This window comes from Centropristis striata, chromosome 18, assembly GCF_030273125.1.
Source record: "Centropristis striata isolate RG_2023a ecotype Rhode Island chromosome 18, C.striata_1.0, whole genome shotgun sequence".
Lineage (NCBI taxonomy): Eukaryota > Metazoa > Chordata > Actinopteri > Perciformes > Serranidae > Centropristis > Centropristis striata.
Window position 1 is genome coordinate 19126626 of NC_081534.1, and position 103409 is coordinate 19230034.

Genomic DNA, 103409 nt, shown 5'->3' on the forward strand with positions numbered 1-103409 from the left:
AGCGAAGAAAAAAATAATTTAAAAATAATAAAAAATAATAAATTCAAAATAAAAATAAAAAAAAAATTTAAATTTAAATTTTTTTTTTAAATTAAAAGAAAAAAAAATTTAAAAGAAAAAAAAAAGAAAAAGAAAAAACAATAAAAAATAAAATATTTAATTCATTATCATTATCATGTTTTTTATCTTTTTATCTATGTTATTTACTTTATTTGTATCCAGAGGTAGATTTTGTTTGCAGTATAGAGTCCTCATACACACACACAAAAGAGGCACATATCACACATCATTCAACTTAAGACAGTGGGAGTTAAGAAATGGCAAGTTAAATAAAATTTTAAAGAAATTTAAATAAAAAATTATTAAAAGTTCTTACAGGTCCAGACTAAACTTAGATATTGATGTGAACTAAAATACGAATAGCAAAAAAAAAAAGAAGACAGAAAAATAAACAAAATAAAACCGCAAAATAAAATGAAACTTGTTTAGGCTATAAAAACGTAGATAAAGGTTCAAATGTATATATAGAAATAGTAAATACATACATAAAAGCAACAATAAATAAACACCTGTGCAAAGCACAGCAGGGACAAAACTGTTTTTGTGTCTGTTTGTTCTAAACCTAGGGATTGTAAACCTACGCCCAGAGGGGAGGAGCTGAAACTCTGTGCAATGGATGGGAACTGTCATTTAAAATTGAACCAGTAATGCGCTGTAATTGTTTTGTGTACAAGGTCTCCACGTTGAGCTGTGGCTCACCAATCAGTCTGCTAGACCACTTTACTATTTGGTTGACTGAGTTTTTATTTTTCAATGAGAGGTTGCCGTCGGGGTGTGTGCGTTACAGGGGCCAGTCTACACCACCCCTATGAATTTCTTTGCCTTAAGTGTTATAGTGTGGTCACGGTACCAAATATGAAATTAGACTGCCACCACAGAGCCACCTCGGCCCGATCAATAAAACCTTAAAGGGTTATCCTCTGGAGGACATTGACAATAATTGTACCAAGTGTTAGAAAAATTGCATGAGGAAACCCTGAAAATTGAATAATTCCAACAACAAAAAATCCTCACCAATTATTTCTGCGCAGTCATTGATGGGGAATGATGAGCAGCAGACGTCCAAGCTCTCAGTTTAACAAAAGTTTATTACAATACGTCAAGAAATGTGAAGTTACAGAGCTCTGGGTTCACTTTTTAACTGTCCCTGATACACACAGACTGGTTACAGGTCATGAAGTCTGAACCAGGTCTCTTCCCCTGGAAAAAAAAAAACCCCAGTTCCAAAACTAACAATGTTTATTATATAATGAAGGTAGATTTCTTCCAGGAAGTGCGGCCTTCTTCATCCGCTGATTTCGCCAGTCTTAATCAATACAGGGACACGTCAAGCCACCGGGCAACAATCTTGCTGCCTGGAACAAGGCCGTGCCCTGACCTGCTAACAAACTTGTTATGACAAACATTCTGCCTTGTTATGTTCTACAGAGATATAACAGGAGCCAAAAGATTCTTCAATGTCTACTTGTTATTTTAAAGTCTAAAAAATATAAAACAGACGATAATATTATTTGTGATTATAGAATCTTAATCAGTTTAAGCAAATGGAATATATGTAATTAAAGTAATCACAGTTTCTAAATCAACATTAACACACAAACATAATCATTGTATCAAAATCATATCGCCTGATTAATATAAATGCATAGAGATAGATATTGTCAAGGTTTAGTGAATTATGCATGCATAGTGACCTTTGATGATCGTGGAGACAAACAACAAATACAAAAAGAGAGACACAGTAATCATTTCATTTTAAACAACGTAGAATATTCAAATTATTCTAACAAAAGTTTTGTATAATAATGCACAAACTATCCCTTTAATCCTCATACAGTGTCTGACGGAGGACTCTTAACTGATATGTATAAGTTAGAAGTGGCAGGTAGCAATGGTGGAAAGTAACTATGTACATTTACTCAAGTACTGGACTTAAAGTATAATTTTGAGGTACTTTTATGTACATTTTATGTAACTTTATACTTCTACTCCACTACATTTTGAGGCAAATATTGTACTTTTTACTCCTCTACATTTAGCTGACAGCTTTAATTACTTTTCAGGTCAAGATTTAAAATGAAAAACATGATACATTTAAAATTATTATCCATTTTTATAAATTAAACCACTTAAAAGTTTATTAGGGAGTTAAAATGAGCAGAGTGGAGTCATTTCACAGTGTGGTATTAGTACTTTTTACTGAAGTAAATGATCTGAATACTTCTTCCACCACTGTCCTTTTTACTTCTTTACTTTTTTTTTTATTTTTTATTATTTATTTTTTTAAATACATTTTTTTTTTAAATACATTTTTTTTTTATAATATTTTTTTTATTTATTATTTTTATTTATTTTTAAAAAAAATTTTCCTGCGGTACTGCGCATGTGCGGTCCCGGTGCTCTACTGCGCATGTGCGGTCCCGGTGCTCTACTGCGCATGTGCGGCCCCGGGTCGCTACTGCGCATGTGCGGCCCTGGTTCGCTACTGCGCATGTGCGGCCCCGGTGCTCTACTGCGCATGTGCGGCCCCGGGTCGCTACTGCGCATGTGCGGCCCCGGTGCTCTAATGCGCATGTGCGGCCCCGGGTCGCTACTGCGCATGTGCGGCCCTGGTTCGCTACTGCGCATGTGCGGCCCCGGTGCTCTACTGCGCATGTGCGGCCCCGGTTCGCTACTGCGCATGTGCGGCCCCAGTGCGCCACTGCGCATGCGTGGCTTCCGCACATGCGCAGAAGCGCACAAAGGCCGAGCATGCGCAGAAGTGCACTTGGGCCGCACATGCGCAGAAGCGAAGAAAAAAATAATTTAAAAATAATAAAAAATAATAAATTCAAAATAAAAATAAAAAAAAAATTTAAATTTAAATTTTTTTTTTAAATTAAAAGAAAAAAAAATTTAAAAGAAAAAAAAAAGAAAAAGAAAAAACAATAAAAAATAAAATATTTAATTCATTATCATTATCATGTTTTTTATCTTTTTATCTATGTTATTTACTTTATTTGTATCCAGAGGTAGATTTTGTTTGCAGTATAGAGTCCTCATACACACACACAAAAGAGGCACATATCACACATCATTCAACTTAAGACAGTGGGAGTTAAGAAATGGCAAGTTAAATAAAATTTTAAAGAAATTTAAATAAAAAATTATTAAAAGTTCTTACAGGTCCAGACTAAACTTAGATATTGATGTGAACTAAAATACGAATAGCAAAAAAAAAAAGAAGACAGAAAAATAAACAAAATAAAACCGCAAAATAAAATGAAACTTGTTTAGGCTATAAAAACGTAGATAAAGGTTCAAATGTATATATAGAAATAGTAAATACATACATAAAAGCAACAATAAATAAACACCTGTGCAAAGCACAGCAGGGACAAAACTGTTTTTGTGTCTGTTTGTTCTAAACCTAGGGATTGTAAACCTACGCCCAGAGGGGAGGAGCTGAAACTCTGTGCAATGGATGGGAACTGTCATTTAAAATTGAACCAGTAATGCGCTGTAATTGTTTTGTGTACAAGGTCTCCACGTTGAGCTGTGGCTCACCAATCAGTCTGCTAGACCACTTTACTATTTGGTTGACTGAGTTTTTATTTTTCAATGAGAGGTTGCCGTCGGGGTGTGTGCGTTACAGGGGCCAGTCTACACCACCCCTATGAATTTCTTTGCCTTAAGTGTTATAGTGTGGTCACGGTACCAAATATGAAATTAGACTGCCACCACAGAGCCACCTCGGCCCGATCAATAAAACCTTAAAGGGTTATCCTCAGGAGGACATTGACAATAATTGTACCAAGTGTTAGAAAAATTGCATGAGGAAACCCTGAAAATTGAATAATTCCAACAACAAAAAATCCTCACCAATTATTTCTGCGCAGTCATTGATGGGGAATGATGAGCAGCAGACGTCCAAGCTCTCAGTTTAACAAAAGTTTATTACAATACGTCAAGAAATGTGAAGTTACAGAGCTCTGGGTTCACTTTTTAACTGTCCCTGATACACACAGACTGGTTACAGGTCATGAAGTCTGAACCAGGTCTCTTCCCCTGGGAAAAAAAAAAACCCCAGTTCCAAAACTAACAATGTTTATTATATAATGAAGGTAGATTTCTTCCAGGAAGTGCGGCCTTCTTCATCCGCTGATTTCGCCAGTCTTAATCAATACAGGGACACGTCAAGCCACCGGGCAACAATCTTGCTGCCTGGAACAAGGCCGTGCCCTGACCTGCTAACAAACTTGTTATGACAAACATTCTGCCTTGTTATGTTCTACAGAGATATAACAGGAGCCAAAAGATTCTTCAATGTCTACTTGTTATTTTAAAGTCTAAAAAATATAAAACAGACGATAATATTATTTGTGATTATAGAATCTTAATCAGTTTAAGCAAATGGAATATATGTAATTAAAGTAATCACAGTTTCTAAATCAACATTAACACACAAACATAATCATTGTATCAAAATCATATCGCCTGATTAATATAAATGCATAGAGATAGATATTGTCAAGGTTTAGTGAATTATGCATGCATAGTGACCTTTGATGATCGTGGAGACAAACAACAAATACAAAAAGAGAGACACAGTAATCATTTCATTTTAAACAACGTAGAATATTCAAATTATTCTAACAAAAGTTTTGTATAATAATGCACAAACTATCCCTTTAATCCTCATACAGTGTCTGACGGAGGACTCTTAACTGATATGTATAAGTTAGAAGTGGCAGGTAGCAATGGTGGAAAGTAACTATGTACATTTACTCAAGTACTGGACTTAAAGTATAATTTTGAGGTACTTTTATGTACATTTTATGTAACTTTATACTTCTACTCCACTACATTTTGAGGCAAATATTGTACTTTTTACTCCTCTACATTTAGCTGACAGCTTTAATTACTTTTCAGGTCAAGATTTAAAATGAAAAACATGATACATTTAAAATTATTATCCATTTTTATAAATTAAACCACTTAAAAGTTTATTAGGGAGTTAAAATGAGCAGAGTGGAGTCATTTCACAGTGTGGTATTAGTACTTTTTACTGAAGTAAATGATCTGAATACTTCTTCCACCACTGTCCTTTTTACTTCTTTACTTTTTTTTTTATTTTTTATTATTTATTTTTTTAAATACATTTTTTTTTTAAATACATTTTTTTTTATAATATTTTTTTTATTTATTATTTTTATTTATTTTTAAAAAAATTTTTCCTGCGGTACTGCGCATGTGCGGTCCCGGTGCTCTACTGCGCATGTGCGGTCCCGGTGCTCTACTGCGCATGTGCGGCCCTGGTTCGCTACTGCGCATGTGCGGCCCCGGTGCTCTACTGCGCATGTGCGGCCCCGGGTCGCTACTGCGCATGTGCGGCCCCGGTGCTCTAATGCGCATGTGCGGCCCCGGGTCGCTACTGCGCATGTGCGGCCCTGGTTCGCTACTGCGCATGTGCGGCCCCGGTGCTCTACTGCGCATGTGCGGCCCCGGTTCGCTACTGCGCATGTGCGGCCCCGGTGCTCTACTGCGCATGTGCGGCCCCGGTTCGCTACTGCGCATGTGCGGCCCCAGTGCGCCACTGCGCATGCGTGGCTTCCGCACATGCGCAGAAGCGCACAAAGGCCGAGCATGCGCAGAAGTGCACTTGGGCCGCACATGCGCAGAAGCGAAGAAAAAAATAATTTAAAAATAATAAAAAATAATAAATTCAAAATAAAAATAAAAAAAATTTTAAATTTAAATTTTTTTTTTAAATTAAAAGAAAAAAAAATTTAAAAGAAAAAAAAAAGAAAAAGAAAAAACAATAAAAAATAAAATATTTAATTCATTATCATTATCATGTTTTTTATCTTTTTATCTATGTTATTTACTTTATTTGTATCCAGAGGTAGATTTTGTTTGCAGTATAGAGTCCTCATACACACACACAAAAGAGGCACATATCACACATCATTCAACTTAAGACAGTGGGAGTTAAGAAATGGCAAGTTAAATAAAATTTTAAAGAAATTTAAATAAAAAATTATTAAAAGTTCTTACAGGTCCAGACTAAACTTAGATATTGATGTGAACTAAAATACGAATAGCAAAAAAAAAAAGAAGACAGAAAAATAAACAAAATAAAACCGCAAAATAAAATGAAACTTGTTTAGGCTATAAAAACGTAGATAAAGGTTCAAATGTATATATAGAAATAGTAAATACATACATAAAAGCAACAATAAATAAACACCTGTGCAAAGCACAGCAGGGACAAAACTGTTTTTGTGTCTGTTTGTTCTAAACCTAGGGATTGTAAACCTACGCCCAGAGGGGTGGAGCTGAAACTCTGTGCAATGGATGGGAACTGTCATTTAAAATTGAACCAGTAATGCGCTGTAATTGTTTTGTGTACAAGGTCTCCACGTTGAGCTGTGGCTCACCAATCAGTCTGCTAGACCACTTTACTATTTGGTTGACTGAGTTTTTATTTTTCAATGAGAGGTTGCCGTCGGGGTGTGTGCGTTACAGGGGCCAGTCTACACCACCCCTATGAATTTCTTTGCCTTAAGTGTTATAGTGTGGTCACGGTACCAAATATGAAATTAGACTGCCACCACAGAGCCACCTCGGCCCGATCAATAAAACCTTAAAGGGTTATCCTCTGGAGGACATTGACAATAATTGTACCAAGTGTTAGAAAAATTGCATGAGGAAACCCTGAAAATTGAATAATTCCAACAACAAAAAATCCTCACCAATTATTTCTGCGCAGTCATTGATGGGGAATGATGAGCAGCAGACGTCCAAGCTCTCAGTTTAACAAAAGTTTATTACAATACGTCAAGAAATGTGAAGTTACAGAGCTCTGGGTTCACTTTTTAACTGTCCCTGATACACACAGACTGGTTACAGGTCATGAAGTCTGAACCAGGTCTCTTCCCCTGGGAAAAAAAAAAACCCCAGTTCCAAAACTAACAATGTTTATTATATAATGAAGGTAGATTTCTTCCAGGAAGTGCGGCCTCCTTCATCCGCTGATTTCGCCAGTCTTAATCAATACAGGGACACGTCAAGCCACCGGGCAACAATCTTGCTGCCTGGAACAAGGCCGTGCCCTGACCTGCTAACAAACTTGTTATGACAAACATTCTGCCTTGTTATGTTCTACAGAGATATAACAGGAGCCAAAAGATTCTTCAATGTCTACTTGTTATTTTAAAGTCTAAAAAATATAAAACAGACGATAATATTATTTGTGATTATAGAATCTTAATCAGTTTAAGCAAATGGAATATATGTAATTAAAGTAATCACAGTTTCTAAAACAACATTAACACACAAACATAATCATTGTATCAAAATCATATCGCCTGATTAATATAAATGCATAGAGATAGATATTGTCAAGGTTTAGTGAATTACGCATGCATAGTGACCTTTGATGATCGTGGAGACAAACAACAAATACAAAAAGAGAGACACAGTAATCATTTCATTTTAAACAACGTAGAATATTCAAATTATTCTAACACAAGTTTTGTATAATAATGCACAAACTATCCCTTTAATCCTCATACAGTGTCTGAAGGAGGACTCTTAACTGATATGTATAAGTTAGAAGAGGCAGGTAGCAATGGTGGAAAGTAACTATGTACATTTACTCAAGTACTGGACTTAAAGTACAATTTTGAGGTACTTTTATGTACATTTTATGTAACTTTATACTTCTACTCCACTACATTTTGAGGCAAATATGGAACTTTTTACTCCTCCACATTTAGCTGGCAGCTTTAATTACTTTTCAGGTCAAGATTTAAAATGAAAAACATGATACATTTAAAATTATTACCCATTTTCATAAATTAAACCACTTAAAAGTTTATTAGGTCGTTAAAATGAGCAGAGTGGAGTCATTTCACAGTGTGGTATTAGTACTTTTTACTGAAGTAAATGATCTGAATACTTCTTCCACCACTGTCCTTTTTACTTCTTTACTTTTTTATTTTTTTATTTATTTTATTTTTATTATTATTTTTTTTAAGTAATTTATTTTTTAAATAATTTTTTATTTTATTTTATTTATTTATCTATTTTTTTCCCTACGCTACTGCGCATGTGCGGCCCCGGTTCGCTACTGCGCATGTGCGGCCTTGGTGCGTTACTGCGCATGTGCGGCCTTGTTGCGCTACTGCGCATGTGCGGCTCTGGTGCGCTACTGCGCAGATGCGGCCCCAGTGCGCTACTGCGCATGCGTGGCTTCTGCACATGCGCAGAAGCACACCGAGGCCACGCATGCGCAGAAGCGCACCGGGGACGCGTATGCGCAGAAGTGCACCGGGGCCGCAAAAAAAATAACTAAAAAAATAATAAATTAAAAATTTTAATTTAAAAAAAATAAATTAAAAAAATAAATAAATAAAATAAAATAAAAAACAATAAAAAATAAAAAATTTAATTCATTATCATAATCATCTTTTTTTATCTTTTTATCTATGTTATTTACTTTATTTGTACCCAGAGGTAGATTTTGTTTGCAGTATAGAGTCCTCATACACACACACAAAAGAGACACATATCACACATCATTCAACTTAAGACAGTGGGAGTTAAGAAATGGCAAGTTAAATAAAAAATTTTTAAAATTAAAATAAAAAATGATTAAAAGTTCTTACAGGTCCAGACTATACTTAGATATTGATGTGAACTAAAATACGAATAGCAGAAAAAAAAGAAGACAGAAAAATAAACAAAATAAAACAGCAAAATAAAATGAAACTTGTTTAGGTTATAAAAACGTAGATAAAGGTTAAAATGTGTATATAGTAGGGTGACCAAGCGTCCTCTTTTGCCCAGACATGTCCACTTTTTACATCCTGTCCGGGGCGTCCGGCCGGGTTTTATATATTCACAAAAATGTCCGGTGTTCATTGTTTTTTACATAGGACCAGTTCACGTGCACGTAAATTGACCGGCGCTTTGCACACAATTTTGCGAGACGTAATTACCAAGAGGGTGCCTTGTGGGCGGGTCAGCGCCTCACACACACACACACACACACACACACACACACAGACAGAGAGCAGATCGAACAGCGGAGCAGCATTGCACGGGAAATGCCGAAGCATAAGTGCAGCTTCACAGATGAACTGCAAAAAAAAATTCCGACGTACCGTCCCGGTCGGGACAGGTGGGAGGCGGAGTGCACCGTGTGCAAAGCTGGCACATATGTCTCAGTGTCTAATAAAGGTGCTGGAGATCTCAAAGCTCAAAGACAACTAAAGATGAAAAGTATAGATCCTTTTTGTTTGTTAAGTTAGTATCTTTGTGAGACTCTTCTATTATTTATCTTATTGCAGTTATTAAGAGATATATTGTTGAAGCTAGATTTTCTAACAGAAGAGTTCATATTTAGAACATTATTTCATATTATTTATTCATTTATTTGAAAAGAGTCTACGAGAGCTATTATTTTGTTACAAGTTTTTACAGATTTCATTTTATTTTATTACAGAAGTTAATTTTGCACCATTGAAGCATAATAAAGCATGTTCATCAACCTCCGAGAAGCCTGTCTGAATTTGTGTCTCGAGGCCGTGCCGATTTATTTTTTGGAAATCAAAATATGGTCACCCTAGTTCATATAACATACACTTTATTTGAGTTATCTATTTTGGGTGCACACATTTAGTTAACTTTTAAATATCAACATTTCTGTAATTTCACTAAGTTATCTTTTCATTCAGTTTTCTTTGAGTTACCAGTTCCTGGGGGTTGCTGATGAAGTTGATTAGTCCAGTGATCTAGGTCAAGTGTTGACTTGAGCAGTAGTGTGAAATTCAAGGTGAACAATTCTGACAGCTTGAGGGCTATGAAGCAGCCTATTTAATATTGCTGTATATATTCCTGTGTGTATTTGATATGGTAATACCATGGCTGCCATGTCCCTTTCAATTATATTGAGTACTAAGATGGTGGAACTTTCTGGAAAGTTGTGCGTAGGATTTTATGACAATAAAGCTTTCTTTCAGTGATGAAAAGTAATAGTACATCATCTGCATAGAGAATCATTATGTTCCTTTGATATTGTCATTGTTCCTTATTGTAGCTGCTAAAGGTTAAATGCATGAAGCAAAATAACTTTGTCAAATCCTTTTCCATGTCTATTTATATGATCAAGATTTTAGACTTTTAGTGATTTGAAAGCTGCATTAAGTTGAATAATTAGTGAGTGTTGAACAATAACTGTTGGCCTTTAATGAAACTTGTCTGATCAGGGTGTATGAGAAAAGGAGTAATTTATTCATGATTTCTGTGTATCGGTAAGAGAAAATGGTCAATGTTTTTTTTTTATGTTTTTGCATTTACATCAAAGGGTGAATGTTATTCTTCCTGACTTCCTGTGTTTTGACATTCTTGGAGAGGGACTATATGGACCTGTCCTTACTATCACATTTAGTGTTTTTAGGGATTGGTACAGTTACTATACATATTCAAGGGCACGCTGAGATAGGGTGTGTGTGATCGATTGTGGTGGGCCAGTCCAAGCCAATTTTTCGTCCCAGTCTAGTTGTGGGAAGGGACGCATATTACCGTCCAACCAGTGGCTGCTTATGGTTGAAACTCTTTCCCTTGAATTTCCATTTAGCTTCACTGACAGTTCAGTCAGTACAACCACTTTTACAAAGGCTATAATAAAGATTTTAATGTTAAGCCCAAAAAAAAAACAACAGGGTTTCAACATTGTTGAACAGGGGAGGTCCCCTTTATTTTACAGAAAAATAAAATTGGAATTGAATGAGTGAGTGAATTTTCTTTATTTTCACTCAATTAAAAAATGGACCTTCCTCCAAAGATGTTTTAATGACATGATTACACAGTTGCACCACACAATGTAACATTTGAATAGTGACATTCAACAAAACTAGGATTGAATAAAAAAAACTGCGCTTTACAAAATCATTTTAGCACAAAATGAAAACGGTAGACTTTCATGTACAATCAATAACTAAGAAGTTGTTGAATAAAACTGGCTGCCAAACACATTCTATGTCCTCCACATTACTCAATATGATATGAAAAACGTTTTTCTTTTTCATGTACATAAAGTAATTTAATTATGGATGTAGTTAAGAGTAATGATCTTCAGCCACAGTCCAAGGCAAAAAAAAAAAGGATTCAGCTTGGTGCACTTCACATCACATCACCACCTCTGTGCTCACTAGAGCACACAACTGTTACTTCCTAACCAGGAACGTAGAGGGCGTAACATTAGGAATGGCTTAGGTAATGGTGGGCTTAAGTTGCTCCACTGAAATGCCACTAACCAGAAAAACATAGACACAAGGACAGATAAAGGTAAGAGTACAAGTCTTGCCTGTAAGCTGTTTGGCATTAGGCTGGCATTGGAGCAGAGAGGGACAATACACCAGCAGTGAATGTCAATGAGCAGCTTCCTGCTGCAAACATAAGAAACCCAACCTGAATGCAGCCCAGGCCCAGGTCATGTGCTGTTATGCCACTTATATTTTCAATAGTGCCAATGCAAAAGAAAAAGTGACTTTTACATAGTGCTGGCTTCTCGTCCTGACTCATACTGTTAAACATTTTACTATTTACCTATAGCTTTAATTTTTTCTAACCTGCCTTTTCATCGGGGTATTATTTACATAGCCTTAAATTCAGGCTCATTAACTTCCCCAGACATAAGAACTGCTTCACTTTCATAGCATTTCCGACAATCGGCTAAGCAAAAAACAAGCCTTACCTAGTCTGTTGTAGGCTACATTTTGGACTCTGCAGCATGTGTGCATCGTGGAACCTTGTGGTTGTCATTTTCGTGACCCGAGAGTTTGACTTCAAGATCACATATTTGACCAGTGTAAACTAAGTCGCCATAACCGAAAATAACCAGGAGGTTGAAGGTGGCCATGTTCTGCTTTGTACATGTTGTGAAAACCCCAGATACGTAGTAAAACCAAACATCGTCATGTCTGTATTAATGAGATCATCCAGAGGTGCACACACCTCAGTGAATTACAAGGCAGTACGTTGCTACTACAGCGGTATTTACCCAAAATAAACATATTATACTCTGACTTATTTGCAATAAACTGATAAAAAAAAGTATGCAGAATAAGGTCTGAACCCAAGTCTGTAATGCTACTCGGTGACTGGAATCCTTGCCAACACTATCCTTATAGACAGAGGTTTTAAAAGAATGGATACCTCTGTATAATTATTATGGAAAAATATCTGATGGTTAACAAACTCATCTGATTTATGAATACTATGTTGTTCAGCCTGTCCTCCCCCAAACTACCCCATTGATTGTCTGTACAAACGGCTTATTTTGACCCATATTTGCGTTCATTGTTAGGTGGCGACATCTTGTGGCCGTAGTAATTATGACTGGAGCAAAGGAGGAAGTCAGGTGACATAGTATAACACTGACAGGAGGTCAGGGATGGATTTACAGTCAGATACAGGACTTTGACCCAGGAGACCACTGTCTGTGTCCCGTGTGAAACCTAAAGCCAACACTGGTTTATTTTTATTTGCACCCGTATACAGAAGTTACTATGTTATTTATGTAACATACTTAACTTTTTTTATCATACGTAATGTTGGTTAACTTCAGTTATGTAACAAACGTAACCCAAACCATGATCTTCTCCTTAACCTAACTCTAAACCAGGATTTATTTGCCTAAACCCAACCAAACTGCAACTGTTTCACAATAACACGTTTCAAATTGTGACTGTTACATTTAGGCATGAGGACATGTTGATCGACTGCTAGGTTGGATTTAGGCTCCTTGTGCACAAATGTAGAAGCAAATTACCTATGTGGCTGTGTGGGCTGCATATCATCATATTGCCCAACCCTTGATCACAAAATCATTGAAGACAATAGAAGGATTATTAAAAAAAAATGTGCTGACTAACCACTAGAATAATTAAATTACTTTTACAAATCCTATTTTCAAGATTCATATTTCAAATGATGTAATATTAACTCCTCTGTTTTACTCTGTCCTTGTAAAATACTACGTTATTATTAAAGTAAATCATTGGTGAAATGAAAACACGTTTTTAACAATAACAATTTAAAAAATAGTTGTTTCCAAATGTCTCTGTCCAAAGGCTCTACCTCCAACAGATCGACAGTTTGTAGATGTCAAACAAATGTATGCCTCTGCCTGAACAGAATACATATCCATACATGAAATATATGAAGAGTTCATTGAAGTAAGTAAGTTAATTTAAACTTGTTCTAAAAGTTGGTCTTCATGCTCCTCATGAAAAAAACAACAACCCATAATCAATGTACATGGCACATCTCCATATCATGCTTTGGTTGAGCCAAAGTGCAACTTTTATTTATTCATTTCCTTAAAAACATTCAAAAAGCTTAAAGATCAATAAATAAATGTGAAACAGAAATATTGTGATGTAACATTTTCTTCATGGATGTCTAGTCTGGGTCAGAGGTATTCACAAACACTACAAAATACTTTGAAACTAGTTGTTGCTTTAACTATTTTATTTCAACTGTGTGACTCTGATCTGACAAATGTGTGTTAATTCGGTAAGTTGCCTCAGTACAAAGAATCAATACAGCAATACAGCAAAATGTCAAATCATATGCAGTATGATAATTTATTGTAGTAGGCTACTTAATTTTGGACTGAGAGTTAGTCAGCATCATGCCATTATCTGGCAATGACTATAAACTGTAACTACTACAAGTAGTCTGTTGGCAACTCACAAAGATTTGGCCACCATTTCTTTTTAATCAACTAAAATCCAGTGTTATCTCGTTTATTCCTTACAGAAACAACACTGCATTCGATGTAAACAGGATGGAATGACACATGGGTTAATATGAGAGTAAAGTTCCACTGACTGATTATTTTTTTAAACAGCAATAAAGGATAGGTTGTGATTTATTTTTTTATTGCAGCCATTCCTCCTGCCCATACTGGCCAAGAAGTGATCCCTATATCAACTTCTCATGCAGCTGTAAAGGCCTTTTAGCTTATAATGCTAATTCTGTTTTTCTTCTATGAAGTCCTGCTCTGCTCATATAGCCACAACCTGGAGTATTACTCGCTATGTTTACATGCACTCAAGAAGGGGTCAGCAGAGGAACCAGATTCTGCAGGTAATCAGGAGCAGATTTACATGCACAGTAGTAACCAGGTGTCAGTGCACGATCACCGGGTGTTTTCCTGGCTGTCCCACATTATATCCTTGACCGCACATTTTTGGTCTCTTGGAGTCTTGCTATGTGCTGATTTAGTGGAGCACTCTTATTATTGCCAAGAATGAGTGCTTCTCACATTGCCTGCTGCCCATCTGACAAGGTCAATAGCATGTGTGTGTTCAGCTACAGGTGAATTGAAAAAAATTAGAATATCATGAAAAAGTTCAATATTTTTTGTCAATCATTTCAGAAAGTGAAACTCAAACATTATATAGATTCATTACGCATAGAGGGAAATCTTTCAAGCCTGTTTATCTTGTAAATTTGATGACTGTGGCTTAGAGATAATGAAAACCCAAAACTCAGTGTCTCAGAAAATTAGAATATTGTGAGTCCACAGTCAGTGGTGATTTGGGGCCATGTCCTCTGCTGGTGTTGGTCCACTGTGTTTTCTGAAGTCCACAGTCAACATAGCAGCCATCTACCAGGACATTTTAGAGCTCTTCATGCTTCCACAAGCTCTTTGGAGATGCTGATTTCATTTTCCAGCCCACCTGCCCACACTGGCAAAGGTACCAAAAGCTGGTTCAATGACCATGGTGTTACTGGGCTGGACTGGCAAACCTACTTGGCTAACCTGAACCCCATAGAGATCTATGGGCTATTGTCAAGAGGAAGGTGAGAGACACCAGATGACCTGAAGGCTGCTATAAAAGCAACATGGTGCCGTGGGCTGATCTCCTCCATGCCACCAAGTATTAATGCAGTAATTCATGCAAAATGAGCCCAACCAAGTATTGAGTGTATAGAAATGAACATACTTTTCAGAAGCATGACATTTGTGTTTAAAATATACTTTTTTTATTGATCTTATGTAATATTCAAATGTTCTGAGACACTGAGTTTTGTGTTTTCATGATCTGTAAGCCAGAATCATCAAAATCACAGGAAATACAGGCTTGAAATGGTTCACTCTATGTGTAATCAGTCTATATAATATATGAGTTTCACTTTCTGAAATAATTGACAAAAAATATTGCACTTTTTCACAATATCCTAATTTTTTGAGATATACCTGTATCTCGTTAAGTCATCTCTTTCTGCTAATATCTCCAAAAAGGCAGTACAATTCTGCCAGTTCAGCCCTGATGTCTCCATGATCCAAAACACCAGTTTATGGGAGAAACTACTGCATGTGTCATCATTCTAAGAGTCTGGACAATCTGTCACAATACAGGTGGACGTGTGCCTGTGATGAACAACATCATAAAATGGTGTTCCAAATCAGGCAACCATTTGGTTTCCAAATTGTCAGCAATTAGTTTTGCATTTAAAGAATGAAAAATAATTCAATTAAAATAATTCAGTGTATTCACTCAGTGCAAGCACAGAAAACATGGCAACTATTGGGTCTTCAACATATGCAGAAAAATTAATCAAGCCTGAAAAGGACATAATTTTCTCTTGGCAGTATGTCTGAGCTTGTGTTTTTTCATATTTTAAAGTTTTCGTCCAAGGAAACAGGAATCCCAACTGTCACTGCATCATGATGAAGACAGCTGAATATAGTGAATGTGATTGCCTTGATTGTCACGACCTCTTACCCCACCTATCATTTATGAAAATCTATTCTATCTGATCTGACCCTCCAGGCAGGACTGGCCAAGAAATGACCAAAAGTGTGTTTGGCACGTGCCGGGTACCCAGACAGGATCCACTGAGCAGCAGCCACGCTGCGTTGCTTGGTTCACCACACTAGAGCCCTTTTCTTTAATTTCAGTTTCGGTCAATTTTCGGATTAAACTATTTTACATGGATGTATTGCTTCTTGTAATGATCTCTCCTTTAATCCAGCTGCTGTCACAGCGACACCTTTCTTGTCTGACTCATGCACACGTGTACTGTTCATGACAGAGAAATCCACATTATCCAGGTGAGATTTAGCAAGGTTCTCTAATACCCCTCCGCCATTATGGACACCAGGTTTCTTGCTCACATGACATGTAGGAAATGAAAAAAATATCAAAAGCAAAACAAAACCTGGTTACTTAAGTGCATGTAAATACAGACACTCTGGTGGTTCTCAATTAAATTGAGCAGCATTGGAACGGTAAAAAAACAAGAACTATGCCATTGTGCATTGGGCTCTGAATTCTGCCGAAAAGCACATGACCTACACTTAATACTGTGCCTGAACGCATCCTGTGTAGACACCGATAACGCCAGTTGTCAGTCCTGTATTTGTTGATGTTGCTGTTATTGTTGTTGCTGGGAGAAAACCAGGAAACAGAGGACAGGCATAGTATACTGTATGTTTGCTCAGTCTGTAGCAAAGGTCCCACTGAGGTCAGGGTGTGTAAACTGGGAGGAAGTTAGATGGTGTGTAGACAGGTAAGTGATCTGTGTGTGCTTGTGTCTGTGATGGGTCAATTCATTTTCAAGTCACTCAATTATAACAGTCATTTCAGTTTGCTTCGCTTGTGGTATATGGAAGGACATTTCAAAATAAAATGTTCTAATAAAATTGAAATTGTATGTGCAAGATATAAAATTAAAATTAAAAAAGTCAAATGAAGAAAAATAATTTTCTGAAAACTGAAAACTTTAGTCAAGCAGATAATTGTTTTCTGTTAATTAAGAAATTAGAAAATGAAGAAGAGACTTCAATGTTCATGTTATTTTCTAATAATCGGGCTTTCAGTTTATATTTCAAAAGGCATGAATAGAAAGTGAAGTGACCCCAGCAGTGATGGCTCCATGTGTCAGTTTGCATGTTATGAGGTCTCTGGGTTGTCTTCTGCAGGTTCAAGAGGCTCTAGTGGTCTGTACATGAACGTGAGAAGGAATAGAGCCACATCATAAGAGCACCAATAGGCCGTGTGTGAGGTCACCGCTGACCAATAGCGGCTCTCCACCAAGCCCTCCCGCAGCTCAAAGTCGATGCGTCTCTCCAGTTCCACTGGAAAAGATAAAACAATAGATTAGAATCAAGCTGCATAAGTGTCAGAAGAAGATAGTTTCTTAGTAGTTCTCTGAGCCCTGGTGGTCTTATCATGTAGAGTGCCCACTGTCAACGTATTAACCCATTTAGGCCTAAATCGCCTGTAAAAAATGCCTGTAAAACCTCTGGGCGATTTTAAAATAACCCCCTAAAACCTGAAGTTTTTCTGGAAATTCAACAGAAGTGTCAACGCTTACGAAATAATCGATTTTTCAGCCTCTGTAGCAGATAGAAATGAAATTCAAAAAGTATTTTTAGAGCTTATACCTGTGGCTTTCATGAGAAGTTGAGTTCATTTGTCCAAACCTTCAATAAAGTTTTTTTTTTTTTTTTTTAAATCAACGTGTGGTATTGCAACACTCCCACATGTATTCTGATGCATTTCATTGGCCAAGAGACCGAAAATAGGTGCAAAAAACTACAAATACTACAAAACGACGTATCTGCTTTCCCGGCTTTAATGGTAGAATGACACAACAGCACCCCCAGTTTTAATGGTAGAAATGCCGTAATGCTTTCACGGTTTAAATGGGTTAAACAACCTTTGAAAAACCTTCAAAAGAAGGCAAGAAGGAAACATTGTTATCAGATCCCCAAACCCACTCAGCTGGCTCCTTTCAACTCTACTGTGGTAAACACAGCCATACAGAGAAAACTCATTTTGGAAAAAAATGTATCTATGATCTCATTTTATGGTCTCTACCCAAAGACTTTGACCAGTGATTCAAATTCAAAACTCAGCTATTTCTATACCACAATGGTCCAGTACAATTCACAACAATCTGCCTGTTGATCTCAATTTATCTGAACTCCTTCATTTGGCACAACTCCAGCAGCAAACCAAGAGGAGCCAGGTGCTGATACACGTACACATCAAACAATTCATACCCAACTGCAAACTTCCCCGGTGCAATCTGAAGATCAAGTTCTGATGCAGTCAACTAAACCACATCACCTGCAAAGACAAAAGAAGCAATTCCGAGGTCCCAAATTGGATAAAAAACCTCAACCTCACTATTCAATCTCACTGCTTCTTATAGGAAAAATGAGTTGCTCATGTGTTGCTCAATCTCTTCTCTTAGATCAGTTTGAGCTTCTCATATTCGTATCATTCTGTGATCATTTGTTTCTGAATTACTTCTCCTAAGGGACCCTTAGGAGCAAAAGATAAGTTAAATAGAGACAAAGACACCAATAAGACAAAGGAGGTTGAGTTGAGAAAACCATTTGAGCAATACTTGAGGAGTGGGATAAATTAAGGAGATCTCATAGTTGTATACCCCTGATCTCAATTATGTCTTGGTTATTTTGACGGAGCACTGAATAGAGACAAATATTAAATGTTTTCCCTTATCAAAAACCAACCTTCCTAACCAACAACCCACCAGTAAAAAGAGGGGCTAACATAATTCCACAGTGCTGCTCCAGTCCTTGGACAAAAGTTGGAGCCCTTACACACTAACTGTGACGTCACAGTAATTTAATCATATTCTGTTAGGATTCAGTGCTGAGGGCTTAGGGGGGGACACTGGAACTGGACCACAGATATTTTTTGAGGGAAATACAATGTGAGAATGTAATTAAAACTGAGAAAAGAGTCAAGCTTTTATAGGTATGGTTGAGCTTGACTCTCCTTCTATAGGTAAGTTTCTAACCAAAAGCAAAGTACTTACACGAGGTGCTGTCCATGACAGCTGAGGTGGACTGGGACATGGCAGGCTCCACATTTGTCCTCTCTTCTTCTATCTCTTTGTCCTTCTCTTCACACTCTACCACAGTTACCCCTTCCTCTCCTGATGTCTCATTTTCAACTTCAGAGGCTCCACACTCACAATCTGATGGTTCTTCCTCCACTCCACCCACCTGACCACTGGAACGGGAAAAGCGGGAAAACAGGATTCCTCCGATTCCCTTCCCAAGACTGGCAGCACCTGTAGGGAAGTAAGATTCAGGCTTCACATAGTTCATTCATATCACTTATTAATACAGAATAAATATGGCAAAAGTTGTGTCAAATGATGTTCTGGCAGTGCTGTCGTATGTCTACTTACCCCCTGACCCCGGACACATTAGTCTTGCCCTATTTCTCTACTTCATTTACTGTTAACACCTTAGCATTCCGATGGGGTGGACTCATTGGTTATCTGTACTTTTGGCTGACTTTTTTTCTTTAAAATGAATCTGTCCCCGCTTCTCACTTGATTAATTACCTCAGTAAACATTCTCATAATGAATTTATGATCTCAATCGTTAGTTTCAAGTCTTCTTGAACATAGCATCATGTTCATTTTGTAGATTCTCGTCCTATTTAGAGCAAAATAAAAGATAAAGCAGGACAAGCTTTAGGGCTCGCATGGAAATATTACGCCTGTTCGCTAAAGTTGGAAATATATTCACAGATTTATTATTGTTGTTGTGTCAATAAGTCATCAGAGGAACATTGTTTTACAGTTACATAGACTGCAAGATACAACCTGATTTTCATCAATAGCATACAATGAGCAATAAGCACAATATTTAAGGGTGTTTTAGAACTAAAATCCCCCAAAACATAAATGAGCTATTCTACCACAACTATTGTTTTAGGAAAATCTGCTTTTATGTAGTTTACTTTACCCAACTCAAAAAGTTGACTTTATTCTCTGCATTTCTTCTTTTTTTCTCAAAGTGCATAATTTTTTCCCCCTCCTCTCATTATAATTTTTCTCCTACTGGCCCTAATCCTCTTCAGTAAATCTGACACAGGTCCAGGGCTTAGACAATGGTTATATACACATATACTAACACTAATGGATTAGCTTGTTTTAGTCAATACTCCCTCTTTTGCTGTAACTGAGTAATACAATGTAAAACTATTGTAGAATACATTTTTATCTGGCCTTTTCACAGAAAAATATAATAACTATTCCAATTTAACAATTATGACCATACATTTGTAGCAGGCAGTTTATCCTTGTATGTTTGAGAAAAAAAAGAGCGCCTTTCAATATTCTCTCATTTTCTCATTCATCTCTAAAGTCCCTTCCAAATTTCATCCCCCTCCTAGCTCATATATCTTATCACACCTCTCTGAATTCATATATTGAATACATACATTTATCTGATATGCATTTTTGCCATGAAATCAAGAGTTGATTTTAATCCAGAATGTCCAAATATAAATCTAGAAAAAAAAACACTTCCCTTTAAAGTCTTTTCTGCAGGCTGTAATATTGTCTCCCTTCCACCTCTCAACCACAAATCCTTAACGGGACCTTTCATTATTTATCATCATTTCAACACTATCAGTGCAAGTCCAACAAACCCAATAAAATTGCATATTATTTTGACCTGTTTGCTTTCTCAACAATATGTTAAATATGTCCATAAATATATGACATCTTATTGTTTCTTTTGATTTCAAACTGTTAAGATTTGCAGGAGACACATATTACAACATTTGGTAACGATTTATAATACGGTCCTTAATAACCATTAATTAACAAGGTAATAAGGCATTGTTCTCGCTTTAGTTGCAAAAAGCATAGTTAACTTATAGTTAACTTATAATAGATGAGCAATAAAGTATATTTTAATATCAATAAGCAAACAAAATAAGATTAATAAAGGCATGGCAAAGACATAATGGGTGTGTCATGGGTGTTTGTAATGCCATTGTTAACACTTATATAAGCTTATAAACACACAATAATGTTAATAAGCATCTTGTAAGGACTTACAAGGGCCTTATTACTTGTGAATTAATGGTTATTACAAGGACCTTAATATAAAGCGTTACCCAACATTTTAATCCTGAAATCATATCACATCCATCACATCCATTTCCTCTTTTCTATATCATTGTATTATTTGGTGATATTATGTTCTACTGCGTCTCCCTGTGTGCTCACCCATGATGCTGGCCTTGCCAAGGTTGGTGATGGACTCTCCATAGTGGCGCCGGGCCTGTGGTGGGGAGGTACAGGGGCTAGGGATGCTTTCTGAGTCAGAGACAGATGTGGTCTCCTTGGGAGGGTTGAGCAGTGTGGGCCGTATCTGGTCATAGCGTGTTGGGCTGCTGGTGTTGTACCTGCACATCGAACCAACATCAACCTCAGCTCACTGAAACTTGTAGTTGTCATTCATGTCATTTCATTAAACAGGGCCTACTGTAGGGGTTATATAATAACAGACAGACTGTAACATGACATCTATCCCCACTGATTATACAATTGTACTTTTTGTACATTGTTAAGATTAACACAGTTATTTAGAAAATAGCAGAATAACAGAAAGAGAGAAAGACGAACTGTGAATAATGTGAAACAATTCATCAAATCACAGCATCCACTGCTTTAAAAAAAATCACAGAAGAATGAAATGATCACCAGCATATGATCTGTCATACACCCACTTGTCTTACCAGTGAATTTGAACAGGTGCAATGTTACTGTAGTGCTTTAAGATTAGAGGCTCCAATCTGTACGCCTGAAACAAACAAACAAATACAAATGCTTGAGCAGATGAGGGTTTCTCACAACATCACTTCTCAGAGATTTATTTGATCACATTTCATTCGAATGGCATTGCCAGCTTGTCATCTAGTTTCCATTGCTTTGTTGTGTAATCTAATAGCAACTCCACAGACTTCTATAGCATCCAGTGAAATGTTTGTTTCTGTTTGTTACCCTTTACTCATCCCTTAACATCAGGCAACAGGCTGATAATTAAAGTGGGTGATGATTGCAGTCTAAGCAGGATGGTGACACAAGGTGTCAGAGGGAACTTGAACTCACCACAGGGTCTGTGGGATGGAATATATTGAAGAGGCGTTTGCAGATAGATGTGGGGAGGAAATGGTCCTGCACAGTGTTGTTTCCCGGCCGGATCCCTCGCAACGCCAAGAAAACAGCCAAAGGAGAGCCCATGCAGAAGAAATTTTCTACCTGCAACACAAAGAACAGGCTAAATTGAACTTGAGTCATAAGACATATACGTCCCCTCTGCCTGCTCCTACACAGCTGCTTATTGGCCAGCTACATAGGACTGTTTCCAGGCTGTACTGGGCCAATGAAAAAGAATATGGACACTAAACAAACTGTCTTTTAATAATCATTAGGTTTGTAGTTTGAATCAGAATTTTAGTTCAAAAACAAACTCTTATAGAGCTGTAGTACAGTTTGTAGTTTCAATCAGTCAGTACACTGTAATAAATTATTCTGTAGTCATTTCCTTTTACTTAATATATTTGATAAAATGTATTAAATATAAATCCGTCCTTGATTTTGAGACAGTTGTTTAAGTAACTTTAATATAAAAATGTTTGAGACATTTTGACCACATTAAATATAATCTTTATGTGTATGTAATTCTAAATCAAGAGAATTTTGAATGAATCCAACACAATAGAATTAGTCCGTTTTTAAATGACAGGCACTTCCTGTTAAGTTGTTATTAACTCAACTTGTAACATAGTTAGATTTAATTAATAATATTGCGTGCAACCTGTTGCCTCAATTTTATTGAGTAGCTATTGTTTTTTGTTTTTTTTACAGTGTATTACCTACCTGTTACCTTTTCTACAACATCAGATTCCCCATAATATGGGGTTATGAATGTACAAGGTTATAATAGTTTTGGATTTTTCATTAGTTTTAATTTTAATTTCGTTGTTAATTTTTGTTTTCAAATTCAGTTAGTTTTAATTAGTTTTCAGAGTGAGTTTTCTAGTTTTAGTTTAGTTTTTATTTTTTGAAAATGCTGGGTTTTAGTTTAGTTTCTATTAGTTTTAATGTTAGTTTACGTTTTTGTCATGGGCTATGTGTTTGGTGCGAGATTCAAAGAGGTCATAATAAATTTTGCCTTTATTTCCTTTGGTTTATCCATTTTAGCCCCAATAAGGTTATTAACTCTTACAGTTCTGGGTGTTTTGAATTTTGGTTCGAGTGTAGACATCCCAGGCTCAATAAACATATTCACCATTTGTTCCTGCATGTTCACTAACCAGCAGCTTTTTGTTCGGAGCTAAATAAATACATTTCATATCAACCAAAAAGGATTATGCAGTGTTGCCCATATGTGTATTCATTACATTACATTACATTTAGTCATTTAGCAGACGCTTTCATCCAAAGCGACTTACAGAAAAAAAGGGGAACAATCAAGGTATAGTGCAATAAGAGCCATTAGTGCAGCAATAAGTGCTAGTTACAATTCATTAAGGGGTAGAATTGTTGTGTGGTGCTAGGAGATTCTGGGTCGGTGTGCTGCCGCTGCTGGATTTTCAGCAGCTTCATTTTGAAGAAAAAGTCTAAAGTTTACAGAGTGTTGCGCCGGCGTTTCAATTCTAGTTTTCGTTATTTTGTTAGTTTTCGTTAACTTTAATAACCTTGTGTACAACTCCAAACTCTAAGAGCAAACTGAAACTGACAAAAAGGACAGATAATCATAGAGCAGAACAGGTCTACTACCTAGCATAGAAAACTTAGTGTGGTTGAAATTATACACAGTAGGATAGGTACCATGGCTACTTCTCTGCCTCCATTTCTGCTATGAATATATATTGTGAAGGAAATTTTGTGTTCCTTGTATGTATATATATATATATATATATATATATATATATATATATATATATATATATATAAGCTGTGCGGTTTACGGGCTTTTGTTGTACTGTGAAAGAGCCATTCGGGATTGTGCAGTGTATGAAATACGAATGTACTAATAAAACTTGCCGAATTACATGAGTCAGTGGGTTTGTGGTTTTAATAAGTGGGTTTCAATAGGATGGTCTGTAGTTTAAAAAGAGGATTTTCTAGTTTGAATCAGAATCTTTGTAGTTCTAATGAGGTTTGCTGAATAAATTAAAGGGTTTAATTTGTATTATAAGGTTCGTAGTTTCTGTATAAGGATTTATAGTTTCAATGAGGACACGTGCTGAACATGTAATAACGGGCATTTGCTGATGACAATGAATACACTGCAAATTATTTGTTTCTTTCCAAGATTAAAAAAAAACTTAGATTTAGAAGTGTTAGATAATTTATCTTGTTTTAAGAGTTCATTTCTTATTTTAAGTGTTCATGCTTATTTCTAGATTTAAGAATCTTAATTCAAGAAATCTTGTCAAGTGAAATCATCTGTCCATGCAGCAATATAATTTCCCTCAGATTTGGTGTTTTTATCTTGTTTTTAGACACACCTTTTTTGCAGTGTACATATAGAGTACAGTCAAACACTTTACCTTGAATTTCAAGGCTGGCATCGCACAAGATAAAGTCCGGAGACCCTGGAACTGCTCCTCCAAGTCCCTCAACCTGCGATGATAGATAGTACACAGAGATTAAACTGACTCCAATACAATTGAAATGCTTGTTGGAGGGTCGTACACTGAAACAAACTTATTTTTCTAAACCTTATGCAAGGGAAAACGCAAATTTAAAATGTTTTATCATTGTGAGAAATTGTATGTGAAAAACATTTTTAGCAAGATTTAACCAATAATCTCAGTTCAAACACTGAATAAGTGCAGGTATTCTCCTTATTCACGTGTGTGTGTGTGTGTGTGTGTGTTTCCTTTTATGTATCAATTTGTGGTGGAAATGTCCTTATTTGTGTTAAGGAAAATGTAAAATCCAGGCGCCAGGTGCAATTTAAGGTGTAAAAATACTGGAATATAATGGAGCAAGGCTCCCTGTATTCTCCTTTCTTTGCACCTGAATGCACCATGAAGTCTGTCAGCACCCCATTGGGAATCCACCAACACTGTCTGAGAAAGTACTGGAACAGGTAAAACTCAACATACATTAAACTAGAATTACGGCATCACGCTTGTATGCATCCGCAAACCAGTCAGTTGCAGTTAACATCATGTTATGACATCTCTGTCCAGACTCATATGTAGCCATGGCAGTAGACAATTACAAGACAAATAATTCTTTGTTCTTCCCCTCCCATTTTATATTTATTTACCATCAACCATGTCCACAGTGCCGAGGGGGATAATATGAAAACTTTTCTGGAGGAGTTTTTCAAACGTGAACTGTCTCTCACCGAGGCCCCGTTCGGTATTCAGCGCTACCACCGATAACTGGGACCCAGGCCACCGCCAGATTCCAACCCCAGGTCCGTGCTTGTTTATTTCCTGGAGTATACAACTAAAGAACAGGTGCTCCGCTCCGCTTGGAATAAGAAGGAGATCCACTACAATGGAAGACAAGTGTTTTTTGAGCAGGACTACCCCACAGAAATACACCTGAAAAGAAAGCCATACACCTTTATCAGAAAAGCTCTTAAGGAGAAGGGCATTCGTTTTCAGATGCTTTACCCAGCGAAATTCAGAGTGTTTTTCGACACGGGACCAGTTGTTTAAAACAGAGTGGAGGAGGCGACTGATGACCTGAGGAAGAGGGGACTTATCCCGTACGGACACGGAGCAGACTCCCCCGCGCAGAGCGCAGCTCCGACGAGATCAAGACAAACTCCGTGGGAAACAGCTGGCCCAAAATCACGTCGGCAGCAGGAGGTCCACCTCAAACATATTCAAGACAAACTGAAGGGGTTTCGTCGCAATGAGGAGACTTCATGAGAGTTTTTGGTATTGTGAATGACTGAGTAATCTACAGAGACTGGTAAAACTACTATATCCAATACCACACCAGACTGTACAGCATGATCAGGCTTATTTTTGTACTGTTAACCTTTTCTAGTTAAACTGACTGCATGTCTGGGAGCCAATGTTTACTTTTCTATGTGCACTGCTCTGATGTTAACCTATCAGGGAGAATGGGTGGCACAGGGAGGGGCACCTTCTGGGATAAGGGACTCCCCTCCCAAATTAGAAGTTGAAACTACACTTCAAGGATGGAAGTCACGAATGTTCATTATGTATGTTATGTTCATATGTTGTGTTCTACTTTGGTACACAGGCAGATGTTTTGTTGTTCTGGTCATCTATGGATGTTTGATTACTAAGGTAAACTTATTATTTTTCCAACAATTGAAATGCATCATCAAGAGTACAGAGTGATCACTCTTATTGTTAATGGGCTAAATAATCCCATCAAGAGGAGTAAAGCCATTGCTAAAATGAAAAGGAAGAAGCAAGATATAATCTTTTGGCAAGAGACTCACCTTACAAATATTGAACATTGGAAGCTGTGTAAAATGGGGTTTAATAATTCATACTACTCCTCGTTTGAGAAAGGAAATGCAAGGGGTGTACTCAACTCAACTCAACTCAACTTTATTTGTTTCACAGGCAGCCAGTGGAGGGAGGCCAGGATGGGAGTTATGTGCTCCCTCTTACGAACTCCAGTTAAGAGGCGAGCAGCTGCGTTTTGCACTAACTGGAGCCGTGCGAGGGAGGACTGGCTGACTCCAAAGTACAGTGAGTTACAGTAATCCAGCCGAGATGTAATGAAGGCATGGATTACTGTTTCAAAGTTCTCGTGTGTGAGAAAAGGCTTCACCTTAGCCAGCTGCCTGATATGGAAGAAGCTGGATTTAACAACAGCACTAATCTGACGATCTAATTTAAAATCACTGTCCATCTTAAAACCTAAATTAGAAACAGTCGGTCTTAAAAAATTTGCCAGAGGGCCCAAGTCAAAAGGAGGGGTCACACAAGAGCCACTAGGGCCAAACACCATCACTTCTGTCTTCTTCTCATTAAAATTTAAAAAGTTCAAGGTCATCCAGGCCTTGATATCTTCGAGACAAGACAGGAGCGGTGTGAGAAAGAAGACATCTTTTTTCTTCAGCGGCACGTATATCTGACTGTCGTCAGCGTAGCAGTGAAAAGGGATGCCGTGCTTTCTCAAGATGGAGTCCAAAGGCAGTAAATACAAGGAAAAAAGGAGAGGCCCTAAAATTGACCCCTGTGGGATCCCATACAGCAGTGGAGCGGGGCTGGACTCCGAGGTACCAAGGCTTACACTTAAACTTCTGTCAGTCAAATAGGACTTGAACCACTCCAACGCAGTACCACCGATGCCAACTAGGTGGCGTAACCGAGCCACTAGGATGCTATGGTCCACGGTGTCAAACGCTGCAGTCAGGTCCAACAGAACAAGAATTACATGGTCACCGGAGTCATTAGCCAGGAGGATATCGTTAAAAACTCTGAGTAGAGCTGACTCTGTGCTATGCATAGTTTTAAAACCAGATTGGAACAGGGTGTAGCAGTATTAATTTTGAACAGAGTAAATTTCCAGTTTTCTTCACAAATTACAGATAAAGAAGGGCGTTACTTATTGGTTAAAGGTCTCATTGACAATAAAGAAGTAACATTATTTTATTTTTATAGGCCACCAGGAACTAATAAAGGACTAATTAAAAAAATGTTTAACATGATGACTACAGAAGCATCAGGTGTGTTGATATGCGCCGGCGACTGGAATATTAATTTACATCCCACCCTGGACTCTACAAGTAGGACAAAAAATATAAAACCTGAAGCATTATACACCAAAAAAATGCTTAAAGAAATAAGCATGTTGGATGTATGGCACGAATTACATCCGACTGATAAATGTTTTACTTTTTTCTCCCACTCGCATTGTATGTACTCAAGAATTGATTATTTTTTTATGTTTAAAACTGACATGCATAGGATTACAAAATGTGACATAGGGGTAAGAGATATTTCCAACCATGCGGGGGTATATTTGACACTACATTTAGATAACAGACCTAAAGATACCCTGTGGAGACTAAACACCAACCTCTTAACTGACTCAAAGTGCCGAAAAAATATAGAAGAAGAATTTGAGGAGTATATGTTGTTTAATGATAATGAGATGGTGTCTCCCAGTACACTATGGGATGCGGCCAAGTCTGTTATCAGAGGCAAACTAATAATGTGGTCAGCACGTAAGAAGAAAGAAAAAGAGAAACAAATTAATGATCTGACTGCAAAACTAAAATCCCTGGAAACCAGACATATGAAATATAACAATATTGATGTCCTAAACCAAATTAGAGATACAAAACAAACTCTGAATAACATATATGAAAGTCAAATGGAAAAAAGAGTTACATTTATCAAACAAACATTCTACGAAAATGGCCCTAAATCTAAAAAACTGCTTGCGTGGAGGATAGGCAAACAATTGGCAGAGAGATTTATTAACAAAATTAAAGACCCACTGACTGATAAAATGTGTTATGAACTGGAGGATATCCAATACACATTTGAAACTTATTATAAGAAGTTATACTCACAACACCTGGCAGCTGAATCAGTAGTTGTATCAGATTTTTTATCATCTTTAGATTTACCATCGGTGGGAACAGAGCAGAATAAAATAATGACCCAAGACATTACAGATGAAGAAATTAATAAAGCTATATCGAGACTGAAAACAGGTAAAATGCCGGGAGCTGATGGCTATCCAGCGGCGTGGTATAAAACCTTTCGAAATATCCTTGTACCAGTACTTAAAAAATGCTTTAATTATGTCCTTAGGGGCGGGGAGACACCGATTTCCTGGAGACAAGCTATAATTTCAGTGATCCCCAAACCAGGTAAAGACAAGACGCAATGTAGCTTGTACAGACCCATATCAGTGCTAAACATGGATTACAGATTATATGCATCAATACTAGCAAAAAGGATGGAGGATATTGTCCCAGATCTGATAGACACAGATCAGACAGGCTTTGTGAAGCACAGGCAAACCCAAGACAACGTGCGACGAGCTCTCCATCTTGTTAATCGGATGAGAAGTAGCGAGAGAGACTCTATAGCCATTAGCCTTGATGCTGAAAAGGCTTTTGATTCTGTTCGATGGGAATATTTGTATTTGGTTCTCAAACGTTTTGGCTTCAATGATCAGGTAATTGGATGTCTGAACTCCCTATACTGCTCCCCCACAGCCAGAATAAAGAGGGGCTGTCGTCAGGGGTGCCCCCTAAGCTCTACACTTTTTGCTCTTTTTATTGAGCCACTGGCTCAGGCGATAAGAGAGGATAAGGACATAACTGGTATATTGATTGGAAACACACAATATAAAATATGTTTATATGCGGACGATATCCTTATGACCCTTAGCAACCCCAAAGTAAGTCTCCCAAAATTGCTACATCTTCTTGAAGAATTTGGCTCATACTCTTGGCTATAAACTAAATTTACATAAAACCCAAACTGTAACCTTTAATCTGAATCCACACGAAAACATTTATAGAACGAACATGGAAATTTAAACTGACAAATAGTATTATGAAATACCTTGGAGTACAAATACCGAAGGACTTAACTACCATTTATGACCACAACTATACCTCTATAACAGCTGACAAGACAGATTTAAATCGCTGGTCCCTATTACCGACAAATATGTATAACCGGATAGAAATTATTAAGATGAACATGCTGCCCCGCCTCCTGTATCTTTTCCAGTCGTTGCCAATTGAGATACCACCAAAACAATTTAATGAATGGAATAGGATGATATCTACTTTTATTTGGGCAAAACAAAGACCACGGATTAGATTTCAGACACTACAGCTGCCAAAGGATAAAGGCGGTAGGGCTCTACCCTGTTTGGAGGATTATTACAGAGCGGCACAGTTGCGCTTCTTGGTTGGTTGGTGTGATCCAGAATGTGATGCAAAATGGAAAGAGTTAGAACAAAACTTTATACGTGAACCTCTCCCATCTGTGTTGGGAGACAAAACTCTCTTGAAAAATTACTTATCAACAGATAAACTACTTAATTTGATCATAAATCCTCTAAACATATGGTACAAAATCCTCAAAGACCCTAAATTTGAAAGAAATGCACGACTATTACGCTGGGTAGCATTCGATACGGAATTCACACCAGCCAAACTGGACAGCAGGTTCACTTATTGGTCAAACCTGGGTATTACCTCTTACTGCATGGTCTCTACTAATACTGTCGGTTTCTTTTGATTATCTCAGGAAAAAACATAATTTGGAGAAACATGATCTTTTCAGATACTTTCAATTGAGAAATTATTTTAATAAAAACATCAAAACAATTGGAGACGAAGGAATGAACCTGATAGAGATATTTGCTAAAGCCTACAAAGGAAACCCGAGCAGTAAACTAATCTCGAGGATTTATTCAGCTTTACAAAAGGACAGAGGTCTTTCCACAATGTATATTAAATCAAGGTGGGAAAAAGAAGCTAACATACAGTTATCTGAAGACGATTGGTTAAATATTTGTAGGACATTGTCCACTACCTCTAGCTCAGATCTGTGGAGGGAATTCACATGGAAAAACATCCTAAGATTCTTTATAACTCCCAGAATCAAAAGTTTACAGACCAATAACCCAGCTCAAGGACAATGTTGGAAAGGATGTGGTAATATGTCAGCTGGCCATTTTCACATATTCTGGGAATGTCCTATAATTTCATTTTATTGGGAAGACATAATAGCAGCAATCAATTGAATAATCAATTTGCAGCCTGATCTCAGTTTCAGTGTTATATATTTAGGAAACATACCAACTAAGATAAATAAACAAGACCGATACCTATTGCAAATATTATTAGCTAGTAGCAAAAAGGCAATAACCAGGAAATGGCTAAGCAAGGAGTGTCCGACAATTTCAGACTGGATAGGAATAGTTAAAGAAATGTATAATATGGAAAGGTTTACATTTTCCCTGAGATACAGTACTGAAAAAGGTGACCAATACTGGAAGAAATGGAGGGACTACATGTATGAGAGGTGATTGCATATTCTGTGGGAAAATCTTTTTGTTTTATATTATTGTATTTTTCCCCTGGGTCAGGAGCATTTCTCCCCTATTATAAATATGTATATATATATTCCATTTCCGCTTGTTATGGGGTTCTTTTTTATTTTATTTTTTGCACCAGTGACCTTGTGGACAGCACAGATGAAGGTATTTTGTGTCACTGGACCGAGGGAGACTAAAGAACTGTGGGTGCCTTAAAGCCTCTAGACCCGATTCATCAGCCTGAGTTCTGCCAGCCCTTTGTTTAGAATAAAACCTGCCATTGTATTTTGCCATGGATGACCCTGTCTGATGTACCTGTTCTGTGTGTATAATTATATGTTTGTGTTTTGTTTTTCACTGAAAAATCAATAAAAAGAAAGTTAAAAAAAAAAAAAAAACATGTCCACAGTGTGTGAAGGTGTTCATGGCAGAGATAGGTCTTCAGTCTCTTCTTAAAGATTGTATAGAGTTTGGTAACTTGTTCCACAACCGGGGAACTACACAGGAGAGAGAAATGTTTTTTTTTTACTTTTAAAATCTGTGGCTATTTGTGCCAAGTTTGAAGAAATTCCCTCGTTTATGAGATATCACGTTCACAAGAATAGAACGGACAGACAGGCGGACTGACAACCTGACTACATAATGCCTCCGGGCGTCAAGAGCATTGGGACAATGGTGGAGTATTACTACACAGGCAGAGACCATGAACATTTGATTTCTTCTGGGGAACATTGTCTAGTTGATAGATTTTGTCAAATCAATTTTTGAGAACTGTGAAAACATCCCTGCCTCCGACAAGCTTGGTAAGTACATACTCTATTTCAGCAATAACTGCCATTCAACATTAGTGTTTGGCAAACCAGTATTTTATGTCATCATCTACAATGCAGTCCCTGATTGGCTGCCTTTGTTGTCAACTGTAGCACTGTTCCTTATCAGCCGAAGTACATTTTAATTTATTGAAATGAGGTGGAATGGGGGGAAGGTCAGACTGCTGCGTAGAGCCAACAGAAATGTTGAGGTGTGTTACTGGATGGTCACAAGAACAAGAACCCCTGCAGTACCTGAGGCGTGTGAGTCTCAGCTGTTCCTGAAGGTGGCATTCCTCATCACTCGACCAGCAGGCCTTTGACTCATCTGGATCTGGTGCTTCTTGATGATGAAAGCGTACAGGGTCCCAGCCTGTCATGATGTCGTAGGTGATGACACAGCCAAGCGAGTGTGATACTATGGACACCTTCCCATTTTTCTCAAAGTCTGGATTTCGCGAGCAGAAGAGTGAGTATAGACGATTCAGCTCTAGAGTCAAACCCCTGGTGATCTACACACACACACACACAGACACACAACAGCAACACACACACAGAAATGTGTGAGGTATGTCAAGATTTGAACAGATTTGGAAAACAAAATGGCATTTTTTTGTAGGCCAACCCGGATGTAGCATCTCCATGGGATCTATTGAGAATTAGCCTATGGGATTTTTGCATTGGATTTTGCATCATTGCAGAAAAAAAAAAAAACCTGTTTCTGATGTTTATGTGTTTTGTTCAGCAGGATAATCTTCACAAATGAACACCACTTATCGTATGTTAGAAGCATTAATGCAGCCGATGAAAGTAAAAAGCTAGTGAATAATAAATTGAACATCACTACTGTTAGCAAGCTAGCGAATCCGTAGTCCGTTGTAGATAATTAACAATCTATAAGAGTGTGCAAGAGCACTGAAAAACACGACTAGAGGCTGTGAGGCGGTCGACTGAGCGAGTTCCCGTCTGTGTCCGGCGTGATGACTTTTAATGTCCTCGACAACCACTAACAGTAGTGATGTGTCATCGACTGCAGAGTAGTTCGCTATATAGCCACTTGTTAGCAACCGCCTTTTTAGGGACACGTAAAAACTTCAAAATTCACAAGTGGGGGTATTAACTAACATATTTTATGTCGTACAACAAAACACAAACATCTCTAAAGCTTGTGTTAACATACCTTATTTCAGGCATCTAACCAAAATCCCATTCAAAATCCTCAATGACTTTCAAAGGTAAGACCCCAGGGCGCTAAAATGCTGACTTACTTCCAGGTTTAAGAACTCATTCCTGTGGCACCCTGTACAGCCGTGTTGGATTAAAAACATGTTAGCAGGGATTTTGTTGTGCCTGAGAAAAGTTGATTTGGGTTCATGGGACTAGCGCCCCTGAACTGACAGCTTGGTGACAAAGTGCAGCAACACAGAAGTCAGAAACGAGAACAAGGCTTGAACTTCATTCTGGATGTGTTACTTAAAGGCATCATGAAAACTGCAGAGAAGTATGGCTGAGTCTCACCTCATCTCTGTACAGAGGGCTGGTGTAATACATGATGTCCATAGCACTGCTGTTTAGCATGTCTCTGAGACCTCGCACTTTGTCTGGGGTGATGGAGTCCACTGTGTCTGCAGTGAGTACAAACAAAGTCATCTTACAAAACTGTGAGATACTCCCTGAGCAAAAATGCTTATTTTAATACTATAGTCAGGGTTGGCATTGCCATCAGGCCCTCCAAACAGAATCCATATTCATTTTAGTAACCCAGGTTCTCTGAGTGGAGAGACTATCTCTCCGCTCTACATATTCCATAGTAGAGGGACTGACCCCTATTGGGGCATCTGATGTGGATACTCTTTAAGACACAGCATCTGTGGTGTCCACACACTGATTATTAAAGCAGTCCCAGATCTTGCTCGCAACCTTTGGATGCAGTCTCCATTCTCCAGGGAGGGGTCCCCCTTCTGGAGAGCTGATCTACTGCAAGGTTTGCCCAACCTGGCACATCTTGCATCACTCTCAGGTACTTGAACTGTGGATGTGCTCACTCCAATATTGTCCGAGCCAGTCTGCAAAGGCAAGGGTAGACCTGGATCCCCTGCCTGTTTATATAAGCTGCATTATTCCTGTGTAAAGCCAGCTTTAGTTTCGGATGGTTTTGAGTTGCAGTGCAGCATACCTCCATCCAGAGCCAGTTTTGACCTCCACTCCACAGGAAGGAACTCTACATGCTCCGTCGTGCGATCAGAGAAGTGCTTCTCCTCCATCTTTCGAGCAGCATCTCTCATCCTGCACACCAGTCAAGATAAAACAATTACTTCAGGAAAGTATTGTGATTTGTCTTTCAATTTTCTGTGCTCCCACTGGGAACCTCTTGATATCTCACATGCTTGTATTCCTGATTATGCGGCCCTGGTCCATCTTCTGGCCTATGCCATGCACAACGAAGACAATGTGTGTGGTGTCAGGTGGGGTGTCCTCAGGTGCTGCCTCTTCTACGTATCCCCGATGGAGACGCGTCCCACTGCTGGAGGCTGTGGACATCAGAGGGAACATGACTACCTGAGGTGAGGTGTTCCACAGCAGTGTGCCTGTGCTACCAACTAATGACTACTTAAGTTGTCAAATCATTTTCCCCAGCAACAGGGTAAACTTGATGGGTGCCCAAGACATGGTTTGGCACAGGGAATATTTTGTGTTTGAGATGGAGAGTCTGTATGTGCGTGTTTGGCAGAGGGAAAAAGGCTGAGAAGGTGGAAAAAGGATTGTTGTATGCACTGGCCCTCATTTGTCAAACGAACGTAGAAACCAGCGCAGATCTGAATGTATATTTTATCTTACGACAGGGTTCATGTGTGATTCATCAAACGTTTGTATCTCTCCAATCACAGTGTAAGAATGACCGGCTGTTGATAAACATGGCGGCTGAAAACAAGCATCATTTGAATGTCACGCCCTAAAGTTTACGACACCGAAGGACGCAATATGGCCAAAAATAGTTTTTTTCCCCTTTTTTTAACTCACCTTTATTAGCAAAGTGCACCATGACTAATAACAACAAGAGCGAAATAGACATTTTACAGAAATACACAGTGACAGGATTTATGGAATAAAAAGTATTTAAACTCAAACAAGTTTAGTGAATATGTTTTGGAGTACAGTTGAAATGGACTAAACTTTAGGTTGTGAAAGCACCTTAAGACTCCACAAGACAACCGATCTTTGAGACTGTTCTCCTGACAGGTGACTCCAGTTGTAGGAGACATTTCAATGCGGTTTACTCAAATTGTTCATGGAGTTGCTTAAAAAGGCTAAATAAGACATTGCATTTGGACTCCTATTTTGTATATGTTCATATCACATTTTTCCATGTACCTTTAGAGAAGCCCAGTTTCTGAGTGACAGTACGTGCAATCTTGGAGGTGGTGGCGTCACTGTACAGGTACACCTCGTCCACACTGTGCCAGTCCACATGACTCCTGCTCAGTTTCAGACTGTGGATAGCTGGGAGACAGACACAAAGTGATTAACAGCGAGTGACATACTTTATCCAGCATAATTAATTTACCATTCCCCATGAGGGTGTATAGAATGTGAATATGTGTCAAAACCCCATTGAATTGGTCAATCCACTTAGAAAAATCATGATACAGACTGTGCACACAATATTTAAAGCCTCCTCTTCTTTAAGGGGAGTTTCTTATCGGTCCAGCTCAATTAAAAGTTACCCCCCACTGAACAAACACGCAGTTACCCCTTTCTATATACTTCTACTTTATCCCTTACCATCCTTGCTATCCACTGTGGTGGTCACCACTTCCATCTCGTATGTGTCCCTCAACTGTTGGCCCCGGAAACGTGCAAGGTTCTCCATCTCAATGAGGTCACTCTCGTCCTCCTCCAAAGGAAGCCATGTTCCATCAATAAACCACTGACCTCTCATCACAGGAATACGGTCTTGCTCTGAGGGCCACATAATGTTTAGGACATTAATTGAAATGTTATGTAGCCCATGCTTGCTTTGTTAAAAAAATATACAGGACACACATAAAAAGGTCACCATGCACATCTAAAAACAGATATAATATATGAATATTACCTATGTAAAAACATCAAGGAGAAGGGTATGGAACCGGTAAAACACTGGGGGGGGCAAATAAAAGTGTACTTTGCTTAAATTATTCCTCAACAGCTGTCCATTCTTTTGATGAAGAAGACTTTTGATCCCCTTTGATCCTTGGAATTTTCTATTGGCAGCACAAAACTGCATTGGTTTTGATAATCATTTCATTAAAAAATTCAAGTTCTTTATTCAAACCCCTCTGCTAGGGAGTTGTCGGAGAACTAAATAAATATGCTCCTCTTATTCTCGCGTATACAGGTGCATCTCAATAAATTAGAATAACATAGAAAAGTTTATGTCAGTAATTCAATCCAAAAAGTGGAAATAACACATTATATGGATCCATTACACACAGAATGAATGTCTTAATTTATTTAATTTCTTCTAATTATAATTATTATGGCTTACATTTAATGAAGACCTAAAATTCAGTTTCTCAAAAAAAAGTAATATTACAAAAGACCAATTTTAAAAAGTATGTTTAATATGGAAATGTTGGCCTCTGAAAAGTATGTCCATCTACATGCACTCAGTACATGGTTGGGGTTATTTGACTTGAACTACTGGAAATTGACTTTTTCCATGATATTCTAATTTATTGAGATGCACCAGTACACTCACGCTTGTTTGTAAAATGCTCATAATACTGACAAGAATACAAAACTGGAAATATAATCACATAAGCATTTAAGCAAAGCAGTATAAAGACTTCATTGCCACATCTGAAGTGAAAAAGATGTTGCAGCTTTGTGGCACTAAATGGAGGATTGTTTGTTTTCGTGGTGACATGATGGATATCAGGATGATAGATTGAAGCCAGGACTGTTAGATGCTGAAATCTACCGAGTTCAAAAGGTTTCAATGACACATTCCAAGACAAGACACACTGTATTGAGTTGGCTGATGTGGTGCAATGGAGTTGCAGATCACAGAGGAGACGCCAGGATTTGACAGCAGAGGGCAACATCACAACACAACGTTGAAGAAAGCGATTTATATCCACAAATACCCACTGGACATCTTTTCAACACAAAATGAGACATTGATGATGATAATATGGATTGATGACGTGATCATTGCTGCCAATGAGGAAAATGCACTTAATGTTGTGGAGGAGATGCTCAGCAAAATTCAAGATGAAAGACTTGAGTGATAACTGTGTGAAAATGTCACAAAAGAGATATGCAGAGAAAAAATACTTCAGAGGTTTTGACATATGCAAGATTGTAACCTAGAGCAACACATTGTGAACAAAAGCTGAACCTCACTGATGATGCTGAAAAGCTAAGTCATGTACATAAAATATAGAGGTAGTAGTGAAGGGACAACGAAGCTTCAGGAACCATTTTCTTTATTTTCTAAGCCCACAAGATGGCGCTCTTTGTTCAACAAATGGCTAAAAACACACTCAATTACCATTGCTAGAGTCTTTTTTAAGCCAAGATCGCCATCTAGTGGGGTCAAAAAATAAAGCAAATGGTTCACGAAGCTTTCTTGTCCCTACACTAGGTAGTAGGCAGTCTAATCCATCCGACGACATGTAAAAGACCAGTTCTGAGATTTATAATACGTAAACTGTCTACTTTACTGAACCAACAGAAGAGCAAAGGACTGCTGTAGAACTTGTGCTGAGATATCTGAAAGGTACCGTTGACAAAGTGTTGTGTTCCAGGAAATGTTACAACGAGAAAATTGGGACTACAAGCACACAGTGATGCAGATTGAGTGGCTGAATGTAACCGACAGACGCAGCACAACCATTCCATTTAATGGAAGACAAAAAGCAAAGGTATGACAATGAAAACTGCAATATAATTTAAACTGATTACATTTGGAAAATTCATTGTTGAAGATTAACCATGTATGTGAAAATGATGCAACGCAGAACATCTTTTTGTCTGTCTTTTGTTTAAGAAGATAGCAATGTGGGAGCAAGTGGGGCTGATGACATATAAGCCCTCAGTGTTGAAAAGATCAGGCAAACTTGATGAGTTACTACAGGTGATGGACAGGTGATTATAATAACAGCCAATTAAATGCTTGTATGTGACAATGGGCGTTTTCAATTAAGTTTTTTTCTTGCTGCAGTTCCTTTTGAGCAGTTCTGATGCCTCACAGTGCATTGATTCCTCAGTAATCATTATCGCTCTAGCACTGGATATTCACACCAGAATCGCTGAGCAACTCACCTCTGCGAACAGCATCTAACATTAGAACAAGAGCTGCAGTGCAGTGTTTGCAGATTCATTTAAATACATTTTCAGACATTGCTTCACAAATTACATTTTCACGTCTGCTCTTCTCACTCTGCTCTGCCTGTCTCTGTGTCCAACTTTAGAGCCGGCTGGTTTGAAAACAGAAGAAATAGAAAGTGTTTTTACAGCACATATTTACGATGATAATTGATATAATTGAGTTCAGGAAATCTCTGACTACATATCGAAAGACTTCAAATCAAGCCTTCTAAAAACTCAAGGTGCTGTAAATGTATAGCTATGTTACCAACTCACACCACCTAGTGGCAGTGGCAAAAACATTGTTGCTGATCCTGGATATGCCCAGTACACTCATAAGATCTAGGATGTCAAGTATTACTCAAGTATTATTCAACATTATTACTCAGTATAATGCAGTCTTATTCAACTCAAATTCTAACTATGACCTCAATGGTTAAATTTACCTATTGGCCATCGGATCCATTGGTAAAACCCATGCCATGACATCATGTGCAATAGTTAGGCAATTTTATCGAAGACATGGTGACTTTCAAAGTGGTCCCTTGAAAATGGCATGCTTCTTATTATTGTCTGTGTATTTTTATCTAAAGCCAGATGTAAATCAAAACATTTTCTGTTAAGAAAAAAGCAAATTTAGTGCACCACTTTAGTGAGTGCTTTCTAACACTGTTTCCGGTACATATATTTTGCAGCAGCGATAATTGCTGTCGCTACTTCAGAACTTGAAATGAAATTAATATCATGAAGTCACAATACCACAACTTGGCCATAAACTGTATAGGACTCTACAGAGCTAACACACAAGCATACTCAAACTGCACGTCCCATTTTCTGTTAGCTAATAGGAACATTACATCTCTGTCTCAAGGGGCACCTCAATTTTATTGGTCAACTATGTTTTCAGTGTGTTTGTGTGTACACCCGAAACACAATACTTACAATTTTGCAATAAATATTCAAAAGTGTGCATTAATAGTCAATGCAGGAAATAAAGAAAAATTGAAGGGCAACTTTTGTTTTTGTTTGAATGTTAATGGATACAAAGTTATAACAAAAAAGCATGTTAGTGTTGTTCAAATTAAAACTCTGATCAGTGTCCAAACAGCTTAAGAGTAATGTACCAATAAAAAACTGAGAGGAAAGATCTAGTCAACTTTCTGAGTCATTCATTGCTGAGTCATTGTTGTGACAAAATCCAAAAGTAGTACTGTATGTAGAGACAAAGGTCCAAAAAAGAACTGAAGAGCTATTCCCCAATCAGAAACGGAGAGAAACTGATGGAAACCTAGCTGGCTGCCTGCAAGTGCTGAGTCATGGTTGAGAGTTCTGCTGATGAAACATACTAGTACGTCAAGACAAACAAAAACAGAGATAAACTGATGGAGATTTAGTCAGATGCCTGAAAGAGCTGAGTCATGGTTGAAGACAACGGTTATAAAACACAATAGTAGTACGTAAAGACAGAGGTCCCAAAAACAGATTCAGAGCAATACACCAATCAGAAAGAGAGAGAATCTGATTGAGATCAAGTGATGAGATGTGATGAGGTATGAGTCATATTTGGCTTTACTGCTGAATTACTAATTCAAAAAGTATGTTTAATTTTTGCATATACTGGTAGGCTGGTAGCTACATGTACTGTCTACAGGGCTAAAGGAGAGCAAAACTTTAATATAGTTGAAATTTTAGAATGCTTTATTTCATTCCCAGTTCAGCCGTGCTGATGTTTTGAGCATGGATGGACTATAGACTATCCAGCAGTGCATCATCAGTTAGCAAACTGAAAAACATGTTCTAAATATTTAATTTTACTTCACTTGGTGCATTGAGTTCAGTCAACAACACAGATTACCCCACTGATCATTACACCCAGTCACCAGTGAGCAAGACCCATATGCAGGCTGTAATCTTGTTCGCTAGCTAACATTTACTGCCAACTTGCTGACACTGTTAGCAAACGCACCATTTTTATATGTATAAAAAGCACTGCCCATGCTGATCAGATCATAGGAGAGAAGTGTAGCAACCATAAATGACAGCTAATGCAGAACAGACTTGCACACTGAGCATAAATGGGAACACTTTGCTACCATTCAATGGTTGGTTTAACTACAGGTATAATTTTTTAAGGATTCCGTGACTCATCATTTAAAACAAAGAAAAAGGGAATATCTGAACCCCAAAACCGAATACCTACCCAATGAATGAATATCCAAACAGTTGAATATTCGGGTCCAGCCCTACCGTCTTATTTGCTGGGGATGGTGTTGGGGATGGCCCAGGATTGAGGTTGTTTTCTTCAGTAACAGTTGGAGCTTATTAATAGATGTACCAGTATTTCGGTAGGAGAAGCTACTGAACTGCATGTTGTCTGTTGTGGGGGAATACATCTGCATCATAAAATGTGATGAGAAATATTTTAAGGGAATATTATTTGAAGATTGTGGTTTTGTTTTAAATCACACTCACAGTATTTTGCACATTGACTCCAAGTTTTAAAAATGCTTAATTTGAATTTGACATAATCTGTTATTTCATCAACATAATCACTTGTGCAAAACAAAAACTTTTTAATATTTTAAATGATCATGTCATTACAGTGTGTGAACTATAAAATGACTTGAAGTTATTGTGGTGATAAAAGCTTTGATAATCTAGACATTTTTAATTAATTCGTTCACTCCTGCAGCCAAGAATTCTGCTCATGTGAATAGTAAAAATCAAATGATTGTCTTAATCTGATTACTCTGTATTTGTGTACATCCATGTAAACATAAACTTGTGAGTGTGATATTTAAGGAATTCCTAAAATGTCTTTAAATTGAACACAAATATCCATTGGACTCAAGGATAAACTGCTTCATTTTGGAGATCAAATTTGTTTTCGGCCATTACTCAAGAAATGATGATGCTAATTATGAAAAATGATACATAAAATGGATGAAATGTTGAAGTGGTGCTATTAAATATACAAAAGTCAAAGGTCTACTTCACTGGGACATCATAATGTTTAAAAAAGTAACATAAAAGTAACACTTTTCTGGCCATTAACCAACCGCAACTCAGGAACAAAATGGGTGACATTTGGTTGGATACTGAACTGGTGACAGTAATCTTGGGTGCCCAATGTGAAACTGTGATGACTGTATTGCTCTTAAAAGCTGACAGATTGAAAATGAGTGGTTGAAGAATCCAGTATCAAGAATTTGAAGCTTCTTTGAAGCAACATCCAAACTTAAAGCATTGTCTAATGTCATTGATACGAGTGTGGATAGACCTTTTTCTGTTGTTTGTTTAAATATAGAAGAGTCAAAGAGGCTCCTTCTTTCAATACAGAGTCAAGTGATATTATGACAAATTGTACATTAAATGTCTATAGAATGAAATGATGAAGGGATACTATTTAATATACAAAGGTCAAAGATTCACTTCACTGTGATATCACAATGTTTAGTGTAAATAGCTTTCTGGCCATTAGTCAATGCCATAACTCAAAGTGGGTGGCATTTGGTTGGATACTTAATTGGTGTGTCCATCTTGAAACTGTGGTAAACCCCCATTTATATACATATATATATATATATATATATATATATATATCAAAATTGGAAATATATAATATGATTGCATTGTCATACAAGTACAAAATTGGCAGGGAGAATACTGAAACAAAGGGGAAAGTAGCTAAATAAGATTTTGGAGCTTGATGCAATTCTATTTTATAATTTCACACACAACATTGAGGAAAAAATGACTGTCCACTTGAAGAATATCCCATTGAGAATGATTCTTTTCCATCACTTATGGTCCCTAAACAGTATTGGATTTAATAAATTCGGCTGACTGTGAAGCTGAGACTCTTGTGGATTCAAGTGGCCCAATTCTCTTCATCTATAATGACATTAGTTCCTGTAGTAGCTATGTCATTGTAGTGAGACCACTTTTTAAAACTTGACCTCACCGTATAAAATGAGCTGTTGGGACTGTAATCAGAGCCTCGTGAAATTTTACAACCACAAACTAGAGCTCTAGGGCATTTAGAGGATGTATAGCTTTCCTAAGTTTATTGACAATAAGCGGGTTTCTCAGGTTTCCAGAACAGAAGTGCTTGCAAACCAATTGTGAAAAATGCTATTCTTGCAGAAATCTCCAAAATGTCAAAGGTTTTTAATACCTAATCACAGTATGGGTTTACCTCAAGGTTTTGTCATCATCCTCAGTATCTTGATAAGCATATCAGTCCGTTGGCTTAATCTTAGCAACAAAGACGTAACAATCCCTATAATTAATGCTTCTTAATGATACGTATTAAATATTTTATTTGCCCTTTGATTCTTCTGTAACCAGACTTTTTTTATTTGGGTATGCCGATTGCATTTTTAATGGTGATTCTGAAAGGGTTAAAAGGTGGACACCTTGGACTTAATGTCAGTGAAACGGTTTCCTTTGATTTGAGGTAAAGTGAACAATTTAGACCGCAGCAAGTATAATTCTCAAGAAAGAAATCTCAGCCGTGGCTCAATTGAAACGTACGAACTTGGAAAGTTTTCAACAAGTAACGCAAATGTTTTCACCATAAGAATCCTTTTTGATTAGAATATGTCAAGCAAATTGATTTTGCGTTGCTTTTTTTCATCTTTTCTGGGATGTTATGCGTGATATTTCAAAATAAAATAGCAGCAAGTCCCAGACTCTTATTTTGCTACTTTCCCATTTGTTTCAGGACACTCCCTGCAAAGTTTTACTTGTATGACTATGCAATTGTAGTACATTTATATTAACATCTACATAATTTTATGAGAAGCATGTCCCAAAAAAGTTGGGGGCTCTCATTATCATCATGTGATGCGGCCTGCACCCTCACTTGAAGTGGCCCTCAGTATAACTACATGCATTTGAGCATGAAATCTTAAAAGTGCAGTGTAAAAATGCAAAAAATTATGTCTTGAAATTAATGTTGGTCTGCTGTTCTTGCTTTTAAAAAAAAGAAATCACAGTTTTTTTGCTTCAATTTGTTTCAAACATTTTGTATTCCTATTTATACGTTTATACATGCATTTGAGCATGAAATACGTTAAGTCACTGCACTGTAAACATATTGGAAATTGCAGTTTCATCATATCTGGTTAAGTGCACGGTCAGATATGTGGCCCTGTGGTAGTGTCGATGAAAAACTGTGGCCCCCTCCAGCATTTAAGTTGCCCATCCCTAGTTTAGGCCAAAAACCAAACTTAGCAGTAAACATCCTGAGGGCTGGTCTTGGCCCTGGGTAGTGGCAGCAGAAGAATAGCTTACTTCTTATTACCCAATGGGAGGTAGCCTAGAACAGCAGTAGTAACTTTGGTGGTGCCAGTGCTACTAGTAATGAAATGGTAACTTTAGCAGTAGCCTATAGCCTATCATTATGAACATAAATCATGCTCACGGTTCCAGTAAACAGGGTAGCATTCCTTCTCCCTGATGTCCACTTCATAGAGTCCCCCTCTGACACACACTGCCTCCACGCTGATGCTGACATCGTCCAGGTCCCTCATCTCCTCTGACACTGCGTGCCCCTGCCCTCCGCCACGCTGCACCGCCGGCTCCGCCCGGACACTGACACTGTCCACCGCTCCGCTTTCCGCTTGGCTCTCACCGGACTTGGCTGCCTCCTTCCCCTCCACCTCGGTGGGATGGACGGGGCGTTTGACCTTGTCAGGGTTCTGCTCAATGAATCTCCGATGGGCGACCTCGATTTTTAAAGAGTCGTGTCCAACGAATGGCTTCCACGTCCGCTTGTCCTCTTTGTAAAACCAGCGGACCTCCTCTGGTCCGAGCTCCGTGACGAATTCACCGCGGTGCCTGGAGCTATTGGACCGTATGCGCTTCTTGGTTGTGACATTCCCGTCACTTTCAGTGTAGTTTGGGTCGATGTCCAGATACGATGTGCCCGAGTATTGCTCCTCAGTCAGGCCCAGCATCATGCCATCCTGAGACAACAGCGGCAGGTGTCTGTCTAAGCGGGCTTGCTCGGGGTCCCTGTCCCCAGCAGCAACATTATCTCCGATCGGATTGTCGTCGTAGCCTGTCACAAACACATCATTTGCCATATCCCATTCACTACTGCTGACAGAGTTATTCTCCGAGCTCTGCTGGCGGATAGTCGGTTTATCCTTCATATTGCTCATGGCTTAGCCGACTCAAAACATGGAAATGGCGTAATAAATAAAAAAATCACAACAATGTCCCAAACGTGACACTATAATACCAGGCTAAGGTTTTTTTCCCCCAGCTGGTAACATCTGTATAACGAATTGCTCTGATCCCGACAGTATGTCTTAACATTATAGTTACAGATTCAAATATATTTACCCGGACTGTTTAACGAAACATATGCCTCCAGCTTCCCTGTGTGAACACACCTACATTCCCCGTTCACAATCCCGTTTTTTCTTGATAACTGCTGTCATAGTCAATGAACGGTACTAGAGTAGTCTCAGTCGCTTTATGATGTCAAGTTACTGACCACAAACTGAACCTCCTGTTTAAACTTTCGAAATAAACGCGATATCTACAATTACAACATTCTATTAGCAGGCCGAATACGCAAAAAGCAATAAGAGGCGTGTATATTGAATGGAAATATACATTTGCACAAGTACAACATTATATATTGTTTCGTTAACCGTTTTTACTGTTCTTTCCAGCTTATTTTGACATATGAGCTTTTACTTTGAAGGCAAGTTCACCATCGTGTATATGTTGTAGCTTCCTCTGGCTTTGCTAATGTTTATAGGTAAACACGAAAACCAAAGATTAGCTCGAGTTACATGTTTTAAATACACATATAACTTTAAAGAGACTATCAAAAATAAAAACACATAAAATTTGGAATGCATTTTAATATTTGTCGAATGCTTCATATTACCTTCGAGGCCACCGTACTTCTTCATTCGGACTAAGTGTCATGGCCGTCATGAACAGTGTTTACCAGTCAACGCTTTAATAACTTGGCTTTTTAAGTCATATGAAATGGCAGCGGTTTTCCTGGTGACCTTATTTGAGTACTCCCCATTGTTTTACATAAGTGTGGTTTCTTTGTGTTTCGTTGTTACCGCCGCCATGGTGCTGGGCTGGTAAGTGATGCATAGTGATATTTAGCCAAATTAGCTTAGCCACTGAGGTGACAACAACAATATTATCCCCTTATTAATCCCATATGTCTTCCTCTGTTTTGGTCGATTGGCACGTGGATTAAATCATCACCTCGAAAATAACATCACCATGACGTTATAATACACATAGTGCAGTACCAAGAAGCTGCTACAGCTGTCACTGCTGTAACTTAGTGTCTTTAGATTTTGTCCCATCGCTGGTGGGAGCGGTCACTGTTTAAAAATGTTAAAATTACAAATTAATAAAATGCATAGCAACTCTCATTTTACATTTCGTCACCCTGTTAAAAAAATCGCCTAACTAATTTTTTCAAGTTTTGCAGGAAACACAAAAAACTTTACCAAAAGTGTAACATATGACATTCATTGATCATTTCACTCACAAAGGATGGCTATTGGCATAGTAATAACACTGTGTGTAAATTATGTAGCTTAAGAGAAATAAATGACTTAGGCAATTTTTTGAACATGCCTTTGTGACTTAAGCAAGATATGGTAACACTTTATGTTGAAGGTGTCTGCACAGCCTGTAAGAAACATGACATGACAAGTATCATGAGCATTAATGTTATTTCAAAGTGTCATTAATGTTTATGACACATCCCATGTCATGTTTATGACACGCTCATGTCACTCTTATGTATACACCTTAGAGTAAAGTGTTACCAATATTAGTGTCAACAATAAAACACTGATAAGCTAAACTGAGAACTAAGCAATCTCCCTCTAGCTCTTCTTTACAGGGTTCTTATCTGATGCCTATGAATGTGGCACATTGTCGAAGTGATGATCTAAAAGGGGTAAAATCACATGATCTGGTCAACTGAGGATGTAGGCAATTTTACCATAGGTGACCGGCGTCATGAGGAGATGATCTAGGCAAAAATAAACAATTTTGACAAAAAATGACATAGGCGATTATTTTAACAGTGTGACAATTTAGAACATACAAAGACCCATTTAAGACCCCCACTGCCATGTTGCATTCCACATAATTGTCTTGAAGGGGGCGCTAGAGAAAATGTCATGTGCTGCTTAAAAAAAAAAGGTACTAGTTAGATCATGGGCTATCACGTTCAAAGTTGGCATTTTGAAAGTTAAGTAGTGCAGAATGAAACCTCCCGGAGTGGCTTATATGGTCTATGAATATGCTTCACAAAATTGCCTGGCTGTCTGCACAGATTTGTATTCATAAAAGATTAAAAGAGCCATGCAAGACATAATTAGTTTTTCCTCCTGTACAATTCAAATCTGCCTCCTGTCCTGCAGGTTTGGCTTTGATGTCCCAGTGATCCTTCGCAGCTCTGATGAGACTGAGTCGCTTCTACAAACTCCTGAGAAGCAAATGGTTCAGATGACCAATCCCTTTACCTTGGACATGGGCTCTGGGCCTGCATCTGTCACTGGTGAGGACAGTAATCATCAGTCATATAAAACAGTAGCTGGGAATGCAGAAGGATATTAAATGCTTCCTCCACTCAAAAACAATGACACGGGATCCCTCCTGTTCCAGTATTCTATAGGTAATATGTGGTTGTAAACACTTTCTTGCAGATGGTGTGTCAGTGAGGCCTTGTTGTCTGGAACCCTGTATCCTGAGCTGTTTCTGGGGCTGTGAGGTCAGTGCCCTGCAGGGAGCCCTGCAGGCCCACCAGCACAGCTTGAGGCTCAGAACCCCTCAATATTTCCAGGAGGTCCTGCACCTTCATTACCACCACTGTCAGACATTCCAGTATCCTTTAGAGTACTAACAAAGACTACAAAGGTAATTTGATTTTAAGAATATAGTCACCTCTTCTGACTATATTTAATCTTAAATTTCTTATCTTCTATCGTTTTTTGTTGTTGTTGTTTTTAACCCCCGGGCCTCTAACCCTTATGTTGTAAAGCATCTTTGATTATACAGAGAAGCACGTAATGAAGTTGATTTAAAATATTATTAATAAAGCATGGCACAAGAAGAGTGCTTGATGCCTTGATGGTCTATTGTAATTACTTCTGGAGGTACCTGTCTATTCAGAGATCCATATGCTGTCTTCACTGTAGCTAAAAATATTCTGAGGAGATGTCATGTTTATCTTTGACCGTTTTTCTGTGTCAGTAATAAATACACCAAAAACCAAGATAGACCCAAAAATCCAACTTCAGTTTTTGTTAACAGTGTTGGTGCTTTGGAGTGGATGTTCCTTTTATAATCCTGATGCAGTTCTACGATAGTGACATGTTTATTTGACTTTACCCACTTTGTCAGGCTGATGTACGTTGTTCCTACAGTTGCTCCTGATGTTAGCCTCTTTGACCCCATTCTCCCAGTGTCGGCAGTGAAGACACAGTGGAATACCACACACAGATTCCTGCTGACCAAGGGATCACAGATTTTGGGACGTTGCCAAGGGAACGCTACCCTCTTGTAGCTGTGCTGACGCTGGCAGAGCCAGAAGCCAGAGACGCATACAACATTGTGAGTCCATTTCACATTGATTGCCATGATTTCCTTTCTCTGTAAAAAAAAATGAAGGCAAAATTTCCTGGATACAGGAGCTGCTGTCTTGCGCATTTTGAGCCACACTCTGCACAGTGGTAATTGGCTGTTGTAGCAACTCACAATGTTATATCTGTGCATAATATAATAATTTTAACGTAATAAAAACTCATAATGTAATGTTAAGCATAATGTATGAAAAAGTTGCATTCTGAGAAAATAATTTAAACTAAGCAAAAAACAGTTGATTAATGTAAAAACTTCAGGGCATCCTTAATTTAAAGCATTTTAGTCTAAAGCATTTGGTCTACAGGAAATTTTCATCAATCGGTACCAAAAACTGATTTATTGTATTGGGTATTTCTTAGCATGTGAAATATTGGTTCCATGCATAATTATTCCATTTACTTTAAATGTTGGCTGATCTAATCAGCAAATGATATAAGACAGTCGACAAAACTGTCTCTATTACTATGTATGTTAAAAGGTTAAGATAAAAAATTTGACATTTAATGGGTGTACACACCAAAAGCAACTGTCTACTGCCACTAAAAGAAAAATGGTAAAGGTAGAAACAAAAGCAAGATACTTAAAGAGGTTAACAGCTTGACATTTTAATTGTTTACACTGTTGCAAAAACTTTAATAGTAGTATGTAGAGACAGAGGTCCCAAAAACAGCTATAGAGCAATACATCAATCATGAACGGAGAGAGAGCTACGGAAGGCTAGTCAGTTGTCTAAAAGTGCTGAGTCATGGTTGAGGAAAACTAGCGATAACTACAAAAGTAGTATGTAGAGACAGAGGTACCAAAAAGACTCTATTTTACAACTCAACTTGCCTTGCACAGTAAGAGAACCGTGGTCTTGAATTGTATTATCCACAAACAGCTAGATTTCCGTTCATGGCGTGAAATACCATTGAAATTAAATTATTGGAGTAAAAGTACTGTCCTAATAAGGCCAATCACAACATTTTTGAAAACGTGTTTGAAAACAGGTGCACACTGGAACTGTTTTTGTTACGTGTTTTCCTAGTATCCACACTAATCCGAATTTTCTCTCTTAACCGATGCTTCCCTTGTTCTCTTGCTCTTAGAGTCAGGTAGAACAAACTATGACTTTATCTATTTATTTGGCAAATGTATTTTGTAATTTCAACCACAGAGTAAGTAGGCAGTTTGCTTCCTGTTAATACTAGTGGACTTTTAAGGCCTGCAACATCAACTATCATGACAAATCCAAGCTCTCTAGAAAAAAAAGACAACCCCCTTGGCATAGAAAAGACAGGAAAAGCAATTCAATAATTCATATGTAAAGCAACTCATTATGCTGTCTTTTATCTTTCAGGTGGCCAGTGTGACAGTTATTCATGTTCCTGATGACAAATACAGCCTTTCAGCACGTGTTCTTTTTCAGTACCTCCTCACCTCACAAGGGAACATGTACGAATTAAAGGTAAAGCTTAAAGGTTTTACATTTGGTCCTGCTTTTCTCCAGAACGCAACAGTGGAAATTGCTGAGGAAGCCAGGAAAGCCATGCGTCCTCTCAATGCCCTAAAGATCTCTAGATTGTGGTTTTATAGTTTAATTCTATACAGTAAGGTCAAGTTTTAAAAAACTGTCTCATTCACATGAAATGGCCATGATGTTGACTAACATTATCAGACAAGAATACAATTTACCTCACTGAATCCACAAGAGTCTCTGTATTCCAGTCATACCCAAGTTATGCAGTTCCACGACGGTTTAGGTACTCCCACATACACAAATATTCAAGTACAAAAGGCAAAAATATTACTTAATGCAAAAAACTGCATAGTGCATGCCCCAAACAGCATGGGATTATAATAAACTGTACATGTATGTAAAGGGGATACTCCTGTGTACCTGTAGAACCCATTCATGCAGATATCTTTAGTTCAGAGGTCAAGGGACCCCTTTAGCATTTTTTTGCCACCTCCGTGAGAAGCTAGCATTAGACGCTTCATATGATATCATTATCTTTACTATGGCATTAAAACTGAGCCTGCTACAGCATCTGAAAGACAAAATGTTGCCAGCCTCCTCAAGGAGATGTTAAACCTCTCGTCTCCAAGTCTGACCTAACATAACCTTAAAGAGATCGCTATGACAGTAATGTGATTATATTTGAGTAGTGTTATCTAAGAAATAACATGCCATACCATCCTGTCTCCTGCAGCCTCTCTTCATGTCAGCTGACAGTGTGGGTGCACCTCAGCCTCCTGACACAGAGCAGAGCACCCAACCCAGTGAACCCAACAACAAGGCCAGCATAGTGGAGCAGTGTACAGTGCTTGAGGAGGAGGAGGAGGAGAAGGAGGAGGAGGAGGAGGAGGAGCTGTCTGAGCGGAGGGGTAAAGACTGTGTGGTCTGTCAGAATGCAGCAGTGAACAAGGTGTTGCTGCCTTGCAGACATGCCTGTGTGTGTGACAGCTGTGTGTCACACTTCCAGCACTGCCCCATCTGCAGGGCCTTCGTCCAGGAGTCCTTCACCCTGATACAGGGACCAGCAGCAGAACATTGACTCAGTGAATGTAATTCAGAAGATAATATGCAGCAAGACATGCAACATTGCAAAGTAACACCCCGCAACTCCCCGGCATTAAATCCTAATCCTAATCTTTAAAGTATTTTACATCAAACTTCCATGGATAGAAAAGTTCAGCTGGACTGTAGAGTTGTAGTATATTACCACTGGTGGGTACACTGCAGAAGCTACAAACAATACAAACTAAGCCATTAGATTGAGTACAGTACTACCACAGATCAAGACATTTGAGGTACTCATATTTTAAAAAAATAATAATTTATTAATAATAGAGAAATTATCTTTTAAATGATCTTTCGTTTGACTAATGATTATCTGTTGAAAAGTTTTTGGCAGTTTTGACAGTAAGTGTTGCTATGACAACAGAGACATAATTAATGACAAACAAGTTAATTCTGGCTTCACTCGATCTTTGGCAGAATCTTTGTGTTGACTTCAGCCATAAGCTGTTACCCAATTACATTCTACCGTCTAACTGTATATAGATTACTATATACATACATCTTTATACATTATGTACTAGGATAACAGCGTACTAACTGTGTAGAGTGTAATATATAACTAAATACCAGCTGTATACAGTATGTACTAAATGTGTTATTGCCTATATTTATAAGTGACCTATAAAATGTGGTCTAATCTTCATCAAAGTCACTATAATTGATAAGCACACTATGTGTTAACAAATCATTGTTTTACAAATTGGTTATTTATTAAAAAAATATCAATATTATGTGAGCCCTTTCAGAAATTACCTCTTCAAAACACACTGGTTTTCCCACATGGAAGTTGAAAGTGTAGTTAGTGGTTAGATTTCCCATGCTCTGTGCTAAACTTGTAGAAAATGTTGATGACTGTCATTGTTGTAAACCATCCATCATTCACAGGTTCTTTCAGAATATATTTTACTTTGGAGGCGGAAGAGAAACCTTCACTTACTGTTAAGACTAGTGAAGAGACAACAAAGCTTCATGGTGCCATCTTGGGGGGGGGCTTCGTTGTCCCTTCACTAGTTAAGACCTTTCTAAATATGTCAAAGTCACAGAAATAGCAATTAATGGTTCAGCCGATAGAAAAACATCAGGCACAATGGTGCTCATGGAAGGCAGCACTGAGGAAAGCATGGTTCTCCTCTCAAATAAATTGAATGTTTTTTACATTCTGTAAAAACTTCAAACCCTTTTATCTGGAGTAATAGAGCAAAACAAACTAACCACCTACCACAACACCATTTAAAGTGAAGCCTGGAGTAGAGATCACCATAATTTCTGCTTTTTTTGCGATCCCTGAACCTGACTCAAATTGGTGATTGAGAAAACAGTGTTTTCAAATGTATATAAATAATTGATAAAGCTAAAAGCTGAAACATAAAACTTTAAAATTAAATGTCTCTGAACAAAGTGTAAAACTACAAAATGGCTTAGACATAAGATTAGTAATATTTCAGAGAGTTCTGTATCAGGAAATCTAATACTGCTCTCATTTAAACAAAGCTGTGATTTCAGCATTGACCATGTATAACCTGACAGAAGCACAGCTGTTGTGAGGCTTAATGCTATTATCAGGAAGTTATGGATGCCTCCACGGGGGACATTAATTCTTGATTATGAACGCCTTGAAGAGCATTAACCCACTTACATGATTGTCACTTCCCAAACAAAAAAAAGTAAACTTATCATTTATATTTTCATGCTTACCTGAAACAACAGCTCCCGTCCCATAAGCTAATACGTAAAACAGATACCACTAGATAACAGGAGAGATTTCTCGTCTACTCAGCTCATAGAATCCAGGAAGCTAACATGCTGACAAGATTCAAGGTCCACAACCAAAACATTACATAGGTTTGATAAATGTATGGATGTATTGCATCAAGACTAGCTAGCTATCCAGCCCGGTCATTGTCCCCAAATCAATATCAAGATTTTTTTTTTAAACTGGCCTGACAGTGAAGCCAGAATACCTAGAAACAGACGTCTTGGGCGCATGGAGCCATGATATGTGTTCCTGCCTGAATACAGTTGTCAAGCATAAAAATACACCACGGTTTAATAGAATCAAATGAATAATTTAAACCAAACTTAACAAACACTTGAACAAACATCAGTGTTCAAGTTCAAGTTAATGATGTAAAATGACCGAAACCATTTGTGAAAAATGTATTCGGGGCATTTCGGCAAATGAGACCCGCCTCTTTCCGGGTATTGGACTGTAATGGAAACACCCCTATAGAAAGGCAGTAAAACAGCAGCAGGGCCTGAGAGCTGAAATGTTTGTTTGTGGTTCAGTTTCTGCCTCTGTGTAGCTACAAACATAGACACTTCCATGGCTACGTTCTTAAAAAACCATATACTATTTACAGTATTCCACTATGGTTCTATCTTTGCTTACAGTCCATCTGAACTTTGAAGGTAGAAGCTTGTGAAACATCCAATATAAAGGATGATGACTGGTTGAAGTAGAGGTATGAATGAAGTAGACCTTGTACAGAGACTGAAACTGAATTATGAGCTTTGTTTGCCACATACTAGAAGCTGCATTATTTTTACTTATTTTAACCTCTGTTAAAATTAGTCAAAGTTGTAAAATATGTTAATAACAGTAACAGTGTGATACTTTCATGTACAGATAATTTATGTTTACTTGTTTTTATTATATGACCTCTTTCACAGGATCAGTGCAGTAGGCAGTTTATGGAACACAGCTAATCAATTCCTAAACTGAAGTCTGACACTGTAAATGAAGGTGACTGTTCCTTTTGAAGGAATAATAGAAAAGAGATGAAAGACTAATATGAAATACATGTCTTAGTGTTTTGTTTTTCAAGTGAAGAAAAGCCAGCAGCTGTGAGCACTGAAAGATGATGACTCAGCAGTAGACTGACTGACCGCTAGGTGTAAAAAGCTTCTCACAGGTGATCATGATTTCATCAGTCATGTGGGTTTTTGAAGGCTTGGATATATTTTATTTGCAAATTTAAACTGTGGTTGAGGTCCAACAATTGGACAGAATCTGGGTATGGATAATTGTGACTGTATTGTCCCCTTTTGAAAGTGGGAGGGTAATTGACACAATTACATGACAATCAGTATACTTGGAGAAGTATAGTAAGTGAATGTTTAAATGGTTAATTTTCAATTTATCTTGCAAACATAAATGGTTCACACAATGTCAAACAAAATGATATCAATAAACCAAACTAGGCCTGACTAATCACTACCTCTTCAAACCAAACCAACCAAAGACCAGACAGATCTTAGAGCTTCAAATCCAAAAAACAAATCAAGCTTCACAGAAACAAATACAGAGGTGGCGGAAAAGAAATAAAGGTTAACGCTTTTTGTTCCTACAAAATTCAGAAAACCTTAAAAGGGTGAACAAGAGCTACCTCTTCAAAGAAATGGATGCACTGGATGCAGAAATCTAATCCATAAAGAAGGTTGAGAAAGTGGAAATACAAGAACTGGAGAAAGATGAAGTACAGTAACACATGATCTTTATTCATTTAACTATGTTCCTCCAATAGACAGCTTCAACTTGAAATAAAATCAAGAAAATATGTGACTTGTGTGTCTTCTTTACTTATTTATTTTTAAGTTTGCTTTTTTAATCATTAATTTAAATGTGTTAACCAATACGTTTTCCATCAGGAAAATTAAGTATAATTAAGAATTTAGATGTTACATTTCTTGCAATTGTGCTGTTAATTATTGATGTAACTATGATCATACTATTAAGGAAATTTAGAGACTTATTTTATGTAGCATAAGCCTAAATGCTTGAGATCATGATTAAACATGTATGTAGGTGTATATCATATGATTGTCTATTTATTTAGATCAGCTGCTGAACAGCCTGTTTGAGTTTAAATGCAGTTTTCAATAAATTGCCTACACTTTTTTTTGTCTCTTGCTCCTGTTTATTAGGGCCCAAGCAGGCAACAACCTTGCGCAGAAAAAATAAAAAATAAATAAAGAAGTAAAAAGGACAGTGGTGGAAGAAGTATTCAGATCCTTTACTTCAGTAAAAGTACTAACTGTGAAATGACTCCACTCCGCTCATTTGAACTACCTAATAAACTTTTAAGTGGTTTAATTTATAAAAAATGGTAATAATTTTAAATGTATCATGTTTTTCATTTTAAATCTTGACCTGAAAAGTAATTAAAGCTGTCAGCTAAATGTAGAGGAGTAAAAAGTGCAATATTTGCCTCAAAACGTAGTGGAGTAGTATAAAGAAGTATAAAGTTACATAAAATGTACATAAAAGTACCTCAAAATTGTACTTTAAGTCCAGTACTTGAGTAAATGTACATAGTTACTTTTTACATTTATTTATTTTTCTTTATTTTCTTAAATTTTTTTTTTAATTTAATTAAATTTTTTTTTAATTATTTTTCTATTATAATTTTTAAAAAAAAATTAATATATATTTTTTTTTCCGGCCTTTCCACTTCTGCGCATGCGCGGCTTTTTCGCTTCTGCGCATGCGCGGCTTTTTCCGCTTCTGCGCGTGCGCGTTTTTTCGGCGTTTCTGCGCACGCGCAACTTTTCCGCCTCTGCGCATGCGCGACTTTTTTCGCTTCTGGGCATGCACGGCTTTTTCCATGCGTGGCTTTTTCGGCACTTCTGCGCATGCGCGGCTTTTTTCGCTTGTGCGCATGCGCGGTTTCTGCGCATGCGTAATGCTTAGAAATACCGCGCATGCGCAGACGCGAAATAGGCCGCGCATGCGCAGAAGCGCCGGAAAAAAATAATTTAAAAAAATTTAATAAAATTTAAAAAAAATAAAGAAAAAAATTAAAGAAAATAAATTAAAAAAAAAAAAAGTAAATGTATAAAAAAGTAAAGAAGCAAAAAAGACAGTGGTGGAAGAAGTGTTCAGATCCTTTTCTTCAGTAAAAGTACTAATACCACACTGTGAAATGACTCCACTCCGCTCATTTTAACTACCTAATAAACTTTTAAGTGGTTTAATTTATAAAAATGGGTAATCATTTTAAATGTATCATGTTTTTCATTTTAAATCTTGACCTGAAAAATAATTAAAGCTGTCAGCTAAAATTGTAGAGGAATAAAAAGTACAATATATGTCTCAAAATGTAGTGGAGTAGAAGTATAAAGTTACATGAAATGTACATACAAGTACCTCAAAATTGTAGTTTAAGTCCAGTACTTGAGTAAATGTACATAGTTACTTTCCACCATTGCTACCTGCCTCTTCTAACTTATACATATCAGTTAAGAGTCCTCCTTCAGACACTGTATGAGGATTAAAGGGAAAGTTTGTGCATTATTATACAAAACTTGGTACAATTATTGTCAATGCCCTCCTGAGGATAACCCTTTAAGGTTTTATTGATCTGCCCCTAGGTGGCACTGTGGTGGCAGTCTAATTTCATATTTGGTACCGTGGCCACAGTATAACACTTAAGGCAATGTAATTCATAGGGGTGGTATAGACTGGCACCTGTAACGCACACACCCCGACAGCAGCATGCCCCGGCATACGTGTACTGCGAGGGCCCGTTCAGTACTGCTTGCAGTCCTAGTTCTTTTTGCATTTCGAAGCTCTACTTACAAACTGTTCATGTTCGACCGACGCAAAATGAGAATACTCGTAATTTTTTCCCCAGTCTTAAGATTTGGTTCAGGAGTGTAATTCAATGGTTTTGGCCGCTAGGAAATTTGTCTTCAGAGCTGCCCTCTTCCTGAGGGCTTGGTGTGTCCGATAGTCAAAAAGCCTGGGTCAACAGAACAACTTGTCCTACTCCTCATCTCTAATCAGGACTTCAGGTTTGGTGGAGCAACAAAGAAACCCTGGCTGTGTTGGACTTACTTCATGGTATGCACACATTGGGAGACGCTCTGCCTCTTTCAGGCCCTTTTTGTGCGTATGCAACTGGAATGAGATGTCAGTTGATTATAAGAGCAACACTATTTAAAAAAAAATTGTCAATCAATTTATCAAATCAACTGACAATTTATCACCATTTTTTCAATTCAAACGCATTTATATCAATAAGGCCCCTTTTGTGGCTCCAAGCCAGCTCAACGCAGCTGTTCTCATATCACCACTGTTTCAATTAAATCACTTAATAATCACTCTTCTCAATTCAGATGCATTTTTTTTACAACTTCCATTTTAATACATTGTTACTTCAACTGTTTATAGAAGAGTAGCTTAGTCATCAGTATGTCTTGTGAAGTGAAAACAATAATCTCTATTAGTGGATGATGACCCACTAATAGAGATTCAGATCCAGGGTTCAGTATTAGCACAATGGACAGGTTTCCAGTCCAGCATGGGCTGCCGCCTCTACATTTCACACCAAGAACTTAGCTTTGAAAGCCTATTCTGTCAACTACTTATTAAGAGAGATATGGTGAACAGACAATAGCAACAACACTTGCCACTTCAAAGAGCGCATTAACAAACGGCACCATTGTTTGGCATATGAGCTTTGTAGAAGGGTTGCAGAAGTGACCGCAATAAAAGTAAAGTGAATTGTCTATTTCTGTAGCAGCTCACGCTTGCAATGAGGACAACTATCAGTTAGACACTACATTGACACTGAAGAAAAGTGCTCTCCAAGGTCATAAACAAAGTTTCACATGTTTAATCAGTTTTAGACAATGCAGGACAATGAGACGCTGAAGGTCCATCATGCTCACTTAAAGGTAATGAAAAAAACAATGGTCAGATAATAAACACATAACTTTGGATTCAATGGTAGAGTTTCAATGTATGAAGTTATTTTAAGTGTGTGATGAATGGGAATGATCAGCCTTTCTGAATGTGTAAAAAAAACAAAAACAAAAAACAAACCAATGGGTAAGTGAGTGAGTCACTTTGTTGTCATGTGTGAGGACCATGTACTTTCATCTTTTGCTTCCCACAAACAAACGTTTTCCTGCTACTGAAGCATGGGACACAGCAAATCCAGGAAAATTCAATGAAATATCAGAAAAGGAGTATGACACAGGTTTATACAGGCTTGTAATCCAACTTGGACTCAAGCTTCTTAGAATCAGCCACCTTCCGCACGGCTTTCATGAAGTCTTCCTGGGTGACGTACTCGCGGTCAGAGCGGATGGCAAACAGTCCTGCAAATAAAACAAACAAACGGGAGTGGCATTGTTTGTGATATCATGAGGAAATCAAACTAATAAGCATAGTGATTGACTAATGTCTAACCTGCTTCTGTGCACACGTTCCTTAGATCAGCTCCATTGAAACCGTCTGACAGCTTCACAATGGCTTCATAATCTGAAAACAAGCAAAGGCAAAAGTTTACAGCATGTAATATTATAACGACTGAAGCTGAGCCAGTTATTAAAGTCTGAAATATTTCAATCTCTCTGGACAAAATGCCCAGTGGAAATGATTCCTAAAAAGGTAAATTCATATAATTCCCATTGAGCAGCAGGCTGTGCTGTTTTAAGAGCCAGGTGACAGTTTGTTTCACAGATTTTTTCAGTTTTTCTTTTTAATACATTAGCATACAATTATGAAATTCTGTTTCTGCTATGTCATTACGGCGTAATAAGAGTAGATTGATGGGGGGAAAAAGTAATTTAGACGATTTAAGCATAAGGCTGCAATATAACAAAATATGAAAAAAGTAGCTACTTTCCAATTTGAAAAATTGGATGTCTTTCAATGTCCACAACATTAGTAAATACAGATTATATATGTCTGGGAAATCTTCCAAGACACATGGATTGAAAAATCCGGTCTCCATTCCAAATCAAGATGCATTTATCAACTGCTACAGGACTGACCAGTGTAGAACACCACAGTTGTGAAAGGGAGCCGCTCTGCTGACTAACCTATTTCTCCGTGCTTGGTGATGGGACTGGAGTGGATCTTGAGAATGTCCAGACGAGCCTGTTCATTGGGAAGTTCGATATCTAACAAAGAAAAGAAGAAGAGAAGAGGACATTAGTTTTGGTGTGTGTGAGCTGGCACACAGATGATGAACAGAAACAGAGATCTTACGGATTTTGCGGTCCAGTCGGCCGGGGCGCAGCAGGGCAGGGTCCAGAGTGTCAGGCCTGTTCGTGGCCATGATCATCTTGACTCTGTGCAGCGTGTCGAAGCCATCCATCTGGTTCAGCAGCTACAGAACACACAGGCACAAACAGCTGAGCAACTCAATCCACCTCTGTTTTTAATCCTCTATCCACTGTTGCACTTATTACAAATAATAAAAGGTCAAAAGTCTTTTAAATATAATGTTAATGAAGTTAGGTTCATTGAATGAGTCAGAACTGTATTTCGGCTTCAGAGGGAATCATTCTGACATTAACATTTCACATTTCCTCATTTATTCAGAAACAACCATATTGGAGTGCCGAGGATCATAATAATTCTTCTCTGCCCTAACGGCTAACACTGTTCAGCGGAGCCGCCGGCCCCTTTTTCCCCTTTGAAGTTTGATTTTTGGCATTTTATCCAAAGCTAGGGTCAAAGTACAGAGGATGCTTTATGCTGTTCAGATTGAAAAGCCTTACCAGGCAAAGTTTCTGATTTCTTTGCTATATAAATAGTACACCACAAAGTGATGAAGGATTCTTTAGTGACTTGGTTACCTCCATCAAAGTTCTCTGGATCTCTCTGTCAGCAGAAGTTCCCTCAGAGAAGCGACGGCCACCTACAGGCAACACCACACAGTAAACAGTGAGCATTCAGAACATATTGGGGATGGCATATATGAACTTAAGCAATTTAAAACCGAGTGGAGAATTTGTAGCAGTGTATTGATGTGAAGCTCCTCATTTGTGATAATGAAAAATAGGAGTTGATCCCATTTCTTGGTGCTAAATTGAACAAATGGTTAAAAAAAAACCTCCAAATACCACATCAAGACACCAAGGCCTTGGGGAACACAACAGAAAAAGCCATAGCAAGCCTTGGTCAGGAGTTAAGCCACCTACAGCCACACAGCGACATTGAGATAATGGCCGGCTGCCACCAGGGTGATAAAACAAAAATATTACAGACATTTGAAACCTCAATAGAAGCTTTGAATGTAAGGAAAAAAATACTTAAGGTTAGCAGTAGCTAAGATAAGTTGAGGAAATGCATATACGCTAAAGAAAAACGCTAAAGCTAAACCTAAACCTAAACCTAAAGAGAGACAAAGACCAAACCAGATGTGTAGTGTCACTCACCGATGGCATCAATCTCATCCATAAAGATGATGCAAGGCTGGTGGTCTCTGGCATAATTAAACATCTCTCTGATCAGCCTGGCACTCTCACCAATGTACTTGTCCACGATGGAGCTTGACACCACCTATAGCCACACACAGACAACATGAGGTGAATAACTAGACTAGAGTGTGGAGGTACGGCCCAACATCAGCGCTGACACTCACCTTGAGGAAGTTACAGTCCAGCTGACTGGCTACTGCTCTGGCAAGAAGAGTCTTCCCAGTACCTGTTGAAGAAGGAATCTCTCATCAACACCAGATAATAAACTGAAGAATTACAAATATATTACCCAATTATCATTTGAAGATGTTTGCATCATAAAATGAATGTGCATAATATGAACCTTTCACATATAAAATAAGATATACAAATGTGTTCATGTCTCAACAAATACTGTGGGTGCATTTTGGTCACTGATTTGTAGTTTTCTAAAGACCAGAGTATGCTCACTGACCTGGAGGTCCGTACAGCAGGCAGCCTTTAGGGGGGATGATGCCCACTCTCTGGAAGAGCTCAGGGTTGGTCAGAGGCAGCTCAATCACCTGCCACAAAACAGCAGCTTTGTTTTGGACTCAATGGACAGAAAACACAATCAAAACATATCGCCTGGTCTGAATGTGTTCCCCATCTAAAGCAGAATCTTTACAATGGCACTAAAGTGGTCAGGTCTAAGCAAAGTACACCTCTGTCAGGAAGTCCTTGTTATAGATGGGTGCATAAAAGACTTTTCACATTAACTACTTTCAGCCCTTGAATCACAGAGCTGGTAACCAGCTTAACTGTGGCTTCACATTGCACAACTGTTGACCATCACTTCTCCAGTTAAACTGCAGCACACAAACGAACCCAAGTGTTAATATTGAAATCACTCTAATAGCTTGCAAAAGCTTTCCTAATTAACTACTAAAATAGGCCAAACTTGCATCATGCAGTCTCCTCACAATAGGACATCATTAGTTGTTAGATTTTTTTGTTTAAACATAAATATAAGAGCACACAACACACACAGCATATCACAATTTTCAGCATGGGAGTAACATAACTCATAACTAATATTAAAAAACCGAGAAGCATCTGACTTCTATGATTTAATTGGTGCAGTATTGTTTTACCTCTCTGAGCTCACGGATCTGTTCAGACAAGCCTCCAATTTCAGAGTAGGAGACGCTGCCGGGGTCCTCGTGGGACATGTTGTACACCAGAGGGTCCACCTCTCTTGGCAGGTACCTTTGAAAGAACAGGAAACATGGTTGATGCACTTCCATCTTTTGTGGCAAATCTACAGCTTGACAGGTGTAACAATTCACAAAGGGCATGGTTTAATACATATTGCATGGATAGAGTCACTGCTTGATATGTTTTTGGTGTGCAGAGGAAAACATCTTAAAACTAAAAAAATGGTTCAGCCTGGAATTGTTTCTGCAAGGCACACAACAGTTTGCAAATGCTGAATAAAGACCACACACAAGTAAGAGCAGACTTCAGGAACTTAGTGTAGGTTACCAGGCTCAGTACTAGAAATGTATCAACTGAATTATGTTGGTTATACAGAGTACTCGGGCTGGGCGATATATCGATATATTTTTAAATGTGATATGGAATTAGACCATATCGCATATTTTTTTTTCCTTTCTTTATATATAAATGCTGCGCTTACTCCTGTCGTCATATTTAGTTCTTTTGTATTTTTTTTTTTCTCATATAAATATATTTATTTCAGGAAAAGATTGGCCTATTTAATATCATAGGCTATTTTTATTAAAATGTGCACTTTATGGAGCTTTGATTTTTTTAAAAGGTAATCCTGTTATACAGTATTTATGTTCACTTAAATAAAAGTTTCAATAAAACTACTTGTGACATGTCATATTTGGCATGGCGATAAAAGTATTGGGATATATATCGTATATCAATATTCAGCCTAAATATATCGGGATATGACTTTTGGTCCATATCGCCCAGCCCTACAGAGTACCAATTCAGGTTAAATCAATCTGTGATGAATTTGGGTACCGAACAGAGAGCATCTGGTTAAGAGCATGTTAGCCAAATAAAAAGAAAACATGCTTACAGTCTGCTGTCATTTATGATAGCCCTGAGCCTATTTCTGTGGCTTTCACCACCTCATGGTGCAGTGGACCCTTGGTAAACCCTCCCAGGCTACCTACTTTGCAGAGCAATCCCAACCTGCCCTGTATGGTGTAACTTGGTGTTTACTCTTAAACCTCAATTTCCCAGAATCACTTCTTTTAACTCCTAATCACAATTTATGCATCCACCATGGGTCATGTCAGTAGTTAAAACATATCCAGCCTACCTCATTATAGTGAGTGTGGTCATGTCCAAAGCCACCCTGGTGCCTGGCTTCAGCTGTGACTTGTCCAGCTGGGATGAAAAATATTAGAGATTTGTGTTAAGATTCTAGACACAGAGGGCAAAAATGTGGAAGTTGTGCAAATTTGGAACTTGTTGTCGTTTCCAGAAAATACAAATTTCTAAAACTAAATTAACAAATCATTGAAAAAATGAATGACTAATTGATTTACAACATTGACCACAATGGACTTACAGAAACATACAACCAGTGACAAGAAACAGATGGCATGGGTATGGAAAAATCTATACACATACATACACTATAGGTGAGACAATCGAACAGAATTCTTTTGAAACATTCTAAAGATTTACATATTCATATTTATGAAGTGAATATGAAAACAGACATGTTTGTCTTTTATTGTAAATATAAATTACAGTGAAGATTACTGGAATAAGCACATTAGCTATCTCCAACCGAGTTCATATGGTGCCTCACATACGACATAATGAACTGATGTAGCAGTTTCACACTGCACACAGCTTCCTCTGGGACACTAAGTTTTGTTGAAACACAAATATATCCCAAGTTATATTTGCAATATATTCATATTTCCATTAAACACATTTCTATTCAATTATGCAAAATGCAAATAAAAAAAGAGGCAAAATCAAATCAAAGAAATAGATTAGAGGATGTTTGACACACTGGTATCTGGTTAGCCATTACCTGTCTGCGGCATCCAACCACATATCTGGGACCATTGGTGGCCTTGACAATGACTGAAATCAAACAAAAAGCACATTAGCATCACATGTCTGAGCAAATCACAGTTTGAGATGCATCACAGTCACTTAAAGCGGACCCAAAGCCCTGTTTTGCAGCTGTAGGGGAGATCATGGACAACACTTGTTTTTACATTTCCTTCATAACTCATAGAGTCAAGACTACTTGAAATACAGTAATTATTCTTTGATGATAAGAAACATATGTGCACTAATTAGTCATACTTTTTTAATATATATTTCCGCTGAGAATGACAAGACTAAAATTTTAAATTTAATGCAAGAGCAAGTGTGTTACAACTGCCACCTCGTTAAAACAAGGGAGGAGAAAAACCCTGTTTCTGCATGATATTCTGATCAGCAAGTAACAAGTTTATCTCACATGTGGCTTTAACTTACAATATGTGGCCACTTCAGAGAAAATACAGAGATACCTGCCTCCTTTTCTTACTGATTGAAAACCAAGCCACTCAGTGTATGACTGCTGGTGCCATATGGCTTAGTATTAATGAAATCCCCTGACCTGAAACCATTTTGCCAATACTACCTGAGCTGTGACACTTGTAAATGTGAGTGAGTTATTTGCCACTGAACTTACATTTCTCCTCAGTCAGCTGTTTGAGCACTTCTCCAACAATCTGCAGAAAACAAGGCAAAATGTGGTTAATAAGGACAGAATTAAATCTACATCATATCTAGGGATGCACAATACATATAGGACCGATAAGTTATCAGCAGATAACAGGTAATTTATATTATTTATTATTCAGGTGATTACATATTAGCGGATATATACAGCAGATAAAGTAGGTGCCGCTATGCACCTTAAAAGTTGACCAGCTATCGGGCAGTAAACACAGAAATATACAGGGTGATGTACAGTAAGGATTATTAAAGTATAATATAATAATAGTGGTGCACTTATACCTCTGCTCTGCTGCACATAATGAACAATGTTTTTAACTTCTGACAGCCTGGCAACTTTCATAGGAAAAAATGACACCTCCACCTGTATCCAGTTGTCTTTATACATACATGGAATACCTGTGGTTGTACAAGACGTTATGATGTTTAACAAAGAACCTGCCTGTCATTTTCAAAGTCTGTTTTTAAAAATGATTTCCTTTTTAGGTACCACTTTTGTAGGTAGGCTGGTGTTAGAGCAGTTGCTGAAAAAACATTTGAGTTTTTCCATACAAATAAAAAGTAAGCCGAGTCACTGAGACCTATAACATGCATATATGAGACCAGTTTAGTATAATTTTATTATCAGAATGTTCACTAATGTTAGTAAGTCAACATTAAGGTATTGCAAAAAACATTTTGAGGGTTTGTGGGGAGTTTATAAACAGCAATACATTGGTAGTCACTTACTTACTTACTCCAAGCAGTAAAACACGAGGCTTGTGAGTCTAAATAAACATCCTGGCACTGCCAACACCGAGTGAAACAGAGTAAAAAGAGTTCACTAACTGTCAAAAAAGGGCTTTAGCTTTTGAGATACCCCTACCGGAGGTAGAACAAAACCTAACAATGTTTTTCCTCTTCTCTAAGGTCTCCCATATTTGAAATGGATTCTTAGAGTAAAATATTTTACTGCAAATATTGTTAAATTGATACATATTGTTTTACACCCCAAACCTAAAAAAATATATATATATATAGCCTGGCTGTATGGGAGTTAAAACATATAAACTTATTCAGATTAATAACACAAGCTCTGACAGCTATCATGTGTGTTTCTATGACAATCCCTGGTCAAGGAACTACAAAGTAAATAAGAATATTCTGCATAGATATTCATTTTTCGTATGTCCGCTTATTTTAGGCAAGTGTTCATAAGTCTCTATATTTTACATATATCAAGATATTCACATCCAGTTTTTTAATAGGTAATGCAACTTCCTGGCCACAATTATGTCAAGTTTCAAAGCTGTCAGAGCTTGTGTATCTCAAATTTTGAGGGGCATTGTCACTAGCATAACGAGTGAACTTCTGCTGAATATCCAACTTAAAACTAACTTCCCTCGGCTTGACACGGTGCTTCCATGGTGCTGCTGTCTGTCTCTACTCTTTTCTTGACACGACTTGATGTTAGAATCGTTAGTTTTTCACTGTGAGAAAATGGACGTGTGGCTTCAGAGTGTGTGAAAAGTGTCAGTCAATTTAAAGACAATATTCTTACCTGTCCAACACTTTGCAGAGCCTTCAGGTCATTCTCTGATTTTTCATACTGTTTAGTTTGTTCTCTCAGCTGTTCTCTCACTGGAAACAGACAAGAGGGATAACATTACCCACCAATTATTTATTATAATTTTCGTTATCAAGCAGCAAAACACTGCTAAGAATGAAATTGTTTGTTGCACCTAATGTTAAGAATGAACATTAACACTTTCAAACGATCGTGTTTTATAATACAACGAAGTTAGCCAAACAGTAAACTCTTGATAAAGTTAACTGACATGAATAAAACCACAATGCATCCATTACACAGATGTAAGAGAATGCTAACGCTAACTGAATTTTACAAGTTACTTTTTGTTAGGCATAGGACTATCGTTAATTGTATTTTGTTTACTACTCCTAAGCTAATGCTAGCGCTAACCGGTTTAGCATTACTCCCATTCATTTCTATGAGGATGCTAACTGCATGACAAAGCACTAGCTTGGCGACCAGCTAGCTGAAGCTAGTTACCCTAAAATACATATCCAGCCATTTCAACCATACAGGATTTGTACCCCAGCACAAACGTAAAAGTCAAACCGTCTTACATTCTTTTAATCGCCCGTCAATTTCCTTGTGTTCGAGTAATTTTTTCCTGTAGTCTTGCAGCGCTTTCTCCCTGGTATCCGCCATGATGTCGCACTGAATGCTGGGAACCTGCACTGTCACTCACTAGCCACGACGTCATAGATTGTTGTTTTTTTCTTTCAAACTTTATTTAGAAAACAGGTATGTAACTCGTATAGGGCACACAATGGTTCATATCAGATGTAGGTATAGAAGTAAAAGTAGTCGAAAATGTTTTTGTTAAAATAAAAGTGAATGTGTCATAAATCCAAAAGCCAAAAAAAAGGCTTCAAAGCCTCAAAGACAGACCCTACTAGTGACATCTAGTGGTCAGCTGCATTTATAGCAGCCACAAACTTCCAAATGATTCACACATCTTATTGATTCCAGTTCCAACACAAAATAAATAAAATCAGTCTGAAGCAGCTGTTTTCTTTTTGAGAATCATTGTTCTCACATCAAAGTGTTACAACACTTTGAAATGTCAATTTACTTATAACTTATTTAAATGTATTGTAACAAATAAAATGAAAAGATTTGAAGATTTGAATGATTCTGACAGGGGGACACGGTACACCAGGCCCCTCTTTTCTTCTCTCTCTCTGATGTCCAAATAATACATGACACAAGCTTTTATTTTCCCAGAGTACTCGCACTTTTCTTTGCTCTTTCTTTTACAGGGTGTTGAGCTGTGGTCCTGCTCGGCATCACTCCTGCTGGTCTCACTGCTGTGGATCTGGTTCGGCCCCAGATGGGAATGCTCCTCTCCTGGTCCACTCTACACTCACCATCACTACTGGCCAATGGTGCCGCTTCATCACCTGCTGCTGTGCCCCTCCCAGAACTCCTGCTCCTCTCTGTCTCTCTCTCTATATATATTATTATTATATATTATTATGGCTCTATATATATATGTATATATATATATATATATATATATTCTGGTGTGATGATTATTTGTGCTCATATATATATGCCGTCACCTTCATTGAAATGAACCAGGAAGAGTTGACTGACAATGACTGGGATGAAGTGTGTTTTGTCACTATATATATATATATATATATATATATATATATATATATATTCTGGTGTGATGATTATTTGTGCTCACCTCAAATTTCAGTTTAAGAAAGGTAGAGGAGACCAGCTTTAAATGTTTTTGTGGTAAAACCATATCTTATTCAAAGCAGACTTCAAACCTGTTGAAGGGGATTTTTAATGAACCAAGCCTCCACCACTAATCCCAGCCTAATTTCTTCCGAGAAAAGTAGCTGATTGTAGGCTCAGCTGCTGAGTAAACCAGCTCAGATGAGAGTTTCCGCATCCCTCGTATTACTCTGACCCCTGTACTGAAAAACATCTCTTGTGTTGCTTACCTCCCAGCACATAATCCAGCTCACGTCTCCTTCCTCTCCCCCTGCTGCTTCTTTAACCCTGTAAATTGTTAGTGGACTTAAAGAGCAAATAAAATGTGGAGGGAAATCTGTAAACACTGGCAGGAGAATTACATTTAATAGCTGCTGAGAGTTAATATCTGAGGCTGTCCATCTGCTGTATTAGGTGTCTGTCCGCTCATGCATCATTTTTCCTCAGCTGTTTTGTTTATATGCATGGCTGCACCGCTAATAGCCTAATAGTGTATGCACCTGCCAAAAAACATTGGTTTGCCAGTCAGCCAATCTTTCACAACTGCTATAATAGTATGCCGTCACCTTCATTGAAATGAACCAGGAAGAGTTGACTGACAATGACTGGGATAAAGTGTGTTTTGTCACTATTTTATTAATAGTGAATTTACTATTATTATAATTCAACATTCCCATGAGATGGAAAATCATAGACATTTGTTCATCTTAACAATAGTGGAGTCAAATGTTAAATTATCTGTACTGGCCATGAGAAGCAGGTAATCTGTTATGGGCCGAAAATCCATATCCTGCATCCATACTAATAGTTAGGTAAAACATTTTTACTTTGAATGGTCATAACTCTATGGAAGACAATTGGGGCCAAGTAGGAGAAAAAAATGAGGATTTTTTTTCTCATTAATGCAGTTCGAGAAAGAAGTCGAAATGATGATCAAAGTTATTTACAGATTTATTGTCCCTCTGTCAATAAGTCATCAGAGGAACATAGTTTTAGAGAAATGACTATATCCAACAGTTATTGAGCTATTCTTGGTAGTAGGTCACTACAAATATTTTTGGGGAAAAATCTGCTTTTATGTAATTTATGTGAAGTTGACTTTATTCTCGACAGTGCATACTGAATGTTTTTATCCTTCCGTGCTCTCATCTGCTTCCGTGGTTTTAAACACTTGTTCACAACCCATCTATGTCTATAACCTGCAATGAAGGGGCAAGGAGATGGCAGCATAGTTGAGTCACAAGCCAAACAGGTTCAGAAACACTTTGGAAAATGGACAAGAGTCACGTCAAACTCCATGTAACAAAGTGTGAAGCACTGCTCAGGTCCTAACTTCCTCAGTAAACTAGTGAATATAAGCTTTGTACTACGTCGTCACAAAATAAATTCACAAGATCTCAAACATATAAACATATTTTATTGTTGTTTTTAAATGCAATCTATCATTACAAACTAAGCCATGAACAAAGTATTTACTGTAATACCAGCAATGGCTGCTAGAGAATACATTCAACAGTTGCTTTTCATGTAGAAATCCTTTTAACCTCTAACATACAGGAATACATTTTGAGCTTGTTCTGTTATAGAAAAATATCAAGGCACAACATTTGGGAAAACTGGAATGTATTTATAGGCACTTAAACAGGCAAAAGTGGTCAAGAATGACCTTTACATGGTCATTGTGCTGACTCAAAGTGCTAGGAAGTCTGTGCGGGATGCTGTGAACAAGCATGTTCCCATCACCTTCTCAAAAATAGAGCTTAAATGCTTTAAATCACAGTTAAACTGACTTTTATTCTCAAATGAGAATTCATCTCAGTAAGAGAAACTGATGACAGGCAACTGATTCAGAGCCAGTTTACATTCTAGAGAATGAAAGAGCTGCAGCAGACAATGCTAGCTGTGCTTCACCACTGGCAATCAATGTGGAAGCTTGAATTTTGTATGCAAGATCCAAGTGGGAGATGTAAACTGGTTTTAACACTCTGACTCCAATCAAAGTCAGTATATCAATACTGTCTGTCACTTTTGAAGATTGTACTGTTCAATACTATTCATGCAAATGTTCTGCAGTGGATTGTTCTACAGTGACACTAGAATACTTGAATGATGGAGGTCTGAAACTATTGTTCCTTGTACCTGTATCTGAATACAAATATCTCCAAACATTTTAGAGCAATTTCCAAATCTTAAAATTAACTTCCATCGGCAACAAATATGGGCAGGCATTCATATACATTCCCCAAGAATTTAATGTGCAGCTCTGGCAAAAATAGACCATGCATGTAAAGCTAGTGGAGCGGGGAAAGGCCACAGGTGACAAACTCAACACACACTGCTTAGATAGTCAGCTGATTAGCCAGAAGACCAAACAGCAGGGATGTCATGATACCAAAAATGTAATAATCAATAACTTGTTCCCGCTGCCAATATTTCAACCAGGGCTGGGACTCTCTGGGCACCTTGTGATGTGATTATGATTTAAAGGGCTACAATGTGATTATAAAAAGATTATGGCTGCATCTTGAGGCCTCAAATTTTTCTAGAGGCGTCCATGCTTTATATTTCAAAAGAAGGGTCTACTGTTAGTACACAGTGTGAAGTACTCACATGTCGGCTCACTGTAGCGAGACTTAAGCATGTACAAAGTGAAAACCGTATCACAAACCAGCAGCGGGGGGGCTGCTTAAAGACTTTGGGAGGTGGACTCCCCTTCCAGTTTTGTTTCACTCCACTGACCAACACAGTCGTATGACATGGGCATCATTTAAATATTTGTTTGAAGTCATGACATCCCTGGAGAACAGCCAAAAACTGTGTGTAAAACCAGCACCACCTGCACTCTTTCTCCACACCCTAACCAACTGTAGGCCACTGGGTTAGTTACGCTATTAGTATGCAATTACTGCATCAGCTTTTCTCCATCTTTTGAGCTTGATTATGGCAGCTGTAATAGTCCCACTGAACAGACAAGGTGTGTCTGTGGCATGCACTGGGGCATTGACTTTGACACTTTCAGTGCATTGTGTGTGTGCCTTCAGACTGCCACATACAACCTCAACCTGCAGTCCAACATGTGGGAAGAGGAAATAAATAAAAATGCTAAACCTTGTGTTTTAAATTAACATTCACTTTCAAAATAAGTGAGGCATAATATATAACTGAACAAAAAAAAAGAAAACACACAGGTCTCACACAATCTTGCGATTAATACAGAAGATCATAACTTTACATAAAAGAAAATATATATTCTATTGTTTCATTAACCACATAAATACAAAATAAAAATGCTTATGATCAGCAATAAATACATTTTGATAAATAGCAGTTACAGCCAAAGTCCCCATCCAGAAGGCTTTGGAAAATAAACTAGACAATGACATAATAATAGTCATGATGGAATCAACATCTGATTTCAGGCAGCTGACTGAGATGTCACATGGCTGATTGGTCAAGCTCAATTGCTGACAGAGACGGTTCAAATCTCAACACTAACACTGTCTGCTAGCAGTCTGTTGGTCAGTTCAACAAAATAAAAACAACGAACAAAGAACTTTTCTCTCCCGTCTTCTACTTTGTGCAATTGTTGGCAAAAACCTGATTTTCTCAAATTCAACACCTGCAGTGTCTCTGTTACTGAGTTACTCCATAGACCTGAGAGCACAGCTGTCATTTCAACTACAAAACAAATAGTCTGGATGAAAACTGTCTCCGCTGTGTTCTATGGAGTGACACAGGACAGGATTGTGCTGGTGGTTGCATTTAAATGTAGTAGGAGTCTTAAAAACAGTCGCCATGACAGGCAAAAGGCGCAGGAAACTGGGCCTGATAAGTGGAAAAGCGAAGTCTAGGTTTATAGTTGGCTTTACATGAATAGACTCCAAGGCACTTTTATAAATTGTCTCAAATTGTTCATGTTCATTTTATGGTGATAATCCTTTGAAAAATGTAACACTTAGTTGTTACAAGCCTCTAGGAGGTGTCAAGGTTGTGGCACAAAAATAATGGCTTTATAGAGAAGCACACTGCAACACACTCTGCACAGAGAACTGAGGTGAATACACACAGCAACCCCACTGCCTTTAATAAGTCATATTTATCTACTTTATAATGGAGAATGGACCGATCCGATCCACTATTTCACTCAGAAAACCTGAGTTCTTAATTTGTCATTGCAACTGTTAAAATTCTCCTATTACTTTTGCACTTCTATACAGTAGCTGATAATGCATTCCTGTGCATTGGTTTGTTTGTTGCAATCTGCACTCAGACTTCTTAGATTTTATGTGAAACTTACTTTACCTACAGTTCAAATAAATCGCTTTGGAATACATATAAATTTAATGCTAATTCTATGGGGAAAAAAGCTCTGGCATCAGAATCATTATCGGTATTGGTAGATATTCAATATCAGATATTGGATGTGAAAAAGGTGGATCTTTACTTTGTAATGTCATCTCTGAACTACTTTACACAATCATTCACATTTATTTCACCATTGCATCAGTGAAGGGGCCAGATTGAAATAGGAACCACCTGTTCATAATATTGGAAGAGACTTGATCCGGATTTCTGATGCGACTTGCTGGCTACAACAATGCTTCTCCTTTAAACAGGGCTTAGAGGTGGAGGAGGAGGAGGAGGAGGTGAATGGTCTCCACACACCTTAATCATCAGAGACGGAGAGTGTGCTAAAGATGGGGAGTCGACGCGAGGCATCCAGTAGCGGGGACTCAGCACCACTCTGACTGCCCAGGCTGCTCTGATAGCCCTCCTGGTCAGACAGAGACTCTGGGGGGCTGTGGGCACTCTCTAATGGGGACTGGAACGAGCCGGGGGTAGTCTGGGAGGGTGGGGTCGGAGGCTCAGATGCGGTTGGAGGTTCCAAGCTGGGGCCAAACAGGCTGGCAAACTCCTGGCTAGAGAAAGCAAAGGGGCTGCCCTGCCACTTGGTCAGCTCTTTGGTGTAGAACATTGGTGGAGGTGTGACGGAGGTGGGGCTGTCCTGCTTGCCACTGGAGCTGGAGAAGCCGGCGAAGCTGAAGCTGTGCTGTAACCGAGGGCGCTCCATCTTGTTAAAGGAGGAGAGGGGAGGGGGCCCACGGCGCTCCTCTGCATTGTGGATAAAGTGGCATCGTGGACCATACCGGCAGAAACCGATGGTGTGGAAGGTGCGACACAGCTCAGTCTTGTACTTCGGGTGGCGGCTTAGGCTGCGCAGCTCGTGCACGCCATGAGCAAACTGGCACTTGTCACCGTATTTACAGGTGCCGTTCTCCTCAAAGGGACGGCACAGCTCCGTCTTATAGCGGCTGGAGATGACTTGGCTGCTTCCACCAACGCACGCCTGGCTGCTGGCCCCCACCATATCCCCCAGCTCTGAGTAGGAGCGCTGACGGAAATGGTTTTCCTTGTTGTTGCTGCAGCTGAAACCCAACAACACGGAGGGATCGCTTTTAAGGCTGTTAACAAACTGGTTCTGGCTGAACTTTTCACTGTGGAGGCTGACTGAGTGACTGCGTTGGAACGGGCCACCTGCAGAGGGGGCCCCATCCATCTCCCTATCCAGCATGGATCCAGTGGGGGTGCAGGAGAGGTTGGCACTGGAGCATGGGACAGACATCAGCTGATGTCCACCAAGGCCGTTACTGTCGCTGTACTTTAATGGCTTTTTGTTCTGAAAAGAGAAACACATGCAATTTAGAAAAGTCTGACTGCCAGTTCAACAACCACACCATTTCATTAGAATGGTTACAGATTGTGCATCCATTTTATACCCCTCAAAGACTCATTGCACTGCAGATGGAAAACTGAAAAACAACTCTGAACTGGAACAAGATCAATAGTAACAGTCAATTTACAAAGACACGTGAGATTTAATCTTACTCCCTGGAAGCTAAGTTTGGACCAAGTGTGCAGCTGTCAGAAGCTGTCTATCTTTTGTTTACTGTTCGTTCATCAGCAGTTCAACTCCTTTTTAATTTGCACACTGGGTCATACTGCTCAAAAATCAGTTTGTGCTTCTGCATGCAACACAAATTAAAGTTAAAGCTGTCAACTTCAATTGGGCTTGAAAGGGAACAAGTTTGTCTTGATTTCAGCTTTTAGCTCAAGTTGCATGACAAGTAACCTCCAACGGTAAATCTGGTGGAAATAAAGTATGTATTGCTTTCAATAGTTCTTCCCTTAAATCAGAACCATAATCCTATAAGAAACAGAATTAATAGGTTGAATGTGAAATCAAGTCAAAAATTACAAAGTCTGGGCACAAAAATCTGGATGCATCTCTCTTTTATATACTGTTAACAGCATATGAAGACAGTTTAGCCTTGTATTTTAAGACAATTACACTTATATAGCTCTTTTCAACCACATCTTTGCTACCACATAAATGCTCATTAACCCATTCACGTGCATGCATACACTTGTGGTCGAGGCTACCCTAAAGAGTGCCACCTGTAAAATTATCATTAGGGCCCTGTATTAAGGGCCCTAACCTCAATGCTGCTGGCCCCTGTAGAAAGATACTTGATACCAGGCCCAACTACTTTCCTGGGGAAACACTGAGTTGGTCAATGTCTTCTAAATTCTGTGCATGTGTTATTAAGTTGGTGAAGATATTTCAGCATTTTGCTTGAGCTTACTGAGCTCTCAGGGCTGCAGTATTACAAGTATGTATAATAATAATACCAACATAGTATGTAGAATACTGGGTTGCAGCCACCATGGTGTTATTATTCTATGCTTACGTGTTGCATAAAGTGATGCTTCTGTAAAAAAAAATATATATATATATTATATCCTTAACACACAGATTAACCAGGCAACCAGACACAGGCAACCGTTTACCAGAAGATTATCTAGAAATCCAAAAATCTGCACAGTATGTTGAGGTGCACAGATCAGTTCAACAATGCGGCGTTCCAGGAGTAAGGCCTCCAGCTCTTTCATGGCTCAATATTTGATAGACATAGATAAACTTTCCTCTGTTGAGGTACTACAGATTATGAGGCAATGCCTGCCAATCTTATGGCCCCAATACTAAATGAGTAGTTCCGTAAATGCATGTAGTTTTGTTGAAACCACTGACTTAGCAGGTGGATACTAAATTTCTCAAACTCCAGACAGCATGAAGTTAATTAAAAATTCAAAAGGCAATGTTTGGCTAGTATGATAAAATTATGTTTTTTAATATACTGACTTTAATGACCTTCTGCTTTAGAACACGATGGAACAATAACGTTACACGGACAGCTAATGTAAAGTTAATAATATACCATTAACGAAAATGCTACGTGCAGTTATTAAAGTTGCCAGATTTCATACATTGAGTTTCTGGGCTTTTACATTTAGCTATTTCAATAAAAGTTCATATTACACCTTGACAACTCATTCTGTGTGCGTCACACTCAAATTACCTTTCAACCAACGCCAATTTATTCCATTTTACCTCTCACGGTCACTTACACTTACAAGTTGTCCCGCAGCGTTAAAGCCCATTTCTAAATACAGTATGGGGCAAAGTAACACTTACATAAGCCATGCATTTAACGTCCACAAGTCCGACATGCAAGTAGCATTATTGTAACTAGTCAACAATCATGTGGATGATGTGAGTTCCTGCTCAAATGTACACTATCAAACTTGCAGGAACAAAGTGGCTAGGCTAATGTTAGCACGGTGTCTGCAGAAGAGAAAAACTCCCATTTGGCGCCGCCTACCTCGTAACACACTTCTCTGTTTTCGAAGAAAGTAGAAATAATAGTCGCTGTCATGGTTACGTTGATAAAGAATGAGCAGAGGAGCTGTGGTATTATGTGGTAACTTAGTCCAGCTTAGTTGTTTCCAGCCCGTGGAGAGCCCCCTCTGCGCCCCGAGCTGCTGCTGCGCACTTCTTTATCAGCGCCAGCAGGCGGCCGCCAGGGGGGCGGGTTGGTTTCCGGCTGAAACGCCGCAGAGAGGCAGCAAACAGCGCCTCCTGAGGACAAACAGGGACCTGCTGCGGTTCTCCGTAAAGATCATCATTTCATCGGCAGGACAAATAAATTAGTTTCTGACAGCAAGACTTGAATACGGAAGAGGATTAGGGCCACACAAGAAAAAAAATATTTGAGTCCTCACTTTATTCTCAGAATTCTGACTTTAAACTCAGAATTTAAAGTCAGAATTCTGAGAATAAAGTCAGGACAAAGTGACTTTATTCTCAGAATTCTGACTTTAAATTCTGATACAGTATAACAACAGGAGTACCTTTAAAAAAAATTAAAAAAAATCAAAGCTCCATAAAGTGCATATTTTACTTAAATAAAAATACCCTATAAAATAAAATAGGCCAATCTTTTTCTGAAATAAATATATTTATATGAAAAAAAGAACAATGAATGTTACAAAAGAACAAAATATGACAAACCCTAGTAAGGGCAGCATTTATATGAAAATAAAGAAAAACAAATTGAATTAAATCGATAGCCTATATGCGATATGGTCTAAATCCGTATCACATTGAGAAATATATCGATATATGTTTTATATCGATATATTGCCCAGCCCTAGTTTGGAACATAGATGGACCAGTAAATCAAGAGCTTTGCCTTCATTACTTGCACAATGCGTAAGCATAAAATGAAATCCTGGTGCCTCGGGTTAAGCCCCATACATAAATATGTACTTGGCTACATTTCACCACTGCACTGGACAATGGCTATTGCCATCTATTTATAACAAGTGGGTTCACATCAGAGCAACCTCCAACACTTTAATGGCATAGTAAATGATTCAGTTATCATTCATAAATATATTCAAATTAAGTGTATACGATAAGTTTATTAGTGTGCTAATGGCAATGTTGCATCGTTATTGTAAAGTGTAGAAATGTATTGCAGCACAATGTAACTCTTTATGCCAATACAAATATGACATACTACAGATACAGTACGCATGATAACAGTTTGACTTCAGTGACCTTCACTGAAATTCCAAAAGTTCAGGTAATTTTTTTTTTTAATTCACTCATTCAATTGAGCTCTTAAAAGAAATCACAGGAGATGTATGGTGCATTGATATACATACAGTATATACGTCTATACTATATTTAGCTGACACCTTTAGTTACTAGTTATTTTACAGGTAAGGATTTAACATGGGCTACTCGGTGGTGTAGCTAGGAAAACTGTGACCAATTTGCAATGATTAGGCATTCTTATAAATTAAATTAAACCAATAATAGTAATGCTCCAAAAATATATCAACATATATAACAATACATAATATATAACAATCCCAGTAGGGATATTCTGTTTAATGAGTACTTTTACTTTTTGGTGATATTTTTGCACCTAATATAAAAATGCAGGACTTTTACCTCTAGTGGAGTATTTTCACAGTGTGGTATTTACTTTAGAGCCCTTATGTTGAACTCAATTTACAGAAGTGTTTCACAATTCAGGATGGAATGAAATGATCAGGGAGATGATGGCTCAAATGTAAATAAAAAGTAATGAAATTCTTCACTCATAAATCTTTTCAACTTTTATTGATATATCATGTATATAATATCATATCACCATATAACAGAATTGTGTGTAGACAGCAAAAATTATGACACAATGAGTGAAATTTACCAACAACTTGAAAACAATATTACCAATCTCTCAACTAACAGGCAACTTAATTCATATATTACTTACATATATTCTGTCTCCTCTTATCACATAACAAACAGCTATTACAGATTAAACTCTGTGCTCTGGTCTAAAGTCTGCGTTAGGAGCGTACAAAGTTAGGTGTGGGAAAGGAATATATATGATGAGAGAAAAGGAGAGCTAGCCTTTGTTGTTGCAACTTAACATAAGCCAACTTTTTAATTTGGATTGTTTTATTATTTTATTTATTCAAGGAACAGCCTTTTTCAATTTCGTATAACGATTAGTTGATTTTAAAGGGTTATTGATTTCAAAAAGCACTAAAGCATACAAAATGTGACATGGTTTTCCTTGTTGTTGCCTCTTCTTGTTGGGAGGCTGTGTAAAAAGTTAATAAAAACAGAATAAGGAAATTCAGAATCCAGTGTACTGTAAATGTACAAAAACAAATGTTTATCAGTCTAACTTTTATGCCCTTTTTTTAAAATAGCCTGAGAATCTACCCCCCATAATGGCTGTTCCCATGACTGAGTTTCCTGGTGTCTCTCCTCCTGTTGCAAAGCAGGTAGATTATTTCTATGATGTTGAGGAGCACCGAAATACCTGAAACTACAAGCATGAAGATGACAAAAATAGTTTTCTCTGTGGGACGAGAAATGTAACACTGGGCACCAGAGAAACGGGCACAAGGTGGAGACATTTCACAGTGGAAGAAGGAGGGTATGAACATGGAGCCAAAGATATAGAACTGGCCCACAGTGAATCCCACCTCCAGGATGATCTTGAACACCAGCTGGGTCATGTAAGTGCAAAAGAGGACGCCTGTTATTTGCACCTTCCCTCTCTCATCTGTATACCTAGGCTTCTTATTACAGTCTTTCAACTTCTCCATCTTCCTCTTCTCTTTGTGGATAATGTGAACAGCATGGCCCAAGTAGACTAGAGTGGGTGTTGACACAAAAGTGATCTGCAGGACCCAGTAATGAACGTAGGATATTGGGAACATCCAGTTGTAACAGGCGTGTTCACATCCTGGTTCCTTAGAGTCACAGTTGAACTCGGACACTTCGTCTCCCCAGACCTTATCAGCAGCAGCACCGAGGACAAAGATCCTGAACAGGAAGAGGATGCTCATCCAGATCTTCCCAACCACAGTGGAGTGAGATTGGACCTTGTCGAGCAGCGAGGACATGTAAGACCAGTCCCCCATGGCTGGAAGCAAATGTCTGAAAGAGGAGGAACACACAGACATCATGGATTAATAAATGAAAGTATTCCACTCTATCATTTATCAAGGTGTCTGCAGAGTCCTTTGTAAATAAGAGCTAATTAAATCCAGAGATAATGAATCATGTCTGCATATAGAGAAAATTAATTAAGTGGCAATGAATTAGGCCCAAGTATTCAACTCAATGAGCACTTGAAAATATACCACATACATGAACTGCTCAGCAGTGGAAAGTTGGACAGACCCCTCCATGGAATTTAAACTCTGAAACTTTAAATTGCTCAGAAGACTTACTCACTGCCTCTGACACACTGGGACAGTGACATCACATGTGGGAAACTGGTGTATTTTTGTCTCTCCTTTCTTTCTCCTTTCTAATTCTTATTTATCTTAGCTAAAAGTATTTGTGCAGCAAATGTGTTGATCTTGACCCCAAGATCGTGCTATAAAAACAAAGTTTATGTTTTCACAATTATCTCAAATGGCTTGGCTCGAGTCAGAATTCTTGCACTGCATTTACATGTTTCAGTTGTTACACATCTTTGTTCGAAAGGTCTTCTGCTCTAGAAATATCTAATTTTGTTTTCAATGTTCGAAATCCTATTTTTGATTACTTGTCAGACCATTGGGCCAATTGTGCTGAAACTTTGTTAGGATCATCTGTGGACTTTTGCTGATATTAAGTTGTTAACGAATTGCTGATACATCAATCTGTTTTGATTATACAAGCCAATAAATTGTTATCAAAGTAGGTCATTTAAAAAAATCTGCAACATCTCATGTATGTGGTTTCTCACGAGTTGTTGAAAATTTGATAAAAATAAAAAAGCAACAACATAATCTTGATTGTTATAGCTTCACTTTGATGAGTGTCATTAATGTGCCTGAACAGCTGTTACAATTTGCAACCCACCTGCCAATTCTGTTCACCTTTGGTCTTGCACATTTAGTGGAGACAAATATAAAAACAACTAAAGTCTGTCAGAATCTAAATTAAGCATAGATTTTCAATTATGGATATGGAGTGCAGAAGTAAACAGAAGAAAGCTTTAAGAGCTGCTCACATTATCAATCACATATGATATAGTATATCAGACACAAGGCTCTACCTGAATATTTAGCCTCTTTTTATTAGCTCAGTGAGCTGTTATCTGTTACTAGTTCAATGAGTGTATGAGTGCAAGACTAATGTGTTTGATTCTTGCGTTTATGTGCTGCTTCAATCAGAAATATAAGCAGTATAGCAGTTTGATTAAGGCCTACAACTCTGAACACCACAGCGTTATTAATACAGACATAACACACACTCTTCATGGAGTTAATTGGGTAACTAAGAATTGCAAATCATTTGTCTTAAAGGAACAGCTGTTTCAGTTTTCATTCAACGTTGTAGAAACAAGAATGGTACTAACCTGTCAAGCTTTAGATGTTAGAAATCCTTTTCCATGAGTCCATCACAGAAGAGCCAGAGAGGAGCAGGAGAAGACGTGATCCCCTGACCAGATTGAGACTTAAATACTGCTGAGGTCTATGGGATTGGTCTGATTGACTCAGGCATGAACAGTTGCGTCCTACAACTTCTCCTTTTACTCTTTCAAACTCGTGATATTTTTGATGAGTCTGAAAAAGTTTCATCAGACTCAATGTCCGTAAAGGAAGTCTTCATGACCCTTAACTCGACATTTTTCTTTGATTAATTGACACTGTAAGTCATATTTTGTCTTTCCTCCCACTTGATTTGTCCAACACCCAGACTGCTTACGTGCATTCACTCCATACTCACACTGTTTAAGTGAAACGTTAATATGCAGAAATGTGTATAAGTCTGAAAGGTACACTTTGTGCTTGCCACGTTTAGACTACAGCCATGGTCAATATAACCTACTAGGGGCCCCGGAGCCAATATAACCTACTAGGGGCCCCGGAGCCAATATAACCTACTAGGGGCCCCGGAGCCAATATAATGTACTTATCCCCAACTGACCCCTGTTTGTACCAGTCTCTGTACAGTTTACAGTTTTTCTATGTGGCATTCTACCTGGCCCCTTGTTTGCTTGGTGGTAATTTAAACATAAATTTGGTCTTTTGTTGTATTTTCTGGACGTAAGAAACCAAATTGAAAAAAGGCGTCAAGATCAGGTAATAAAGCAGGAATGAAGCCTTAGGCCCACTCTAATGTCATTTGAAGTTGTGTTTTAATACATATGCCCAAACAAAAAATTCAAACGGGTTGATCATTTGACGGTCTGCTTTCAGCTTTCAGAGCTTTCAGGGCAGCTGTGGCTCCGTTGGTAGATCGGTCACCCACTGACCGGATGGTCGGTGGTTCGATCCCTGTCCATGGCAGCCTACATGTCGAAGTATCTTTGAGCAAGGTACTGAACCCCAAATGGCTCCCGATGCTGCGTTCATCAGTGTGCGAATGAAATCCCAATGGTGGCAGGTGGCACCGTTTAGGGTAGCCTCTGCCACCAGTATGAATGTGTGTGTGAACAGGTGAATGAGCGCAGTCTGTAGTGTAAAGTGCTTTGGATAAAAGCGCTATATAAGTGGGGTCCATTTACCTTTTCTGGCTGATAAATTCAGTCTTGGCTACAGTGATTTGGAGAATCTTAAACTTAAGCATCTCAGTCTAAAGTACGTGACATTTTAAGGAATGTGGGTTGTTCATGGAACACCTGCTTTGGGGCGAGTCCGTTTCAACACTTTATGGTGACATAGTCACCCGCTGTTGTTAGGGAGTGTGGAGGAGTTAGTAAACTTAAGCGGAATCTGCTGATTTTGCAATGTTAGCCAAAGTTATAAGAAGGAAGTGAAAGAATTGGAATCACACTACAGGGACTTGCTGAACGAGACAGTGGTCATTACTGAGGTAGGAACACATTTTACATTGTAAAGATGCAAATTCAGTAATTAATACGTTTAAAAGTGAAAACCATGATAATAGTACTACTGGTGATGATTTTTTGTTTTTTGTTGATATGGTAGCCTGGCTCCTCAGCAGGACAGTGTATTTCAGTGTATTGTCATGCCTCTTTTAGTCTCTTGTAACCTATGTAACAGATTTATATCTATCTATCTAGCAAGCTAGAATTTTATTGCCATCTTGAAAAGATCTGAAAAAACTTAATTCGGAAATAATGCTGCTTTGATCTGTAAATAATCTAGTGCATTTTATTAGCAATCAATATTACAACTTTCAAGCATATCACACACACACACACACACACACACACACACACACACACACACACACACATATATATATATATATATATATATATATAGTATATTCTGGTTAATATTTTTGATTCTGCATTCCTCTGAATTAAATCATCTTGTCCAAAAAATGTGCACATCTTCCTGTTGGAATAGAAATGTTGGTACGCTACAGCAATGATGGTCATTTCAAGCATTCCAAGCTTGTGTGTGTGTGTAAACATAAACATAATAACTATAGGTAGATTGCATTGCTGGGTTTTTGTCTTGTAACGTTGCTGTGTCTTATCTCAGTCCAACAGTATCAACGTGTGACTGGGCCCGCTGCTGTGTGTAAAGCATTTTACACAGGTATGGTTGGCTCACACTGACTTGACTGACATAAAATTTGCTATGTCATTGTCCAACTGTTGGTCATCATTGTTTTCTCTGCCTTCTCTGTCCTAGGCTGTCATCATGGGGGAATGGTCCTTCCTGTCTGATTTATTGGACAAGGTGCAGTCACACTCCACCGTAGTGGGGAAGGTCTGGATGAGTGTGCTTTTCCTCTTCAGGATCTTCATCCTAGCTGCTGGCATAGATAAAATATGGGGAGATGAACAAGGAAACATGAACTGTAACACACACAGCCCTGGCTGCAAGAACGCCTGCTATGATCGATCCTTCCCCATGTCTCACACACGCTTCTGGGTCCTCCAGATCCTCATTGTCTCCACTCCAACACTCATGTATCTGGGCCACGTCCTGCTGGTGATTCGCAGTGAAAACAAGCTGAGAAGAAGAAGAAGCCTGGAAGAGAAAGTTGGTAAATATGGGTTACTTAAAGCTCCAAAGTATTCAGATGAACATGGCAAAGTTCAGCTCAAAGGTATTCTGCTGTTCAGCTACATGATGCAGCTGCTGTTCAAGATCCTGCTTGAAACGGCTTTCATCGTAGGCCAGTACTTCCTCTATGGCTTCATACTTATGCCTAGTAAGATTTCATTCTCAGAGTACCCTTGTCCAGCACCAGTGGACTGCTTCATTAGTCGTCCAACAGAGAAAACCATCTTCATTATCTTTATGTTGGCGATGGCCATCTTGTCTGTCTTTCTCAACATCATGGAGATGTTCCACTTGATGATCTCAAAGATGAGGAAGATGAAGAAGAAAAGGAAGAGCGACAGCTCGGAGATGTACTGTATGGACAAACCAAACCAAAACTCAACTGAGATTGTTACAAATTGTTGAAAGACTGTAAACAGAGATGTTTAGCTATTGATCAATAATTAACTTGCGGTTAAATGGGCGATTTCAGCTATGGGTTTTTAGGGGCATGCTCCACCTCATAATAGGTTCAGAAGGGTCTTATCATCCTATTAAATGGGCTGCTAAATAAATGCTTTTTGTGAGGCGTTGACCTCAAGAGGCGTGGTAATTATTACAGGAGTAAAGGAAGACATGACAAGGAAATCAACGGTGCAAGGAGAAAGGTTGGGCTGGTTAAATACACAAGGCTACTAATAGGACTACTATTTCAATAACTAAAGGCATTGATTCTGAAGCAAGCCTGTTTTTTATTTTTTACTAAAACTAACCATGAAGTGCTTTTGCTTTAATCCAAATATATTGTTTCTTTTTCCCAAACCTAATCACATAGTTATAGTACCTTAACCTAATGAAACTGTGACAGGCCATTTAATAGTGTGCTCTTCTGCACATAATAGGTGGAGCAGGCACCTTCTAACGCATATGTATGAGGCTGATAAAGATTGATTAGGGCCATTTAATGGGCACATAAAAATTGAATGTAGTTTGTCTTTTTGAACAATGTGTACAGTGTTGTGAAAATGAATATACCTTGGGGCAATACAGTCTAAGTCTATTGTGGCTTTGCCTGGGCTATTTCAGGAAGCATAGTTAGCTGACAATTGAGAAGAGGCTCAACCTCATGTTCATGTCTTACATTAAAAAAAACTGTGTCAGCAACAACTTTTATAGTTATTGTTTCATTTTAGGAATTTCATGATTGATCGAATATTCCATTCTTCTGCTGTACAATGCATCGTGAAAATGAGTGTTAAAAAGTGGTTAATGTACTTTGGCTGATGAATCAAAGCACATTACACAAGTACATTATCCCACGCTTTAAAATGCTATTTATCACAGATGTGAATCACTGTTATGATGATGTAAAGTATGTTGAAACTTTTCATGCCAGCAGCCACATGGAGACAGTCCTAAGATGTTTTAGTTAAGAAATTATCTCAATGAGGGATTTTTATGACCATTGTGCCAAACACCTGAATCTGCAGTACAGTATGATGATGTTATCACTATTAAATTCCATTCACCGAAAGTCTTGTAGTGGACATTGGGAGTTCATTTGGGGAGGTGAGAAGGATCCTAACTGAGTGAGAGGATCAGGATTAAAAGAGCTGGTCAAATACTCTGAATACTCAGGAAAGTTTCTTTGATGCTTTCTTTCTTATCTCCTTTAACATAGGATACACTGCACCACTCTATTAAAGGAAAGGAGATCCTACCATATCTTAATAAATCGTCGCAACAACATTCAGCATCCCATTTCTTTCCCATTTCTTTAACTTTTGACTTGTGATATATACATATATATATATTCCTATATTTAACTATTGTATCTATTGTAACTATTCATATATATATATATATATATATATATATATATATATATATATATATATACATACAAGGCTTGCACAACATTTGACAACAACACAAAGTGCAATAACAAGAAGCAGAAGTAAAAAAAAAAAAAAAAAAGCAAGATGGATTTAAAAAAGTAAACTGCTAAATATAAGAGGACGACAGAGTGAATGGTGGAATATACACCATTGCTCACAGTACTGGCAACAGTGTTGATTGTAAAGTGTGGTAGCGGCTGCTTGTACCTGCGTTATTCTTCACACAGCGCAGTGAAGCAGCCTGGACCTGTGTTACTATTGCTCCCCCATGTAGGGTAATGCTATGTGATGGGAGACACACCCGACAACACAGAGACAAATAAAAAGATTCTGGAGCACATCTCCTTATTGCAACGACTTTCAAACCGCCTTTAGGCCGCTGTCAGACTTGCAGGTTCCACATGCACCGGGTTCAGCATTTTCTCTTGCAAATCAAGGGTTAATGTTACCATCTGAACACTGGCCTGAGACTAAATCCTAAAAGCTTGAAAGGCCTCCTGTGCCTTGCTGCAGTTGCTAATGTGGGATTGGACAATGGCTGTTCTTGGAGGGGCTTAGCAACGAGTCATTATGTAGCCAATTGCATGCACAGGTACATCTAAAAAAAAATTGAATATTGTGAAAAAGTTCAATATTTTTTGTCAGTCATTTCAGAAAGTGAAACTTGTATATTATATAGATTGATTATGCATAGAGTTAAATATTTCTTGTAATTTTGATGATTCTGGCTTACAGATACTGGAAACACAAAACTCAGTGTCTCAGAGAATTAGAATATTACATGAGATCAATTAAAAAAAGGATATTTTTAACACAAATGTCAGGCTTCTGAAAAGTATGTTCATTTCATTCAGTTCATGCATGAATTACTGCATTAATGCAGCGTGGTATGGAGGTGATCTCTAAGCCAGAATCATCAAAACTACAAGAAAAACAGGCTTGAAATATTTCACTCCATGTATAATGAATCTATATAATATACGAGTTTCACTTTCTGAAATAACCGACAAAAAATATTAAACTTTTTCTGACTGTTTGAGATTTACCTATACGTGCAGTCCGATTCTCTGCTCTCTTTTTCTTAAGTCCTTCTTCCTTGACCTCACAGTGTTTTCCATTGAGCCCAAGAAAAAGTGGTCAAGGAAAGTTATTGACTATTGGACTGCAGCCCTACATAAAGACTTCAGTTAATAAACACAATGACATGGCATGGATCCCTCCTCAGCTGCTCTCCTAAAGGCTTCTTTCATTTTTTTTCCATTAAAGGGTTTTTTGAGGGAGCTTTTCCGTGTCTGGACTGAGGTTCAAAGGCCAGGTGTTAAACACTTTACAGACTGTTAAGCCATGTGACGCATTTCAGTTGTGATTTCTGGTATTGGGCTATATCAATGACATCGAATTGAATAAAATAGGCCGAGAATTCAAGAAAAAATGAGAGAATTACATGTGTGGGTTTAGTTTCCATTACACTGTGGAAACTGCTGTGCAGACAACACATCCTATTTTTGTGGATAAAACATGCTGAACACCCTGTGAAACATACAGTACTTCCTTAACATCCAGTAATTATGTTGAAACCTTGTCTCCCAAAAAAGTGAACTTGCCAAAGAATGAGAATCTTAGTTAAGTCTTTTAGTTTAATGCCTGTTTTCTTTTCAGTTTCTTTCTATGGTAAACGCTGAATATCTTAAAGAAAACATACTTTTCATTTCTGTTCCTGTTTTCCTGTTATCATACAGACCCCATTGCGGGCATTTATTTTTTAGGCCTGGCTCAGCCTGACTTTGTTGGTTGCTATGGACCACTTGCATAATGTAGTGTGACGTATTTCCCTTTTATGAATGACTCTCAAAGCTCCTCATACTGATGAGGTTTATGAACTCATCCTGATTCCAAAGAATGAATGAATTCCATGATCTAGAAGACAATTAAAAAAAAAAAATTATATTTAAAGTATGAAAATGTTTTACTGTACATATTGTACATCTAAATAAAGGTCTTTATTACATATAAATGTGGTTCACTTAGCAATGGGGCTTAACAATTTGAATAATAAAGTGGTGGCGGAATTTATCAGGAGGAATTTCAAAACCTCGGAAAATAAAACTAAAAACTTTGCAATGACTAAAAACTAGTAAAAGTGCAAGGGCTAAACTATGGCAGTGTATAATAGTGAGGCCTATTAACACATACATTGTATTCTAAGTAAAAGCACGATGTACAAACTTCAGTAACGTAAAGTGTAAATGTTGTTAATACACTAATGAACGTATGGACACAGAAGGTTTCTCTTTATAAAAATACAGTTTGGGTCAAAATATAAAAAAGGCTTGTTACGTTTCCACAGCAGCTTATTAATCACACTTAGCTTTAGCTGCTGTACAAGACTTCCAGTCTTCTAGTCAGAAAAACACTTGACCTTCTTAAACAATATAACAGGTTTATTTTTGACTACAGGAAGTAACTGAATCATACATCAGGCAAACAGTTCAATACATGTGTCCCACAACAAAACAACATTGCATTATTGGTTGTTTTAATCCACATACACATTGTAATGGTAGCCTATGATTTCAAATTTTGGTTTTCTTTGAAATCTCTTGATCCCAGTCAGTGTCAAAAACATCATTACTTAACTCAACAGAGCAAAACAGAGAGGAGCTGGAGAACGGACCCCTGCTTCTTGGAGGGCCCAGCTCGAAGCACTTCCTCTTCTTAAGATTGGCGGTGCTTTGATAGTCAACAGGAGCATCAGGTACCAGTTTCATACTGTTACTATGGTTGGCAGCATGAGAAGGCTCTGTCTGCTTTGCTTTGCACTTGGACATTGTTTCATTTGGCGACTCCGTTCCTTGTTTATGCTCCTGTCCTGTTGCTGTGGGGGGGAGTGTATCCTTTACCATGCCCACAGGGACTGCACTTTTTATCTTCCTTTCTAAGGGACTGTGTTTGGTGGGATTTAGAGTGTTGTTGTCTTGAGGATTTGCTCTTGAGCATTCAGCATCACGTCTTTGAAGTGGACTTGTTTCCAGTCCAGGAGGAGGATTTGTTTCCAGGTTGGTTTGAGCTGGAGTCGTGGGTTCAGTTGTACAGGTGAATGAGAATCTTGAGAGTTTATTTAGGGTTGATAGGGCCACAGTGGACTTGATGGGTGCTGGATCTTTGATGTCAGTGTTTGGTTTTAAAGGTGGGGCGCAGGAAAAGAAAGCTTCTTCTGTCAGATCACCAGTGTTGAAGCGGTCACTTCGCTCTTGACACAGATTTTCTGTAGCATCACTTCCCTTAATTCTACCCACAGTTTTGCCATTAGCCCATTTGTTAGTCTTTTCCAGCTTTTTTGCTGTAAAGCAAATACTGGATTGAGAATTGATCTCTTCCATCTCACTTATGCAGCTAACATGATTTCTCTCGCTTATGCTTTCCGAAGGATTTTTGGGCTGGTTCTGTCTTTTCTTTGTGTCTGTGTGTGGGCTGTCTGAGTCATCATGACTAACTAGCTTCTGTGTATTTTCCCTGCTTTCTGTGTCATTTTGAGGATCTCTGCTGCCTGGGTTACCATAAGTTTGGAACTCTGCACTGACATCTGAGCTGGCATTAAGGTTTTGGTTGTGGACTAAAGGTCTCATCCGCTTTGGGTTGAATATGAAGCCTGACAACTTTGCATGCAATTCTTCACCTGCTTTAGCTTCAGCTGCCATCTTTTCCTTTAGCACAGTACTGATGTCCTTTGTCCTTGTCTGGTCCCTCTTGTCTTCCTTTTCAACTCTACTTTCTTGGACAGAGGACAGGTTATACTTACCTCGGTTATTTGAGGGGCGTTTTTTACCTGATGACAGTGTGCTGCTGGTGTGGGCATCTGAAGTCATATCTAAAATATTACTTACAGTATCTCCAGACACCTCCCTCTCTCTCTGTTCTCCTCCTCCCTCCTCGGCACACAGCCCCCGTTCCCGTCTTCTGTCTCTCACATTCTTAGAGACTTTCTGAACCACACACCCCAGTGACTCTGGGTGTGTTGTATCTTTCTGTCTCTCAGGTTGCTTAATCTCCTTTTGGTTTATAACGCATTTTTCTTTAATCTTTTCATTTTCCTCACCTATTTTGTTTTCTTCCTCTGCAGCAGAGGTTATCGATTCAAAAGGACTTGAAAGAACATGATGGTTTACGGATGATCCGGTGGTAGTTTGACAGTCTGGCTCTTTGGTTACTGTAGATATTTCTGACCAACTGGAGTTGGGTTTTCTATTCAGGTTTTCTTGAGTTGATGTAATTATGGATGAGGCCATAGCATCTGGTGACAGTGATGGAGTGATGGAGTGGAACCAGTCCAAGCTACTCTCCACCGTGCCATCAGCCTTACAGTGATGGTTGATGTCAGGGCCGTGGGTTCTGTTGATGGAGTTTGAGTCTCTGAGTTGATGCGAGTGGTTTTCAGTGGGCAGATCAAGCTGGGAAGCCTCTGAGGTGTTGCTCTTCAGCCTAGTGAACAAAGAAGCCCTGATCAGAGTCTCCACGGTCATCCAAAGACACACATTAACCATGACTATGCCAATGTATAGCACAAAGCCAGGTGTATCAAGAAAAATTGTATACCATTACAAAAAACAAGCATTAACCCTCTATGGTGCGCATTATGAGGCCAGTTAGGAAAAAAATGTTTGGAGTATTTATTTTGTCTTAAAATAGACTAAATAAACATAATCTGAAGAATTTTATAATTTATTTTTTACTGTGGAAGTTTTTGGGGTTTGTTGCCTGTTGCCATGTGTGGAAATTATAAGCAAATAAGACATGTAAAGTTCACTATAACAGTAAACTACGGCCTATAGAGTATAGTAATAGCATGAACTTTACTTTACTGCAACCAACATCAAATATATCTTTGATAATTGTAAAGATCAAAACAAAATGATGAATGGTATGCTTTTGAACATTATATAAATACTTAAACACACACTACCAACATCTCATGCTGCCATGCTGATTCCATAATAGTTCATTTTTCCCTCGAGGCAACAGCAATTTTCCATATTGGTACGTTGTTGCCTCAGGGCATCAGTTGCATTTTAACAAGTTTCCATTATTTAATTTGTAAATAAATTGCATTAAACTATCAAAAATGAAGGTTTAGTATCCTATTAGTAGGAATATATTTTTCCAGGTGGAAAAGGCTCATCATAATAATGCTGTTTATGTTGTTTTTTAATAGTTTGGTGGCATGGATCAGGCTCCATGGACATACAGCAGAATGCAGAAGTTGTCATATAGAAAGTTTATTAATGTCTGGGATTTCTTGACTATAATAAAAACAGGGTTCGTACACTTTAGCAGTGGTCAAATTCAAGCATTTTTCAACGACTTTCAAGGTCAATTTTCAAGCTTTTCCAGTATCTTACACCGGTTATAAATTGCATGTTTTAGATGAGTACTTACATACTAAAAGGGGGAGATTTCACTTAACCATACCAACAGCGATGGTATTACACTTTTTCAGATAGGCTAGTCATTATTTTTTTACATTGAACATGTGATTATCTATAGTCTATAGATGGATATAGTCAGATTGCAAGAGAAATACAGTAAGAATTTCAAGCATTTATAAGCACTTAATCCAAAATCTAAGCACTTTTCACACCTTGAAAATACAACATTTAAATTTAAGCATTTTCAAGGATTTCAAGCACCCATCAGAACCCTGCATATAGGAAGTTTATTAATGTCTGGGATTTCTTGACAATAATAAAAAGAAGACAGTGGGAGGTAACCGACATTAGCACTGTAACACTGTTCCTCACCTGGCCTGCCGGACCATCTCCTTCTGAAGGAGCAGTGGCAGATTCAGTCCTTCCAGCAGTATCTGACACTGAGTGGTGTACTCCTGATCAGGCTCAGCAGGGAATGAGGTGAGTAAGGCATTAACATTTCCCAGCAGAGCACCGCCCTGAAAGATGAGAGATCACAGGCTGCAGTGTCGTGGTGGAACACCCTGTTTTCTAAAAATTACAAACTTTTTTTTTTTTTTTTTAACAACAAAAAAGATTTTTAAATTACATTCTCATGCGTCAAAGTAGCAATCTAGATGAAATTTGGAGGGAGCCAGATGACAGTCACAGGTTTAAACAGTTTGGCTTGGTTTAACTACCAAAGCTAGTTTGTTACATTGAGTAAAATAAACGTAAATGACTGCAGTTTCCTTGGAAGGCAACATATCTTTGGAGGCGAGGCTGGGTGGAAAACAGGAACAGATAGGCAAATGATTAATCATAATTTCTTATGTATAGGGTCACCATAAGGACTAAAGTACACATTCATTTCCAAGGGTGTGGATGCAAAATGTTTAATGGGCTGCAAACTGAAATCTGTTAAATAAATATGAAAAAACAACAGTATTGTAGCCGGGGCCACAAATGACTGGACTGTAGAAATCCTGTTAATAATAGCTGCAGCCAACCAGCTGATTGTGGTAAACTCATCCACTTAAATCCCCAGTTTTCTTTTTGCAAAGTCTAACTATTTATTATTATTGTTGTTAATGTAATGCTGAGCACAGCAGATTGTAACATTATGAACTGTCTTACCGGGGGACAGTCTAATTGCTGGTATTGACACTGTAAGCCACTGCACTCTGCTTTATTCTAGTTTAACAGTAGGGTGATGCTTCATGTGTCTCCAGTCTTTGTTGGAATCCAGAATTCGGCAAACTTGTTCAGTATCCATCACCAATCTGTTTTTCACTGCAGTGATAGGTCTGGCTTTCAGAGATATCATATTTTTTTTCTATTTTCCAACTCCTTGACTTTGTCTGATGAAAGCTTACATCTTTTCTAAAACAAACCGTTCCAAATAATACAAAAGACAAGATCAAATTATATTTGTGATCATTATTTTGTTTTCTTCTTACCTGCATGGAGCACTCCATGACAGAAACAGCCATGACAGCGTCCTCTATGGTCACCGTCTCTCTGAACATGAGCCTGGCGTGTGCTGGAAGGTTCAAACAGGTCTGTCAGTGGTTTCAGATATTTATACACACTTCAGTTAATTAACACTGTTGAATACTTGACACTTTTTTATCAATATCTTTTCCCATATACTGCTTATTTTAATAATCAATTCTACTGACGAGCGTGGGGCAGCAGTTAAATGCCAGCTAAGTGAGAATGAATTATAATTACATAAATGCAGAGAGCAGCATCATTTGTCCAGATCTTATCAAAAAAGTGTGTTACTTCATGTGAAAAGCTGTGTATGGGAAGAGGGGGCAGGACTGTGATGTAAACTAGAAAATTTCTGTGACTCTCACCCATACATTAGATTACAATTTGAACTGTTTACGCCCAAACTATAACTCTGACAGCTTTAGCAGACGATTGTGAGCGAGAGGACACATTTTCCTTTGTTTCTATGTATAAATTATTCCTGTAGAGTGGTATCTGCGGCCTCGAGCGCAGGTTCCAAATGTGTTTTTTGACACATTTTTCTCTCCCTCTGCACTCTAGCGATGATGTCATCCACTCTAGCTTCTCTATAGGGTAAGCAGCTTGTTTGTCTGAGTCTGGTTGTGAAATCATAGCAGCATCATTCTGTGTCATACATTTGATGACGGTGTAAACATGCTCTGGTTCTGTGCGGTTCCAGAATACATGAATCAGCTTCAATGGCTGAGGTCAGCTCACAGTCAACTGAGTTGAAATCTTGAAGATTTGAATTTATTTCAAAAATGAAAATCATTGAGGATTATCAGTATGTCCTATATAGCAAAGAAATTCATTAATTTAATCATTTAATTTGTTTAAACAAATCCTAATTGAAACTTTATGACTGGAACAAGGCACATATGCCCTATAGAATAAGGGGGATGACTTCCGGAGGATATGGGGACCGCTTATGGACCTCTGACACTACCATACCATAACAGGGTTTGGCATGCTTACATAACATTCACAAAGGATGAACTGTGAACATGGACTGATTTGATTTAATTTGGTGTATTTTTTATTTTTGTTGTTTGTTTTGTACTGTTTTGTTTGTTTGTTTGTTTTTCCTATTCCCTTATTTCCTTGATTGTTACATTACTAAAATGTTACATAATAAAATAAATAAATAAAAGAGAATCATTGAAATTCCATCATCACCTTCAGCCAGTCGGCTGAGACTCTCCAGCATGCGGATGGTGGTGCGAGCCGCGTTGCGACCGTCACTCTGCCTCTGCAGCTGGTAGTAACGTGTCAAGATGCTGTTAGCCTCCTCAGACAGCTGCGGCTGCAGGCGCTTAATTATGCTGAAATAAGCCTTAATCTTCTCCATGGACCACAGACCTGCCGACTCAGCAGGCAGTCCTGAAAGCAGAACACAGTACTGACATTTCAATTCCACTTTCATCATGAAACCCTTCAGGGAAGAGGGGTGTATGTGGGGAAAATGAATACTGTGATCACAGCATATTATTATTGATGTTATAATATACTCAACTCAACTTTATTTGTTAAGCATTTTAAAACAACCACAGCCGCAACAAAGTGCTGTACATAAACAAACAGAACAAGAGACAATAAAATAAATAAAACCGGAATAAACACTAAAATAAATAGATTCATTGCTTTTTAAATAACAATTATAAAATCATACCTTAACAAAAAACACATTCATAGTTAATTATTATCCTACAGTTCTACCAAATTCTGCATTTTTCAGTAAATCTATATTCAATCTTTCTTTTTGTGTGTTTTTTCTTTAACTCGTCAGATTCCTTGTGTAATTTTGTTCAGTTTTGGGGTGATTAGTAAACTATATTTTCATTTTTTTAAATTAGTTGTTTTAACGTTTAGGCGTTTCTCATCTAATTTCCAAATTCAGAAGAAGGTCCTCTACCTCTGTCCTCCAGAATAAAAGAAGAGATGATGCGGTCCCACTCTGGATTTTTGGTGTCCAGGAGCACAAGAACCAGGTCAAAGCGGCTGAGCAGAGGGCTGGCCAGAGCCACGTTCACTGACAGAGGCTCGCTGGGGTCGTACTGGCCTTTAGGGTTGGTAGCTGCCAGGATGCTGGTCCGAGTGTTCAGCTTACACACCATACTGTAGAGAGGAGAGGATGGAGAAATAACTGAAATGTCTCTTCCCTCTTACAGCCAGACACACGGTCCAGGAATGTATCAATGAAAGACACAAATTATGATACTGGTTTCATGACGTGATTTTCTCAAGAACAAAATGAGATAAAAAATTATTAATTAATCTACAAAACATATTTTGGTTTTCTTTATCGAATTAAAGAATCCTTTTTATTTCTGTGGTAGGGGTATATTCTAAGCAAAAAAAAGGATATTGTCTTTTTAGTAAAAGTGAAACCATAATAATTAAAAATAACACCAAAAAAAAAAAAAAGAAATTGAATTTTAAAACATCAAATAGATACATGAATAATATAAAGAAGATAGAATGGACATGTTTATAAAGATCTTAATGCTCTTAGTCCAGCCTATTTATCTGATTTACTTTTATCCTAATATCTTCTGGGAGCGGCCTTTTAATAAAACCAAAAGTTAGAATGAAAACCCACGGTGAGGTGTCGTTTTCTCACTGTGGTCCACGTTTTGTGGAACAGCCTCCCTGAAGACCTGAGGCCATCAGAGACGCTTACTTGAACCATTTAAAAATATTTTTATGCTCATGCATCTTAATGTTACATCTTCTCTTTTATATATTTGCTATTATTTATTAGTCTATTTTTTTTTATCATGCTCTACTTTTTAATAATTTGTTTTCATATTTTTTAATCTAGCTTTTTTTTTTAACTTTTTATTGTAATTATTTACTTTTGTTTTGTCTTTTCTTTTATCTTACCTTACTTTGATTTTATTTATTTTATCTAATTAATTTCTAACCTGCCTCCAGTGTTTCGTCACTGCTCCACGTTGAGATGGCGCTTCCTCAGTTTGTGCTTTGTTTTTAATGGGATGGGTGGATGGAGGGTCATGAGTGGAGGGTTGGGGATGGGCGGAGGATGCTTGCTTGTTTCTATGTTTTATTATCATTATTGTATGAAAAGTGCTATACAAATAAAGTCTGATTGATTGATTGAATAGAATAGGAATGAAATACATTATCTACAGAGATAATGTGAAGTCAAACACATATGAAATAGTGCAGTCCAGCAAGACTGTGAGGTCCTTGCAACAATGCCGTTCACTCTTGTGAGCAAGACGGAAATACACTGTAAGAACTGTTAAGACCTTGTATACTTTATTACAGCTATAACCCATTAAACTCATTGCATGTTGTTGTTCAGTGCCTCCACCTGGTTCTATAAGCATGTGGACGTGTATGCAGGACTCTCCTACCCAGCTTTGGCCACACTGATAGACTGTTGTTCCATAGCCTCGTGGATGCTGATGCGGTCATGTTCCTTGATGCTGTTAAATTCATCAATGCAGCACAAACCGCCATCTGATAGGACCAGGGCTCCTGCCTCCAGATGCCAGTCACCTCCATCTTTCACAGCTGCTACGGTCAGTCCTTCAAAAATAACATTGTGTGTCTGGTGGTGTCCCAATCAATTTGAATTGACCCAAAATCCATTTACACCGATCATCAAAGATCATTATAAGTATCTGCTAATACCGAGTCTCCATCCAATATCTGACTTGTTAATACATCTACACAGTGGACACTTGTACTTAAAAGTTATTAAAATCAGTGCTATGCAGTAAATGCTCTCTATTGCAAACAAGTGCAGTTAATCCAGTCATGCATGAATTGGTTGGATATGCTTTTATGTAAGCATGTATAATTGTTTGTGAGAACATTAAACTCCTGATAAATGGCTAATATGTAGTGGGCAAAACAAACTCCTATCAGCTGAGAGCTGACAGTGAATAAGGCCTACCTGCACTTGTTGACCCAATTCCAGCCGTGAGTACAGAGCGAGGCATGATCTTAGCTGCATACTTCAGGAACTGAGACTTCCCTGTGCCAGGGTCACCGACCAGCAACAAATGACACTCGCCTGAGAAGACAAGTGGAACTCCTTATGAGCTAGCATTCCACAGAGAACCAGTTTTCTTCAATATACATTAAATATTAATTAGTTTCCATATTGTCACGGCCAAGACCGTCACTTTTTTAATTGGATGTCAATCTCACAAATCTGTGAGATACAAATGTGCCAGAGAGGCGAGCGTAGAGCAGGAGGAGAGTGGCATGCTGCATAAAGTGCAACTTTTTTGAAGACACTGAGATGGAAAATGAGCAATAAGACAAGTACTTTGGTAGGTTTCTGTCTGTATCTAATTGTAAACCTAAATGAACTGAAACGGACTCTGCGCTGAGTGCAAGATCATAAACACAAGAAATGGACAGGAACATGGCTGGTGCAGTCACTCAGTGGAGTAAAATGCAGTGCAGGGGCAGAGTGGAGTGATGCTCGCTGAGCTCCAGTAAGGCCTGTATCCTTCATCCGGCATTTCAGTTTGTCTTGGCCTGGTAAGAGTTGGTAAACAGCCATAGGGCTCAGTGGTAGTTAAATACCCTAGACCTTTATCAGTACTTCATGTCCCGTCACTATATACTGCATAATAAAAGATGTAAATTCTCTGGCCTGGAAGTTGGAGAAACTGAAATAATTGTTCTTTTCGGTTTCTAAACACATGAGAAACAAGAACGATACCTCTGATCTTGGTCCCAGAAGAATCTATTCTCTGCACCCCGCCAGCCAACACCATGGCCACCGCCAGTTTAATCACATACATGCCAAATACCTGTGGGCACAGGCTCGACAGGATCTGGTTCCTACCTACATTGAGAGGGGAGAGAGTCACATTTAATAGTAAATGAGTTAATAAAACCATAAAAAAAAACAATAAAACCAATAGAACCATGGAAGTTTTTTTGTGTTTTGAAGCAAAACCCTACATACCAGCTATGGGATCGTGTTTGTAGCTATTCCAGAAGTCTTCAAACTCTTTCTGAACATCCTTCATGAGAAGAGCAGTGGCAGCCTGCTGGTTGTTCACTTCTATGTTGTTCGCTTTGAGGACCAGCTCCACATCACAGCAGGTGCCATCAGAAAAAGGCTTCCAGCGCTGACACATCACCCCATAGACAGTCACATCGTCTCCTAGGAGCACCACATACAGTATATAAAGTAAATAAAATGCAATACTTTCCAAACCTTTGACTAATATTAAATGATAAACTGTAGAAAGATAAAATATTTAATGTTCAACTGAGAATGCTTGCATAATGACACAACCTTCAGTCTGCCCAGGTACTTCTGTGCATGGAGGTTCAGTCTGGTTTTAAACTGGACCTCACCTTCAGTTGCAGTGATATTATTGGCTGTTTGAGGAACTGTAGTATGTGTTAAGTATCTTATCAAATCCTGCTTATAGTTCTTACCAGATTTACAACTGTCAACAAGATCATCTTCCAGAACCACCACCATAGAACGGGGAATACTGCCCACAGACAGCCTCTGCACCTGTTAGAGACAAGATTTACACTGACCAAAAGTACGAGCCATATCTTTTAAACTCTGTAAATGTACTTTGTTAACCTGAAGAAAACAATGACACAAGCATAACTGTCCTACTTGCTCTTGTATTTTGATCTCCTGGAAGTCCCTGCAGGCAGCAGGCTCAGCTCCTCCAGACAACAAGCTGAATTTGAAAGAATTACAGCCATCAGGATTAGGACAGGCCCCCGGTGGGACGAAGGTATAGAACTGGTCAAAATCAGCCTGCACCGCGAAGACATGGCGACACTTTGCACACATGTAATCGCGCTCGTATTCCAGGACCTGTGAGAGGCGGAGAAGGATCCAAAATATAACTCCAAACAGAAAAAGATGGCGTGCAGGGATAGATTTGTGTTAATTTGATGCAATATTTACTCTACTACTGATCACAGTTTATTGATTTTATTTATATATTTTACTGATTAAAATGTGTAAAATGTTATTTCAGTGCAGTGCGTTGATTACTCAGCTCATCTTTGCCCTTTTCTCTTTCTCTCTCTGTTCCACATGCATTGACCAATAAACCTGTCTGTAAATAGCTAGGGATGCGTCGATCCGATATTCGTTATCGGTATTGGCCGGTATTGGCTAAAATCCCTGGATCGGATTCCGCAAGGATCCATAAGCCTAAACTATCACGTACATGCTTCATTGAACTGTGGGCGACCTGCTGTAGAGAGAGAGGTGAGCAGCATGTGTCACATCAACACTTAGTGTTATACTGAGGTTTTGTTGTATTTCCTCCTTTAAGGGAGAAGTTGCTTCACTGTTTGAGCAGGATGTTTTTAGATGGTCATGTTTAGCGAAGTGGATTCTGAAAAAAATGACTAAAAGCTTAGTTGTTTGTGGGTAGATATGTTAAGTATTGGCAGATACTTCAGGTTGTCGTATCGGTATCGGACCTGAAAAAGTGTTATCGTGCCATCCCTATAAATAGCCGGTCCTTTCTGTGAACACTCTGAATGGAAACATGATTAAACATGAAAAGATGGCTGGCTAAATTCCTAAACAGAGCAGGTCAATCCGGAGTTTACAAATGGTTAGTATCATGAACATCCTGCACAAATTCATCCAAAACGGATACACACAAGTTAACCCTGACAAGTGATTCCATCTATGTTCTTAACACAAGGCTGTACATGCATGCTGTTACCTTGGCAACACTGGTGCGTATGACAGTGCCAGTGACAGACAGAAAGTGTCCTACATCTCTGGACCTGGGAATGGTGTCTCTGGTCAACTCTGGACACACTGGAAGACCTAAAATACAATAATCAATCATTAACAATAGAATACGAAAATGTGTTCATTTATCAGGCAAATCAGCAGCAAACACTGAACTATGCATATTTCTACTGTCACCTTAGCCCAAAATGACTGAAGAAGAGAGGAGAAAGTTAATGTATGCTACAGTCTGAGACACCATAATTCCTGACAATGCAAACTCTGACAGCATCTTAAGTTATTCTGGGTGGATATCTAACCTGTGATGCGGGCATGAAGAGTTTGTCTCATTCTCTCTTTTGGTCCTCGTTGTTGACTTGGAGAGGTACTCTCTGATAATGCCAGCGCTGTTCTGAGTAACACTTTATCAAATATAGCCAAAACCTCATTGGGATAGGCGTTGAAATAGTCCCCAACCTGTGGCACAGTAGAGATCACATGTTATTCCTGCAGACATATTTTATTATTTTATTACATTTTTAATTTCATTGAGAAATACATTGTAAAAAAATCCTAATACAGCGTTACAACTGTTTTGGAGTTGAGCTCGTTTGTCATACTTGGTAGCAGAACCCCATTAACATCATACAGCTTTTAACCACATTGCCTAACTTGAGTTAAACAGAGATCCAAGTCTTAAGTGAACTGACTTGATGCGATTTATTGTGTTTTGAAGTGTGCTGACATTACCTCCATATTTGCTTCAAACAAGCTCATGGCATTAACCACAACAGGGTGATGGGTCTCCTCATTAGTATCTGCAATAAGAAGGAGAATGTCCTCATGATGATGCTCTGTCAGATAGGTCTCAAACACCTGGCCAATCCGGGCCTCCTGATCTGGGTTTATCAACATAGTGACGTGGTCTGAATCTGGAAGAATAGAAATGAACAAACTCATTTTAACAAAAAGTGGTATGGGAATGGAATCCTATTTGACCCATTAGACACACAAGTGACAGAGGTCAAAAACGATTCTAAAAACATGTCCAGTGTGTCGCTCAGGTGACCCAGGCCGCATGAGATGTTGCTAGGTTAAGACGGTCCTCACTCACATCTCAGGGGTCGCCTTTCTTCTATAAGTCTAGCAAGCTTTTTTTGGCCAGTCCGTGGCCTAGAGGTTAGGAATTGGGCTTGTAACCGGAGGATCGCCAGTTTGAATCCCAGGACTGACAGGTCAAGGACTGAACAGCTCCACCGGCATGCAGTAATGTGCTGCCCACTGCTCCTCAGCATGGTGTGTCAGAAGGATGGGTTAAATGCAGAGCCTGAATTTCCCCATTGTGGGACTAATAAGGGAATCTTAAATAGTATAATTATTTATTTCCTTGTGTTAGTGGCATTTCTATAAAGCCATTAACAACTGAAAACTATAGATAACAAGGTTAAAAACAACAACTATATATTTATTTTAGGACAGTTCGCTTTGGGGCATTTAAAATAGTTATTTTAGACAGTTCTGTAACAGTGGTGGAAAAAAAGTTACTGTCGAGCCCTGCCCCAGCCAATGACCTGTTCCCCAAAATCAAGTTTGAATGAGTACAAAGTAATTTGTTCACAAAAATTCAAACGTTTTAGACTATGGGGCACACTTATGCAAAAACATCATGATTGTTTATTGTATATAATATATGAGTTTCACTTTCTGAAATAAATGACAAAAAATATTGAACTTTTTTACAATATTCTAAAATATTCTAAAACTATTTTTTTATGTACCTGTTCTTCAGCACATTTAGGGTCAGAGAGCATCTGTTTAATATTCTGTCAACGACATGTGAGAACCTGGATCAAACCTAAACAGAAAGCTGCTCATCATCACCTGTGAGATGTTCTTCACAGCTGTGTTTATCAGAGATGTTACAGGTGCGAGCCCAGAGGACTGACCAGGTCATTACATTTTATACAGATTGTCTGACTTTTATTGCGATAAAAACAGCCTGAGAAACAAGGCTGGATTAACCATATGGGCAACTGGGCAATTGCCCACAGGCCCATGGCCTCTAAAGGGCCCAGGGCAGTGGCACCAAAATATCTGGTTATCTCTTGCTTATATGTTAAACTGTCCATTGGAGCCGTTGCTCAAAAATGAATTTTGAGGTGGCAGGGTGATTTCTGTTTAAAATGAGCTGAGGACCAAAATGCTACTTGATTCTAGATTCTTGATTTTTGTTTGTGTCTTGTCTTCCTCTGTGATGGCTCTATCAATTCAATACATTTTGCTGCTGGGAATAGGTGCTGTTAAATAAATACTGGATGCTTACTTATTTTGTGTGTGAAAATTGAGGACACTTTCTTTTTGTACGGTGTCCTTGAGTGCCAAGAAAGGCGCCTTCCAAATAAAATGTATTATTATTATTATTATTATTATGTAGTGGGTCAATTTTGCCAGATTATACTGAAGCTGATGTGTTTTGTTTTCATAACATCATATGTGAGTGAGTGGCCTTGTGGTGCATTTGCAGTTCTATGAGCGTTTGCACATCTGTAGAATCTGTACATGAAAATGCACTTGATGACAGTTAGTTATTGATGTATTGAGTATATTACTGTAATTTATTCTGTATTTTGCCAGATTATGGTGATTCTGGGGTCGTGATGATGGGGCCGTTGAATATCACTGAGAAATGGTAACTAAACTGTAAATAACCACAGCTGTGTCCAGTTGTAGAAAGGTGCAGTGCGCAGATTGTAATTAACGTTCAAACAGCCGGTGATGAAGGACGTCAGCAACGGAATGAATGGGTAACCGCTTTTAACATACACATCACTTTATATCAATTACAGCAATTTTGTTCTCAAACAAATATAAATCCACATACCGTATGTTACAGTGACAGAAACATGTTTTCGGAGGGCTAATGCTTTCCCTGGTGTTGACTAGTGACTTGTATTGCGCGGGGCTTCTTCTTCTGCTCCTTCTTCATCCGCTTCCTCTTCTTCTTCTTCTTCGGATCTCATGGCAGTTGGCAAACAGCTTCAAATGTATTACCACCACCTTCTGAGTAGGAGTGTACATCGCAACAGTCTGATGGCTATGTACCCTATGCTATGTACTTATCGTCACCCTGTTAAAATAATCGTCTAACTCATTTTAAATAATCGTCTAACAGTTTAGATTAGACGATTAGACGGTTAGACGGATCTAACAGATTAGACGATTATTTTAAATGAGTTAGACTCTAACTCATCCCATGTCATGTTTATGACACGCTCACTCTTATGTAGACACCTTCAAAATAAAGTGTTACCATATCTTGCTTAAGTCACAAAGGCATGTTCAAAAAAATTTCCTAAGTCACATTTTATAAGTCACACACTTATTAAAATCTTAGTAAAATCTTAGTAAAATCTTAGTAAATCTCAGTAAACTTAGTAAAATCACATGAACTGATCAACTGAGGATGTAGGCGATTTTACCATAGGTGGCCAGAGTCATGAGGAGATGATTTAGGCAAAAAAAACAAAAACAATTTTGACAAAAAATGACGTAGGCGAATATCTTTTAACAGTGTGACGTTATGGGCTTAAAATTGTCTCGTGTTTTGCTTGCCACAAATACAAATTTCTAATTTGTAACTTGTATTTTGGTTTTTACAAATAAGTGTGTATTTGTAAAAAGTGTTGTTGCATACAAACATTCCTTCCACAAACACAAATTTACAATTTGTAACTTGTGTGTTGGTTTTTACAAATAAATGTGTATTTGTAAAAAAAGAAGAAAAAAAAGAAAAGGCATTTGTAAAACTGAAAATTCTGCTTGTGAAGTGTGATTCAGCATTTCACACAAATTTCTCGCAAATCACACACACACACACACACACACACAAAATTTTTGTGACATTCTTGTCGAGAGAATCCACAAACACACAGCTCTTGATTCACTGGCCTCAACCAGCAGGTGGCAGTATAGATATATGCATTGATGGAGCGATGGTTTGGACTCTTCTTTTCTCCAAGGACACAGTCACCAAGCTCAGCCAAGGGATCAAGTTTAGTTGTATGTCCGCTACAGATGTGTGATAACATCATTGGTCAGAAAGACCTCTGATACTGAATGAGGTCTCCTGCTTATAACCCCAAAATCCCATTTCTTCACTCTTTCCTCTTTCCAGACTCAGACTGTGGAGAGGGTAGCCCGATGGAGATGCTCTGTAGATCAAGGTTTTGATTAGTGAGCACAAAGTTTAATATAACATCATACACATACAGTTATGAGGAACTCACTAACCAAAAAGACAGACGAGCTGGCAGCCCTGGTGAAGAACGTGAGGATTTACAGGGGGTGTAGTCTGCTGAGTTTCACAGTGACGTGGCTAACTGCTAACACCCGGGGTGCCAACGTGGATTTACCTGGCTTAACTACAGTCAGACAGTGTGTGGAAATGGGCTTGAACTTTTTTATCAATACCAGGTGGTGCAACCTAGGGCCTGTGACAGTTAAAATAACCATCTGCAGTGGGGATGTAGAACTTTTAGGAGTTAGTCTTCATCCCTAATACCTGCCATGTGTAATTTCACATGCCATTGTTGTTTGTGTTTACGTGCCTCCACAGAAACAGCATGTGACATCATACAGATCATGATGTTGTTCACACCAAAAAACAAAGCCCTGGATCACCAGTACTATGAAGGACCTCCTTAAATTGAAGAAGTCTTTTAAGGATGGTGATCAGGCTGAGTTTAATCAGGTGCAGTGGGAACGTCTGAAGGAGGCCAAGGACGACTAGAGGACGAAGATGGAGCAGAAGCTGCAGGAAAACAGCATGAAGGAAGCCTGGGATGTCCGGAAGAGAATTGGGGCCAGGTAGGAAGAAAAATAATGAGAGGAGATTTTTTTTCATTATGCAATTCGAGAAAAAAGTTGAAATGTCGAGAATAAAGTTTAAATACAATTTCGAGAAAAAGCTTGAAATAACAAGAATAAAGTCAACTTTTTGTGTAAAGTTGGAAATATATTCACATATTGGATGTTACCGTGTCAATAAGTCATCAGACAAACATTTTTCAGTACAATGGCTCGTCTATCCGAACAGTTAGGTAGACTGCATGATACAACCTGATTTTCATTAATGTCATAAAAGAGCACAATATTTGAGGGTGTTGTAGAACTAAAATACTCTGACACATAAATGAGCTATTCTTAGTAGAAGATAACGACTATTGTTTTGGAAAAATCTGCTTTTATGTAATTTATGTCAATGTTTTCTACATATATTAGACATGTTGGAGAAAATCAGGTTGTATCTTGCAGTCTACTTCACCAAACTCAAAAACTTGACTTTATTCTCATAATTTCCACTTTTTTCTCAAACTGCATTATTATTATTATTATTATTATTATTATTATTATTATTATTTTATTTTTTATATATTTTTTCCTCCTTTCATTTTTTCCTCCTACCTGTCCCTAATCCTCATCAGTAGGGATGGTATAAGTACCATCACAGCTGCAGCACAAAGCGTGAGAGGACAGTGGAGGGTTATGTGGGGAAGCCAAACCAGATCAACTTCTTTAACAGGTTTGACAGCCCAGTCCCTCCTGTCTATGGTTAACCAGGTGTCTACCAAAATACACTTATGCACTTATTTGCCTGAAGGTATGGGTTTACCACGGAAATGATGGTTTACTCTTATTACCTGCCTTGTCAGACTCCTCTCTTCAGTTCAGTAGGTGGAGCTGGTTTTACAACCTCCCTTAAAACTCAATGAAGCAGAAGAAGAATGGATGCCAATGATAATCTCTTAGATTATCAACAGTTTTGCACTAAACATAAATTCAACCCTTCCAAATCAGACTTTTTTAAATGACAAAAAGCACTCCTTCTGGGATTTATATTTCTAACAAAAAATATATTGGCCCACCAACCTATAATACCACAACTGGTCCCATTGTCAATACAGGGGATTTTAATCCTGGACAAAAAATGTAATAATCACTTTATAAGAAACTATCTCACTGACACATTGTTCCCTGGCAGACAAAACAAAAATAATATCTTACATAAATTAGATAATCAATCAATTGATAAACTAAGAACGATGTACCTAAAATTTCCTATACCCCCCAAAATGAAAGAATCACACTTTAAAATTATGAACATTTATCCCTCTAAATAATTACTTAGACTACGCTTTAATATCAATGACAATTTATGAACATTCTGTGAAAATGACATTGAAACCACGGACCATGTCTTCTTCTCATGTGATGTGATACAAACATTCTGGGTCAACATTCAAAATTGGATTAAACAAAAAATCATATTGTTTCCAGCTGTTATCTCTAGAGACGTCTAGAGATGT

At 38.2% G+C, this 103409-nt stretch overlaps 7 protein-coding genes across 9 annotated transcripts; 2 read left to right on the forward strand and 5 right to left on the reverse strand.

The window, feature by feature from the left end:
* Positions 1-16919: 16919 nt before the first annotated feature.
* ddhd1b (DDHD domain containing 1b) lies at positions 16920-44597 on the reverse strand. The gene is made up of 13 exons (XM_059357180.1): positions 43537-44597; positions 35538-35714; positions 35127-35255; positions 34138-34285; positions 33931-34040; positions 33273-33379; positions 32010-32266; positions 24471-24543; positions 22021-22170; positions 21648-21712; positions 21136-21314; positions 18919-19176; positions 16920-17203 (listed from the first exon to the last, which is right to left on the reverse strand). Exons 1-13 carry the CDS (start codon positions 44276-44278, stop codon positions 17019-17021), a joined length of 2580 nt encoding a protein of 859 aa, XP_059213163.1. The 5' UTR covers positions 44279-44597; the 3' UTR covers positions 16920-17018.
* Positions 44598-45047: 450 nt separating this feature from the next.
* On the forward strand, positions 45048-53103 carry cgrrf1 (cell growth regulator with ring finger domain 1). The gene is made up of 6 exons (XM_059357006.1): positions 45048-45226; positions 46535-46671; positions 46820-46997; positions 47579-47726; positions 49096-49203; positions 49949-53103. The coding sequence occupies exons 1-6, from the start codon at positions 45123-45125 to the stop codon at positions 50291-50293; spliced, it is 1020 nt and encodes a 339-aa protein (XP_059212989.1). The 5' UTR covers positions 45048-45122; the 3' UTR covers positions 50294-53103.
* Positions 53104-56920: 3817 nt separating this feature from the next.
* Positions 56921-65551, reverse strand: psmc6 (proteasome 26S subunit, ATPase 6). The gene is made up of 14 exons (XM_059356827.1): positions 65410-65551; positions 64823-64902; positions 63236-63275; positions 62582-62634; positions 61853-61920; positions 60648-60762; positions 59990-60077; positions 59700-59761; positions 59494-59617; positions 58912-58973; positions 58319-58439; positions 58150-58230; positions 57515-57586; positions 56921-57423 (listed from the first exon to the last, which is right to left on the reverse strand). Exons 1-14 carry the CDS (start codon positions 65492-65494, stop codon positions 57305-57307), a joined length of 1170 nt encoding a protein of 389 aa, XP_059212810.1. The 5' UTR covers positions 65495-65551; the 3' UTR covers positions 56921-57304.
* Positions 65552-67974: 2423 nt separating this feature from the next.
* Positions 67975-74555, reverse strand: zfp36l1b (zinc finger protein 36, C3H type-like 1b). 2 transcript variants are annotated; one of them, XM_059356365.1, is made up of 2 exons: positions 74299-74555; positions 67975-72254 (listed from the first exon to the last, which is right to left on the reverse strand). In XM_059356365.1, the coding sequence occupies exons 1-2, from the start codon at positions 74350-74352 to the stop codon at positions 71244-71246; spliced, it is 1065 nt and encodes a 354-aa protein (XP_059212348.1). In that variant the 5' UTR covers positions 74353-74555; the 3' UTR covers positions 67975-71243. The 2 variants fall into 2 exon arrangements, with proteins under 2 accessions (XP_059212348.1, XP_059212349.1); XM_059356366.1 differs by lacking the exon at positions 74299-74555 and adding an exon at positions 74112-74284.
* Positions 74556-76126: 1571 nt separating this feature from the next.
* LOC131991071 (gap junction Cx32.2 protein-like) lies at positions 76127-78952 on the reverse strand. Its single transcript, XM_059356368.1, has 2 exons — positions 78859-78952; positions 76127-77444 (listed from the first exon to the last, which is right to left on the reverse strand). The coding sequence occupies exon 2, from the start codon at positions 77426-77428 to the stop codon at positions 76718-76720; it is 711 nt and encodes a 236-aa protein (XP_059212351.1). The 5' UTR covers positions 77429-77444; positions 78859-78952; the 3' UTR covers positions 76127-76717.
* Positions 78953-80954: 2002 nt separating this feature from the next.
* On the forward strand, positions 80955-83203 carry LOC131991343 (gap junction Cx32.2 protein-like). The gene is made up of 2 exons (XM_059356729.1): positions 80955-81016; positions 81113-83203. The coding sequence occupies exon 2, from the start codon at positions 81122-81124 to the stop codon at positions 81893-81895; it is 774 nt and encodes a 257-aa protein (XP_059212712.1). The 5' UTR covers positions 80955-81016; positions 81113-81121; the 3' UTR covers positions 81896-83203.
* A 2584-nt stretch (positions 83204-85787) lies between these two features.
* Positions 85788-100017, reverse strand: mcm9 (minichromosome maintenance 9 homologous recombination repair factor). 2 transcript variants are annotated; one of them, XM_059356727.1, is made up of 15 exons: positions 99926-100017; positions 97795-97976; positions 97365-97521; positions 97034-97140; positions 95956-96162; positions 95763-95844; positions 95281-95481; positions 95032-95157; positions 94252-94371; positions 93707-93881; positions 92239-92441; positions 91503-91706; positions 90269-90351; positions 89163-89308; positions 85788-87846 (listed from the first exon to the last, which is right to left on the reverse strand). In XM_059356727.1, the coding sequence occupies exons 2-15, from the start codon at positions 97957-97959 to the stop codon at positions 85941-85943; spliced, it is 3882 nt and encodes a 1293-aa protein (XP_059212710.1). In that variant the 5' UTR covers positions 97960-97976; positions 99926-100017; the 3' UTR covers positions 85788-85940. The 2 variants fall into 2 exon arrangements, with proteins under 2 accessions (XP_059212710.1, XP_059212711.1); XM_059356728.1 differs by having other exon boundaries at positions 97795-97862; positions 99926-100005.
* Positions 100018-103409: the final 3392 nt, after the last annotated feature.

What these genes read in the sequence shown, in the direction of transcription:
- ddhd1b (XM_059357180.1), bottom strand. Translation starts at nt 44,278, where the DNA reads ATGAGCAATATGAAGGATAAACCGACTATCCGCCAGCAGAGCTCGGAG. An exon ending in CTGAGACTCACACGCCTCAG is followed by an intron (nt 24,544 to 32,009) that starts GTACTGCAGGGG and finishes CTATCATCGCAG; the next exon opens with GTTGAGGGACTTGGAGGAGC. An exon ending in TCCATCCCACAGACCCTGTG is followed by an intron (nt 21,713 to 22,020) that starts GTGAGTTCAAGT and finishes TGTTTGTTTCAG; the next exon opens with GCGTACAGATTGGAGCCTCT.
- cgrrf1 (XM_059357006.1), top strand. Translation starts at nt 45,123, where the DNA reads ATGGCAGCGGTTTTCCTGGTGACCTTATTTGAGTACTCCCCATTGTTT. An exon ending in TGGGCCTGCATCTGTCACTG is followed by an intron (nt 46,672 to 46,819) that starts GTGAGGACAGTA and finishes ACTTTCTTGCAG; the next exon opens with ATGGTGTGTCAGTGAGGCCT. An exon ending in CACCACTGTCAGACATTCCA is followed by an intron (nt 46,998 to 47,578) that starts GTATCCTTTAGA and finishes CCATTCTCCCAG; the next exon opens with TGTCGGCAGTGAAGACACAG.
- psmc6 (XM_059356827.1), bottom strand. Translation starts at nt 65,494, where the DNA reads ATGGCGGATACCAGGGAGAAAGCGCTGCAAGACTACAGGAAAAAATTA. An exon ending in CTCTGCAAAGTGTTGGACAG is followed by an intron (nt 63,276 to 64,822) that starts GTAAGAATATTG and finishes TGTTTTCTGCAG; the next exon opens with ATTGTTGGAGAAGTGCTCAA. An exon ending in TGGTTGGATGCCGCAGACAG is followed by an intron (nt 61,921 to 62,581) that starts GTAATGGCTAAC and finishes TTTTCATCCCAG; the next exon opens with CTGGACAAGTCACAGCTGAA.
- zfp36l1b (XM_059356365.1), bottom strand. Translation starts at nt 74,352, where the DNA reads ATGACAGCGACTATTATTTCTACTTTCTTCGAAAACAGAGAAGTGTGT. An exon ending in ACAGAGAAGTGTGTTACGAG is followed by an intron (nt 72,255 to 74,298) that starts GTAGGCGGCGCC and finishes TTCTCTTTTCAG; the next exon opens with AACAAAAAGCCATTAAAGTA.
- LOC131991071 (XM_059356368.1), bottom strand. Translation starts at nt 77,428, where the DNA reads ATGGGGGACTGGTCTTACATGTCCTCGCTGCTCGACAAGGTCCAATCT.
- LOC131991343 (XM_059356729.1), top strand. Translation starts at nt 81,122, where the DNA reads ATGGGGGAATGGTCCTTCCTGTCTGATTTATTGGACAAGGTGCAGTCA.
- mcm9 (XM_059356727.1), bottom strand. Translation starts at nt 97,959, where the DNA reads ATGTTGATAAACCCAGATCAGGAGGCCCGGATTGGCCAGGTGTTTGAG. An exon ending in TCATGGAGTGCTCCATGCAG is followed by an intron (nt 89,309 to 90,268) that starts GTAAGAAGAAAA and finishes CTCATCTTTCAG; the next exon opens with GGCGGTGCTCTGCTGGGAAA. An exon ending in GAGATGGTCCGGCAGGCCAG is followed by an intron (nt 87,847 to 89,162) that starts GTGAGGAACAGT and finishes TTTGTTCACTAG; the next exon opens with GCTGAAGAGCAACACCTCAG.